At 43.9% G+C, this 133,599-nt stretch overlaps 1 protein-coding gene across 3 annotated transcripts; it reads right to left on the bottom strand.

Annotated features, from left to right (window-relative positions):
• Positions 1-1,883: 1,883 nt before the first annotated feature.
• On the bottom strand, positions 1,884-117,954 carry SFMBT2 (Scm like with four mbt domains 2). 3 transcript variants are annotated; one of them, XM_027739947.2, is made up of 21 exons: positions 117,612-117,954; positions 103,801-103,970; positions 99,539-99,633; positions 95,979-96,219; positions 69,800-69,888; positions 66,379-66,625; positions 60,714-60,811; positions 48,945-49,046; positions 48,177-48,324; positions 42,207-42,289; positions 39,557-39,683; positions 34,098-34,211; positions 32,766-32,808; positions 32,125-32,195; positions 30,855-30,994; positions 23,343-23,452; positions 15,526-15,701; positions 13,809-13,981; positions 11,801-12,049; positions 10,982-11,110; positions 1,884-8,977 (listed from the first exon to the last, which is right to left on the bottom strand). In XM_027739947.2, the coding sequence occupies exons 2-21, from the start codon at positions 103,904-103,906 to the stop codon at positions 8,837-8,839; spliced, it is 2,682 nt and encodes an 893-aa protein (XP_027595748.1). In that variant the 5' UTR covers positions 103,907-103,970; positions 117,612-117,954; the 3' UTR covers positions 1,884-8,836. The 3 variants fall into 3 exon arrangements, with proteins under 3 accessions (XP_027595748.1, XP_027595747.1, XP_039239420.1); XM_027739946.2 differs by lacking the exon at positions 117,612-117,954 and adding an exon at positions 116,834-116,932; XM_039383486.1 differs by lacking the exons at positions 95,979-96,219; positions 99,539-99,633; positions 103,801-103,970; positions 117,612-117,954 and having other exon boundaries at positions 66,379-66,434; positions 69,800-69,881.
• Positions 117,955-133,599: the final 15,645 nt, after the last annotated feature.

A 133,599-nucleotide genomic window follows, 5' to 3' on the forward strand; every position in this document is an offset into this window, starting at 1 on the left:
AAAATCCAACTTTATTTTTTGTAGGATTTTTTTACGGAGTAGTTGGCAACATGTTAGTGTTCACACTGCCACTTCCATGAATGCTTGATTGTGGCACCAAAACAAGTATCGAGAAATCCTTCACAAATTAATTGCACATGAAAAAAACCCACTAAAAATGGAGGAGTCTTCAAAATCTTGGCCTGTGATGTCAGAAGCGAGACTGGCTGGTAGATTTTTTTTTCCCCCTGAGGAAATTATGTATGGCAACTGTATTTCATGTGTCGGTCATTAATTTCAAGGAGCTCAGTTGGAATATCTTCCCACCTTTTTACTAAAAATCACTTCACGTTCTTCAAAAATTAGCTCTTTGCAGAGCTCTGAGCGTGTCTTCCCTGGGCTGGGGCAGAAATTTAAAAACCAGTGTCTGACCTTTGCATTACTTTTAAATGACTATGTAATAAACTGCAGGTAGATACATGGATTTATCTTTACCTCTGGATGCTGAAGAATATCATAAACCATTCAAGCTTTTGCTCTTTTAGTTTTATGTCACCATCAGATTGATCTCAGAATTATTTCCTTTTATAAATCCTTCCCATTTTCTACATCACTTTTCAGTGAGGTCTTCTGTGGTCTAGCAAGCCATTTGTGAACACACATCACTACCCATTGCTCTGATGCCTTGCTCTCCAGGCTGTTTGGACAGGTTACTTCACTGACCACCTGTACTTCTGCCCCTCCCAAAGCATGGGCTGTGGTACAGTATCATAACAAGTAAGACCAAAGGATTTTCATCCCAAGACTGTATTAACATTGTAAAAACAATTTTTTCAGTGGCTTGGTCCTTTTGTAAATCACTCTAAACCCACCTGCTTGCCCATTGTATTTTTGCCTGACAAAAAACAGCCAGTCTTGATGAAATAAGAAAATAGAGGAAGATGGAAGGAGCAATTCTGTTTCTCCCCTTCTGCTGTATCCGCAAGAATGGTACTGATGGAGGAAAAACAGAACAAAACAAGGGTCGTCCAAGTTCTTGTCATCTAATTCTGTGCTCGCTTTCTCCCATGCACCCACCAATGGATGCTGTCGGGGTGTGCACCACCCCACTTTCACTATGGGACAGGGTGGGGGGTGATGAGATCAATGAAAAGTGCTTGGTAACCGAGCAGGCCCAACAGAGTCCTTCACAGCAGGACTCAGGATGCCACTGAGAGGTCTGAGAAGAGAGATGACTTGCAAAGCTGGAACTTAAGCTCCTCAATGCATCCTCGATGCATCCTGTGACTGCAGAGAAAATGTTATTTGAGGCAAGTAAGAAACACAAGGTTGTGTTTCACAAAACGTGTCAACATCTCTGCAGCTCACCCTTTGGAATACACAAACTGCTCTTTTTCACCACTGCAGGATGGCTTTGCCCACCTTCAGTGGCTGCTGTGTACCTGGAGAAGTTGTATTTTGTATCTCTATTCCATGTGCTGTGGCCCTGCTGTAATACTCGTAGTGCCACCATCAGCTCCTCTGTCCCTAAATCCTACTTTGCCTGTTGCTCGTTGCATCACCTTCATTCCTGTCTTTCACCCTGATCCCTATCACTCTCCCAAAAGGTCTTTAGATAATTTTTTGTTCCTTCACCCACCATCATTCTTGTTTCATGTTCTCCCGTACTGCTTCTGGGAAGAACTTGCAGGCACATAAACCCAAACCCTGAGGCTTGGCATTTATGGAGTGCTGAGCCAGGGAGTCTGTGCTGTAACTCCCTGGAGGTCTGGGGGTTTAGTGAGGGAAGATTCTGGTCCAGGCAGCTTGGGCACATTCATCAGGCCTTTGTGTGGACTATGCAGAGCACACAGATACATCAAAATACAGCCCAGTTAAACAAAAAACTACGCTGGAGAGACAGATGGTTTATTCTTACTTTATTAACAATGTAGCTTACAACTGTTTCAAGTAAAAAGGGGATTTATTTAATTCTGAATAAAAATTAAAATATAACTCTGAATATAGATTTTCACTTATTTACATGAAAACATATATACAGAATAGAATCTTACAGCAAACTAACAACATGCCCTTTGCCCTGTGAACTTTAAAAAGTAAAAACACCAGCATTGATTGATTTATATGTATATATATATACACATACATATACACACACATATATATACATATATATACACACACATACATATTTGTAACACACCAAAGGGATTTATGTACACAAATTGTAAGTAAGACTTTCAGTACAAACTGGAATTCAAAACAATTCAAGGGTTTCCAACGTGCATCACCACGAAAGGACCATAAACTGCTGGTTGTGGAGCAAATTTCTGCCATTCCGTAAGAAACAGGAGGGTTTAAGTGCTTGCCTTGTCCTACCATGGTACATGAAAACACTCAACTCCCCTCAAAGCCTGCACTTCAGACTTTCACCTCTGTTGGACCACACAGGTGAAGGCTGCTGGAATAACTGCACGTGTTGGCACATCCTGACCAGGTTTGGCAGAATAGGGATTGGGAAATTTGATGCATACATTTATTTATAATGTATAAATTATGAACATTTATATGTCCATAATCCCCAGTGAGACTGGAGCAACCACAAGCAGGTAGGGTGCCTTGGGAATGAGCATTTTCATCCTGTTACATCCTAACACAGAGTATTTTGTAGACCCACAACCTGAACTCAGGGCACTGTCACCTCTTCCTATGGGACAGAGCTCAGATGTTAGCCCAGTATCTCCTACGGAGGTCTGAAAGGTGCAAGAGGAGGTTCTTCAGCCCCCAAAACCCAGAAGACACTCAGGAGTCAGGTACAAGGAAGCAAGGTTGATTTTCCCTACTATCCAGCTAAGGGGCCTGGAGACATCTGAACCAAATTTCTGCATCTCCACTGGGAAAACAAAATATGAACCTTTCAGCATTGTAGCTCTGTGTCTATAGCCAGCTTCTTTCCTTCCTCTCACCTGGCCCCTCTAGGGACTCAAAACATCTTTGCTGTGAAAAAGAAAAGCTTCCAGGAACAATGCTCATGGGCCCCAGCTGTGCTTCTCTGTTGTGAGAGGTCCCTCTCCACAAAGATACCTCTCTCCTTCCTAAATCCCACCCTCCCCTCTCCCACATCCTTGGCAGTCATCAAGACCTACCTTCTTCATTGCAAAAATTAACATAAAAGACTAAAAGAAAGAAAGGCCACAAGCATTTAAAACTACGAGCCATGTTGGGTTTGTGCAGTTCACGTGTCCCCTGCGAGAGAATTCCCGTGTATGGCACCAAACCTCTGCAAAACCACTCTTCTGCAGGACAGCTGACATTTAAAGGACTGCTGGGTTGTAAAACCCTCATCTTTGATGACTGGCTCATATTCTATAGGCAGCCATTAAGATCATTTATACTTCTTGCTGGGGTATTGTACCAAAGCATAAATGAGAATATTAAAAGCTCCTTTATTGGGAGTTCATGAGCACCTAAGGACACAAGCCCTCTCTTGTGAAGTCTGGCAGATTGCAGCTGAATTTCTGCCTACTAGGAGCAGGAGGCATTTCAATTTTCTGATAATTAAGTGCAGGTTTTTTTGAATTTTAGGTGAAAAAAATTGGTGAAGACTTGGTCCCACAGCCCACCCATTTCTGAGGGTCCTAATACTAACCTCAGTTATTTCTGGATCAAATCCTGAGTAACAGATTCCTTTAGTTTTGGGTCAGCTGATGTGATGAATAATATTACTGAGGGGAAAATATACATGCATCCACATTTTGAAAGAGTTTTTACATAAATATACTGTATAAAATGTCTCCAAAACTCACAGGATTGGGGGGAGGGGGTATTTGTTGAGTGTATCTGAGCTAAAAAGTGTACAGTCACAAGTTAAAAAAAAAAAATCCTAATGTTCAAGACGTTGCAGATTACAGAAAAATATTTCCTGGAGAAGGGAATCAGCTTTGTAATCCCAAGCAATGGAAAATACAGCGTGACGTATCTTAGCACCAAAATGGAGCCCTTGAGACTAAATTTATCCACGTGTAATAAAGCTGGTTTTAATAGTGTTCAGTTGCAGCATGTTCTTCTCTTTTGGCACTTGAATTTGGAAATGAGAGGAACAGTCTGAGTTCATCGTTTTCCAGACGCACTGCACCAGAAAAGCAAAAAGTATTTGAAGTGGCCTGATTGTACAGAGCTTCTAAAACACTGAGGTGGCACAGCAGCTCTGCCACATGCAATTTTGTGCCCCGCAAAGACCAAGGTAGGCTTTTCAGGTGACTAAATGTCGATCATGGTAGCCCAGCACTGCCTGGTTTGTCTTCAAAGAGCTGAGCTGGTGTTTGCTCCAAACACCAGGACTGGGGACTGCAAAAGGCTGAAGGTTAAAGCCAAGGAATGGTGACTCTCCACATTAAGGCAAATTGGCTGTTTGCCCACAGTGAAATATTAAAGGGGCTTTAGGTGTCTAACTTACTGAGAAACTTTGCAAATCCTAACAGACATCCTAATACCTCTGGCAGTGGGTCAGGCCATCTCAGCTAGGATGTGCATCTGCAAGATGCTTCACTAAGGACAGGGTGTGCAACCATCAGCCTGGATTTTGGTGTTTCCTGAGGGAACCCAGCATTTTTAGGAGGTTTCTGCACCCCACAGGACCAAACTATCAAGGGTTACGGCATGTGGTTAACACGGTGGAGCTGGAGACCCTGAAATCCTTCTCAGAGCTGAGAGGCCATCATGCCTCTGAGAGGTAGAAAAAGCCAGGGTTTAGTCTTCCTGGCATTGAGGAAAAAAACGGGAGTGTGGATGGGAGCTGTGTTTTGGGGTTGAAAAAGGAAAAAGTGCCCTGAAACCAAAGAGAGCATTTTTCCTCAAGGTAGGAGAGGAGCATCCACAAGAGCAGGAGGAAGTCAGGACAGCCAGCCAGGGAATCATGGACATTCCTTAAGTTAGTGCTTTCATCCAATTTCAGGGACGAGTGCTTTGGGCCTGAAAACTGGGAATTGGCTGATTCTGTCAAGTGCTGAAAGGATTGGGAATGGAGCAGGGACCTGCCCACGGATCTGTTCAACCTGACAGTGCAAGCTCAAAAGGAGCCAGTGCAGATGAGGATGGGTAGGTACCACACACTCTTCAACCCCCTGCTCTTCTTCCAGAAATGACCATCCTTGGCCCTGTGCCTGAAGAGAGAGCAGTAACAGATGCCTGCACACGCTTCTTGTGGGAGCAAAGTGGTCTGTGTGAATGTGCTGCAGTTCAGCATCCAACAGCCCAAGAAGAACAGCAGAGCTGCTCTCCAGCCCTGGGCAATGGCCTTGGATAATCTTCAGTTCAGCACTTCACACCTGTGGCCTTTAGCAGCTGACAACACAATAAACTTTAGGCCTGGATGCCAAATTCAGAACAGGGAGGGGAGAAGATGTGGCTTCACCACTGTCTAATATTAGTGTATCTGTGAAGTTGCACCAGCTCTGAAAATTTAACTTAGAACCAGGTCTGGACCAAAAACCCCCACACTTCCAGTGGTTTATACTTCTATATTGCAAAGTAAAGTGATATTTTACCCTAGAAAGATCAGTTTTCCCTCATTTCCTTTGAAGTACATTACTCCAAAGCCTTACTAATGTTCCAGAATTGAAATGAAGTCCAGGCAAGAGTAATTAGTTCCTTCTGATCTCTGCTCAATCCAAGTATACTTGTCCAGCTAAACTACACACCATCCACTTTCCACTTGTGTAAGAAACTGCCCAAGAAACTCAGCTCCAGCTTTTCTTGAAAGCCATGAGTGCAACAGACAGCAGTACCCCAATCCCACATTTCTTCCCAACCTGCAGACTAAAAAGAAATAATAAAGCATTTACCACCCAAGGTAACTTTAACATAAAGATTTCAGGTTATCAGCTTCTCTGAAAGGACAGAGAGTGATAAACAAGGTGACACTGAAGAACAATGAACTGAAAGACAAATTGTGAGGACAAAGAAAACTGAGGAAATAAAAGAGCGGCGCAAGATAAAATTAGAACTCTTTTTTTTTGTTGTTTAATAGGTGAGTTTTAAATATGATTTCGCTTCCCTGAACAATCAGTAAAGATTCCCACGTTCTTGGCTCAATGCTTCACCCATTCCCTACTCAGCCAACATCAGAGCTGGTTGCTCTCAGAGTCTGTGTCTGTCTGCTCCCGAGTTTTGCCTCCATGAGTAATTAGCTGCCACAGGAATATCTACAGTTACAAGGCTGATGGAGAAAAAAAATGACATTTTTGCAACGTGTCCCAGAAAGCATTAAATGTCTCTTGACAAATCCCAGAGGCAAGAAACTCCAAGAACATCGGAGCAGCAAAGGATGCTCTGAAGAAGGTGGATGTGGCAAGTAAAGGATCGGTGCTGGGATGCTGTTTAACAAACAGCCATTCTGCTTCCCTTCCTCGAAATGTCCTCACACGCCAGTTCTCCTGACAGAATTCTCTCCTGCTGACAGATGTAACACCAGGACTGGGCTGAAGGAAGGAGGAGCTGGGAGAAGCACCCTCCTTGATCTTCTCAGCTGTGCTCTCATTTTGCTGGCTCCAATCCTTTTGTCTTCAGAGATGAAACAAGGAGCAACATTTTTAGGGGACCCTGAGAGGGATCCAAAGTGCTTATCAAACCAGTTGCATTGACACATTTCTCTGCTACTGTCAGTAGGAAATCCAGTCTGAAACCCAGTTTTTTAATGTCTGCCCCGCTACAGAAACTTATTCCTGGATTTCTGAGAAACAAAAAAACACCATTTGATGCAGAGGCAACTGCTACTCCCTTGAGTTGGCTAAAACTTGAACAAGACCTTCAGTACAAAGCAACAGCTGAGAACAGATCCAGTCCTGCTGATCTCCCATGTAAAAAAAATTCTGATGAAATCTCAAGAGTTGGCAGGATCTGGCCCAGCCTGCAGCAGTTGCACCCATCACATTCCTCAGCAGCAAATCAGGAAATTCAGATACACGACCAACAGAGTCAATACTTCTTAACATATTCTCTGGGGCAGATTCCAATGTAGTCCAGAACATTTATTTCTGAAGGTTCCCCCTTCACTCCAGAGAATTTAAGAAAGAAAACTGATGAGGGAGAATGCAGCAGCTTCAGCCTGGTGTTGGTCAGCAAGTTCTTCTGAGCACAGGATGGTCAGCAGGACCCTCTGATCCAAGTCTGCTGCCTCCATACGGGATGTGCTTGAGGTGAGGGTTATCTGGCCATAGGCATTGGCTTCAGATTTAGGGCTAGAAGGGACATTTCTTTCTGAAGAGGTTTTCACTGAGTGGGCTTTGGCATTAGGGCACTGTAACAGACCTGTGTATAATTTCCAAGCTGATTTCCCTGAGGCCAGGGAACAGGGGTCTGTTTATGGCGTGAGAACAAAAGTCTGCCAGTGACAGTGGTTTCCTACGAAAACAGGCTAAAACAGCATGAACTACTTTTGGAGGATGGGTTTCATTTGCACCTTAAAGTTAGAGCAAAATTCTGACACGATCCCAGTTTGGTTTTTTGGGAGGACTTCTCATCACTGATGCCACCAACCTCTGCTGAGTTAAAGAAAATTCATGCTCAACAGGTGTGACTAATGGTGTCATATATCCCTGCAAAGTAAATGGGATAAAACCAGAAACCCAGGGTGTCCAACCCATTTCCTCACTCTCTCTGGTGTTTTACCCTGCTTGGCATGAAGCCAGCCCCCAGTTTCACTAGCCAAGGTGGCACTGGACACTCTCTGGGGGCTTTATAAAGAAATGTAGAACCATTAAGGTTTGAAAATACCTTCAAGATTATTGAGTCCAACCTCTGAGCGATCACCACCTTGTCAATTAAAACACAGCACTAAGTACCAGGTCCAGTCATTAAATATAGACCATGTTTGATTGGATCTTAAAACACTGTGGTTACACAGCCTGAAAACACTGATGCTTTTTACTCCCACCCTGCAACCAGATTCATGAAGGTGCAGATGAAACCAGCATTCCCTCAACAACCTCATCATTAAATCTGAACAGCCTTTTTTTTTTCACCCTGTGGGGCTCAAAGTCAGGTCTTTGAACTGACTTGCATTTAAAAGGATGGGCTTGACTATGAAAGCTTTCATGTTCCTGTACAAGAATGGAGCATTGTACAGATCTCATCACAGAGACATTCAGCTTATTGTGCAGAGCCAGCATGGCTCAGGACGTGCCAGCAGGTCTTGTGTCACCCCCACCAGTTTGCTGCATCTTTGTCTGATCCTGTAGAGACCATGGGTTGAGCTCTGTTTCACAAATCACTCAAGAATAACACAGCTGATGAGTGGTGTAACACTTTGTCCTTTTGTAAAACTGGAGAGGCAGGAGAAAACAAAGCCCATTGATCACCAGGATCAAATTTGCAGTAAACCCCAGGTAATGCTACAAACAATCACTTACATTTCAATATGAAAGAAGTGTGCCAAGAGTTGGCCAAAATAAATGTTCATGTTCAGAAATTGGCTTAGACAAACCATCACCATCTGGAAGTGTCTGACCCTTCTTCTTGGGGATGTGTCTGCCGCGAGTAGGTTTGTTTTAAGGACAACAAACCATCTGATCCGTGCTGGCCCTGCACCACTGGGTGACAGGTTGGTGAGGCTCCTGAGGAGGGATGCCAGCAGTCTCTCGGTGTGCTTTACAAGTACAGAAGAATTAGTTCCATTTGTTGCTAGTTCTCCTTTACGTCTGGGTTTTTTTCCCCCTTCAGATTAATTCCCAGTGCTTCCAATTTGGCGCGTTATTGGAAAAGAAAAGGGATATGGGGAAAAAAACACCCCTTGAACAGGTTGAAATGTTAAAAAAGAGAGGGAACAAGAGGAAGGACAGAAAGAAGTGGAGAAGTGCAGTCAGTTGGCATATTGTGCATAGAATGCAACTTTTACTCGCTCGATCTGGTGGCACAGTTTGATGGCTGGACCGAGCTTCAGCTCCATGCACTCCTGCACCGTGGGCAGTGTCAGCAACAGAAGGGCTTGGCCATCGATGTCCTGGGAAAGAAAAGACAGGGAAAATGTGAGGCTTTTTTTGTGGACTCTTGGGGCAGAAAGTATAACCAAGTTTGGAGAAGCAAGAAAGGAAGTTTGCCCCAAAAATTAAAGGTTGTCCTCTGCCCTTTTCTCCCACTTTAGTGCTGTCCATCTCCTTTCTCGGGGATACATCATGCTTTTCCAGAAGTTGTCTAGTGTGTCTTCATAGGCTCTTTCACCTTCCAGTTTTGGAAAAGCCTGCCAGCTGCTGAAATGAGGGATCACCTTCTAAAGAAACCCTGCGGGGTCCACGGAGACCTGATCAGTCCCATTTTATGCCTGAGGAACTGAAAGGGGGGGGAGGCTGCAGAGAGCACACCAGAAGACACAGGAGGCAGCTGAATGGAGAAAATGATGACAGTCCCTCTGCCAAGTCAGACCATTCCCCCCAACTCCTCTGGCCCATGATTTGCTCAGCACTGGTTTATTTCTGACTTGTTCCATGCCATGTTCCCAGATCCACCCAGGACCTGCCTTGTTCCACTTCAGCTGCTGAATGACCAAAACAGAGGGGTCTGGACTGCCTGGAGCCCTTGCAACTTCCAATGTCCCAAAATGGTGTAGACTGGAAGTGACCTCTGGAGGTCATGTCTTTCCCTATGCACCAAATTCCATGAGCTAGCACCCCAGATGAGCAACTTTACTGGGGACTACTCCTGGCTTTATGACCCCCTTCTTAATTAAGAAGCTCAGGTCATCTTTATTCTTTAAAGGACTGAGAAGCAGACCAGCAGGCTAGAAAACTTTTTACTCCTTAGGGAGGATCAGAGTCTATGCACAGCAACTCACATAAACTCCCCAGGACAGCCCTGATCAGTCAGAATTGCACATAAGGAGGATTTGGACAGTTTAAGTGCTGCTTTGATCAAGATTGTCCATGGCTAAGGTTCTTCCTCCACTCAAGCTTCATGGCATGGCCCATTGCACCAGAGCTTCACAAGGAAAAACTCCAGTCATGTGTGTTTGATTAAAGTCCTTATAAAACTCTCTGGCAAAGAAGAGGAATGGTTGGTTTTCAAGCCCTGGCGTTATTCCAGGATTATTAACAAATGGTTGGAGCACATTGTGACACAGTGACTAGACCATCCTGCTATGGAGAGTTTCAGCCTTGCTCTAGACTCACACTTCACCTTCTCCCAGTCGAGGCAGCTGCCTCAGGTACAGAGTTATTCTTGGTGAAGAATCAGAGACAGTTCAATGTGCAGTTGGCCATACCACTGACTGCCATCAGCCATGGCCTAATTAGCCACACTTGCTTCTTCCTAACTATGATTTGCTAGCGCTGCCCTTCATTTTTAGCAGTGGCTGCTACTCATTAGCCAAGAAACAGCTCTTTCCATATAAATTTTACCCATTCACACTGGCTTGAGATGAAGAGTATTGGCTTCTGCTCCTGCAAACCTTTCTGCTTAATGGGGAGATGACTGGCATCTCCTAAAATCAGGTCATCCAAGGGCCTGACTGGAAAATCTTCAGAGGAATGTAGATAGCAATTAGATGTCTACATACTCAAGGCATCTAGGTGTTAACGAAAAAATTCAGGCCAGTTTTGGGTTCAAGCAGCATTTTTCTGCTTCCCAGGTAAATAATTTAAAACAGGGTGGAACCCATGTGGCCAGGAGAAAGTTTGCAATGTACCAGATAACCACTACCTGTTTTACACCGAGGTGCTTACCTGTGTGATACCAGAATGGCACTGTGGACCTTGGCATGAAATGTCTAAACCTGCTCAGGACTCAGGCTACTGAGTTTCTGGTCTCTCTGAGGATCTGGCAAGGATCTGACTCCAGTTTCTAAGGGTTTTCATGCCTTGCCAAAATCTGTGCTATAACATGGCCTGAAGAGACCTAAAGTTTGGTCATAATACCTTTATCAAAGGCCTAGGCCCAGCTATCAAGGTGGTATGTGCTGTGATTTGAACAGACACCACAGACACAAAGAGACAAGTTACGTAAAGACTTCTACCTGCTCCTGAAATATTTTGGCAAGGGGTGCGCAGTCAGTGAGTTTAATGAACCTCACAACATCTGTCACAGTCCACTCCAATGGGTTACTGTCCAGGACAAGCTTCTCTTCCTCTTCTTGCTTAATTTCCTGCAAATAAAAAAAACCAAAAGCTTTTACAAAGCAAACTACCTTGTGTGGAGAACCAGGGCAGGGCTGCCCTCCTCAGATGAGGAAGGTTTGGCACTGCACTGGTGTGGCCTCACCTTGAATATTGTCGCAGTTTTGGTCACTGCAACATTAAGAAAGGTATTAAGCTCTTAGAGAGTGTCCAAAGGAGAGCAACGAGGATGGTGAAGGGCCTTGAGGGGAAGTGTGTGAGGAGTGGCTGAGGGCACATGGTGTGTTCAGCTGGAGAAGAGACTGAGGGGAGACTTCACTGAAGTTACAACTTCCTTGGGAGGGGAAGAGGAGATCTCTGCTCTGATCTCTGCTCTGTGGGGACAAGGGACAGGACCCCAGGGAATGGCCTGAAGTTGTGTCAGGGCAGGGTTAGGTTGGATATTAGGAAAAGGCTCTTCCCCCAGAGGGTGGTCAGGCACTGAACAGGCTCCCCAGGGCAGTGTTTACAGCACCAAGGCTGACAGAGTTCAAGAAGCATTTGGATGATCCTCTCAGGCACATGGTGTGACTCTTGGGATGTCCTGTGCAGGGCTAAGGGTTGGATTCGATGATCCCTGTGGATCTCTTCCAACTCAGCATATTCTGCGATTCTGCGACAGGTAATTTAGGAAGAATACTGCTATTAACTGGGGATGAAGCCTATGGACACACACTCACTTCCTTGACCTGTGAGCACTTCTCTGCCTCGCTGTAGGAGTGGGGCTGTGGTCTCCGGCTCCGCCGGGCCCTCTCCGTGGCAGGGGGTCTGTCCGACTCGGTGCTGCTCCGCAGGGTGACGGCTCGCCGGGGCCTGGCCGAGGGCACCTCGGCCGAGGACGTGTCTGTCTGGTCATCCCGGAGCTCCGAGCTGGTCTCCTCACTTCCCGTCTCATCCTCCATCGCGTCCGGCTCGTCATCTTCGCTCTCCTGCGCCAGAGAAACAGCACCCAGGCTCGGAGATTAATCCAGCAGCAAACCAAAAGGCACTGGGTCAAACTACATCCCCGTGACCACGCTGGTCCAGGGTAACATTTACTCTAACCCAATTACCTCATTTTCATTACAGTGCTAAGTAAATTAGCCCTTGACTTAGATTTGTTACGAAATGTAGACGGAAAAAAATGCTCGACGGAAAATCCTTTTTCTCCTTCCAACTAAAGGTCAACAGCAATAACTCATCTGGCATGAAATGCTCCTCTGTTGGGCTGGTACCTCAAAACCCGTGGTACTGCAGATGAGCAGGAGAAGGGGAAATGGAAAATTCTAAAGGCATAAAATGAAACTCAGTTGCTCGAGATGAAATAAGATCAGAAATAGGCTGAAATTTATACCTTCACATTGCTTCAAACAGTCGTGGGTGTTACTGGTATTGAAAGGAAGGAAATTTTGGTGCCATTTAAAAACATCTAGATGTACAAGTACTAAATCAAGTACTTGATTTCTTAGCTGACATTTCTGTAAAACCCAGAGGAGAAGAATTCACCCAGATTTCCCTGCTTTCAGCCCAACACCTAACTGCTGAAGGGGAAGCAAAAATTTCCATTTAAAGGATATTAAACCAGCTTCTCGTTATTTCTGTCACACAGAGCTTGCAAGCACACACCAACTGATGGAAACTGTGCATTTTCGACTTTATATATACATCCGCTGCCCAAATGGCTTCGACAGCTTAGCTCTGATCAAAGTGTGAGCATGCATCCAAGCCACATGCTCAGGCCTTGAGTGAAAGAGCAGTTTTAGACAAAGACAGTTGTATCAGCTGACAGGTTGAAAAACTTGGGTAATGGTTGATTTAGGCTTAAGTTTAAATTCCTTTGAAGCAGGTATAATCTGAGGAAATGAAGCAGAACTACAACTAAATGAGGACCAAGCCATGAAGATGCAAGCAATCAACTGAAAGCTGAGTAAAATAACCCCCTCCAGCCCAAGTAGAGGGAATTGAGGTAAATCAGCTTTATTTCACATTGCAATCACTGGTACTCAGCTGAGGAAGGGAAACCACACATGAACTTTGTTATTCCTATCACGGGAAAACCACCCAGAAACAATCCACATAGAACTAATTCTGCTCCAGACTGTATTTGGACACGAATCATTGCTGAAGCTGAGATCCTGTTGTATCACACAACATACTGAGGCTTCAAATACCCTGTATTTGGGACACAAACCATTTGTCTGTATTCTAAAGCTTCTAGAGCTAGTATTGTTTGATGTTATGAGCCAAAAAATATTACCAATAATTAATGAAAAAATAAAATTCCTTGAAACAACAATGGCTCGTGAGCTATTTTTATTTATTACAATATTTGGACATCCTAGACATGAATCTGGTAGATGCTGTAAAAAGCATCTAACAGGCTAATCTGCCTGCTTACAAGGAAGCAAAAGAAAACAAAGATATAATATTAGGCAGTATGTTGGTCAGTAAGCATTAGGAAGGTGGGAGCGAAAAATCTAGAGTCTGCTAACTCTAAAATGGACAAGGTAAAAATCCCCAAAGTGTCCCAATAAAACCAGTCTGATGTTAGAAGAACAGAGTAGCAAAGAAGGAAGGATTCAAAACAGAAAATAAGGAAAATGGAAGTGTTTGGGTGTGCTGAGAAACCCCACATAAGGAAGATGCAGAATGAGGGACAAAAAAAAGCACCAAGGGGCTTCTGCTGATTTATCCCTGTGCAACACATACCTCTGCAGAGCCTGCAGCATTTGAATCAACAGCCGATGATCTTCTTTTCTTCTGCACAAAGATGGATTTCCGCCTTTTCCTGCGTCTGGTTGGCTTGACATGGCCACTTTTCATGTTGTTATTTTCCCCAATTGGTGGCTTAATGATTTTTTTCCTCTTCCCATAGTAATAAGCTGGAGAAATGAAGCAGAATGCCCATAAAAAGCTTTAACCACCAAAAGAAGGAAACTTTGGTGTGCTTCTTGCTGCAGATTCAGGACTGCACTCTATAGGTGCACTTTAAAATACACTGATATGGAAAAAATGTCCAGTGTAAATATAAGACGTCATGTTGGACCAGCACAGAGTGTTACAGCTCTCGTGTAGCCAGATTTATTGATGATGAGTGAAAAATTCAGAATTTAACAATATGTGTTGAGGCAAAGCTTCCACTAAGTCAACCAGCGACTTGCAGGGAGAGAGGCCAGTGTGTTTCAGATCTGATACAATGCAGATCTTTGTGATTTAACAGCCTTAGACACACTTTTACTTGCTAATGTTTTCGGCAGAAAGGGTACAAGGCCAGCAATCCTCAATCACGCACAAAGGAACAGGTTTTTATTACCTTCAACTATTTTGTGGCCCGAGTTGAAATTAAGGATGTAGGAGTGCTCTGACCTTACACTGAGTGCTTGTGTTAATTGCATTTTGACATGCCCTGAGGGTGAAAGATACTCTGCCCCTGACCAGCCAGGGTATCCCAGGACAGCTAAAATGGCACTTGGCACCCATGTCAAAGTTTATAACTGACCAAGTTGTTCATCAAATCAACGGAGTTTTGAGGAACAATTCATGCAGCCACATACCACCATCAGCTTTGAGATGAGACCATCCCAGCTGGAGCTCCCCCAACTGCACTCTCCAGCTCTCCATTTCCTACCAGCAGGAGTCTAGCTCCGGTGTAGACTTCTACAGAAACCCATCCTAAGTGATCTGAGTATCTCCCTGAGCCTGTTTCTCCTTCTACTCTGCCACTAACCAGAAGATAATTGCTTTAAATCAATCACATTGCTTTTTGCAGCCTTCGTGGAAGAAGGATAGCACTCACTTCCAATTTCCTGACCTGCCTGAAGAGCCAATAATATCAGTAACATTGACAACAAGAAGTGCTGTACACATGCCTAACAACAGCCTTCCTGTATGGGCAGGAACATGTTTAAATATTAAACACCCTGAGCAGAGAGAGTTAATGCTCCCAAACTCCTTCCACCACCTCAGCATTGTGACAGTGGCCTGTGCTGCTGCATATGCCAAAAACTCTTCACTGAGCTGGACAGGATTCATCTCACCTAACGAAGCCATCTCAGATATAGCAGTTTAAATCTCATCTTACTACTTGCAGGTTCCTTTCATGTGCTCTTCATGTTAACTTTAGATATAAAGAAAACTCAAGACTTCCAAAAATTAATGACTTTCAAACAGATACATTCGGGTGGAGTGAGACGGATGGTTTCCTGGAGATGCCTGTTTCTCTGCACAGAATATTAAAGGAACATGTGGTGGCCTGTTCAGGATTAAATAACTGCTCTTAGATGAGATGAATCCTAATCAGTATTAACAATATTACACAGTAATACCAGTATTAACAGCATTGCACAACTCCTGTTCTTCATCACACACAGTCTCCCACTGCTCTGATTCCCAACTGGCACCAAGAAGCATTTTGGCCAGTACTCACTGTACTTGGTTTTAGTGTGAATGGAGCAGTTCTCGGGGCAGACTTCAGCCACCAGCACAGGGCTGAACAGGTTGGGGCAGCACTCCAGCTTGGCACAGACCCTCCTGCAGAAATCTGCCACCTGATCTGACGTCCGCACAATCTTAACAGTTGCCCTGTAAGTCTTCCCTCTGTACCTAGAGAAGAGTGAAAAACCCATGTTACCAGTCAAGCAACACCCTCTTATGCTCCAGACCAAACTCTCCTCTGTTAGAGGAGTGACTTTCCTTGGGAGAGTCAGGCAGAATAGGTCTGTTTGTTTCAGTGGCTCCATTTCATATGGATTTGAAGAAGGAAAGGGTGAAATAAATCAGAGGTGTGGACATGATTCAGGAAGGAATGCATGTGCAGTCTTGGTATGTCTGTAGATATGGCAAAAGATAGGAAAAAAAACTCAGTAGGCTTGGGGAGGATCCTACACAGGACAGCAAGCCCATATTATGAAGTGATGCAAAGTTTTTGGGAGAGGATGTAGTCTCTCTTCATACACTGACCAATGATGAGATGCTTACAGCCCTTGCAGAGCTTTCTGGTCAGCACCCTGTGTTTGGGCTGCACTGGAGATGGTACTTTTGGTCTTCTCCATTGCCATCTTTCTTGCTCCCATACGACACTCCAGCTCCCAACAATCCCACAGATTCACTGTGCCATCTGTGGCTACTGGGACACTGTGAGGAAGTATCTGAGTGAAATGGTTCTCTCTGCCACACAGGGTCCAGATGATTTCAGCACTCTGAGATATGGACAATACAAAACCCAAGGACCTCACCAGGAATATCTGGAGTTGTGTAATGGGGCTGCAGCAACAGGCCCTAAAAACTGACTCCTACAGGGAATGCTCAGAGCAGGAACCTGCAATGAAAGGTTTGTCTTAAATTTGTTATGCTACTAAAACATTTATTTCGGTGTTTTATACAAAGTGTTTCTGAGCGATAAATGGCTAAGAAAGATACAGTTACACCCCAGCTGTACTACACTGTAGATGTGAACTCTGAAAAACCAATTATCCCCATAATTTATTAAACAGCAGCACCAAGCTATCGTAAACAGTGAGATAAGGTTTTTAAAACATCTCTTACACGTCCTGGGGAATGCAACACAAGAGACAATGATGCGAGCGCCTGGTGCCACGGCATTATAAATGTGCCCAGGGAAGAGTGACACACACGAAAGAAAAAGAGGGAGAGACAGTAAAAGAAAGATTACTGGATGGGAGGCAAGGAAAGATAGAGATACAGTCATCGGGAAAAAACGAGACAAAGCATTTTGGAGTGTGTTCAGATCCATAAATTCCTAGCAGGGAATCAGCTGGTGATAGTCAGATATGGAAGAGGAAAAGGAGGTGGTGGTGCAACAATGTTGTGGCCTGAGCATTTAAATATGCAGCATGTGCCCACACTCCACTCCCACTCTCTGAAGGTTTCATTGGGACACACAAAGCAACTGGAACACCACCTTTTGCTGCGCTCCCTCCCAGCAGCTCTTTCTGGAAACACTGGGCTGTGGGAAAAGGGTTTGAAACTGCAGTACAGAAAGTGTTATAAAGGGAACGCAAATGAAACTTGGGTCTGAGAACAGCCCAGTCTACCCACCCTCACATCACAAAAGACTCAGTCCAAACGATCGCCTCAACAAAAAACTCTTCCATAACCTGAATGAGCATTTCCACGAGGTGCCAGGCTCTGATATCCTATTTGGTGCCTGACCAAGGACCTCAAGCCATGGAAACAATCCTGATTCATTCTCATGAACGAATGAATGACTTAATGAGCCAACTTTTCACACACTTCAGAGGCCTGGACAGATGCCGTAAAATGGAAAACTGTTCCTTCCAGGTACAGAGCACTGTTATCCCAGCCTCCCTATAAAACAGCTGCACAGGCAGGCTGGCTTAAGAGAGTTTGGCAATACTTAATATCAAAAGATCAGATTCCACAGCCATTTGAATATATCTACTTAAAAATGTTTTGTATTTCTTTCCAATGTGTTTGAAGAGACTCCTGCCCTTATTACTTCTCCAGGAGCCATTAAGTTTAACAACAGCCCAGAGCACTGGGTCAGTAAGCCTGACTCTTGTGAAAGGCTGCAGAATTTCACCGTAATACCTCAACCCAAATAACTTTGGTTGGACTAAACCATCACTTCCAGACAAGCAGTGGCCTCCCCTCAAGGGTCTCCACACTGGAAGAAACCTGGCAGAGGGAGCACCCGTACCTATAACTCATGTGCTTACAGCTCATTTTAGGTCTGGATGCGTCTGAACTAAACTTACATTTATTTGTCCTTGTTCTGACTTTCACTACCAGGATGAAAAGACTGTGTCTGGTTTTGTTTCCTTGCAAACGCGCTATAATCAAATTGCCTCTTGATCTTCTTTCTTACAAGCTAAGAAAGCTGCCTGATGGGTATTATTCAAGGATGGCTGACTTTTTCTAACTGTGTGCTTCCTATTGTGTTTGCCTGCCCAGAAAGGACCCATTGTACTACAGAGCCTGCTGAAAGGAAAAGATGAAACCAGGAAAATGAACAACTGACTGATTTCATAGTCTGCTTTGAATGCAACACACATGTTAATTAACAGAACGGATGGTAAATGGAGATCACCATGACTGCAGCGATCAGTCTCAATAACCCAAGGTGTTAGTACTGGCCACAGTAATATTTTTTACATAATTTTGGCCTTGGTAGCCCCTCTTTCAACTATAAGCCAGGTCCTACTAATATTTTCCATATTCCTCACACACTGAAGATTTTTAACACAAGCACCACCAAATGTAATCTGAGCTGTTCTAGGACAGCCACGTGGAAGGAGCTCATTTGGATATAATCAGAAAACCCTTTTCCACTAGCATCTCTCAAAAAATTACCAACTTCTGATACTCCTATGGATGTTTTTATACCAGGACTCCTATCATCCCAACCACTTGTAACTACCAAGTAATCTGCACACACAGCATGGCAGCAACGGAGACTTGGAAAACCGCTGTGTCAAGGACAGTATTTTCAATTTTCTTAGAAACCACTGTTCTTTTAAAAAATTATTTTTCAGCTAAAACCAAAGAAATCTTTCTTCTCTCTTTCTCTGCCCTCAGATCCCAAAATTGGAGAAAACCTTACGGCTGAAACTATTTCCATGAAAAATACACTTGGGATCTTTGCTGACCCACAAGTGAAACTATTAAACGAACAGCATTTTTTCTGCAACATCATTCATCTGTTGAAGTTTCCTTTTGTGCTAAAATAGATCAGAGGTTCATGAGAACACAATATCTTCCAGGAGCTCCACTTCAGGACTGTTGTGTGATGGCACAAAAAGTCTTGTGCTGAAGACACTTCAAACAGCAAGAACACTGAGATTACCCTCATTTTCAAAAGTCCCATTCTAAGGAGTTCTGACAGTTCTTGAGACTAATTTGAACAACTCAGGAGCTAAAAGTCTCAATTTCCCTTGGGGAGACCAAAACCTCCTGTCTATTCTTTTGCAAGAAATTTGCATTTTGTCTTACTACCTGAAAGTCCTCCAGACATAAGAGGAAACTTCCTTCAGAGCTACTTAATCACCCAGTGACACTCTGAACTCCTGAAGACAGGATTCAGAAAGGGAACTGGAATGCTCTGCTTTTAAGGGCACGTTTCATAAGTCTCCTCCTGAAATAAAGGGTCTAAGTCATTCCACTGGTCCTAATGACTTCTACCTCCAGTATTTGGCACAGAAGGCCACCTGGTCACATTAATTCCTCCTTGCAGTGCTTCAGAGGCAGAGCTGGTGTGGAAGAGAAACCAAATCACACAAGCTGTAGCTTTGAACTGACCTTTGAGGAGACCCATCACTAACTGGCTGCCACCTGGACTTCATGTCAATGATTGTGTCCAGTTAACTTTCCACTCATCACACACACATTCAATCTTTATCTCCCACTGTCAGAGACTGTGTGGAAAGTCTTGCTAAAATGAACATAAATTCATTTCCACTATTTTTTCCTCAACCACCAAACCAGTCATCTCATCACATCAGGCACAACTTGCCCTTTGGTTCTTGCCAGTCACCTACTGGTCCTGCATGCTCTTGGAAATGGCTTTCAAGAGTATCTGCCTAATAACCTTTCCAGGAATGTTAGGCTGACAGCCTGTACTGACTTGGATTCTCCCTCTTGCCCTTCCCAAGAAGGGATGTGACAATTGCCTTTTCCCAGATATCAAAAAACTTCCCTCATCCTTCCAAATACGACAGTGAGTGGCCTTGCAATGACATTACTCTCAGGCAGAGCTGGCTGCACCCCAAGTGGTTCCATGCACTTGTGCACATCCAGTTTCCAGTGTATTTAACTACTTTTCCATTTACTATGAGTAACATTTCATTCCCTCAAACAGGATCAGAGACCTGGGAGGCTTGAAAGCAACCCTTACTAGCTAAGGCTGAGGCAAAGAAGACTTCAAATACCTCAACATCACCTATCACAAGTGAAAGGCAGTCTTCTAAAACATCTGCAGTAAAGAGACTTTCTTTGAAATGCAGCCTTATAAATAAGCAATGATGTCTGGGACAGGGGTAAATATTCCTAGAGTTCAGCTACTGGATTTGAGCAGCAATCAAAATTTCATTTAGTGGAGGTGTCCAGGAACACTCATATATCTTATTTTGATCAACTGGGCTTCATACAAGACTCAGTACACTCGTACTGTTTATATCCAAAGTCTTTCAAAAATATGTAAGTCCAAAGAGCCCCACTTACAGCCTTTAGAAATTAAAGCCCTTAAAAAGCATAAAGTCCCTCAAGCATTTTATGTGAAATTGGGAAGGCAAATCTAGATGTAGGCACTGAACTTAAAGCACCAAAACCATGAGGGCTGAACGCCCACAGCTTCGGCTGGCCCTCCTGGGAATTCAGAGGATCAAGCCTGACATTTCTAACTCATCATCACCAATAAATCAGGTTTGACTATTTTCACAGAGAGCCAGCAGCGCTGATGGGAAATGACTGCCCTCACACATTGCAGACACATCCCTTTGGACAATCTAAATTGTTTATCTTCTTTGCAAGGTGAGCGTAATTGATTCTGCTCTGGTCACTGAAGACAGCAGAGCAAACCAAGCACAGGCTGCCCCAGGACTGACATAATGCATTCCTGGCAGGGCATCATTTGGCATTTGGGCCAGTGGGAAAAACAGCCTTCTCTTCTCCTCACCACCCTCCTCCCTCCCCTTTGCTCTACCCCACTGCACCGTCACTGCAAACAAACAACAACATTGCCGAGATCCAAGGAGGTGTCAGTTCCCATCAGAAGGAAGGAGGTGACATGACATGTCACACGACAGCAGCGCTGCTCCAGCTGTAGAACTGTCATCATTAGCAGCGAGGCACCATCAGAAGCCCGTGTAGCTGGAATTTGGGATACACAGGCTCATTACAGGTCTCTGTTTAAGCTTCTGGAGCGTAACTGACTGTCACACCTGATGTAACGTGTCATGTGCCCTCTGCATATTCCACAGTGTCTGATTTCATGACCATGTTTTATTTTCTGCTCCTGAACAATCAAATGCAATTAAAACTTCTTGACGAAGCAACTCAAGCAAACTCAGGAAGTCCTAGGGCAGCCAGACAGTCTTGGAGCATGTCAACCCACTGTCATCCACTCCTAGAAGTACCCAAACTACCCACAGGCAAGCTGGCATGGCCACCAAGCACTGCTCAGTGGGGAGAGCTACAGCCACAGAAGCCAGACAGCTGCAGGAACAAGGTGCTGTCCAGCCCCATGAGCTCTGTCTCCTCAGGAGCCACGTTGGATGGGAATACATTGCCATTCTTAGAAGTCACTTCAAAACTTGCTGTCCCAGCTCTGAGCCTGTAATGATCCATTCTGTGGCTTAATAAAGTTGAAAGATGCTGCCTCACTCGCTGAAGAGCTGAGGTTGCTGCTTCCTGGGGTAGCCAGCACACAGGAACACATACACAGCCTGGGACTGGCTGGCCAACATAAAACACCGAATCTTCTTGCTGCTTTTATCTGGCAGCTATTTAGATATAAGAAGTATCCCAGCAGCCTGGCTGTCCTGCTGAGTAGATGGGAGGAGGAAACAGACACAGGAAAGGATGGGCAAAAGCATGATGGAATAAAGTAACAGAGATGGAGGTGCTCATGACTATGATTAGCACATCAGGTTATCAGTGAAGGAGGGTAAGGGGTTAACATGATACAAACAAGTGATGACAATCTCTAGCAGCCCATGTATTCCCAGCTGAGTTGTTCCTCCTGGTCTAAGCACACTTGGACTCAGCAGGATGCTGGGGTTGCAGTGGATTGAGCTGTAGACGTAGCTGACTATCAAGGATTGACAGTAAAACACTTTCCAGGCTGTCTCCAATTAGAAATATGGATTGCAGCAGCCTTAAGAAATAGATACTTCTGCTTTTGCACAAGGTAAATCCTACTTTTGGATACTGCTAATTGGAAAACTGCCTATGAGCTCAGTTCTTTGCAGGACAGGATATTAAGATGGGGCATTACACCCTGATCTCACAGCTGTAGGTGTGTAAGTACCTGTCCTATGTACCTGTAGAGTGCATTATCTTAAGTTTGGCAGTACAAGGTGTGAAAGCCTGGAATCAGTGGAAACCAGGTCATGGACCTGTTTTTTTATGAAAATCTGCATGAGCAAGGTTGGCTTTTAGGTTTCCATCCACAACATTTTAATTGACAAACACAAAAGCATGACTTTATACACGGGTGAAAGCAGCAAATTAAAAATTAGATTTTCTAGTAGCTTTTCATTTCTATTTGCACTCCTCCTTCACAAAAGCAGTTTAAGAGTATGCAGAATAAAAGGTTCTGAATTCTCTCCCTCAAACAGAGAATACATGAACTTTCTAGAGTATCTGCATGGGCCAAGATCAAATACAATAGCAATCAATAGTGCTGTATGTGGCAGCCAATCATTTCTAATAACCAAAAGAAAATTGCTTTTCTTTGAAAAGGAGTAACAGAGTTCAGTACAAAGGGTGAGCTTCGCTGCATTTAACTTCAGTACTCAGAAAGTCAAGGTGACCATTAGTCAAGGAAGAGAGCTGTTTTCAAAGAACTGTTTGCTGACATCCATCTTAAAGTGGGAAGAATTGCTCTTCAGAGGGACTCTGGAGAGAGCTGAGGTGAGACTCCCCTCTTTTAGAGAGACAATGGTTAGTGAAATACATCCTAACTATACCCATTAAATAAAGAAGACATAAATGAGTAGATTTTAAAGTTGGAAAGAGAAATTGAGTATTTACTAGACACATATTCTAGAAAGGCATCAAATCTTGACCTGAATCTCCAATTTGCTACTATTTTGTCCCAATCAGCCTCCTGCTAAAAAATGTGCCCCTGCTAATTTGTCTGAACTTTTTTTTGTACCATTCATTCTCACCAGTTTTTTCTGCATTAGCCTGGCAGGTTCTATATTAAAAACAGCAATACTCCTACATTTAGAAAGCCAGGAATTGAGTTAATTCAGTAATAGCCAAGCTTATAAGAACAGCTTATCATAAAACTCAGGACTTCACTTCATCAAAAACTGGATGGCTGCTTGGAGAAAGACAATAGAAATGAACCGTTCAGGTGAATATTTCATTTCTGAAGTTACTATAGAAAGAATCAAATAATTCAATGAAGCAAAAAGATAATTAGAAAAGTAAAACTCTCACAATAGAAAAAAAAATCTTTTCTTCTCTCCTTTTCTTTTCTTCTTAGTCAGTTCCATTTTTGAAACCTCCCAAATAAAAGAACACACAGTGAAGACTTACTTTGCTTTAAGTGTTTCCTCTTGGAAATTCCACTGAGGGTCTTCCACTAGCTGCAGTTCTCGTAAAACGCTCCCTGGCTTGTAAGCTGCATTGATCACCATGCTGAGAACCTATTGAGAGACAAAACCAACAACACTGATGGGTCTAAAAGCAGTCCTTGACCACACTGAATACGGTCCCAGGTGCTGCACAGGCAGGAGCAGCTTACAGGTCCCTATTTGTGTCCAAAACTGCACAAGGTAAGTGCTGGATGCAATGAGTAGAGGTCTCAGAGTGGATCAATGTGTATTGTAGGTGACACCTGAGTCTGATATGGTAAGTGCATTAAATGATGCCAGCTAACCCCAAAAACCTCCTGCTCATCAGTAATTTTTGTCTCTCTTGTGGAGAGACAGACACTCTCTCCCAAAGTAGATTCCATTTGTTGCATCTATAGTGGTTCCATTTAATAAAAAAAAAATGAAAATAGTTCTGAAGGCACAACCAGGTACAGTGTCAGTGCACCACCACACACTGAACACTGAAGGGGAAATTCACATACTTGAGGTCAGCAATATGCTTAAATGCCTGAGTGCTGTGTGCCTTGACTGTATTAGCAGAATATTAATGAAGTCTACACAAAAAGAGTTTGCAGGAGGTGTGCCTGAAACCCAGTGTGTGTCCACTCTGTACAACAAAACACATGTGCCAATCCATTTAATCCAAAGTCACTCAGAATAAAAATGATTCCTTCTATTGGCTCAGGGAATCCAAGCTTTAATAGTCTACGCTTGGCCTAGGGAGATAAACACAAGAAAAACAAATCTCTGAACAGCACCAGACCGTGTGTTTGAACACTCTGAATTGTGTGCACATGAATGACTCCACAGTGAGTCTGGATTGGTTTTCATCTAATTTAGCTCTTTACCTAATGCCTGTTCTTAATTCTTTGGGGGCCTGCAAATGATTTCAGTATGATTAACATCTTAAAAGTTTCCCCAGCACCCATGAACGCAGTTCATCAGAAATGAAAAAAATAACTAGGTCATGCTGCAAAGACCGATGTGTTTATGTTTGGGTTTTGTCTTTTTTTCCTTTGGGTTGATTTTTTTTTTCTTTAAATCCAGCAACCTGAGGATTTGCTAACATTTTGAAAACCCTATAGGATTAATCGTTTCCAGGTAAGGGCTTCACTTAATGCTGCTCAGTACCCTGTAAAATGGCATTAGTTGGAATTGCTTGGATAGGTTATTTACCAGAAGCAAAATTTAATCTATTCTTGGGCCCTAGGAAACATTACTCAAACCACTCTTCAAGAAAGTACAATTAGAGACACCAAAGTCATGCCTAATAATAGCACCAACATCTTATGCAGCTCTGATCATCTGTACATTTCAGAGTACCCTATAAGGAAGAGCAGGAGCACAGTTCCTATCTCACACATGGGGAAGCTACAACACAGATTTACCTACAGCTCTCCAGCTGGTTCCTATTTCATCACACAACCCTTTACACAATGATTCCAAGAGAATGGTTGATGAGAAGCTCGTTGCAGTATGAGAAGCTTGGCATGACCTGGCAATGTGAGCTGTAAGCCCTGGAAGCCAACTGTGTCCTGGGCTGCATCCCCAAGAGCATGAGCAGCAGGTGAGGGAAGGGATTCTGCTCTCATGAGACTCCACTTGGAGTGATGCATCCAGCTCTGGGACCCCAAATGCATGAAGGGCGTGCTAGAGCAAGTCCAGAGGAGGCCACAAAGATGCTCCAAGGGCTGGAGCACCTCTGCTCTGGAGACAGGCAGAGAGCTGGGGGTGTTTAGCCTGGAGAAGGCTTCAGGCAGACCTTACAGTATCTTCCAGTACCTGAAGGGGCTACAAGAAAGTTGGAGAGGGACTTCTGACAAGGGCATGGAGTGACAGGACAAGGGTTCAAACAGAGAGGGCATGTTTAGATCAGATACCAGGAAGAAATTCTTTACTGTGAGGTGCTGAGGCACTGGAACAGGCTGTCCAGAGAAGCTGTGGAAGCCTCATCCCTGGAAGTGTTCAATGCTGGACAGGGCTTGGAGCAACCTGGTCTAGTGGAAGGTGTCCCTGCCCATGGACAGGGGAGTCAGAACTAGAGAATCTTTAAGGTCCCTTCCAATCCAAACCATTCTAGAACTCTGTGAAGAAAGCTCCAGAGTGAGCCCATCCAGTTGCTCATCCACATCTTTTCTTGCCTGTCTCCCACCAAAAGAACTGATGGGGCACCACCCTCTGACACACAGACACTGAGACCTGATGTAGAGAAGCCAAAGGTCAGTTTTCAAAACACCAAGTGCCTGTGTAGGTCCCACACTCATTTACAACTCATCAGGTGTGTTCCCCTCTTGATCAGCAAATCCATGGAGTTATTTAACAACTACACAGGAGCCTGTTAGCAAAGCTCTTCTTAAGCCCACTTCTACACCCACCCTGTTTGCTGGTGGGATAGCCAGGAGCAGAAAGCGTCTTGCTGACCAATTCCTGGAAACAGTGCTGTCCTGCCCCTTTACCAGGGTGATGGGTGTTTGCATAAGTTGTCAGAATAGTTAGGAAATGAGCAAGAAAAAAACCCCCAACTCTGCAACACCAGTGTGGCCATGTCTGGGCATTATCCCAGATCCTAATCAATTCCAGCCCTGCAAAGGGACCTGTGATGCCAGGACTTTTCTCAAAGCTGGCTTATCATCAGCAGGACTCTGTAAACTTCCAAACTCAGTTTAAAAAAAAGAGTGTTTTGCAAGAACAACTATTTCCCTTTCAGGGAAGAAAAAAATGTTTTTTAAAACCTCTGCCTTTTACTCTTCTTCAAATAAGTTACTGCATTTGGCATTTCACCCTACAATAGAGTTATCTACCATGTTACCTTCTAACAACATTATTGCTTCATATTATACAGAGATGTAAACAGATACTTGGAAAAAACTAACAGTTATTAAAAGAAAAACAGTGACAAAACCTAGATCAGTTTCCAGCTTTCCAGCTTCTGACTTTCTCTGGAGATGGAAAGTTACGTCAACCATATCAGACTGGTCAAATTCCCTTTGGCTGGAGTGGGGACCAGCCTGAGATTCTGGTAGTTTATTTTCAGCCCTCTCCATCAGGAATGCTTTGGGTGCAGCCAATTGTGCCTTGGAGCAGAGTGGGGGACAAGGCAATACCAGCCTTTGCTGCTATGCACAGATGAGGTTTTATTTTGATACTGTTGAACTTTCGATTTTCAGAGGATGGAGTCACATCACTGACTGTGATCACTCAGCACCACCACAGACCTCTACCCAACCTTAAAAGAACCTGACATCTTAGCAACAAAGTTTTCTAGTTCATGTATTTTCTCATGCACTAGGGCTCTTTTCTGAGCATATCCAGATATGCCTAATGCCACTGGGAAGTTCAGCACTTTTCTTTGGTATTCACACATTTTCTATCTTTACCCTGCTTTAAATGGTCCCAACCCTGGATGAAGTTTTCTCAGGAGTTATCACCGACAAGGTGCAGCTCAAAATACCATCACAACCTCTTTTGTCCCGTTCAAGGTCCCAATGATCAGCATCCCTAGGAGGAGAAGCTCAATTTCCCTCCTCTATCTGAGATATAAGCCCACAGTTACCTAACAAGTGGGATGCTAAGTCCCAGGCTCAAGGCAGGACAGCAAACTTTATTTTATTTTACTTGGAATACTGATGGGGCACAGAAAGAGAAAGGAAAATGAACTATTTGGGATTCTTTCATTAGGTGATCAAGGATCTAAAAGCCATCTTTTGTCACAGTCAAAGCTGTAGCACGGAAGTGTTGACATGCTTAGGGTAGTCCATGACATTCAAAGATACAGATGGTAGATCCTAACTTGGAGGAACTATTACAGACAAGCTGAAGTCCACAGAGCTGTCTTGAGGAGGATGTTAGTGAACCCTCTTGCAGAAACGCAGTTTATACCTTTCCAGACTTTAGAGGTTTCTGTCATTCCAATATCTGGTCAGTAATGATAACTCTATCAGCCTGGCTAAATCATATACCTAAGGCTCAGTGCAAGCTATTTAATTTTCTGAGCACCATGATTTAATTATGCAAATTTCTCCTAAGAAGTCATGCTGTGCTACAAAAAGTGCAAGTTGCAGAGTGCAATAGCCTTTCTTCACAAATGCTAGCTGATTTCTCCTGTTTGCATCAGTTGGACAGACACATTACCTTTAAGCCCATTTTCTTTTTAAATAGAGAAAGAGCAAAGCGTCTTAAAAACAGTAAGAGCAGTAAGCAATAAGGCTAATTAATCTTTACAGCATATTTCTCTAAAATATGGTGGGTTATAGATCATCTGGAGTCTTAAAAAGACACCTCATTCCATTTTACAATGTTGCTGTGGAGCTGTTGGCATAGACGGACAAACTGTTCTTAAGTGTTTTTTAGATATTCTGACCCAAGAAACTAAATCTAAAGCTGACAATGTGTGTTTAATTTAACTTAAAGTCAGCATTTATTACATATCACAGCTACTTTACAGTCACCACTTTTCAGCCCAGGTGCAATTGCTGGATGGCAATAGCTGATGTCTCCACTGTATTTGGCTCCAAGTTTCAACTTCTTTTCCAAGAAAATATCTCAGGAATGAGAAAAATTTTGCAGTTGATGTCAAACAACAGGCATTACCAACTCACTTGCCTCTTACAGTGAAAGAAACCACAATAAACCACTGGTCCCAGCAGAAACTTGTGCTGGCACTGGGAATAATGAACAGCTTAGGCTTTAAAAATAAATTTGGCACTAAACAGCACAAGAGCTACTTGTTGCTCACCTAAGGCTTTGCAGAGATGCAAGAGTACACACAGGGTGATGCTTCACTGCATCAGTGATGGAGGTAAGGACAAGATCTTGTGGGAAAAGAGGGCTGAGGAGCATCATGAACTACAGCTGTGTTGAATTTCTAGATACAGCCCTCAGGGTTGAGTTTGGAGGAAGGCAGAGGATGGGGAGCTACTCCCTCAGCACCCAGCCAGGAGCAAGGTCTCCCATCAACTGATGCCAGAGAGGACATCTGCTCTCTTCTTGCTTCAGGTAATCCAGGATGGGGAATGGGGCAGGAGTTGGGTGTTCAGCTGGTTTTAGTCCAGGCTTTCTATCAGTCTCAAACACAGAAGCATCTCCATCACAGAGACTGCTGCCCACAGTGAACTGGCTGGCAAACAGCACAGGTTTTTTAACCAGAGTAGCTCTAAAGGCAGTGAGTTATGGTTGGAGATCAGGGTGATTAAAGAGGTTCTCATCAGGCTGCTACTGCTTCAGTTCCCCTTTCACAGCTGTGTTTTGAATTGTCTTTCCCACCCTCCCCCGTGTGTTGCCAAAGTAAAGCCCATCTATAATTTATCTATTCCAGACAAGTTATGCTGATGCATAATTTACAACAGCTTGCAATTTTCCTATATAATGAGAAAGATAATTATAAAGCATTTGTAGTCTTGGGGACACACCATCAGTAGGTGTAAAGAAAAACCAAAGCATCAAGCTCAGCACCAAGACCGTGTCTGGAGGGATGGGGACCCATGTGAGCTCCTTGGCTGTGCAAACCCTCGTGTTTACAGCCTTGGGCTGGAGGAGGTACGTCCTGCACTGCTCTCACCACTCAGCTCCACAGTCCTTCTGGGCACTCTGGCATCTGTTACACAACATCATCTCAATGCAGGGATGTATTCTTTGCCCTTTCTTGCCTGCTCCATGTGCTGGGTACCCCCATCCTCCCCACTGCCCACGGTTCTCTGAGCTTCTGGCACCTCTCTTATCTCAGCAACAGCTGACAGGAGTCAGGTGTATCTCCCCTACAGCAACACCATGAATTTCTTCTCTTCACCCTTTCCAGAATTTGGAACTAGTTCCCATGGCCAGAATGAGCTTAAGGCCATTAGTAAACTTGAATTTATCTGCAAAATAACACTGACCAATGCTGGGCCATTGCCATTGTCCTGTTCCTTGGGAAGTTGTTCATGTCTCCAAAAACAAGAGTCCCATGTCTCTATGATGCTGCTATTTGTTCCTTCAGCAAACGATTCTGCAAGGAGGCAGAGCAAGAGAAAACAGACTGCTCTGTAGGAAGCTCAGGCTGGTTTTCACAGTGGGCAGTTAGTCCCATTCTTGAGGAATTTGGAGAATTTGGTGTTAGCAAAGGCTGAAATACCAAGGGAGGACCTGGCAGAAGCTTTGCACTGCTTATGTTTTCAAAATCCAAATTCCAGGAGGAAAGGAGGAAGAAGCATTAGCATAAGTATTGACTGTGCATGCTTCATGTTTTTCCCCCATGTTGCTTTTTCATGGCCTGTTTTTCAAGTAGCAGCAGATTGCTAATGCTCCCCATCAGCAAGCCACGATGGACTTGCTTTCAAATTTGGCAGCTGTCAACTCTTGCTCTGCAACCACTTTATCCTGCTTTCTGCTGAGGGCTGTTTTTGACTTGCTTCTCTGAGACCCAAGCGTCCCACCTGCACAGGCAGCTGGATTTCTGGGCTTTTGTGTATAAATTAGTGCAGGTGATGAGGAACTGAGTGGAGACATGGGAGTCACACTGCAGTACAGTACTGGATGTTTTCAAAAGTGGTGGTTTATCTGGGAGGAATCTCACCTTCCAGGTATTCCTGTTAAGGGCTGGATTCATCTAATTTCAGACAACTGCAAACATCCTGAGCTGGGCAGTGAGGGTCTTTCAAATACATCAGATAAACAGATGCTTGGAAGTTTCCATGTTTTTCCACCAAGGGCAGAGGGAGCTCAGATATTCCCCTGCATTCACATCAAGTGGGGTTTATTTAGGTACAGAACTGAGAGTTGGAAGATCTGGATTTCTGGAAGACCCGAGTCAAACTGAAATGGTGCCTAATGGAATTCTGTTTATCCAACGGTACCATCCTGTCCTCTGCCACCTGCACTCACCTTACATTTTATCTCTGCATGGACTACCAATATTTGTGGAAAATACTTATGAATTTGTTTCAAATCAGGCAGCTTTTCTCTGAGGTGAACAGCAAGTGCTCAGCACTCCGGATTTGTCCCAAAGCAAGCCCTGACTGGGTCAGGATGAAATCAGCAAATAGCACACACCCCTGCTTAGCTTTCCATCCTGTTCCCCAATGTTTTGGGCCCCACTGGACCATGGTCACACACACATGGTCACCCACACTGAATCTGCTGCCCAACAGCATTGTGAATGCTGAGAAACAGGCTGATGGCAACAACCACAGAGGCTCTCTCTGAGGATAGCTCCGGTCAGAACCTGAATTCTCTTGCACAGTTAGACAAACCTTACTCCCAGACCAACACAATTCCCCATGTTTCAAAAACTTCACCTCTCCCATCAAAACCCACAATGCACATACCTGCCCCGTATTCCCACCTTGCAGTTTTGCCTTATGGAAACCACTACAGAGCTCCAGGACAATTTTAGGTGCACTGTTTCCGAATTCTGGGTCTGGCAAGCCACACCCATACTTTTCCCCTGAGATCCCCCCAAAAGACAGCTGAGCCATACCTCCTTGAGGACCAGCACACACTTGCCAGGCCCCACAGATTGAGGTAGCTCTGCGATCCTGCCTTTGTTTAAATATGGACCTGAGAAGCAGCGGTGGTTGATGTAGAGCTGGGGGCAGCAGTATCTCCCATTGATGGTGCCTGCAAGGAGAAAGTAGCATTGATGTGCCTGTTGCACTGTTGTATGATAAATCAAGAGCTCCTCCTAGATGTGGGAAGGAGGGGAGAAGAGTAGAGAGGGCACAGAATTCTTCCCTGGGACAGAGGGTAGGGAAGCCCCCGCTACTCAAATCTGTCCAACAGGGGAAAAGCAAATGTTTGTAATAGTGACTGATTTGGCTGCACTCCCTGCTGAAAGGAGAATGGGGAAAGGATTTCATTCATGACAGGCCTCATTGCTCTTTCATAATTCTCGTTGCAGATGGACATGAGCAACTCAGTTGCAACCTGCCTGAAAGGGGACGTATGAGCTGACTCTCAAAGACAGGGAATCAGCTCAGGGAGAACATTCATGTGGAAAGCCCTAGAAACCCCTCTTCAGCTACTGTCCAACGCAGTGCCATTCCCCTGATCCACCATGGGTATATAGAGCAGTTTTCCTTGTCTGGGCTAATTATAATTGGCTCCTTTATAGCCCATGGAGAGAAACAGGCACTTTTAGATGTTATTCATGTGCCATCCAAGTGGTTATCCACTCCTTTGGCTATCATACCCAAAAAGACCCTTTCATCCCCGTTTGATTGTAACAGGGCCTGGGATGTTGGCTCCAATGCCAACGTGTGTCCCACAGCCTGCTGAAAAAAAAAGCGAGTTAAATCTTGCCCGTCCTGCTGAGTCTGCACCATTAGCTGGATGAATATTGCACTCTCAGAGCCTCCTGCCATTGCTAAAGGGGAGAAAACTTTGCAGCAGCCATGCCACACAGTCCTGATGCCAACACAGGGACCCATGGAGGCCTGGTGTACACAATTTCACTGATGCCAATTAACAAGTCACATCCATCTCCACCAGGGTTTCATTAGCCCGGCCCTAACATCATTCAGCTGAAATGAGCAAGCTCCAGGGGAACTGTGACAGCCCCAGCAAGACACAGTGCTCACTGTGGAGGACCAGATCCTCACCTGCTGTTCATCATGCACTGTTGGTGGGTTTACACCACTTTATACCCCCAGAGGATGTGGTTCCATCTCCCCACCCATATGACAGATCTCTCCCTTTTTGGGGTCATCCCCCTCCACACAGGCAATGGGTCCTTGAAATAAGGGCCTTACCTGTTGTGTCTGGCTGAGGAACCGGGCAGAGGTCATGAGGTATTTTCTCAACAGGCACTGTGGATGGTAACCTGTCAAAGAGCAATTTTGGTGTCATTAAAAGTGTCAGACAGGATAAAAGGGCAGAACCAGCCTTCAGGATTGACCAAAAGATACACCAGCACCTGCCTGGGGCAAGGAATGGAGATACTTCAAACACAACCCCACTTCCACATGGTTTATCACAGCCCAGGGCCAGGGTATTGCAGAAGAAGGAGCCTGATCCACCCCTCCTCCAAAAATATACTCTGATCTGTGAGCCTTAGCCCTGCAGGCTGAAAATATTCTCACTTAAACTCCTTAAATTCCAGTTTCTACAAACTGGAAGGGATAGATAGGGAAATGCCCTCCTGGTACATGTCCATCTTCCCTAAGAATCCCTTACTGGCCATCAGACACAGGCTGCAAAGACCCAACCAGTAAAACAATTTCTGTTACAGAGACTTTCTAGCAAATATATTGGATTTAAAAGAATCCTCCTGTCGACTGTGTTGCAGTGTCTAGACAGTAGTTAGCTAAGCCACACAGCTGCTGTGTATTATCCCCCCTGGAAGACCTGATGCATTCCTGTAAAAATACCACCTTAAATAACAAAAACTTACTGCTTTTCTGGTTGCACAACTGCAATTCTTCTCTTCCTTCGCACTGCAAAAATGAAGCAAGGAAGAAAAAAATCATTTTGTACCCTTCTGTCCTATAAAGTGCACCCTGAATGCATAAAAAGCTGTGTAAATGCACTGACAATAAAAAGACTTCCAACACAATGAAATGGTACTTAATTACTATCACCATCTTTCCTTGGTATTTTTTAACTAAGTCACTACATCATTAAAACCTACTTTAAAGATGTAATAATACATTTAATCTTTCCTCTGGAATGCTAATATTGTGTTTTATGGGATCAGTATAAAAGAAAAAGTTAAAATAAAAACACAAATATTTTTCCATACAGCAACACATATGGATAAGATTACATTTTACAAGCATGATTACCTCCAGCATAATTTATCCCTCACTATAAATTGTGATAAGGCTGCATAATGTTGCCATAGCAGTATTCTCTCAAATTAGGCCCTGGCTGCCTGATTTTTAACTTAAGCATATTTAACTCTTTGAAAGGGTTGACACATTTTAAAATCTGCCTTTCAGATGCTAATTAATATAACAGTGAGGCTAATTTTTCACTTGGTGGCTTGAGATTCGTTGGATAGTTTAGAACAGGAGAGCAACACTAAGACACTGAGCTCTCGTGAACTGCCTTCAAATGCAAATAGAAAGGAAAGAAATTTGTCTCAATATGCACTGGAGGCAGGACAAAACACTGTGGGCTTAATTGTGCTGGGAGAGATTTTAAATTAAACACTAAGAAAATCTCTGAGCTTGTAAGGGTGGTGAAATAAGGGGACAGATACCCTGGGAAGGGACAGAAACTCCGTCATAGAAGGGCAACAAATATTTCTCAATCTAGATGGAACAGATCCTGTTTTGGAAAGGAGTACCACCTGGATGGCCTCTTTATGTTCATTTCACCCTATATTTTATGAGGTTTTTCTCCAATTTGAGGTCTTCTTCTCTAATTCATTCAGCTGCCCAAGTGAACTTGGCTCAGCACTACAAAATCTGCTTTCTCTCTGACAACCCCATTGCAAATCCACAACCAACTGTGCAATCCGAAAGCATGTAACAGCCTTACCCAGTCCCCCCAAAAATCCCATTTTTGGAGGGATTCATCACAGAGACAAGTACAAATTGCCTAATTCCAGTCTGGTCACTAATTAGATTTATTACTATTTATTACAGTACACTTACATCCTGCTTATTAGTCTGCTACTTAGGATGATAAGTTTCAAAAGTGGGATTATAGACAGAAGACAAATTCCCTGATATATCCAGTGATGTAATATCCAGGCTGCTTGGAGTCTTCATGTACTTACAAACAGCTTTGTGTGGTGGAGTCAGGTTATAAGCATTCGCTTCACACCAGCCCACAGGGAAAATGTCCATGGACTCGACATCAACTATGTACTCTGGAGAGGGCATCTGTAAACCTATAAACACAAATTTAAAATGTGATTTAGATGCAGGAATACCAAGCTCGGAGCCACCCGAGCGTTCATCACAAACCAAGGGGAGCAAATGATGGAACGTGTGAAAATAAATCTGCTTCCCTGCATCAAAATCAGGCACCATTTCATCTCCAATTTTGCACAGACAGCAAGGATAGGGCTGTTGCATTTACAGTGCAGTGTGATTCAGAGGAAAACACCATTAAGGGCACTGTAAGGGCGTGCAGTGAAGCAGCCAAAAGCCAGTAAGGTTAAAGATGCACAACTTTCTCCAACAAAACAGCCTGATTTGACCCTTGGATTTTTTGTGGCGTTGCACAAGTGAGTCAGCAGGACTTGTTGGATGCTTGCTCCTAATGCTAAGAGAGCGTATAGGGGCTTTAACAGGATGGCAGCTAAAGTGATAGACAGGCTTTTATGCCTCAATGCCCCCCTGAAGCTTTTTTTGTAGTTCTGCCCTTGAGTCGCTGTTTTTAAGGGTGGGAGGTGGCCATTCTTTGTCTAGAAGTGGCAAGAATTGTCCTAGGGCTCCTCACTGCACGTGAAACAAGAGCTGATCATCCAACAGGGGAGAGGCAGATAAAAACCCCAAGTGGGACACATGCACCAAGGTCTCTGGCACAATACTGACTCCAAAACTTCACTGAAAGTCTGTGTTTAAAGAAATCTCTTCCAGTTTGGTTATGTCTCCTTTAGAAGACATCTTGCAGTCTTAGTTTATGTGAGTCACACTCACGGAAACATAGCATCATTTAGGTTGGAAAAGACCTCTAAGATCATTGAGTCCAACCATTAACCAGTACTGCCAAGCCCACTACTAAACCATGTCTCCAAACACCATATCCCCATGGTTTTTGAACACTTCCAGGGATGATTATTCCACCACTTCCCTGGGCAGCCTATTCGAAAGCTAGGGCACCCTTTCAGGGAAAGAAATTTTTCCTACTTCTTTTCCTAATTTTCCTGTTTTCCACCCAAATGCCATTGCAGCAAATGAAAATATTCCTGTTGGCTTTGAGTTCTTCTGAAAACAACTCCATGTCCTGAGTCAAGGCACCATTTAATTACCCCAAATCAAGTTCATCTGTGTCAGGCCAGCATCTCCACCCCCCTCTGCCAATTCCACCCTAGGACCTACAGCTCCAGCACCAGCATGAGGTAATGATCTAATAAAAGAGACCAAAGGATCAGCACCATCCTTGCCTTGGCATCTGTTACAACATCTCTGCCTCCTGCTTGAGGCAGCAGTGTTTGACTGTGCACAGCCAGATGACTACAGGGAACTTCCACTAATGAATGTTCACCAAGGGCTTGTGGTGTAATTGAAACAGTAATTGAACTTTGTGATGGGAACAGCATCCTGAGGCTGAGATGCAGCATTTGGATTGATCTTGTCTCTAGGAATAAACCTGACGCACTCTGAGAGGGTGTGGATGCATGAAAACCCAAAGAAAATAGGTGCTAGTGCCCACACTGCTGGAGGAAATAATTAAAAAATGAAATCATGATGTCTGCATAGACTCATGGGTGCCTCCATGGTGTTTCTCTGAGATAAGTATCGTATTCATACATCAAAAATAAACGTTTACTTCACTGGGATAAGGGGCAGAGTAGAGGATGGGATGAAAGCATGTGGTACAGCACACAATCTGCTGAATGCAAGATCTCAGCAGCTGACATTCCCTGCAAAACTATTTCCCTCTACAAGAAAATATCCCAAGGTCACTGCTCAGTCTGAACCTCATGAAAGCTGCACTCTCTAGTGGGGAAAACATTTTTATCCAACACCACGAATCCTGCCAAGGAACCAGTGTGAGAACAGCTGAAGTCAGTGGCAAGACATGCACAAAGTGAGCCAGCCATGGATCAAACCCTAAACCGAGCAAGAAATCAGCACAGTCCCCGCTGACATGTCACCAGGCCTGGGAAAAACCACTATTTTCATTATTGTAACGACGTTACTCTGACCAAACGGACTTGATGCTGTTAGAAGTGTTTTCCAACCTTAATGATTCTGTGATTCTAAATTATTCTAAAAATAAATCGATCAAATGTACTTTCCTGCTGGAAGGCAGCAACAGGTGTGACATGAAGGGTCTTTTCTGACCAAAATGGTTCTATGAGCCTACGAACATTCTGGTTTTGAAGTTTACAGCTGCAGCCACCCTGACAAGCAAGGGAGCACCATAATGTCTGTTCTCCTGCAACACCTCTATTCCTCTTTAAGACATATTCACAGCTACTCTGTCCTCCCTGGCACTGCCTCTGCCCTCTGGCAATTGATAACCCTGCCTTCCACTTCCAACATCCTGCTGCTGCCTTTGGCCTCACTCATGGAAGTGGAAAACAGCTTGTTTGAGATTCATTAGTTTCATTTGCTGCATTTTATGCTGCCATCTTCTCAGACTAAGAAATGCCCATGAGACTTGGGAGGTTAAATGGAAAAGAACAGGGAGATTGGAAACAGGGTGAGTAAAACTTCTGTGACCTGCTATGAATCTTACAGGATGGGAAGAATAGAGCAGCAGCTCTAGAAAACTGTCGAAGGGGAATTTATGGGAAACTCCCTGGAGAAGTGATTAACAAAAGGGTTTTCCTCAAAATTCCTAGGCTGTGCAGAGAGGGTGCGTTATTACTTGTATAAATTCGCACCGGAAAGCTCCAGCTTTCAAATCTAAAATGAACCAGTAAAAATTAACAATGCAGATGATGAGCAATAAAGTAGCGGAAAGCGCCGGGATGCGCCGAAGCATCCCATCAGTCCTGGGCTTCTCCTCCACCACGGGGGAACTACACTGCTGCTCATTAAATGCCTGCCCTGAAGTTTACAGAGTTTTGCTACTGTACAAAGTGTGATTTATTAGGCAATGTTGCCTCATGTCTGACTCGACGCTGCTTAACTACCACGTCCTGGTTTATGGCTGCAGTTTGGGCTGTCAGACAGCGAAACTGGGGAGGGCAACAATGAAAGCCTCAGACGTGCCCATGACAAATGGTGGGACCCGAGGTCTTCAGCAAGAGGCTCCCATGGTACCTGGGGAGTCTTGCTGCTTCCAGAATATAAATAATCAGTTAGAAACAACAGTATATCAACGGAGTGAAAAAAACACGCCACAGCTCAAGCCACATTTATTTTACAACTCTGCAAGCAGGGTTTTGTGTTGGTTTTTTTTTTAACGCCTCTTTTAGCATAACTGTGCTTACTGTAGTGATGTATTTCTACAGCAGCAAAGATTTCTTTTTATTTTTGCAGTCTTTTGCATCTTTTCCTTTTACTACAGATCATTCTATTCCTGGTATCTAGATATAAACCAAGTGTAAAGCATCTATATATCAGAACTCAAAAGACAAGGAGACGCACACAGGTAAGTTGTAAAAAACATCCTTTAAGAAATTAAGAGAGTAAAAGGAAGGGGGAAAGAGATGAGGGAGGGAAGCAAGGTGGGAGTGTGTTGTCCTCTCCCTGCCTCTATCCACGTTTTATGCATATAAAGGTGAAGGCACCTGGTCATCTAAAAAGGGAAGTTGCCAAAATGTGTCAGATTCCTTGACCAGACAAGTGTCAAGCCTTCAACAGCCTTAGTGAGAATGGAATTTCAAACAAGTGTTGATTTCAGTTCTTTAACAAGCCTGCCCCGTGTGTGGACCAGGCTACAGATGAGGTGTTGATACCTTGAATTAGAAGCAACCAGTTACCTCAGAGGAAAAAAACATAACCTGTTATTGCACAGAGCTCTATCAAAAGCAAAAACGCAGAGGGATTCTCTCTTTAGGCAGCAATTGACTAAAAAAATCTCCAAGAATGGGATTTATCATAGAGGAGTTAGGAAAGACTTGTCTACCACAGAATGTTATTTTTGTAGAGCAAAACCACTGAGTATCTGCCTGTCCTGTATTTTAGAGCAAGCTGCTGGCACAAATGATACTTTGGGTCACCTGCCAATGTTTTTATTAACTGGAGGTGATATGCCAGGTGATGACAAAGAAATATATTTAGTATCAATCTTGCTTTCACTGTCTTCCAGATGCAAAATATGGAGAGTTGAGCATCTTGCTGTAGAGGTAAAGTGCCCTTTTTTGCAGATCAGGCTTGAGTTTTCATCTCACATGCGATTTCTGTAAGAACCTCTTGTCTCAACCCCAATCCCTCTGTTCTTTTCTGAAATCATATGCTCAACAATGTCTTGCACTCACACTAAACCTTCTGTAACTGTTTTACCCTGGAAGGGCCAAAATCTTACTGTGGGCCACTGGAAATGCCTTTGCCATGTTCATGGTTCTCCAGAAAAAAGCAAATAGGTATACTATATTTGTAGTTGATGCTGAGCCAATTAATATTGATTTTAGAGGAAAACTGAAGCTTTTACATCCCTTACAGACAAAGCCAGTAGCTTCAAACATGGCTAAAAATTAAACTGTGTTGTGACAATGACAGATGCTTGTTATGGTTTATCACAGTGCCCATCAAAACACTTAAATGAACATGGCTTTCTGCTCTCTGAATTTTACAAATTCCAGTTTTTAAAGCAATAGTAAAAAAAAAAAAAAATTCCCTGTGTTGCTTTAAATTACACACACTTAATCAGTCCTTGCCCAGACAAATTGAAAAAACAGTCCTAAGTGCAAAAACAAACAGAAAAAAGGAGCTGATTTATGCTTCATTTCAAGAAAGGTGGAGATGGAATTTTGATATGTTATTATGCTTTGCTAGAATTCAGCACTGTCCTAACACTGCTTGTACAGTGCAGGTGTTCCCCACAGGGTGAGTACTTTCTGAAGTCTACAGAATAGAGTTAGTGACTTTAAGATTCCTCTCAGATCAACAAAGAAAATTACATGGTCACAGGGAGGAGGGAAATGAGCATGAGATGGCCATGGTGAGGAACAGCATATATTGCAAAAGTCTTATGGACATAGGTGAAAAAAGGAGAGGGAGGGAGAGAGCGAAGGAGAGAGGGAGAAAGGGTTAGGGAATTTGGTTGCTGGGGGTCAGGAAAGACCATGACAGCATGTTGGGAATCACAGTGGAAGTCTCAGCTGCACAAGCGAGGCAAACTTCCATTCCCAGGATGGAGGTCTACCATGAGGGCAGGAAAGAGGTTTCTGTTGTCAATGGAGGTCATGCTGATAAGAGTCCACATGGATGGGAGGGTGGAAGGGCTTGCAGCAACCTCAGAGAAAGATCAGGGAAAGATAATTCTTTAGAACACACTATTGGTCAACATGTATAAAACAGAAAAGCTGAAGAAAGCAATTTTGTGCAGAGGATGAAGGACAAAATTGAGTGAGTGAGCCAGGCAAACAGAAGAAACTGTTACAGCACTTACCTTCCAGGTGAAGCCACATTAACCGTCCTTTCACTGAGGTGACAGAAGCAACACATATCTCTGCAGGGTTCCTGGGGTTCACTGCCTCCAGCTTCATGTTCTTAGTAAAGCCACGGCTGAAGGATGTCTGAAAGAGTCAAGAGCCAACACTGAAATATGGCACTGCAGCACCGTGTGACTTCAATCAGGCTGTCCAGTGGGAAGCACAAATTTAGCATGGTTTGCTTTTCACTGGAAGTGCAGGATACACTGAAGAACAAAAAATGGAGCTGCCCTGGATACCTGTACTGGGTTTGAAAGGTTTTGGTGGCAGAGGGGCTACAGCAGTGGCTTCTGTGAGAAGATGCCATAAGCTTGCCCCATGTCCAATAAAGCCAATGCCAGTCTGCTCCAAGACAGACCCACCACTGGCCAAGGCCAAGCTCATCAGCAACAATGGTAGCACCTCTGCATCTCTCTCTTTTTGCCCACAGGAGCATGAAAAGGTTCCCCTTCTTGGCTGAGATTGTGGCTAATAATAATTGGGATGGGTAATAATAGTCACTGACTCAAATAACACCAATCTCCCATCCAGCCACTCCATGTGAGAAACTGGAAGCCAGGCTCAAATTCAATACTTCTGCCATTTTTATAGCAACAAAGACTGCGGGAATTTCAACTTGAGCCATCACTGGGAGCTCTCTGTGAGACCAAAAACTTCTGGATTTGGTCTTTTTTGCATCCAAGAGTGTGCCGCTAGTCTCAAATATCACTTGGACTGTCTCAAGCCTTGCTCAGCACCCAGATCAGCTTCACCCTCTTAAAGCTGCTGATGGCCAGGACTGCAGAAAAGCAGGGTGAGTTTGTTGAAATGCCTTTTAGTTGCCTAACAAGGAAACATCATTTATCATCGCACCGTCTCCTTTCATTGCCACTCGGTGCTGGAGGCTCATTTGTACAGAATCAATGGCAAAACAGTTAGCTGGGAGTTTATTTTACTAAGCATTTGGTCATGTCAATCCATTTCATAACTGCCTCTCCTTGTTGAAAATTCCCCCTGGGAAAACAGTTACAGCACATCCACTGCCAGCACCACGTCTGGCTGCACGAGGTGGAAGATGTGCTTGCAAAAAGCTTCTATCAAAGAGCCCCTCAGAGCCTCAATCAAGTGGACAAACCTGCCAGGGAGGTTGAACAAATGACAACAGAGAGATTGCATCTCTCTGCAAAGAACTGTGTTATCAAGAGTGAAAGAATAACAGACACATGTTCATTTGGTGAATGTTTCCTTAGGAGAAAAAAAAAAAGGACAAAAAAGTGCTCAGACCTGATTTAATCTTGGAGGATATTATACAGAGACTGTTCTCAAGGCTGCCAGTGCTAAGAGAACAGATCCATTACTTGGCAAAATGAAAAGAGATACAAGGAAAAGGGAGGGGTGACTGCAGAAGAGAAGAAACACGACAATTTTCCCTCTCTATTGGTGTGAAGCAGCACTGTCCAGCTTCCCTCACCACTTTCAGTAATCTTCACTTAAAGTCCCTTTAGGTAAAGGGTTCTGCATAGGGGGTATAAATGGGGTAAAGAAATCCTTACTCTAATTTGATTCTCAAGTCAGGGTCTGTTGAGGTACAGGTCTTCTGAATTCATCAACAAAAAATTCATCAGTTCACTATCAAAGCTTCCAAGACAAGCTGCCCTTGGGCCACCACACATGACCAAGGCCATGCAAAACCTGTGCCTGGTGAGACTGTCTCCATTCTGCTTTCCATAAACACCTCGTCCCCCAGTCCTGTGACTTCTGAGTAGAGTGAAAATGTAATTCCTAGAGGAACCTGCTTGTCCGTCATCCACTACACCAGTTTATTTCACAAACCCTTCTGTGCTCATTTTAGTTGCACCAGTAACATTTAGGTACCATCATCAGTAACATTTTCGGTTATTGATGGGATCTCAGCTTCAATCAGTTGATGGGCACATGAAGAAGAGCATCAAGTTACTGGAAGAGGCAGAAAGCTGGATCTGCCTTTCCCCAGGTGATGAATACCTGTCAGATCAAGTCACACAGGATTGTCATCGCCATAAAACATCCTGTAAAACATTACTTCCAAAGCTCTGAATCTTATGGACTCCAGCATAATGATGGCCTGCTCACTCTCGCATCACTGCTGTTGCATCAAGGAAGCACATGAACTGTCCCAAACCCCATCCATGAGGGTTAATCACTCCTCTCATACTAGGAACTCAATATTTTCAACCTTAGCTTTGAAAGACATGTGGTTTGGTTATATGTATCCCCCTGGGAACCAGAGAAAACATCCAAAATGTGAAAAGGGACAGATGAAACCATGAAACTTCTTTACCTAGTTGTTTGTTTTTTTTTAATAGGACTTGAATTACTTGTTATGGTCAGTTGAGATCCTTCTTGTGCTAAGTGCTGTACAGAAGCAGAGAGGAGATGAAGAGCAGAAAACTAATCAGATAAAGACAAGAGGAAAAGTTTCTTCTCTTTTAGGGATGGAGACCTGGAACACTTCTCCAGTTCCCTTCCTAAGGCAGACTCATGGTGTTCTGGGGAACCTCCCAAAGCCTTGCTGCAGCTTTTCTGTGCAAGCTGTTTTGTTTCCCATGGACAGACAGGAGCAATGCCAAGGCCAAAGGAAGGACTTACATTTCTAAAGCACAGGTGAGGCGCTGCCTCCGCTCCACACTGCTTCTGGTAGTCTGCCCAGTCAAAGTCCTGGCCAGAGTAACCTGCAGGAGGACAAAACAAGAAAGTGCCATCAGCCACCACTTCACACCAGAGAGAGAGAGCACAAAATGGTCCCCAAGCAGATGAACATCCGTGTTTCAGCTTCCCATCCCACCTCAGTGAACTGTGCAGCATCACCAGGCAATTTCTCTGGATGCCCCTTTATACTCCATGAGAGCCAATGTCAACACTTCTCCAGCCCTCACTCACCCACCTTCTGCATTTCACTTTGAAAACTCAAACTCTTCATTAAGAAGTAATAAAACATAAATATTTTCCTTATTTTCCCTTTTCTGTTAGCATCTACCAACTTTTAATAAACCCATAACTACCGGGAAGTGCTGCTGTCCCCAATTTCCAGGTGGGGCTGCTCATGGACTTCTTTCTTCTTCCTTTAGCTATATAAAAGATGGGGTTGTGGAGCTGGACATGGGTTATGAGCTGGTCCCTCAGCAGTGGACAGGGAGAGGATCAGCACAATCAGAAGCTGATTCATCCTCTCTTTCAAAGCATGAGATAAGCCCCCTCTTCATTGACATGGATGTACCCTCCATGACTGACGTCCCAGCTGAATCCCATCACAGTAAGAATGTTAGAGAAACCTGGAGCAGAGCTGGGAAATGACCACAAAATTCCCAATCTCAGCAACTACGTGATCCCTTCAGCCTCTGCTTCTAGGTAAAAGTGAGCATCTCTCAAAGAGTTCCATCACAGAAAAACAAATCAGGCCTCTGCTCATCCATTACTCTTACTTGGCTATTTAGGCAATAAACTCTTGGGACAGAAAGGGGTTTTTTTTAAGTTGCTTTTTGGGGCTTTTTTTGCCTGCCTCTTAATCTGTATTTTTACAGTGCTTGAAACCAGTGAGTGCTAATCCTGTCCAGGGCCCTGTGGATACTCTAATAACATTATGGCAGAACTACTCTCACTGGAAAGTTTCAGGAGTCACCCAAAGGCCAAGTTCTCCCCTCAATCTCCCTTCCTGGCATCTAGCCTGGCCTCATTTCACAGAACATTCCTAAATGCCTTTTGCATTGATAGTCAAAAAGGGACACTCAAGATCAGATGTGAATTAATCACTTATAACAATGAAAACTGCGACATTTTTTATGGGCAAGGATTGGAATACTGAGTGTAGTCCCTTATCAGTCAGCCAGATCCCAAAAATGAAGGTAAAAATTTTGAAAATGAAGTCCCAAGCATCCTGCTAAGATGCAAAGTATATGGGATAAGATGAACTTCTAATCCTAATGATTGCATACACGACAAATTATAACGATAAAGCCTTGAGCTAAGATGCCTGTCTCTGTGGGGCATGAAAGTGCATAATAATAAGAAAACTAGAAATAAACATGCACAGGGAAGGAAAAAAAAAAGGGCAATTACTTATAAAGAATGTTCATGTTTCATATAAAAAATACCCCTGCACTGTTTTTTTGGTAAACAACTTCTGCAACAGTATTTTCTTCCCTCTTCTTCTCCATCTCCTTTTTTCTCTCCAGTTACTTGTTTGCCAGAGACTTTTCAGCTTCATAAAACAAAATGGAAAAGAGGAGATGTGCACATCACTTGATGTCAGAGGGGGATCTGTCTGATCACGTACAGATGTTTGCAGTGGGGACATCTACAGTTGTGCCAGTCACCCTGGGTTCCCCAAGGAGTCAACAAGAGAAACAGGCAGATCTAGAGGTGGTCTGTTTGTTCTCCTGCAGACAGAGCAGAATTGCCCTGTGAAAGTCCCTCTCACTCTCCATCAACACCAGAAGTTGGGGATGGGCTCGTGGGGACAGCCATGACATAGTTGTATAAATGACATCACCTGGGGTTCACTTCAGCTGCCAGAGAATCAAAAACCTGACCATACCCTGCACTTCTTCTCATCTCTGATTTAAACCCCTCATGGACAGGTTTTGCATCTCATTTGCAAGCTACGCAAAACCTTGTCAGAGTGGATGGAAAAGGTACATTAAAGAGGTTTCAGTGAGGTGTAAAAACTTGATTGTGCTGTCACTGCACAACCACTGGTTGGCTTGGCCCTGCGCCACTGAAATCACTGGAAGATCTTTCGCTTTAGACTTCAGAAGGAATGAAAAAAGGGAGGGCTGTTAGAGAGTTTGCTGTAATTCACTTCAGCAGCAGAATGAGGATGATTCCAAGAGGAGCACACTCAGGAACTGGCTTCAAACAAGCCCTGACCTGTACATGGCCTTTTTATGGAACATCACAGTGACGCTGTACCTCAATTACTGTGTCCAGTTCTGGGCTCCTCACTTCAAGAAAGACATTTTCATGCTGGATTGCACCCAGAAAAGGGCAACTGAGCTGGGGTTATTTAGCCCAGAGAAAAAGAGGCTCAGGGGGACATTATCACTCTACAACTGCCTGAAAGGAGGTTGTAGCCAGGTGGGGACTGGGCTCTTCTCCCAGGCAACAAGCAACAGGACAAGAGGAAATGGCCTCAAATTGTGATAGGGGAAGTTCAGGTTGGACATTAGGAAGAATTTCTTCACTGAAGGAGTTGTCAGGCATTGGAATGGACGGCCCAGGGAAGTGGTGGAGTCACCATCCCTGAAAGTGTTCAAGAAACAAATAGACGTGGCACTTGGTGCTGTGGTCTGGCTCACCAAGTGGTGATCAGTCAAAGATTGGACTCCATGATCTTGGAGGCCTTTTCCAACCTTAGTGATTCTGTGGTTCTATGATCATGCCACAAGCTGCCTCCCTTAGTACATGGGGAGGCACCACATACCCAGTATGTCCCACTGGCACATGGTATTCCACACGCTGTTATCCTGGAAGGCTCAGCCCAAGTAACAACACTGAAAGCTGTGTTTGCACAATTCATCTGCTGCTCCTACAAACATTTAAAACCTCGCTGTGTTTGCTGTCTCAGCTCTCACCACGGAAGAGCCCAGCAGTCTAACAAGAAGCAAATATAACAATACAAATATACTGGAGGCTTCGGAAGTGGCATTTCCTTAGTAAGGCTTACAACTAGGAGCACTATCAAAATGTTTTCCCCCCCTCTTAATAGCTCATAAAACAATGGTTGCTACTCTAAAGGGAAGTGGTCTATAAATCCAGCTCTAATAAATATAAACAGTGCTTGTTCAATGTTTATACACCAGCAGTAAATGGGTATTCATTTTTGGCACTGTACAGGAAAATACTGCTCTCTATTTGTAGTAGCAAATGTTTGCACCTCCTGTTCATGACTCATTTACTTTATGTTTGGCTTCAATAAACCCCTGATAGGCAAAAAGGCATGAGAATGGTTATCAGACAAATAAAGGACCCTGAACTCAAATACCCCAACATGGCACATTGTTCTGATGAAATTAATTCAGTTAATTTTAAGAACAGAAAACCCCCTCGTCAATCATAAATTAAGAAAAAAACCCAAGCCCAGAACACAGCAAAGAAATTCTTTTCACACAAAGAAAAAGGTACTTCTTCCATTGCCATCTTTTGCTTCATGGGAACTTCTTGCCTTTCAACAGGGAGAGCCGTTTGGGCAACACTAAACAGAACCACAGATTTATAAAGGTTGGAAAAGACCTCTCAGACTGAGTCCAACCTTTGATCCATCACCACCTTCTCAACTAGACCACATCAAGTTATTTCTTTAACACTTCCAGGGATGGTGACTCCACCACTGCCCTGGACAGCCTGTTCCAGTGCTTGAGCACCTTTCTGGTAAAGTAATACTGCCAACCTATTCTTTACTAGGGGTGATGTTGGTTGGGAATGTGTGACCACTGGGGTAGCAGAAGGCTGGTCCAATCTGGTGCAAGAAGGGGCAATTCTGGACACTCCAGGGCAGGCAGAGCTGTGATTTGGGTGGAAATGGTGGAATTTCCTCCTAGTACAGACCAGCTCATTAGCAGCCAGCTCACACCAGAGCCTTCCCCACTTTGCAGCATTGCAGCCCCCTCATATCAGTCCTGGCCATTTTTTTCACCCAAAGCTGGTATTATTCTGCTCAGAGAAGTCTGGCCCCCTCAGTAGAGGTCTGGATGCTTTTCACTTTCCCTCTGCTTTCTTTTTTTGTGGTTTGTGGGGTTTTGCTGTGTTTAGTTTGGGAGTTTTTATTCTTAAATGAATCATTCTAGTATCTGATTACATTTCAGCAACTCAGAGAGCCTGTCTACCAACCAAAAAGGTTTTTGATACCAAAGGTGCTAAAATGCAGTTTGGGCATGCAGCCCTCATACACAGTGTAAAAAATACAGCAACATCTAGAATGCATCTATCTGCCACTGGTTTTATGCCTTTTAAGTAGCTTTCCTTTAGGATTTCTGATCTCACAGAAGAAAGCAAATTTTATTTTCATCAGAGGAATAAGGGGAGACTTGCTACATTTTCTCAGGCATCCAGGCAGACTCCAATCACCAGGCATCACACTGGATCATAGAATCACAGAATGGTTTGAGCTGGAAGAGGCCTTGAAGATCACCTAATTCCAATCCCTGCCAAGGGCAGGAACACCTTCCACCAGACCAGGTTGCTGGTCTGATGCACCAGTCCAGGTAAAAACTTTCCCCTTGGACTTTACTGGCTAAGTTGAAAAAATATTCATAAAACGGATGCTTCAGACACATCTAAAAATGTTGGCATCTAAAAAAGCGTTTGCACATACTTGACCCATAAAACACCATCTCAGACAGGCTTTGTACCAGCACAGACTGGAAATTATTAGGCCACGACCCTGTAAAGAGAAATGTCTGGCCCATGGTCTGCTTCAGTTAATTATCCAGCCTGGGGGAAGCTGCATGTGAATTTGGGTGGAAAAAAATGAAAATACTTCATCTGCTTTCATTTTTAGCTACTTTTCTGGCCAGTATCAGTGAGCATTTACACAGGTATTATCATTTCACCTGGATTTAAGCAGGAGGGAGCTAAAGCCCCAGACAGCACATTTACTGAATACGTTTATTTCAGTATAAGCAGCAGAGTAATAATGGATGCACCGTATGCAGCTGCACACACAGGGCTCCAGGACTTTGGTGGGAATTTCAAATTGCATCTGCTGAAAAAGCAGAGGACTCTCAATCCAGTACAGAATAACCCTTCACTTCCCTGGGTTTGGCAGCACCACACTTTTTCCAAAACTAAGACAAATCTTCGTACACAAAACTCAGTGGGGTTTGTTTTTGTTTTTTTTTTTGAGGCGTTTCTTTTTCTCCCGAGCAATGCCAATTTTTGGCAATGGACCAACGAGCCAGCCAGTTTCAAAAATCTAAAATTCCAGAGAACCAGCACGTTTTTCAAGCAAAGAAATATTGCTGGGACACCGCAGGGGGTTGTCTGAAATGGAGAGTAATTAACTGCACCACTAGAAAGTTGGGGAATAGCACTGTTGGAGGCTGCTTCTCCTGGCTCTGAGCTGAACACTGCTCACAATGAGCCCTCGCCTGGGATTTTCTGAGACAGCCAAGGAAATGCCTACACACTCCTGGGCAGGCAGCTGTTGAGTTCAGTTTGGACATTCAGATTTAGGAGCTTTGTTTGGCCTCAGTGTTGTATCCAGGTGGATGCTACAGGGAGATGCCTGGTTTGCCCGTTGTATGATGGGGCTTTTAACGCTCCTTTTGTTCTCTACATACACAAAGAATTGCTAGGATTCATTGAAGAGGAATTCACAAGGACAAATTCAGCCTGATTCAGACTTCAGAGCATATGGGCATTAATCCACCATCAAGACACATTTGCTAAGAAGTTCATGGGCTGGTGTGAGCCAGAACAGCCCCAGTCACTCCAGAGAGCTACTATGGCTTGAGATACTTCAGGTGATGCTCTGCAGCAACCACCACTACAGTTTTAAAGTAAATAATAACATGCAAATTTGCTTCAGGGGAAACCTGAAAATCATTGAGAAGGAATACGAACCCTTGGGAGGTGTGAGATTGACTCCGTTTTTAAGGCACCACTGTATTGGCAAGATCCCTAAGGAATCTGCATGGCAAAGCATTGAGATTTTGCTGGGTTCAGATCTCAAGTCATCAATGGTCACTTGTAAATAATGATTGTTAAAAACCTAAGGGATGAAAAAGAAGAGAACAAAGTCAGAACATTAGGTAATGTGGAAAGCTGTGGGATCAAACTACTGAAAATAACCTGCTCTCACCTAACTCTTTCCATCAAAAGTATTTCCACCAAAGACATCAAAGCCTGAGTTTTAGAGATGGGTAAACTGAGAAAAGGGAAAACACTGGGGTTCAGGGTCACTCAGTGGGCTCACAGCTGAGCAGGGACTGAAGGTGATCCTGGAGACTTCACCGCCCTCCTCCCTCCTGCCTTTGACAGTGTGGATTAAACTTCCAGCTACTGCCTCCATTCAGCTGTTTTATTTCCAAAGGTTTGCCAGATGGGCAGGGAAAATACATATGGATGTAGGGGAGACAGAGACAAAAGAGTTTTGCATGGAAGTGGTGGATGAATGTGCTCATCCCCATTGGTTCTAAGTGCATACAGTCAGCTGGGATGCTTGTGGGAAAGACTCAATTCATTAATTACAAACATCCATGGATTTTAAAAATATTTCTTCATGTGTTCTCCAGCCAATTAAGTACCACTCTCCAATTTTATTAAATGTGGTGGAAATGAGTAAGAGGTTCCTCACCAGGCTGTTTTCATCCCTCCTTTCCGAGCGCTCACCTTGGTCACTGACGCAGGACAGATATGAAAGGGCTCCCTCAAATTCACTGCCTCCAGCTTCATCCCCACAGTGAAGAAGTGGTTTCTCAAATCAGCATGGTCCTGCGGGAAGACATGGGAAGAGGAACACATGGTGACATCCGACAAGGAGCCAATACATTTGAAAATCTATTTGAAAGGTGTCCACGTGGATTTTGTCACTTAGCTGAGTGCTTCTGATCCTATGTTCTTTTCGTGCCAACCCAACCACAGAAAGAGAGGGGACAACTTCACTCCTAGAGGACACATCTACAGGACCAAGCTCATCATATCTAAAGTACAGTGTATGTCCATCTCATCAGCAGCATCTAAGCAGAACTCAGTCAACAAGGAGATTGTGCTCACCAAAATGAGGACCTGCCTGAGAAATGGCTGCTTGAAAATCATCCCCTGGCAGAGCCTCTTCACCTCTGACCAGAGAGCAACTAGGGGTCCAAGAGCATCAGGTCTCATCCTGACATTTCTCGGGGTAATGCACAACATGGATAGAAACAGCTCAGGATGGCCCTGATTTGCCCTGATGGATGTCCAGCACCTGCAGGGCACCAAAATAAGCACCTGCACTAGTTTCCAAGATGGCAAGTTGGAAAGGTATTTTTTCCAGCAAGGAGACTGAAGGTGGACTAAGGCCTGGACACTGAACTCAGACCCAAAATGTGCGCAACAAGGGAACATGTTGATGGGAAAACAGGCAGCTGTGCTCAAGTACATGCCCAACAAAACACCTTCACCTGGGATCAAACCCCAGAGGGTTCCCTAAAGCAGCCTTGGGGACGGCAGCAGGATCCTGAAACTCATAAGCAACCCAGATTCAACTTCCCAACTTGCCACCAGTTTAGTGTTTAACATCTAATTACCCCATCCCTTGTGACCCCTATCTAATAGTCATACAAGCTGGCATCCTAATTCCAGAGCAATGATTGCATTTTGTGTTCATTCAATAAAAATGTCCTACAGTAGTTCCAAACCATCGGTGCATCAGCCAATACAAGCATAAAAAGAGATGATGTTATATTTAACACACATTCACAGGCTGCTCCAAAATACATGCAGAAAGCTTGCTATCTAATAAGTGGTTAGCAATGACAAACCCATCTACATTCATTGCTACATGCTGTATTCTTGTTCTAAAATGATTTTCTATTGATCCAAAGTTGTATGTCATCGTGCTTTCTTTTCCCAAGAACTGTCTCCGCTTGTTAGACTTAACAACTTCTATTTTGGGATCTTACATTCCCGGTGCTGCCAGAGATAAGGATTTTTACAAGCTCCAACCATGGCTAAGTGAATTGTTGTTTTCATCTTACAACCCTGCAATGTTACGGAGCCTTTTCTGTGAGAAACAAAAAGCAGTTTAAAAAATAAAAAATCATAAACGGGTTTAGTCTCAGAGCAGAAGTATACACTGATGGGGAAACTGAGGAAGATTTAACAATAATGGCCTGGGACTCAAGGAACTAATGGCTGAAGAACTAGCAGACATCCAGGAGTCTGAGAGCCCTCCAGTATAGCAGGCACTCTTTACAGGGGCATGCAGTGATAGGACAAGAGGGAATGGCTTTAAGCTGAAGGAAGGTAGATTTAGATTAGATATTAGGAAGAAATCTCCATGAGGCTGGTGAGACACTGGAACAAGAGAAGTTGTGGATGCCCTGTCTCTGGAAGTGTTCAAGGATAGGCTGGATGGGGCTCTGGGTAACCTGGTCTAGTGGAAGGTGTCCCTGCCCGTGACTCAGGGTTTGAACTGGATGATCTTTAAGGTCCCTTCCAACCCAAACCATTCTGTGATTCTATGATTCTATAACCATCAGTGATACTTGCATTTGCTGGTCACCATTTCCATATCACTAGGGCATCAGAAAGACAGGACACCCACTTCTAGCAGCTTTGCACAGATAATGTTTCACTGAATTAAAGCCTAAAGCAGGGAAGAGAATGTGGCTCCATGTTCACAGAGGTTTCACAGTACCAGGGACAGAAACATTATCAAAAACTGCCAACTTTAATACTGAAAAGGCTTCAGCAGGAGAAGACGGTGGCTGCAAAAATCCAACCTCACCAGCACTGAACTTCAAATCCCTAAAGGCAAAAAGCATCTGGACTGGAGGGCTGCCTCCTCCTGCACTAGGATCCACACCCAGCGTCTCTTAATTGTCAGGGTGAGGTTATAAAGAAAAGGTAACTTTGCAAAACATGCATCTGGAAACAAGCTTACACTGCAGCATCTTCCCATCAAACCTTCCATGATTCAATTCACGCTCAGATCCAGCTCGATACATAATAAGCCAAGATCTACCAAAGTACTTAATCATGTTTAGCTTTAAACATGCAAGTAGTTTCATCAACTTTTAAAGTGATTTGTTGATTGAGACCAAAATACATCGACACCAAATCACACTGCTTCTCATTTTTATCTGAATCATTTTCTTTGGTCTCTTTCCTTCTATTTGCTTTGGCTTTTTTCAAAGGGGAAAAATAACCAGATAGGAAAAAAAAAAAAAAGCTAATAATATTTAAAGCTATTTTACTTCAAAAGCACATCCCCTTTTCTCCATGTGCTATGTACCTTGGGATCAAATCCTCCTTCTCATTCAGCACAGCAAGTAAATATTTTCCCCATTAAATTAGCAGCAAGAGTGAACTCACAAGAGAAGTTCACGGGATCTCCAGTACATCTCCCTTGTGAGGGTCAAAATCCTCTTTGAAGCAGGAGCATGCATTTATTTGGAGAAATGCTGTGGAAGTAAAAAGCCTGTCTGTGTTAAATGTCATTTTTGAGATGGAAAAGCTTTCGTGGAGAAAAAGCCTTTGTACTGTACCTCTCTGGAAATGGTCAGGGTCTGGATATTTGATCTGTCTTGTATATTTGCTAAAGAGAAGCATCAAAATTTACCGAAGCAGCTTTAGATTTTTGCAGCCACAAAAGAAAAAAAAAAAGATCCTGATGCCATTCTCTGGTTCCAGCGCTGGAGCTGCCTCAGCCAGCAGGGAATTACTTAGGATTTGGCATATGCTCCTCTTCAAAACTCCAATTAATTTACATAATTTCTAAGAATAGGTTCCACAGAAGTGATGGCAAAGCTTTTAATTAGTATTAGACTCAAAGTGATACACTGGATAATGAACTGCTCTCTCTTCCCTTTATTCACTTTGACAGGAATGACGCCTGTTTAATAAAAGCAGCTACAAGAAGAGGACTGGAGGGGTGAGACTTTCCCCTGGTCCCTGCCAGGCTCTGCAGCTGAACAAAAGAAATGCCTGAAATGATTGTGGGCGGCAGAATTCGACCCTTTGCTGCCATTTCATGGCATCCAATGCCACCAACGAGGATGTCACCAGCCATGATTTTCTAGCAACTTCTCCAAGTGAGCTTCAATTTTCTTTGAAATGGAGACGAATAGGAAGAATACTCTGGACCAGTTGGAGCATTTTATAGCCTTGCAGATGGTGAATCTTTACTCCTATTGGAAGTCAGTGTTTCGCAGGAGCAGCCTCACTGACCACACAGAAGTTTAGGCTGGATATGAGGAAAAATTTCTTCACTGAATGGGATGTCAAGTGTTGCAACAGGCTGCCCAGAGAAGTGGTAGAGTCACCATCACTGGAGGAATTTAAAAAACATGCAGATATGGCAGGTGGGGACATGATTTAGTGCCGGGGCTTGGCAGTGCTGGGTTACTGGTTGGACTCAATGATCTTAAGAGGTGTTTTCCAACCTAAATGATTCAATATTCTGTGACTCTGCAACCAGCAGATTGCCTGTCCTGGGGTTCACAAGCCCTGAGCAAGTGATGGAAATACCCTCTGAACTGCTGGAAAGCAGCCAAGTAAACTGGATCAACAATCAACAAGGATGCAGGAGAGTTCCGTACAGCAAAGACAAAAATCATGCTACAAAAAGTACAACAAATCAACGTGGTGCAGGTTTCAGAAATGTCAGGTGAATTGGGAGCCTAAAGATCATTCTGAAAGAGATCCACAGATTTAGAACAGCATTCCAGCTCTTAAGGATGCAGATAAGCTTTAGGGAAGTACCTGTGTGGGTGACATGCTGAAGTCCTAATAATAAGCATTGGCTTTAGGTCTTGAACTCAAAAAGTGGTATTTCAAAATCATCATAGTCATTTGTCTGTCCTGCTACTTAAGTATCTTGCTAGATGTGGCTTCTGAGTATTTCTGCTCAACAAAGGTAATTTAAGTGTAAATAAACTCAATTTTGTCCATGTCACGAGAGTGGAGCACAGATAATTTTACAATGCACTGGGTAGAGCTGATAGAGCAGGGGGGCCTGGCTAAGCTGCTTTTGTCTGTGACACTCAGGGAAGCTGCACTGTGAGCTTGCTGCTCGAGCTGTGTCTCCAAATACAAGGAAGGGTATCAACTTCAGATTGTGAAATCCTCATTTTTAACCCATTCTGCTCAAGATCACTGGAATCATCTCATTTTAAACCCAGCAGCTTATACAGTGCATAGATAAGAGCAAAAGGCTCTCCTTTGAGCCCAATTTTGAAATTTGAGGCTGATTTTCAAATGCTCTAAAAGTCAGGGCTCTTTTGGTCCAGGACAGTCAGATCCACACAAATTATAAAAGTACAACTTCATGCAAAATTCAGAACTAAGTCTTAATGCTGAAAAGTTGCAAGGTTGAGAGGCTGATTAGAAACACTGAGCCTTTAATAAATTATTGACCTGAGCCTCCTTTAATCCCCACCAACTCTAAGAGTGTGAAATGCTCTTGCCTTCAGCCCCATCTCTCCTGGTTTGCCCTGTTAAAAGACACAGAAGAAGCAGGGCCCATCTAGTATGACTGGGAACATATTAGTTGATTCAGTTTTTGTTTTCAAAGAAATCGCTTCCGCTCAGTGTTTTCTCTAATTCTCCAAGAAACTGGCTGTTTCTAATAGCCTAATTTTAATCACAAAGCTCATGTGTGGTAACCAGTCACAAACACAATAATAGCAGTGGTTAAACTGCCTCTACAGGAATCTGGCATTTGTTTTTTAATTGAGAAAAAAAAAAAGAAAAAAAGAAAGAAACCCTACCAAATGCAATCCTTTGCATTATTTGCAGATGAATCAGTCTCGTTTGAGATTCATCAACTTCCTTGGCTAAACAAGGAGCAATTTGCCCTGAAGGTACAATCTCTGCAGGGAGACAGAAATCCCCTGGTACAACACAACCCGATCAAACTGTCCCTTGTTTTGATAAGAGCCATCAGAGGGAGACCAAAGTGTAGAGATGTGGGGTGGGATGAAGAGAAAAGGGTGGTGGGAGGGAGGCTTCAAAGACACCGTGACCCTGAAGTAATGAGCAGGAGAGCCAGCTACAAACTGCACCTACTGAAGAGCCCCTCAAAAACTGCAGATGCTTCTGCCGAGGATCGAATTCAGCCCTACGGATTTTAAGCTCCGCTTGTTGAATAAAAAATAGTTACCATAGAAACAGCAACATTGCAGAGTAGCCAGCTGAAATCCAAATACACCTTCTCCGTATGGCTCGGCCCGATGCAGATGGCATTAGGGCAAAGATCCCCTCCCACGCAGCGCCTGCTCCGCTTCAGCACGGGCAGCAGAGGTAAGAGAGACGGATATGCATCCACTTGGGGGTTTTTTGGTGTGTTTGGTTTGGGTTTTAAGACATCCACAAGCATTTGCCATCGAAACCTGGTTGTGTCACACGCACAGGTCCCATTTCGCAGGTGGGAAAGTCAAACCGAAAGGGAAACACAGGTGGGGAAACACCAATTTGAGTGCTCAAAGTGAAACCAGCAGTGTCTCTTCTCACACACATCAAGGCATCACCTCGACTGTGAAGAGGGACTGAGTCTGCCCTCAGTAACATCATGGCAGGAATCATTAAGAAATCAATAGGAATTTGTTAGAGAAGGATCAGGAACCAATTCAATGCACACTGTGGGCTGCAACCACTCTGAAAAACGGCTACGGAGCAAAGCTGGCTTTTGCTCTCTTTGAGGAAATTCATTCACCTGTAAATCATAGAATAAGAGACTCATAGAATGGTTTGAGTTGGAAGGGTCCTTAGGACCACCTCATTCCAACTCTCCTGCCATGGGCAGGTACATCCCCCACTGGACCAGGCTGCTCAAAGCCCCATCCAAGCTGGCCTTGAACACGTCTAAGGAAGGGGAATCTAGAGCTTCTCTGGGCAACCTGTTCCAGTGCCTCACCACCCTCACAGTAAAGAATTTCTTCCTGACATCTAATCTAAACACACCCTCTTTCAGTCTTAAGCTGCTACCCCTTGTCCTATCACTACATGCCCTTGAAAAATGCCCTAAATGGATGACTTTTAGCTATCATCCACCCCCTAAATGGGAGCAGATGCTGGTTGTAGGTGCGCATTAGCCCTTCTCATGGGAAACACTGACCAAGGACACGGAAGGTAAGAACTTGTCATGCACAAATTCCCCACACAGAGCCTGGGTGCAGTAAGTAAACTAAACTAGGCTCTTTTGTTGACCTCTCTCCCATCCTGAGAGACCCCAGCGTGTAATGGAGAAAGAAAACCCCACATGCCAGAGGGATGAGGAGGGCTGAGGGACCTGTTCCTCACTCAGCCCATCTGCTTGGCTTGAACTGTGTCTGGCAGTTCTCTTCCAAGCCTGACTTTCATATGGTGCTGCCAAACAGACCCTGGGGGCATCTCAGGCAGGGCTTGGCTTTGCTCACCTCCTTGGATTGCTCTCCCCATCCGCATCCTTGCAAAGCCCATGGTCAGGAGGGAGCTGCTCAGAGGTAAAAACTGTTCCCTGGCCCACAGAGGTACCACCAGACTAATTCTCTCATCCTTGGTACTACAGACATCCTCAATCCAAGAGCTGTGAAGGCAGCTATGTTTGTAAGGACCTCTGTGGTATTCTCCCAATGATGGTGATTGGGTCTTACAAGGAGAAACAGCTTTAAGGAGCTGAGACAGGAGTGGGTCAAAAGGCAGCAGAACAACAGAGGGATTGGGACACCACACACGTCTCCCAGCCTGGCGAATCGCAGCCATGGAAAAGGGCTGGCAAATCCACGGATGGGGAAGAACAGATGGAGTATAAATAATCTGGCAGCCTGCAAACAACATGGCGACTCACAGGCTATTAAAGCACAGCGTGTGGAGCGAGGGCCAGCCAAGCCACCGGAGCATGAAGGAGCCCGGGATTGCTTATGTTGGGATTTGGCTTCCAAGCGAAACCAAAAGCACGTTCGTTTGAAGCTGCTGCATCGGCACGTGCCCGTCTATTAGGGGGTGGATGGAGGCAGAAAAAACCCTCTTGGACTTCAAGCCTGTTCATACAGCCAGGTCAGGATTTGTCTCTGAGCAGAAAGTATCCCTTGGGTTTCTCTAACTTAGGTTCAAACTCTTCCAGAATGACAAGTACCGGAAGAAAAAGCCCTAAAACATGCAAAATGTTTATTTAAAATCTGAGAGATGCTGTCCTCCTTTTTTTTTTGGGGGGGGGAGGGAATCAGTCTTCAAGAAATAGTCAATCTCATTCTTATTACTAAAATGCACAATTCATCCAATGGAAAAATTATGTTTTAGAGGGAGGGAAGGGATCTTTTTTAATATTTGTCTTCATACTTTTGAGTGTAGAACTAGAACCACCACTCCACCACGAATTTCAGGGGGACACCTCTTGTCTGGGTGATGGGTGGTCCCTCCATCAGTCTCCTTGGGAGAGATTTGTCCCAACTGATTTCTTCCATATCATTAGTCTTGCCATTAATTAGTACTGATAACAGGAAACATCCAAAAGCTCCTGTTAGAAATAGGAGCACAGGGGCTGGGCATAGTGTAGAGGTATTTTTGGAAGAGAGAGAAAAATTTCAGGCTGGAAAAAACACACAAAAACTTTAGGAAAGGAGGAGCAGAGGGTGGAGACCAGAGGAATGAGACAAAAGGCTATACATCAGGAATTGCCACCTGTCTTAGATAACACCCTTCCCTCCTAAGTATCAATTATTTAACAGAGTTCAGGTTAGAGATGTGGGGAGTGACAGCTCCATCCAGGCCAGACACTGAAAACAACTGGGGGCAATTTGGAATAGGATGCCCATATGCAACACCTATGGAAAGATGATGAGCACCCCAAATCTTGGATAGGGTTTAGTTGCCCAAACAGAGGTGTCTGAGATGAGCTGAAAGACACATGAGGATCCATGACATCTGCACAGGACCCACGGATACAGCACAGGAGATCAGAGAAAGCATAATGGGATGTCTGAGAAGATCCCCAGCACGCTGTGGGCCTCTCTAGGAAACTAGAGAGATCTCTGTCCAGCATTCATCTTACACAAACTACTTGGCTATAACTCTAAAATACGACTTATTCGTAATATTAGGGCTAGAAGGTGAGTTGGGAGCATGGCTCCCTTTTAGAGAGCACCAGCAATGTCAGCACTGAAGCAAATCACTGAAATTGTCACATTTAACTTGAAATCAGGCCCTGGTTTGACCACACTTCATATCCAAAGCCCTGGCCATTTTCTCAGGTGACCTCTGAAGCCTAAGCCATCATTTATAACTGGTACTTAACCAACCATGGGGCATCCCTACAGCACCCTTAAATGAAAGCAGACAACAGCAAAGGACACATCTCCTTGGGCTGTGTCCTTTTGGAAGGATTTGTGCTCCTAAACCATTCAGACACCCTTGAAAATCCTGCCTGCATTTATTTTTCTGTTAAGGATCAACATGTTTTCTGAAAAGAGCAGAACAACAAAGTAGCAGGTGTGCTGCAAAAAAGCTTTTGTGAAGAGAAAAAATTATTCCAGGATGTGCAGTTTGCAAAACACTATGTTTAGTAGCTGCATAATAGCAGCATTTTCTGGCAGTTGAACATCACGTTCCTTCTCAAAGCATCCTAAAGCATTTTACAAACACCTTCAACATATGGCCAAGTGTAAAATAGCACCAGGGGAAAAAAAAAGGAAAAAAAAAAGAAAATCCTGTATGCAGCTTTCTCCCTGATTTTTACAACCGGCTCGTGTGGCCTGGTGGTTGGTGTCCTCTCCTTGGATGCCAAGGGGCATCAGGGTTGTGCTTTTGTAAGGGATTTTTGGATCTGCTGCTGAAGACCACCACATGCCAAGTTCAGCCTTGCCACACTTCTGAGCATTGGTAATTCAGGCTCAAATTCGTGGTTTATGAGTTCTCAAGGCAGAACCCAACACCAAAACCAAAGAGCATCATCACTGACAGCAGCAATGGGCTGACAGACCCTGAAGAGGAGACACTTCTCACATAACAAACACAAATCTGCTTTCCCAGTAGCACCTCCTGGAACCAGTTTGATGTCACTGCCCACAGTCATGCACAGCTCTAAGGACAACAGAAGCTAAAGCTGTAACCCAGCCAAATATGTACATGCTCACCCTCAGGACTGCTCATGTAGACCAAGCACACAACTATGCTCTCCTCAGGGATGGAATTCTGCAGGGAAATGTGGGAAAGGCAGAAGGTAACCCCTCGGTGTGCAGTTTACCATGTCTGCCAAAGTAAACATTCCCATCTTTCCAGAAGGTCTTTAAGTTGCCAGCTGTCAAACTCTGTGTTTTATATCTCATCTAACACACGACAGCTACAGTAGCACAGAGCCCAAGGCACCACGAAGAAACATTACTTCTGTGCTGGCTTTGCAAAAGTAAAATTAAAAAATTAGAAAGAAATTATTAAGACACCTTTGAATTCAACACTTTCTGCCAGGATCTGGGATTCTCCTTGAAGGTCCCACACATAAATATTGGGTTATTTTGCAAGATCAATCAAGTTTACTTTCATATAGTCTCCCCTAAAGCCCTTCCTTAACTCATTACTAGAGGAAGCCATGCTCACAGGCATAGACAAGATCTCATATTTTCCTCTTTAATTAAAATGCACAAGATGAGGTTGATTCACCCTACATGGGCAGAATAAAGTGATGCCCACACACAAACCACTTATTCAGCCTCCTGCCTTCCCAGTACCAGGGGCTCAGACTGCACCAAAGACTAAATTCAGCCCATCTTGTGCTCAGCTTCCACATTATAAATAAAGAAACCCTATTGACCTAATCCTGCCTTCTTGCCACATTTAGCCAAAAAGTGACTCTTCTCTTGGGCCATTCAAGCATTCCAATGTTTTGCATTGTCTTCTAAGAGGTTCATCTTTTGAAGCTCAAACCACATGGCACAGCAACTGGGATTTGCTGAATTCTAATTTATGACACTCATGCAATAATTAAAATAAGTGGGTATAAGTCTGGCGTGCTGAGAAGAGGCAGCAAAACAGCTGTTAGTTATAAACTTCTTTAAAAAAGGATGTTTTATGAGCCTCATCACAAATATTCTTCACTCTTTCATAGAGACAGGAATAAAATACACGCATCAGCCATTCCCTACCGGGATTTTAATTCCTGCCCCACACAATGTGTTTTTGATCTTCAAACTGCCAATGCAAACTTTAATAGGAGTTGGCAAATCGAGGCGTTGGATGAAATAAATGGCAGAGACTCAAAACTCTCCAAACACCATTTCCATCACAACACGGGGCTCCTCAACCCCAAATTCAAGACCAAGGCTGACACAGTCGGCAGAGCTTTTACACTGGAAGCAAGTGAGCCACTGCCTGGGCCATTAGCAAAGCATTCCCAAATTAAGGTTGCTAATTTAAGTGCATCTCGGCTGGGTGAGGAGCCTAGATTCCTCATGGGAAGCTGCTGGCATGTCCCTTCAGAAAGGGTGAAGGTGGCATGCAAGCCAGGATGGGGCACGATGAGTGCCTTCTTCCAGTATAAAATTAGAGAATCATTTAGGTTGGAAAACCCCTCTAAGATCGAGGCCAACCATTAACCCAGCACTGCCAAGGCCACCACTAAATCAAGTGCCACATCCACACACATACTGCAACAATTCCCAGGATGTTTTTGAGTACATCAGTGCAATCTTGCTTAAAGGGCAGGGAAGGAACCCAGAAGGTCTTCAGACTGATGGTGGGGAGGGCACTGTGATACACCAGGTCCCCAGGTAAGAGGTGACAGTGGAGACAGTGGGGCACAGCTGCGATTCCACACACCTCCCTGAGCATCCTCTTGCACCCACAGCCGTGCTGCCCATCACGCTGAGGGTGTAAGTATTAGGAATCAGACAGGCACAGCTAGAAATCAGGATTATCTGGAGCTATCATGATTAACAGCACTGCAGATTTGGATGGGAAATTAAAGCTGGTGCCTCAGGGCTGAAGCACGTCTCTAACTATTAAAAACCAGAGTGAGGGGAAAAAGAAAAAAATATGTGGAAATAAAATTATCTCCCTTTTCCACTACAGGTCCCTGAAGGAGGTTTCTCTGCCTTGTAGCTTGTGATCAGATGAAAATTTTGGTGCAAGGCTCATAGAAATCTGTCCTGTTTGTGTCAACTTTTATATTCGCAGCCTTACAGCTTCACGGTTGTATAAGATGTTTTTGCACAGGTCTAACAGAATAAAACACATGAAAAATAATGCTGGAGCAATCACTGCTGATCACCCCCAGCCCCTAGAAAACACTGACCATGAAGTCACTTATCAGAATGGAAAGTCCATGCATAAAAATGTGTTTTATACAAGCACCCTACTTGTGACCTCTCATGGTTATGTATTAGAGCAAAGGCCTTTCCTGCAGAAGTTTAGCATAAGCTGCTAAATATTGCATGATATTTATTCATTATGGGCTCCATAAGTGAAGGAAAAATGTATGTCTTTTACCTTGAACACTTCCATTGGAAGAGGAAAATTTGCTGCATCATTAAGGGATTTTTCCAGAGCGCATTTCCACTCAGATATAGTCTTCAGAGAATAGATATCTAAAGCAAAAAAAAAAACAAAAACAACAAAAAAAAATCAAGAGGTGACTGTTTAGAGATCAGACATTTTTGAAATACTTAAGTTCTTATGTCATACAAATGGACAGTACAAGTGAAATGAACAGTCTGTATATTCCAAGTTGTACAGCATGGATAAATTCAACACAAAAGCAACTAGCAGGGACACACTGGAGGGATGATTTTGTTTTATATCCTGGAGTGAAACCCAGAAAAATGCACATCCTTCAATTACTGCAGAAGAAACGAGAATCGTATTATCTCATTACTTGAAAATAGCAAAAAACTCTCCTTTGATTTCTCAAAACACTTGATGGTTTCTAGTTTGAGGAGCCTCAGGTCTTCAGCCAATATTGGTTATATTTGAACAAAACAAACGTTATCTTTACTAAGGCTCCTGTTCATTGGAAGTGTTGGTTTGGTTTTAATTGCAGGATTGCAGGTGGGGGGAAGGTATGTGTGGGAAGAAACATTTCAGCTAAATCTCTACCCAGACACATTTTTTTTGGTACCTCGCTCAATCCAGAGCATCACACCAGTTCAAAGACTCACACTCATGAATTTCCATCATTATACTTTTAGGCAACATCTTTGTGCAGCTTCACATTGCTTTCAGTGGGTTTCTTTACACAGGTTTAATATTATTAAATCATTATATTAACAAGCCCTTTATGGTTCAGTGCAGTGAAATGACTATGAATCATCAAAGGAAACAATGTAGGAAATAATACTGTGATGAACATTACACTGGATTTACTTCTGCCCTAGAAAACATATTGTTATCTTGCACATAACAAGTTATTGCAGAACATTCATATCAAGGCCTTAAAGAGACAAGATAGGTAGATAGATTTCAACAATTATTAAAATGGAAATGAACATTTACTCAGTAATAAACCTGATATGGAGTGAACAGTGTGGAGCTTTTCTTTTGCCAGTTTGGCTTCACACAATTACATCACAGTTCAATTTGGTCCAATTTGCATTTAAATTCTGTACATCTAACAAGCATACATATTTACTAGCTAGCAAAGATTTACTGCTGTATCTTACAATTCTGAAGGAGGAAATAAAAAATACGTACAAAAAAAAAAAGGAATTGGCAAGCACTGTTTCCACCTTGCTCTGATGGTACAAGGGAATTTTATGCTCAGGACTTTACAGATTTAAGACCTTATCAAAACAGGATTTGCGGAATCACTCACTGGAAGTGGATGTATTTATACTTCCACTATATCAAATCTCCCTACTTCAGAACAGACATCAAGGATATGCATATGAATTTAAACACCCTTAAAGGGAAATGTTAACCTTTCGGGGCAGCATTTTTAATTCCTCAGCTGTCTGGTTATTAATGGCAATATAGATTTCAAGCCTTTGTTTGCAGCATGTGCAGCGGTCACAAGTGTTAAGAAGTGCCCTCTTTATCTAATTGTTGGTTATTTTACAGCCCTGTTTCTCCACTTCTCCCTTACTTGCAGGAGCTCTGATCAACTTGAAGCGCAGGCAGGGGAACGACTCACCCTGTTTCTTTTTGGTTTAAATGATGCCAAACAGGGAAAGACTCAACACAATATGATTTTGCCCCATGCTGCAGCCTGCCTGTTGTTTCAACCAACAAAAGGTCTGAGTTAAAGAAAACCCTGCCTGATGCCTCCCTGCTGGAAACAGACCCTCATTATCTATTGTGATGGCAGTGAAGCACAGGAAAGAAACAAGTGGCATTTTGGGCAACTGTGCTCAAAATCAGTGAAAAAAAGCAGCAACTTCTTTAAGCAGTGTCAACAAACATCAATACAGAGGCAACTCCAGTGCTTTCAATAACCAGCAAGGAATATCATATGCGCATTTAATTAGTTGCAGATCACTTATGCTGGCGAGTATATGGACACTAAATTGCACGGTTAAAAGAGCATAAAGCATTTTATTTAAGTGCTAGGGTTGCAGGTAATTGAACCAAGTGTACTGTGTCAATTTGTATTAAGGTTAACAAGTAGTGAGCAATTAAAACAACTGGCAATTTGTCTTTAAACAGAAAGTAACATAAAATGAGACGATCTCGTCCTGCATGAACAGCTGAGCTAAGACCATCAGCAGCTCTGTGTCAAGCAGCCTCTGCCAATTTTCACTAGCAAGAAGGTTTATTTGGGATTCAGATATACAACTGAAGGAGAAGACAAGCTATGACCCCTTTGCTTTGGTTAAACGGGCTCATGAGACATACAAAGTCCCTGGAAGCTGCCATTTGAAGAAGACAGACAGAATCACAGCATGGTTTGCGTTGGAAGGGACCTTAAAGATTATCTTGTTCCAACCCCCTAAGGACCTCTTGCACATTCTTGTACATTAAGTGGGTGTTAGGAAGTGAAAGGCTTCAGGAAGGAGACCTCTCTACCCAAAATACTGTATATGTTTGGATCCATGGGATCTCCTCTATCTGAGATGCTCTGCATCTCAAAAGACTGCCCTCAAACTGCTCTGTAAGATGAAACCCACCTGACATATCCCCAAAGGTGGATCAACAGGGAAAAATCACAGCTCAGACATAAAGGGAAATAAAGCTGAGGGTGGATATGCAGCATCCAAGTTAAGGGCAGGCAAAGCACTGTCTGAGGCTCAGAACTGATGTATAACTGAACATCCTTGTTTGACAGCAAGGGAACACACAGCCTGATTTGGGAGGAGCTGCATGTCCTCAACATCTTGTCAGAGGAGATTCACAACAGCTTTGATATATAGTCTAAGGCTGTTCCTGTTATCAACCAAAGAGTCAGAAGTTAAAAATTTAGACAACCAGGTCTGTGTTCATTGGTTTCAAACCCCCCGAGTAAGAAAAGTAGGCTTATGAAGATGTCATTTCATCTTACCTATGTAGACACATCTCAAGCATCCCCTTTTCTCCACCCATCATAAAGAGAAAGCAATTGCTCATGCTGAACTGTATTTTGTGTCTACACTACAGCAGGTGAAACTAATCCCTGGTGTGTAAAAACCAACATACTGCCCATAGACTCTCTCCTTCCTAAGAAGGTCCACACCAGGTCTTTTAAACAAAGGTCTTTCTAGTCCAAATCCTCTTTAACATAGAAGTAACTAGCAAGCATGTAAGCAGGCAAGGATGTATCCCTGGCCACTGGTCTTTAGGAAACTGCATTCTTTGCCAGTTTGTGTAGTAGCTTCATCCTTGAGTTTCTTTAGTGCTTTCTGCTGCCAGCATCTCATCCTCATAACTCTCTACTGCTTCCCTGCCTGCTTGCTCCAAGATTCTTTTTGCAGACACTTTAATTTGAAACAGATCCCCCAAGACCAGCCACTTGGCTCTTTTTTTCTCTCTTCTTCCTCTGATTTAATGTCTCATACACTTTACTCATCCATTGCTTCATAAGTATGTAGATGTTATGCGGATATCAAATGGCTGATATACTCCACTATATCAGAAGTGGAAAAACTGGCATTCCTGCCTCTGGAAACTCATCAGGTTCCCATTTCTGACTGGCTACTCCCTCAGTGCAGAGTCTGACAACTGCATAGACCAGAAGGAGGTAATCTAAGAAAGATCCTTAAGGGCAGTGTTCAGGAGAGGATTTGTTTGAAAACGGGTTCAGACCAGAAAGGTCTTTTCTCAGCAAACTCCTATGAGACCCAACTTTAGGACATGGGAAGTAATGACCACCTATTTAAGTCAATGGAAGTCAGGAAGAAGATCTGGGCATTGAATTCATTAATAACAACACTCACTAAAAATTGAATGAGCAGAAAAATGCCAAGGAGAGGAAACATGTATCAGATGAAGACAGATGAGAACAAGAGAGAGAAATTTCAAAAGCAGTTAATCCAGGAGAGGGGATTCCCTGGTTTCACAGAAATGTAACTTCAGCAAATAAAGAGTCCAGTAACAAGTGTAAAGACAAGCGAAAAAAAAAAAAATGAAAAGAAAAAGGAAGGGGGTGTATGGAATCCATAGGGAAGGAAGCACAACAATAAAATGAGGAAAAAAGGACAAAAGGAGGAAAGAGCAGAAAGTGAATGAAATAAACAAAGAGGAAGCACAAATCTCCTTCGGGTCATTTCTCTATTGATTCATCGAACCTATACAGGCCAAGAGGGCTCAAAGGCAGGCAAGGGGAAAGTGTTCCTCTTTAACACAAATACAAAGTTACAGAGTAAGCAACATTCATGATCTCCTGCATTCCCATCTAATTTAGAAGTGATGGGGAACATTGATTCCTATCTATCAGTGAAGAAAAACACAGGTTTCCAAAAAAGCATTCAAGAGCCAAGTCCTAGACAAACTTGTGGGCACGATGATTGCATGGATGGGGGTGAACTCTCTGAACCAGGTGTGATGGGCAGAAGCCACATCAGAAATATCCTCCCAAAGGAGGGCTACCTTTCTGTTGCCATTACTCATGGTAAAACATCACCAACAGCACAATGGATATGAGGCACAGACCTGCACGAGCTGTTCACCTACACAGGAAAAGGTGGCTCAATTTCTGATCCCAGACTGGCTCAGCTGCAGTCCCAATCCCTCCCCATTAAAGCTGGTTTGAACACTAAACTCAACCCTAAAGAGTTTTTCTCCAAGCTGTGATCTCCCAATGTTGCATACCGTCTGACAGATATGCAAAAACCTCACTTCCTTGCAGAAAATGCAGGGAAAAAAAAATCTGTGGTATTTTAAATCTGAAGGATCCCATCTACCTTTACTCAAAGGAGTAAGGTTATATGGCCAGCTCAAATGCCAGGCTGGATGGGGCTTGGAATAACCTGGTCCAGTGGAAAGCGTCCCTGCCCACGGTAAGAGGGTTGGAACTAGATGATCTTTAAGGTCCCTCCCAACCCAAACCATTCCAGGATTCCATGATTTTCTCAGCTTATAGCAGAGGACCCCTCGATGAGCAGTTTCACACGGACAGGCAGACAAACCCAGCACTCTCACTGCACTTTCTGACTGCATTGAGACCACGAGGGTCTCAAAACACTTTCTCCAGCCCTGGGAAATTTCATGGAGGTCTACTGATACCCAAGAGAAATGTGTGTGGCCATGGAAAGACACATGGGAAAGAGGTCTTTGGTTGAGGGGAAAGCAAATGGTGAGTATATGGTGAGAGGTATCGCCTAGGACTTCATTAGGACAGCAGAGGACTGGTTCCCAGTGAGGCCTCCCTCAGGATGCTTAAATTATGGCCAGAAAGACCTGGCCCCCAAAACACCACTGAAAAGGGCTGGACAAACAGGCACATATCCTTGGACTATCCCTACCAGCTCTGCTTCTTGGTGAAAAACTGCACAAACTGCTTTGAATGGACACTGCATCCTTCCAGGAGTGAGCTAGAAGTAAACCGAATTTATTAAATAAATTTAATAGAGTTTACCTGACCCACTTTGAATCCAAATCAGATGGCTCTCACGTTGCCACATGTGTCACAGATACAAACTACTGACAAAGCAACGTGAACACTGGAGAAGCAGAAACGGTTGCACAAGTATCTCAAAACATCAGCGAATGTCAAAAAGGAAGGTAATATTTTTAGGAGGCTCTTTACCTGCAGGTGGGTCCATTCTGTATTTATTCTCTTGACACCAACCGACTGGTCGAAGTCTGCAATCCAAGTAAAACAACCACTGGTCATAGGATTCAGTCTCCTCCAATCCCACATAGCGAAGGCGTAATCTTCCTCCAACATTTTCAACCACACTAACTATCCAGTACTGAAAGGGATTCTGGGAATCCTGCAGCTCTATTAAGGAATCAACTGTAATGAGGTCTACAGGGTTTTTTCCTCGCAGAGGCTGTTTGAATAGAAGCAAAACTCCTTATTTTAAACTTTATTTGAAGACTTCTCAAGGAAACAGATGACAGCAGAAGATTATTTTTGTTTTTCACACCATCATCCAAGCGATCAGCAAACAGTCTGTTCTTCTTCTATTTTACCCAATGTCTTCCAAGTGCAAATTCAGAAGTAAAACAGAAAACAACAGTTGTGCTAATTTCTCAATCGACATCATCAACAACAACAAAAAAAGGAATAATAAAAGGTGGAACAGCTCATAAGGCACACCCACTTGGGATGCTCCTGAACAACTCAAAGGATTTCAAACCAAGTTCTCATTGACTGCAGTTGATAAGAACCAATCACAGGACTGGACCCTGCCATTTACCTAAAAGATGACCACTTTGGGCATTACCCTGAAATTTCACTCTGTGTGCTCATCTTTTCCACCAAAGGGTTTATCTCATTCCTACCGGCACGGGGAGTAAATGATTCCCCACAGCCACGGATCCAAGAGTCTGTGGTGGTTATTCCAAAGCTCAAAGCCAAGAGCAGGTGGTCTTAGGATCAGCTTAAGTGGTCTTAGGATCAAAGGCCAAGGCCCACAGGATTTGCTGGGTCAAGCCACCATGCCCAAGAAATCCCAGTGGCTGAGGTTATTTGCTTCCATTTAGTATTTTCTGTGATCCCGGGTTTGCAACCATTTACACATGGGTGTAACTTTACACCTGCAAAGCTGCCAACCACAGGCATTAAAAAACCATGAGATGCTTTACAGAATGACACCTTTGGGGCTCTGTTTTTGTTTTGTGACTCTGACATCTGGTTAGATTTCTTATTTTTTATTAAAAGCAAGTTTGAATTCTTATGCAATGTCTCGATTCCAGGGCTTTAAGAGCAGCATTAAAAAGACCCCAAGATTTGGAAGCATTGCTCCCCATAGGAGACGCTAAGCAAAGACAAAATATATTGAAAACAAGGACTTTTTTCTTTTCCTGTGTGTTCGTCCTACTTTTACTTAATTAAACAATATAAACCTCTCACATTACTTTTAAAAATATTAATACTGTAAATCAGAGTCAGTCCAGGATGGTTCTTTCTAGTAGTGGCTACAAAACAAAATAGGGAGATAGCCTTATTTTTAAAAAAGTTCCTTTTTCTGTTGAATTTCAAAAATATTCAGAATTTTGAGAAGCGACTGATTTTCATACATCTCTCTTTATCCAAAAATGTAGGCAACAGAATGAAAATGTGATAAAAAATGTAATTAAAATTTTCTAAAACCTTATTACACGTACAATCTTAACCAGCTTCATGACTAATAGATATTTCTCAGAACAACATATTTGCTATTATAAGCTACTTTACAGTGTAAGCTACAAGCATCTGTATAATCTCTTCAAATATTATTTTATGGTAAAATGCAGCGTCAAAATTTAATAATATAATAGAAATCCACTTTAATGTGGGGTTTTTTTTTTCCTCTCACACAACTGCTTCATTGCAACAAAACATTCTTTAATAGGAAACGATGGTGTAACGATTTAACTTATTATAATAAATCCCTGGCAGTATCAAAGTGAATATTGCCTCTCTGATTTGTGTGCTAAATTTTAAGCCAAGGGGTTGTCACTTACCCCACGAGAACTGAATGGCTAAGATTAATAATCAGCTTGCATGAAATATTAACATTTACCATAATGCAAGAACTCTTGATATGCATAGCCAGCATGTAGAAAAAAATGTTTAAAAGTAGCACTACATATTGATTTAACAGAGTAACAACAATCTGCAGCACTCAACAACAGCAAATCTGTCAACAGGGGCCAACATGCATCGCACGACACAGACAGTACTGAGCACATAAAACACCAGAAGAGGGTCAGAAACTGTTTCAAGTCAACACAACGTTTTCTCTCTCTGCATTTCTGCCTGGGGCTACCTCTTTTCTCTGCCTGAGGAGAGGCTTGGAATACACCAGAGATGGGGGTTGGACACCATCAGCTTCTTGCATATGCCAGCTGGGAGTGGTCCAGGAATGGGGATGCAGCAGGACATGGATTATTTGGGGTGTGCAAGGGCTGTTCATCTCTCAGACTGGCAGGGGGTGGGCAGGGGAATCCCTAATGGTAAACTATTAATTCTCCCTGCCAGGCACCTCATACTGCACAGGCACATGGAAAAGGGATGCAGCCGTAGCTGGTGGAAGTGATCAGGGACAAAATGATCAAAAATGGTGCTTGGATGCAGACTTGCTTCCCAAAAGGCAAAATGAGTGCTTACACTAAGGTAAACCACCTGTATGCCTTCACTCTCAGCCTAGAGAGGGGCAGAGAGAATGATCTCCTGCAGGACCATCTGTCACCTCTCCAAATGCTCCCACTGCATTCACATGAGAGCAGGGGAGGCCTCGATGGAAAAGGCACTCTCGTACCACAGTTTCAAGGTGAATCTGTAGGATTTTGGTCCAGGATCTGAAGGAACACTGAGGCTGCCCCAACTGCAAGTCACCCCTTGAATATGCTGCACAAAGTGGACTCTTGGCTTTATGGGTGCATCTAAAAACAGACTCTTCTGCTCTTCAGACCACTGATGCCTGAGGCCACCTCTCCCAGCTTCCTTGCTAAATGTCCTTAGGGGAGCTCCTTCCACATACACATAAACCTGACAGTGCTCCCCATCAACCTACTAAAACCCCCTCTCCTCCAACCTGTGTCACAAGATCACAGAATGGTTTGGGTTGGATGACCTTAAAGGTCATCTCATTCCATGGGCAGGGACACCTTCCCTTAGACCAGGTTGCTTAAGGCACCATCCAACCTGGCCTTGAACACTTCCATGGATGGGGCAGGGATGATTTGAAAGCTCAGGTCACTGCTTTGGTGGATCTAATGGGGCACTGAAGGGCTGCATCCTCCTTCCTATGGGTCCCCTACATGCTCTCCTTCCCACCCAGTCTCTTTTGAGTACCCAGCTTTCTAAGTACCACCCTCCACTCAAAGGCCAAAACAAACTACCCATCATCACTGGGTCAGAAGCAGAACCAGCAGAGTCAAGGCAACGTTGCCACTGACTTTTGGCCAGTTCTGGCTCAGATCCCAGTGAGATGGCACACAGACAAACCAGGAGCAAACACTGCTGCAGCACTCACACCACGACACCGTATGGAGAGGAACTGCAATCTAATACATACACCTTCCAGCAAATTGGCGGGAGCCGTCCGGGCGCCGGTCAAATCGTGGATGAGAAACTCCGTCCAGTCCATGTATTTCTCTTTGATTGCTGGGGAAAGAGGAGGAAAGAAAAGAAATGCTTAGCACAGCAGACTGCAACGATTTGCCATGTGTATGTCACGCAAAGGACTTGACATGTTTCTTAAGAAGCAATTCTTCACTGCGAGAGGGGGGAGACACTGGCACAGGTTGCCCAGAGAAGCTGTGGATTCCCCATCCCTTCAAGTGTTCAAGACCAGGTTGGATGGGGCTCTGAGCAACCTGGTCTAGTGGAAGGTGTCCCTGCCCATGGCAGGGGGTTGGAACCAGATGGTCATTAAGGTCCTTCCAACCCAAACCATTCAGTGATTCAGTGATTTTAGAAACATCTCCTTGGGGTTTAAAAGCTCTAAACCTCTGGATACAATTGCAATTCAGACCAGGAGAAAAGCTGGTTTGTTGTCCAGACCCTTGGGCAACCTGTGCACACAGCTAAATCCCAAAGTAAGGGAAAGTGTTGCTCCACTGTAGTCACTGACAGTGATTTACAACACGGTGGCTTATCATTTCCATCTCTCCCATTCAAAATTGGCCACTGTTTGTGTAACTGCTCGTTTCCTGCTTATCACATAGACTAAGGTGTGATTTATAAAGTCTCTTTGTATGTTCAGTAATGACCTCTGAGGGGAAAAAAAAAACCTGTGCAAACTTTCAATTCCTTGACAGGAAATCAGAAACTCCAGGTGCTTTCCCCACAAAGCAGAAAAATCACCCCTGAGAACATCATATATCAGCTGTTGAGTCAATACACTTTCAAGAAGAAAGACTTAAGGAATTTATCAGGAACTTCTGTTACATTTAGAAAAAACTAAGTAATTTCTGAGCTAAATATTGTAAGTTTGGGTTACTTTAGGACATGTATCCACAAATTTTTAAAAGATTTGAACTGAAATATATAAAAGTTGCCTCCAGGATTCCAATTCTGGGTCAGTTTCAGTTGAAACAGGTAAAAGTTGTGTACCAAAAGGCAGTAATTCAGCAAATGTCAGCTTCAGAGATACAGATGCCTCTTCAAATGCATTGTGCATTTGCAATCAGAAATCAAGAAATCAGACTTTAATTCCACCTGACTGTAAATGGGAATTAAATTACATCGGACACATTACTCTCTCCCCCAAAAAATCTTACTTATGTGTGAGAGAACAAACAGGGATATAGTTATGTTGTTAACTTAACAACACCTACAGAAAGGAAAAATCATAAGCATTTGAACATGTCAACATTTCCTCTCAATAAAAAACTGGATATATGGTTTAAAGACCATTCCCCCATGTATGCAATCCATACAGCTGGGCACGGATAAAGACTGCAGCCATGCCCAGCAGACCTTACCTCAACCTCATTTCTCACTTCTGCTCCTTCCCCAAAAGCCAGTTCTACCAACTTGAACTATACATCCAGTTCATAGTTCTAAATTACTTTAGAAGTGCATTTAAAAGTATTTAAAATTACCAAACCATGAAGTGCTGGACTTGAGCCTCCATAAAATAACACTTGAACTTGCCTGGAACCATTCTAAGTCTTTTACAGCACTGATTGTGCATGATTTCCAGGAGATTTATGTCCCTTGCATTATTTAAGAGGGAAGAATAGCCTGAGAAGAAATGGTTTGGACATGACACTTTGTCTCTCAACACTCCTGTTGAGTACACATCATCAGTTCTTGTCCACCTACATCAGGATAAAGAAAATAAGCTTAATTTTGGCATCAGTGAGAAGATAGTAGTAATTGTTGTACTGAATGAGACCAGAGTCCCTCTAGCTCAGGCTTCTGCCTCTTTCTGTGAACAGTACTGGGTGCAGCATAGAAAGGTGTAAGTTGAACTTGATTTTGGCTCATACCCACAAAGTTGTCAGCCAAATTTTGAATGCCAGAGCTTCACTCCTAAGGAATGACAAATGTGATGAAAAGAACACAGTTCAAACTTTCAAAGCTGGCAGGAGTCGGGGGGGGGGAATGGGATTTTTGAAGTTGACAACAGATTTCAGGGTTTTTCCATTTCCAGATGCCCAGTTTGAGATGTCTTAGCAGTGCCCGACTCACAGATCTTCCTCTCTGTCAGCACACAGTTTGAAATCTAAATAAGATGGTGCCCCTCTCCCCACTCAGATCTGGATTGGAGGCTTCAAAGTCCAAAAGTGCCAATGTGACCTTTGTTTTCAGATTCAGACTTTGTTTTCAGCTTTTTAGACTCAGATGAAAAAAAAAACCAACAGGCTATTCTCAGTTTCTGGTTGGTTTCAGAGCTATTCTCCCCACACAAATCTAATTTCTAAGGTTTTGCTTTATTTTATTCTGCTCTTGCAGTGTAGATAATGTGACTCTGAAAAGCTCTGAGAGACAATAAACTGCACTGGAAGTTTAAGAAACAGGGATTTGTACCATCTTCTGTGCCTGTAGAGCACAATCAGCCTTCTCAGTTCTACAGTTCAAGTCACTACAATGCAAACATTAATTTTTAGTAGTAATGAAGTGAATCTGAACCATCACGATACCTATAAAAGCTTTGGAGGACCAAGCAAAATGTTAAACAAGAATATTCAAACTAAGGAAAATCAGCTGCATAAATAAGAATAGCTGTCAGTTTAATGCTTGGGTGCCCAACCTGAGCATCCATCTCCAGGAATGCCAGTGTTTCTCTGGCATATCACACTCAGCACCTGTGAACTGAAGCACTGAACTTTCAACCACTAAATCACATTTTCGTTTGTGGAGAAGACTCAACTGAACCTCTCCTACTGCAGACAGGCTGGGAGAACTCTGCTTTTAGAGCTCATCTGCAGCTGGCTGCCCAACCATGGGATGGGAAGGTGTCCAGGACAAAGGATCCTGTTCCATGGTGACTTAAACTCCACTAGTATTGCTATTTTCAAAACACTTTTTTCCTGTCCTAAATAATTTCAGAGAGTCAGGAGTGGTCCATGAGGTTAAGATATCCATGTTTTCTCTACATTTCAATACATCCATCTTCCCAAGAGAACTCTGTGAGCTCCTACCCAGAAACTGCAAAGATGTGTAGTGATAGGACAAGAGGGAATGGTCTTAAGCTGGAGAAGGGCAGGTTTAGATTAGATATTAGGAAGTTCTTTATGCAGAGAGTGGTGAGGCTCTGGAACAGGTTGTCCAGACAGGTTGTGGACTCCCCATCCCTGGAAATGTTCAAGGCCAGGTTGGATGGGGCTCTGAGCAACTTGGGATAGTGGAAGGTGCCCCTGCCCAAGAGAGGGGTTCAGCACGAGATGAGCTTCAAGATCCCTTCCAACCTAAACTATTCTATGATTCTATAATCTGAATACATCTCTGGGATCTCAGCTAATGCCTGTGGTGCTGCGGGAGGAAGGGGAAACACTCAAGAAATAAAGCAGAAGAAACCTCCTCGTCAAATCCTTGCAAAGAGAACCATTTCATACAGGAAGGTGGGTCCTTCTACAAAAGCCAAAAGCTACGGAGGAAAAAAACGTGTCCTTCAAACCTTCAAATAGAAACACGCCGAAGGAGCCCCCTCCAAACAAAAAGTGTCATGTGCAGAAGCAGCATTTTACAAGAGCATGATTAACGTCACCATAATTCATGCTCTTACTGAGCTCTTACTGCAAATGGTGTTAAGAAATCTGCATAGTAAGAAAGTCCCTGGTATTTATGCCTGGCTGACATAGGAGGAAACATCTCTAATTCTCTGCAATCCAGGGAGCTGACGAAACCGGGAAGAAGAGTTTCACCAATGCATAAAATCCCCTCCAAGTACCAAAATCTACTGTCCCTTTGCACACTCACCCTTCCCTCACCAGACACAGCTCATTTGTGAAGATGGAACCTCAGAAAGGGACTGTTACCACAATGGGGCACCAAATAGCCCCAATGACAAGAAAGGATTTGAGATATTCCAGTTATATTGAGGTTACTTTGGCAATTATATCTTAAGCAGTGATGGGTTGCCTGATGAAGACAGCAACATAATCACACTGGCTGGTCCTCTAGAGCAGGAGGAAAAAGGAGATCTAAGACAAAGCTTGACCAAAAGAGTTCTAATAGCATTTTGAGCACCAAACCCATCTTAGTGCCAGTCTCATAGTCCTGCACAGGGTCTGCTGTGCACAGAAAGGACCAAGACAAGCCTGGTTTGAGATCCTGGGGGCCAACTGCCATCACATTTATCATGGTGAGAGGCCATGATTCAAGAGAAACAGAGACACGGCAGCAGAAAATAAGACTCAGTTTAATAATCTCACTGATGCAATGGCCACTGTGTGAGGTGAATGGAATTATTAAACATTAGATAAACCAGACAGGAGACAGGTACTAGCAACACTCTCACCGTGGAAAAAGCATCAGTCAGAGCTTGCACCAGATTAGCCACAGTACAGCCCAAACAAAAGGCATGCCCTGCACAAAATGATGCTTCCAAAATGCCAATGCTCTCACAACTGCTTCTCTTTCCTGGTCTAGCAGCAACACCACAGCTCTGTCTGAGCTGCAGCTTGTGCACGCAGATGTGCCTGTTTCCTTTGGATTGGGTTCAGTTCCTCTTGGAGCCACTGCAGGTGGTTGTTTTAACACCTCTGCAGCTCCAAGGCCAAAGGCTTTAAAGCATCTCCCTGACATAAAAATGCCACAGAACCACCTGCCTTAGAGCCAAGCAGCCCAGAGCAGAGGCCAGATCTGCATGTTGTGGAGCCAAAGTGAATCCATCACAGAGCCAGTAGCTCTGCTCCAGATCACACTCACGCAGGACTAACTGCACAGAGAGGAAAATCCATCTGGATCTAGACCACTACACAAAGACCTGAAAGAGATCCCACATTTCCCTCTCCAACTCCCCGGGAGCAGTTGTAGTGATGCACCAGTTCCCAGACTCAGCACTGGGTTGGTAAAGGCTGAGCCCAGGCTTTGCCTCCTCCTAAGAGACCTCGGTGAAATTGTCCACACCTGGAAAAGTAAAAAACAAGTCTCTGCAGCTCCCTGCCTTCGTGTCTTGCACAGGAAAATGCAAAGCCCCCCTGCCTCCTTCCATGAAAAATACTCATTTCAGAGAGCACCTTCTATTTTGGCAAATATTGCGGTGGAACCTTAAATTACAAAGAAAAAGGACCCTTCCACATTAAGACTGTATTTACTACTGCAGAAGTCACAGTACAGGTGATAAAAGTGAGCTCCCCTTCCACAGGGCTGAACTCCATCACAAAACAGATTGCACCCAATATCCCTCAAATAACAGTAACTCTTCCCACTTCTTTCTCCACTCAATTCAGCCTGCCTCGACCTCCCTGCCTCCCATTCCTCTCTCCCCTTTTGATCCTCTGCCATTTCCTCACCTTTACTCATTCATCTCATTTTCCCAAGCCGTGTCTTGAGACTCCAGGTTGTACCTGGGCCTGACTGCTCCAAATCTGGGCACAGTGGCAGCACCTGAGGACCAGGGGCTGACACGCAAAGTACCATCAGCACTGCTCACCAGACACGAGATTTTGCCCCAAACCATCCTTTTCCCCTTGCACTGTGCATGCTGACCATGAAAGCCATGCCAAGAGCAGCTGGAAAAGGCCGGAGCAATGCACACCCTGCATCATATACCCTCCAATCCCACTAAACACGTGCCTGAGAGCCAGGACAGCAGCTTCATTCCCTGCAACCCTGTAAATCTCTGTGCCCTGCCTCAGCCACAGTGCATAATGGGTTCAGATTTATCTGCCTCTCTAGAGAAATAAGAGATTAAAAGAACATTTACAGTCCTGTGAAAGCACTGAGTCACAGGCGCTCCATTCAATGAATATGAGATACTATTATCACATTAGCAGCTCTTGGGATTTCATCTAGTTTCCTACATGTTGCTGTTTTTCTTAAAGCCACTCCTCTCAGGTCATGAGTTTCAACGAAAATTCTCATTTTCTTTATTTTTTTTTCTTTTTTTTCAAGAACAGGATGCTGCAAAGTGCAAGAAAAACCTTGAAATCTGAAAGACCGGTAAGACAATGGAAAGAACACACATTTTGTTTTCTCCTTCCATGATTGTTCCCCCCCCCTCCCAAAACCACCCATTTGATTGATAAGAACAAGACTCAGGGATTTGAACTGCTGCATTTCTTAAAATAAAGGGATAGTAGCACCTTACTGACATACAGAACCTAAACAGGCTCCTCCTCGGAAACCCCTCAACATACCTCATGGGTACTCCTGTCCAACAACTGTTGGCATAAAAGGATCATGCTTTCAGCCACCAGGGACAATTCAGTGTGCCATTGCTTCAAAATAATGCATGATAATATAAAATAATATATAATGAATGACTGAAAACCCATGTCCTTCTGTCTACCCCCTGTTTGAGCACACTGAGTACAAGCTCACAGGCATGAGGACAGTGTAACACCAGCCCATCTGACAGGACCTTAGCTGATGCCACCAGTAACAGGGCCAAAGACAAAGCAATAATATCAAATTATGCTTTAAAAAAAAAAAAAAAAAAAAAGCTTTTCATGTTTGTTTTTTTTTTTTCCTTTTTTTTTATTTAATAACCCAGGATCACTAGCAACCTGTCGACACCTCTCCTGGAGAATCCCCACTGGAACCCATCAACCTCTCAACAACAGAGTTTTAATTTTCTCATACGGTGAAGAACAGCATCTTAAACAGCTTTATAAAATGGTTTAGGTTCTTTTGGACAAATCTGCTAAGTGACAACAATTTCGGTCTGGAAAATATTTTTAGTATTAAAAATTTAACTCCTTCCTAGGACTGGAATGAGCAGAAATAGTTAACAAGAAGAATTATAGCTGGGCAGGACCTGGGAAATTCTTCTCACTCCATTATGAAATCAACTAAAATATCAGGATGTCATAAAAAATTTGATTTAAAAGGATGTTCTAATATATATAGTTATAAATTTAAGATATACTAAAGTTACTGGGGAAGGGGAACATCAATCCATTCCACTCCGACCAGTCTGATGGCAGTGCAAGCAGGAAATGCCCAGAGCCTGAAGAAGGATCACAGACCAGCAGGAAAGCACCTGAGGAGCAGCACAAAGGAATTCCAGCCACTCCAGGGACAGGTGACATTATAGTGGGGGTCTGCTTCAGGTACCCAGCATGGAAAACCAAGGTTGGATGGGGCTTGGAGCAACCTGGACTAGCTGAAGGTGCCCCTGCCCATGGCAGGGGGGTGGAATTAGATGATCTTAAAGGTCCCTTCCAACCCAAACCATTCTGTGACTCTATGATAAGATATGCAATTTTTAGAAGCTAAACAGCATATTGTAAAAATATATAAAGCTTACAATATTGATATTTTCTTTTGATTTAAAAGTTGTCACATATTCGATGCAATATTTATATGTTATAAAAATCTTAAAATATAAATGTTATAACTATGTTACAAAGGTCTAAATGACACAGTCAGAATGAGATGTCTTTATATCAAAATAACATAGAATGCTAAAACAATTTGTTTAGACTTCACCCATCAAAACAATTTGTCAAAACTGACATGTTCTCACAAAATATTTCCATTTTGATAAAACAGCATTTTGACAGAAAACGGCTGAATCCCCACATTTTCATTCAGTTTGCTGAACTGTATACATCCTTGAGAACCAGACTGGATGTGAAAACAGGATGGGAATGTGAGTGATGTCCCTGCTCCTGTGCCCCTAAGCAGAGGGCTCAGGCTGTTTCTGAACCCTCCCCGAGACCTTCAGGGAACACACTCTGCTGCACACCCTACAAAGCCAGATCCCCCATTAAGTATTTCCAAAACAAAATAAGTTAAAACTACATTTAAAAAAAAAAATTGGCATTTTCTATAAAAATGACTGTTTGCTTTGAATTCTTTTGTAGACTCCCTGAATAAAAGCCAAACGGGGCTGGAGACATCTTCAAACAAATTTCTTACTTAAAACTTCAAACAGTCTTCTGTTCTCACAGCAGCAGAGTTCTGTGGTTTGAATTGGACCACAAAATAATGCAAATGAAGTCCAAAAGAAAAAAAAAAAAAAGTGCATCAAAAGCTGTTGATCTGTTTTCCTAATGGTGCAGCCACAACTTCAGAGCTCAGGCATCAGCTTTTGTACACCTGTCTTAAATATGGAAAGTGTTCAAGGAAAATACTATAAAGAGAGGATTTTTGTGAAAACCAGAAGTTATAAGCAACTGTCCATCAAAGAACACACACTCAAAAGACACTCCTGGAGTCAGCAGTACTCTGGTCCCATTCATGTGAATTTACAACTGACTTATAAACAGATGTTAGAAGGAAGGGTGATATCTGAAGGAAAATGCATAGCTCTTTTATCCTGCTAGAAGATGCTCCGTCAAACTATTGATTGATCTACTAGCTCTTACAGCTCTCAGTTATCTATTTTTTTTTTAAATAAAACTGAACAAGTGCTAACTTCAAATTAATGTTTAGCCCGCAGGAGCTATTTAATATAAGAATATTCTGCAGGCTTTTTCAATTGTCTTCAAAATACCTGGAGCCCTCTGGTTTTTCAGCCTGCCCAAAGCACCCTGATCCCATTTCTCAGAGAAGATTATGCTGTACTTTTTATGGTCTTGACCCAGGAAAGGGGCAACACACAGGCTTTAATCCCTGCATACACAACTCCACATGCAAGAACACTCCCTGACTAGAAAAAGTAGAGGAAAAAAAGCAAAGAAAGGCAGGAACATATGCTTTAGGTTCTCACTGGAACAATTCCCTTATAGCTTTTTCTGTTCAGTTACACTGAATTTCAGTACAATGCATCCATTATCCTTCCTGCTGCCACTCAAGGTTTCCAGAAATTATCTACTTACATTCTCTCGGTCAAAACAAGCAAGTCCATGTGGAAAAAGCTGTCTCCCCGTCCACAGAAGACTTTGCTTCCTAACATCCTTTGAGCCATTCACAGATGTGCACACTATCCCCCTCGGGTTTCTCTAGTCCTTAATTAACTGTTATCTCTTTAACAATAAAAAAAAAAAAAGCAGCAGGTGGTTTGGGAATTGCTTTTCATTTCTTGAAGCTTGCACTGGCCTGTGCTACGACTCCAACCCAGCTGTGGGAGCTGCAGGTGGAAGGAGGAGAGGAGTTGGATGCTGTGGGAGAAAACAATCAGTGTGTGCAAGCAGGGTGAGTGGCTGCTATTATACCGAAGTTATTTTTTTGAGTGATGCAAGATCTTGCAGAAATCCTCTCCATTAACTCACTGCAACTCAGGAATCTGAAAAAAACACTTTGTCCAGCAAGAAATAAGCAGCAGGAGGGTCATCAGCAAATGCTGAGGCACTTCAATGCAGTAGGTTAGCCTGTCTTCACCCCAAATACAACATTATGGAAACAGTCTTCCTGAGATCCCATACCTGTGGCTTTCTGCTCACAAGCCAAACTGTCCAAGATCAGAAATTTGCCTCATAGATCCCAACAGTCTAAGAGATCCCAACGGGAGAGTGACCTGTGTGCCAGGAACCCCTATCAGCCTGCCCTGACTGACTGAGCACAGCGGCCTCAGGTGCCCATCCAGCAGTAAACGATCTACTCATAAGTACTGTGATTAATTACTTCCCTTTGGTTAAAGTCAATACTTGGCTTGCACTGCATTATTTAAAATTTAAAAAAAAAAAAAGGATAAAAAGAAGAGGTGCATGGATAATGGTCTATCTTGGTGGTGTTACCTATCAACTACAGTCAGATTATGGAGATAAAGAACAGAAGTAAATTTATCAACTCCATTTGCACTTGTCATGTCACTGAAAGACTTCACACAAGTGTAATCAGCACCACACAGCCAGGGATCACTGAGACACAGCTCTGCTCTCCCTTGGGATATGGGAATGGGGAAGGGAGATGCAGATGGAAGATGGTAACAGGTAAGGGGAATTAATCTCTTCCCACCGTTGCCCTTGCAGGGATGCAACCAATTCATTCACCTGTTCCCTCAGCATAACAAAAAGTCACCTGCAGCCATCCAGCCTCAACAGGGGGGAATTCAAGGATGAAGCATCCAAATTTTTGGAGCATTTACCATGCATGACTCTATTTATAACCTAGGTTAATGGTTGGGACTCAATGATCTTAGAGGTCATTTCCAGCCCAAATGATTTTATGATTATTTATTTTTAGGTGGTTTTACACTAATTTCACCTGGAACACAACACCTTGTTATCCAGACCTGGTACTGAAAAACAGAAACACCCTCATTAACACTACCATGAATTGGGAAGGAAATGCAAAATATCCTCTGGACACAAACATTTTTAAGTGGGTCAGTTGTCTGTTCTCTTGTATCTGCAGGCATGAATGAAGGTTGATTATTCTGATTTTGCTATAGCATCCAACATGTTAAAAATTTACATCTGTAAGAAATTAGGAGAAAACCTGATGCATAACTACAAAGGCCACAGTGTTTCACTCTGAGCAACTGGTTTCTGCTTCTCCAAAATTCCTTACCAAAACAGAAATTGTGCACTCTTTAAACACAGCAATAACATGGCTCTCTGCCCAATTCAATTCCAGGTACAAGGTAACTAAATTTCATTGTTATCAACAACAGTCTTAGAAATGAATCAGGAACAGCTGACTTAAATGATCTTGGGTATGTACACACACAGACAGAATTCCTGAAAGGTATTTCTGGAAGGCAGGCAATGCCCAGATTTTGAAAGCTCTGCACAAACCACATAACCATAGGGGTTCCTCCATCATTAGTATCAATGTCCATTAGGGTGATGGCTCACTGTGAAAATGAGCATCCAAAACTCCTCAGCTCTCACCACTTAACCCCAAGCCTCCACGTACATTCCTTGATTATTTTTTCCTCCGTGTGCATTAAGCCCCGTGTTCCATGCACAGAAGAGATGGATCATGTGCAACGAGAGCTCCAACTCCCAATCTTCAGACCCAGGAGTCTTAAGGAAAGCCTTGTCAAATCAGCAGTTCAGGGAAAGGGGGAGGGGGGGGGGCCAACCTGGAATTGTGATTGTAATTTCTAAACCCATTTTTATCCCACGGAGATAAAAAATAATAATGATAAAATTTTAAGATCTCTGTTATTCAGGAAAAATCCGCATCTTAACCGAAAGTGCTCAGAAGCAAACCAGATCACAGAGCTCAGAGTGTGACTGCAGGACAGGGGCTTTGAGTGCACCTATCTGAGACACAGGTACCTCCACAATATTCCCTGCACAAAATTTCACTTAGCAGGCAGTTGCACAGTTTTTTCCTTCCAAATTGTAGCCCCTCTGGGTGAAAACCAAGGAAGTATTTAGTCATCTTTGCAGGCACAGAGATTTGCTGTTGTAAGTAGACAGAAACGCACAGATATCCTGTAAAAACATAAAAACTTTACCCTGGTAAAGCCTACATGTAGCACCTCATAGCTTCTTGTATACTAGTTACAGATGAGAAATGTAGAAAGAGGGGAAAAAAACATGCGTACAAAGCAAATTTCAGTAATTCCTGGATAAATCTCCATCAAAGTTAGCAATCATAACCACAGCCAGAACTACTGTAGCCACCAGCTTGGTTCTGACCCTGAATCAGTAAGTCTGGCCAACATGGGGCCAAGAGTGGCTATGAATTAGCAGGGAGATCTTTCACATCAAATTGCCTTGCACCAGGTGTCCCTGATGCCAGAAAATGCAGGCAGTGGAAGAAAGGAGGTCTGGAGGTTACCTGACCCTGATTCAAATGCCAGACACTCTCCCCTTGTTTTGGCAATGGACACAAGAGGCACCTCTGTGCTGTGTCTCTGGGATCTCACAGACCAGCCCCAAATGGGTTCTGTGGCTTAACATCTAAAAGTTATGGGTCACTCTGTACAGGGATGTCACTGCAGTATAAATATCATGCCCAAGGCTCTGACCTCACACCTCCAAACTCCATCTGATTATCTCACATACTAAGTGCCTTTTCTCACTTCCAAACCCTGCAGTCGCTTTCTGAAGGATATTCTTTGGAGACAGCTCTGTAAAATGCAACAAATTTACAGCAGCAAAATGTTCTTACATAAAGCATAAACCAGTTCACTGCACAATTACCTTTTTTTCCTCTGACAATGCCAACAGTCTACAGCAAATATCCACTATGAATAAAAGCATCAAAACATAGAAGACAAATAGAGGAATGCGATGTCCAAGAAATCCATTCTGTGTTTGGGTTGTTTTTTTGGTATTTTTTTTCATTTTCTGTAGTGTACAGAAACAAGAGAATGAGTGAGGATGATGCTTGAAGTTTATTATATGCATTATATTGTTCAATGCACTACAGAAGAAACACCAATTAAAACAAATAAAAGGATGGAAGTTCTGGTTAATGCTTAAACGTGGGGGTTTTTTAGAATCATAGAATGGTTTGGAGATTGGAAAGAACCTTAATTATCCTCTAATTCCAACCCCGCTGCCATGGGCAGGGACACCTTCCACTAGATCAGGTTGCTCAAGTCCCCATCCACCCTGGCCATGAAAATTTCCAGGGATGGGGCATCCACAACTTCTCTGGGTCATGTGTTCCAATTTTTTTCCTGTTTGTTTTTTTTTTTCCCTTCACAAACAGAGATTTGAAAGGAAAAAACAAGCCATTAAAAGTTTCAGTCTCAAACCCCAACACAAAGATGCATCTCAAAGGTGAAAGGCAGAGGGATATCTTGTGGGAAAACCCCAGCAGGATTCAGGGTCACCACTCACTCTGGTGCCACAGAGCTCGAGTTGGTGAGGTACAAACAGCAGAGCAGGATTCAGTAGGTCTAATTTAAGGATTTGCCCGTGGTTTTCCCCAAATCTCACTGCTCACACACAGAACTCAGGACAACAGTGGAAATCTAACCACCCCCGTGACCCAAAAGTGATCCAGCACACTCCAAAATTATCATGGAAACAGCAAAGAAGCCTTGCTCACCAGGACTTCAACTTCTGACACCCCATGAAGCAGAAACATATGTTTTCAAAAAAATCATCAAACTCATTTTGCAATTTACAGTGTGTTCTGTAATTAATCACATTTGTATTGCCAGCTCCTAATGACTGAATCCCGTTTAATCACTCCGGAGCCTCTCGGCTGCGTGATGTAAGCACCACAAATCAGAACCTAGAGGGCCTTATGAACATTCATCACGCATCCTTCCCGAAATTAATGGTACAGTCTAAGCACAGCCAGGCCCCATGAGGTGCTTAACATCCTATGCACAAGATGTAAATTCATAATCATCATCGCAACACCATCAAAGAAATACTCCATGAAGGCTCATTTTGTGCTTGCTAAACATGTGTTTTCTTCACTTGAAACCAGAAAAAGGGCTTGAACTATAAATCCCAGGATCAAAAGCATCCCCCAAACTTTGAAGAGTTTAAATCTGAATCAGAGATCAGCGTGGAACATTATGCAAGGCATCGTCTGAAATGAGAACTGCACTGTGTTACAGGACCTGAAATGTGAGCAGCTTTTCCACAGTGCCCCAAATTTCCTTTGAATTCTAAAACTTTAGCTTCTACATCAATCTGGGATTTTTTGACTGGAGATGATGGTGCTCCCATGAACCCAAATGCTTTCACTGCTAAATCAAGCATTAGTGCAGAGCCATGGTTTGTGAGCCTTTCATCTCATCTTCATCATGAAATGTCTCCTCTAAGTTTTTTTGGCTTCTTTCTTTCTAAATAAACTTTTGTAGATGTTCTACAGGAAGAGGCCTTACAAATAGATCCACCCGCCGATGTCCAGGCTGACAAGTTCAAGAACAGAAGAAAGACTCAAAGCAAGGCAAGACTCTATGGAAAAAGGTGCAGATGCCTCACATTGCCAGGGATTCCTCAGCAACATTCCCAGGGTTGCCAGACTTGTGGGATTTCCCCCTCTTTAGTGTCTGTAATCATCACGGCAGAGCCTTTTCAGCAAAACTGGTACAATACATAGCAGGATGGTTTCCTGAGGCTGGCAAAGTTTTCCCTGGATATATTTTCTAGATCAACTCGAGCAGTTTAGGAAGTAGCTACATTTTTACACCATGGCCTGAAAATGCTGACTTTCCCCTTGTTTCTTCATCCATTCCCAATGGACAGTGGGGGAAAAAGCTTTTTTTAGCTACTAATGCAGGAGGTGGATGCTCTGCCTCATAACACAAACTAAACCATCAATCAGAATGGGTTTCATCACATCCTTAAGTCTATTTATAGTGGTTTTTTTTCTTTTGTGACCAAAGTAAAAAAAAAAAATGAGAGCACACACAAAGACCCAGAAACAAATTATTTGGGAATTCAGAGCAAAAGCTTCCCAATGTCACACAAAAGGGCCAGAACTGACCCAGAAATTGGAATCTGGGTTAGACGAACTGATTTTTGATTGTCATCAGGAAAATGCTTTATAGGAGCATCACTTAAATCTGTGCACTGTGTAACAGCCACCTCCACGGGCTCCAGGAGCATATGGGCTGCTTCAGGAAACAAACCCCTTCCACGGTGACTGGGAGCCCACATTATCATGCATAACGAAGGAAAAATCAAGTGCAAGTCACAGCTGGCTCGGGATCATGCTGGTGCTTGCATCTGCCACTAGCAGCCTCCCAAATTCACTATACCCATGCTCCTCATGAGCAAAATCTGAGGTGCCCCCAGGTGCATCTGTAGGAAGGCTCTGCTGAAGACGTGACACAGAACACACTGGTTTGTCCTTGGCCTAAAAGAGCTCAGAAAATCCTCCCTCAGCTCAAGTCTAAGAGACATTATTTAATCCCCAAACTGATCAAAAGAGGTCCACTGTAGAAACATGTACATCAACTGTGGCATGCTCTGGATCAAATCCCTTGTGCTATTTATCCTTCACACTTCCTGTCCAATGCACCACAAATCATCTCCTTCTCTGATATAAGGACTGAAAACTGTGCCTAACTTAGAATATTAAGGGTAGGGTAGTTTTTTTTTTAAGTCTCCACAGATGTCTCCAATGGTGATTAATTAAATTTGACCATGTTTTACCTATTATATATATATATCATTAACTATCTAGGCCTAGTCTTACAGTTAAGGTGGCATTTACATTCCAGAACTCCTCTGGGGAAAATTACAGGAGACTGGGGGAGGGAAATTAAATGCAATTACCAAGAATGACTATTTAAAATCTCTCAAGCTAATAATTTTTAAAGAATATTTTATTAAAAATGCAGTCAGTTAGACATCAGTTAAGCTGACAATGACCAAAAAGAGTGGTTTGTACCCACTGTTACACTTTCAGGGTCAATCCTCCCATTTTTTTCTGTGGCTTCTGGGTTTTCTAGCTCCACAGCTTCAGAGTACGTACCCCAGGAGGCGATGTGAGTGTGGAAAAACAACTCTGGATATTCACTGTTGGATATTAAAGGTGTGGAGATCTCCAGAGTCATGAGTGAGATGCACAGATCAGTGGTATTTGCTCAGATAATGACACTGTATTCTCCTCAATGACAACACATCAAGCCTACAAATGGAGCTGTAATTCTTCTGTTCAACAGTGAACTGATGCTCAAATGTTCTGAATTTTGTTCTGTGTTCACATGGTCTGAACCAAAGGGTTGGATGATATCAAATAGTGGCTCAACACGGAGCAACAGGGCCAGTACTTCTAAAACTTACTGTCTCCTCAACCCCCTCCTTTTATTTAGGAGCCTTGTTGAGACTGACAAGAAAATAATTTACATCTTGGCACTTAAAGGTCTTGGGAGGAAGATTTTGCTGGTTCGTGCAAAGGATGGAAGGGGGTTTTGCATCAGCAAAGGGAGATTTTACTTGAAATGGTCTCAAAGGTACTAGTCAAAAATCTACCCTGTTCCACCTGCTGCTGAAGAACAAGGAAATCCCAGGAAATCTCTATTTACAGAAAAGCCTGATGTCTGTTCATAGCCTTTCCTGCAGTATTTCCTTGGAAATACAGATTCTCATTCACAGTCTCTGCCTCACACTCCAATTACTCTTTTCCTCCCGTATCTTTGTTCCTCCAGCACAACTTGTACTAAATGTCAGGTCCAAAACCAATGGTTTAGTCACAGTGGCTGCAGTGTTATCCTGTGCACTGTGATCAGAATCATGAGCAGCAGAAGGCGAAGCTGTGGGGTCTCAGCTGCTCATCTTAAGTGCTCCAAGCCTCCTGAGCAGAGCCTGAGTCCCACTGAAACGTGTTCTCCTTGCAGGAGCTCCTCCAGGTCAGGAGCTGCAGCAGAAATTGGTCCCGCCAACATTTTGGGCTGGGGAAGTTACCTTCTGCAGCTCAGCACCACTGCAAGGACTTCTGCTCCATCAACCTTTGCCAAAGTTGAGCTCCTTTGCTGTGCAACAGGCTTGAGCTTTGACCTCTACAGACATCACCTAACACATGGCCTAATAACACTAAAGAATAAATGAGACTGAGATCTGTAGAGGTTTGGACAAGCAAAGCTTCCTCAGTTTTTAATACAACCCCTCTTCTAATACAAAGCCCTGGTCATAATGTTGTACAAACCTCATGGAGCTGTACTCCATCCAGCCAAGAGGGATAAAATTCAGTTCCCAAAGCTGCCCACTACAAAAACATGTGGTTCCATAGGGAAAAAAAAAAAAAGCCAGGAGGGGGGAAGGAGCTCAGTTTCTTTGGCAAAAGCAGCTTAGAAATGCCTTATTCTATGCACCTGTGTCCAATGCCACCACTGCACACAAAGTGCATCAGTGTCCAAGTTTGAGCAGATCCTCAGCTCATGCTGATGCCTTCCCAAAGTTAGCTCTACCCCTTTGATCCCCTTTGCTTTTACCTCCTTACTGTGTCTCACTTGCTTTTCACTTGCATGGTCCAGCTGCGAAAGCATCAACTGGCTGCAGTCCTGTTGTTCCCAAGGAAAACTTGGGTCCCTGCAGATTTTTTAAAAGTTATTGCAAAAGATATGGAGCACAGAGCTAATACACATCCTGATCTCCTCCCGGCCATTTGTCATGACAGCCAACCATAAAGAAACATCACTAGCACACCCGAGCCCCAGCCTTGCCAAGAGCCTGAGCTTGAGGAGAATTTCAATCTCCCTGCATAAATCTCCGAAATCCAGCGCAGAGGTGTCCAAGCCTCGCCGGCCCCATGGGGTCAGATTCCAGAGCACTTTGGGCTAGTTCCAGTCCTTCAAGCAGCAAACTGGGTGCTGAAGGCTTCCAAAACCTAAAAAACCTACTTGATTACATTCGAGAATGACCAACATGCCCAAGTGATCTCCCTGCTGGATAATGACCTCAGCTGGGGTCCTGTGACACCTACAGCTGTGATGGCAGAGTGGCTGGCTGCTCAGCCTTTAGGGAAAGGAAAAATTCAGACTGTGTTGTTCTCTGCCTTGAAAACCCAGATGCACACCACAGGGGCAGGATGGAATGAATCATTCTTTGATATTCAAGCATCTTCCAAACAGCGGAACAGGTATCAGGAGAAAACAAACAGAACCGAGTACAGTGCTGTGTACAGAAATGAACTAATATCAAGCTTGACTGAAAAAGTTGATTAAATTAGTTTAATTTAAAAGCCCAAACAAACCCTGAAGGAGGTTCTTTGTTTATTGCTTTTTACCGACAGCACACGTTACAGAAGAAGCACCATGTGGGCATGAAATATTTATTCATTAAATCTTTCATAAAGCTCCACACTATTGGTTTCACTCAAGATATATTTATAACTTGTCAAAGTCCCCGAAAAATCACTGCTTTTTTTTCCCCCACCTCTATTCCCCCCTCACACACTGTTTATAAAAGGATTAGTCAGATTTCAGTTTTCATTTCAATATTCCTGATCCTCAGCTCTGCTGTTGCTTGCACACAAGGTGCTGCTTCTTTAATCATAAAAGGATTCATAGTTCAGCCTTCCCTGTACCGCCCAAAAGGGACCCTTATGGTGCTGCAAACCATACGGCTGCTTTACAACATTCCTGCCCTGGGAATGGCAACACCATTCATTATGGAGGAAGGCTGCAGTACGTGGGAATAAAAGCCAGGGCAGACAGCCCACCTAGGCAAGGGAGAAAGCGCACTCATTTCAGTATGGGCATGTCTGAGTCACTGGCTATCAAACCTCACCTCACTGGTGAACCACTTCTTGAACCCTTCCTTGGCTGCCAGCCAACCTCCAGACTAAACCCATGCTCCGAGCTGGGTTAATAACACACTTGTGTAAACAGTGCTGTATTATCCTCAGTGTTTGCTGTAAAACTATGTAATATTGTTTTACAAGGTTTGCTGACTATATAGCTCTGTCCAGCACAGGAATGAGGACAGGTTATAGCTACAGATGAAAGCATTTTCCTCCCACAAGGGTGCAAAAATCCAGGATTTGCATTAGAGGGCAACTGCATCAGTGAAACTGTCAGCTCTCCAAGGAACTGCACTGATATCTAACCTAGCTGTAGGCCAAACCAAATTAGCCTTAGCAATACTCTACTCTGCTCCTGGGAGACCCTTGCCTGGAGTATTGCATCCAGCTCTGGGGCCCCCAGCACAGGAAGGACATGGACCTGTTGGAGTGAGGCCAGAGGAGGCACCAAGATGATCAGAGGGATGAAGCACCTCTCCTATGAGGAAAGGCTGAGAGAATTTGGATTGTTCAGCCTGGAGAAGAGAAGGCTCCAGGATGACCAAATTGTGGCCTTCTAGTATCTGAAGGAAGCCTACAAGAAAGATGGAGAGAGACTTTGGACAAGAGCATGGAGTTAAAGGACAAAGGGGAAAGGCTTTTAACTGAAAGAGAGTAGATTTAGATTAGATATCAGGAAGACATTTTTCCCTGTGAGTGTAGTGAGGCACTATCAACCCCAGAGAAGCTGTGGATGCCCCATCCCTGGAAGTGTTCAAAGGATGGTTTGGAGCAACCTGGTCTAGTGAAAGTGTCCCTGCCCATGGCATGGGGTTGGAAATGCATGGTCTTTAAGGTCCCTTCCAACCCAAACCCTTCTATGATTCTATGATAAAAAAGCACCCAAAACCAGCTGCTGAACAGGCACTTTAGGTGCACTGCAGGGTCCCACAGAGTTTTGGTGACCACAGTCACTGCACCCCTGCCTCATTGGACCATGGTCTAATCAGGCCTGCTCCTGTTTCCCTTTCTCCATTTGTGAGAATAAATAAATATAAATACAGCATAAGCAGATGTTCTTGTTGCTGGAAACTAGGTTTGTTGGGTACATTTCTGCTGAAACGGCTTCTTACTGGAAAATTAGGTTTTGATTAAAGTGTGTTCTTTTCTTGCTTTTAGTAAACAGAGCCTGCTTCACGTGCAAGCTTTGGGCTTTTTTTTTTTTACTGGAAAACCAAACCATCTTGCACAGCTTCGGTCTTTCCAATGCCTGATCCTCAGCAAAGGCTGGGTTCCTGAGGCACAAGGGCATCCTGAGGGGCATCAAGGAGACATCTCGGGATGACTCCCATAAGGAGAGGCCAGATCCTCATGAAAGTCTAACCCAGACAAAAGGAAAAGGAAGGACCATCACCCAAGTCTGTGGTGCTTAGTCTGATGTGACTCAAGACAACATTCTGGGTGTTTTTAATCCCAAAGACAACCATCCTGACATTTTTGAAGGGAAAAAACAATGATTTTTTTTTTTTCCCCGAAGGAAAATATTGACGACAACAAAGCAGAGGTTTTGCCTTTATGGTTTTGTGAAGGGAAAGAACACCTTCTCTAAGCCAGTTAGACCAAAAACTCAATAGAGAAGCACAAAGAGAGACCCCAGCTGATGAGGCTTTGCCCCAGAGAAAACCTTCCCCTTAGCAGAGAGCCTGACAGTACCCCATGGCCGTGTACCTAAACCACAGGGTCACTGCAGAGCGACAGCTGGGAGTCTTGTGGGAGGTATGTTCCCTAAGGACCACCTCTACTGCACTCCCCAAAAACCTGAAAAAAAAGGACCCGTGTTTAACCAAACACTGATTTTTCCCCTAGATTGCCTCCCCCACTCACAGCAGTCCCAGTTAAAGCCAAGCAGAGCACACCTCACACTTCCCACTCAGGCAGTGCTTCTTTGTCCGAGTTTCACAATTGAAACATCGGGATAAATAATTTACTCCCGAGTCCACCTTATAAACCTGCCAGCAACTCATTCCTGCAAGGTTCTCTGCAGCTATGCCTCTAGACCTGAAAAATTATATTAAAAGGAAAATCAAAACAGAAAAGGTTGACCTCAAGCCCAGCAGACCAGGAGATGATCAAAAATCTCTGCATTTGATAGAGTCTACAACTCAAACTCCTTGCAAAGCCTGACCCACCAGCCAGGCTGTGCCACATTTACACAGTAGTTCCACAATTAATTACATTCCCAAAAGACACGTGGGGGCCTGTTACACTCAGTTTACCCCAGAAAGGCCTCACTTGGCAATATTAAGTCTTTTGAAAGCAACTTAAGCCAGCAGCACATGCAAAAGATTTGCAGTTTCACACAATAGTGAAAAGACCATTTTCCCTATCAGGACAACATTATCCTGATGCCACACGAGCAATGGGCTGACTCTTGAATTTTCACATCCCTGATGGAGGGATCTGAGTCATGTCAAGGAAGGGAAAGAAAAACTACTGTGGGTGCTGTAATGACAATACGTTTTTCTCGGGAGCAAGTCTGCAAGGGGCTTTGTGGGGCCGGGGGGAAAGGCCAAGCCATGACATGTTCCAGTGATTTCCAGCTGCTGTAAATGCCCAAGAGACACCAGAGTCAACTGACATGACTCCCACTAGGGCAAATTTCAGTCCCAAAACCCCTGGATCTTCAGTCAAAGCCAGCATTATTTTTACCTCCTCTCCGCCCCTTTGCCTTTACTAGGAGAAAAAAAATGCTATTTTTTATATGCTCATTAAGTATAATCTGCTAAATGTTCTATGCCAATGCATAAAGCTGCCTACTATGCTAATAGAATACTTAATTGACATTTATTTGCTGACTAGTTATTTATGCTAACGTCACCCCTGCATAATTAATAGTCTGCTAAAGTCGGCTTGAAAAGCACACATAAAACACTGTACTAGGAGTCATTTACAGCATTTAAAATAAAGAAATCCTGCCATCTATTTACATTAGCTCAGTCTAAACTTGGTTTTGATGGAATAAGGGGATAAAGATTGGGCAGAGAAGATTTTAAAAAACAGCCCTATATACTACTTTAGAAACATCCACAGTCTTTGACAGTGCAACCTGCCAAAGAAGATTTCCGAGTTTCATTTTACTTGGCTCGAGGGCCCAGTTCTTAGCTGATGTAAAACACCATAAGCTCATTGAATGCCTACTCATGTTCTCCAGCCTCAAGCTCTTAGGAAGTAATATTTCAGGTGAGCCTTCAGTGTTAAGAGCCAAACCAGGGCCAGATCTGCTCTCAATTACACCAGCAGAAAAGCAAACTCATCTCAGGTAAGTTAACGGAGATGAGCCAACTCCTCAGAAAGATAAAAGGGGAAGTCCCCCCTGCCCATCTGATCCCTCTACCTGCACCCTAATCATAGACCTGTAGGCATAGTTTAATTTTTATTTCCTCTGGCATGAGATTACCAGGGGAAAGTTGGCTTCAGTTTGAAAAAACAAATAATATCTGTGATTGTATTTTCTGAGTGGGAAGCTCTGGAGGCCCTCATCTATTGTCAGAAATATTATCTGTGTGTCTCTCTCTGAAGAACCCATAGGCAAGACTTTGTGGACACAAGTGACCTCCAAGAATGATGCTGAAAGGCCACATCTCCACCACGCTGAGCTGTGACTGCCAGAAAAGCCTTCTGTGCACCCAGGGAGTCTTGAATGACACCAAATCCACACCTGCAACACACCAGACCATCTTCTGACTACGCAGAATCCACTGAGTCCTCATGCCATAAGTTTTGACGTGCCCAACCAGATCCATTTCTCCCCTCTCCTTTACACCAGTGATCTCAAGGAGTAGGATTCTGCTCTGTGATAGATTCAGATATATAGATATATAAAAACAAACAAAAAAGCAACAAGCTGTCATTTGGAGGCAACTCAGTTTGCCATGGCACAAGTTTTATCTCCTTCTTCATCCATGCCCTTCCCAGAATCCGACCCAGCACTTGGAATTTGAGTGAAATTTCCCTCCTTTGGCCTGAATCTAGGGTAGAAGTTGAAACAGATACATGACAACCTATTCAGATAGGGATTAAGTAACATTTACCTTCACAGAAATACTAGGTAGGCAAAATACTTTATGTTCAACACTCTTAACAGCATATTTGATAATTAAACTTAAGGAAGTTTAGCACCATGCAAGAGGGACTAATTTGAACCCAGAATGAGGCTTTTGAGCTTTAATTCCCCTTATATTGGTGAAACAGAGAAGTAAAAGCTGCTCTTCTACACAGAATCACAGTGTGATTGATCACTGTGATCACCAAATCCAGGTACAGCTGGTGTTCAGAGGTTTTTTCCATCTGTCCCAGTTCATTGTATAATCAAAACATAGACCCGGTTCTCTCCCTGCTGTATTTCTTTCCACCTCAAGCCTCCTCTCTCTCCTAGTTTACATCTCAGGCAGACTCTAGCCCACCACGTGGATCTGCACACAGCAATGCCCTATTTGAATTTCCATCTGTCAATAACATTAAAGCAGAACCACCACGGCAATTACAAGTGTACACAATAATCTTGTCGTCCAGCGTCTTCAGCGCGTCCCAGAATGCATTAAGACGGTGCCAGGAGAGACTGGGCTCTGTTGGCTCAGCTGTAAATCTGCAATCTGTACAAAAACACCCACGTGTCAATCACGAGACGTTCCTGTTCTCCTCGTGGTTCACGGTGCATAATTTAACTACTACGCTTGTCAGGTTCTCCACGCTGCTCGTGCACCCGATGGTAAATGTGTTCATGAACTCAACTGTCATCAACAAAGGGAAACAGCACGTGGAAATAACAGGCTAAAGGAGGCAAGAGGCCTCTTTTCCTTTCACAGTTAAAGGAATTGCCAGCCAGGGAAAGTTTAGTCAGGCTTAAATTTTTAATGCTCAATGGGTAAAACGTCCCAAGGGTTGAAGGATGTTGACAAACAACCGCATCAGCTCTGTGCTGAGGAGGAAGACAGTGTTTGGGTAAGACATAGGAGGGGATTAATGCCGTCCCTGTTCCTATGTAGGATGATATAAGGGGAAATTTTAACTAACTGATCTGTATTATATCCCACAACCCTGTAGTGCAGAAAACAAATCCTACCATATCACCACAGCCTTGCCACTGTCAGTGAACTATGAAGCAGGTTGTCCTTCCTAATACAAATTACAACTGCTGAAGGGCCTTGTCAGAAAGGATGAAAATTTCACACTCAGCTACATCAGGCAGTAGTTACCCACTGCTTACACCACAGTTAAAATGCAATAAAAAAGAAATCTCTGTCCCAGGACGTGACATTAGAGCTGATCAGTGCCAAAGCTACAGACCATAAGGACAGCTTCACACTTGCCTCAGCTAGTTCATGAATAAACATCCAATTCATTCAAATGAGTTCTATATTAACTAATTTAAATAATTTTCATTTTGCTTTGAATGGTAAACAGATCTATTCTGCCAGGATAGTTGAGTTTGCAATTCAAATTACACACCGATTTGTAATGAGAAAAATATAATTAATGGCAAAGCTTGAAGTAACTACAATTTTACTCCTTTGATTTCCTGTGGAGGAGAAGGAGGGGGCGGAGGGTGAAGCTCTCAGGCACACATGTGCTCACACACCATCCTTCCATAAGCCAATACATTTTGTTGCCAATTCCAGTATTTTGCTTGAGCAGTCCTGATCTAGTGCACTGCACCACCATGGGAGGACACAACGTGACTTGACATTCTCCTCACAGGCCACAGACACTGTGATGCAACACTGACATCACCCAATAAATAATCATGTAGCAGTCTGCAGATTAAACGACTTCCTTCTATTGGGATCATAAACAATAATTATTTGGCAGCTGCCCCTTAGAAGCTCTGTGTGTGCTGGACATTAAATCAAGTTCTATTGATTTGCTAAACTGAGCCAGCCCATTTTCCTCGTGTCTCTCTCCCACCTAATGAGATTCTTTGTCCCATCACTCCACCATTCTTGTCTGGCATCACATTTGTAAGTCAAGCACTGATCAGTCCGATCTGATCCATAAGGAGAAACAGAGCATTGTCCCAGCGCTGTCGTTCTGGCCGTTAAACAAGTCCTTCTTGGTAGATCCGTTTTTTAACCAAAGCCTTTAGCTCCTGATTAAAATCAAACCCTAATGACAGATAACCAGCCCTGGCCACACTGTTTGCATGGTCCTGCCAACAGATACCTTCATGGTAATCAAGATGTGCAGAATCAGTCCCTTTGGAAACGGGCCCACACAATTTGAAGCTGGTTTTTGTTTCTCCCAAAAGTCTGACAACAAAATAGTGTGCAATGGTAAAAAGGTAAAAAAATCTCCACAGAGTGCATAGAGAACATCAGTTTCTCTTTTACTAATGCACAGATTCTATGATTCTCTCAGTCCTGAAGGCTTAAATCAATCTTGGGCATTTTAGTTGCCTCATTCCAAAATACGAACCCAGTTCTTAAATGATTAGATCTCTTTTGAAATAACAACCTGTGCATTTAATTTATCCTTTCTGAAAACTATACTAAGATATATTCAACAGAGTTTATTCACTGAGAATGGGAGCGGGTGAAAAAAAAAACAAAACAAAACAAAAACCAACTGGGCAGTTGCCCAAATTTAAGACCCTGGTGTACAGTTACATCACCCACCCAGAGGAGAAGGGACGTATTACACACTTGCAGTCATTCAAGCAAGACAATTCACACAAAGTAGCCACGACCCAAAGGGCAAATTCCAACATATCCAGGAAAAGCAGTTGCCTCCGGTTATAAGGTAATTGTTATTTTCTATTATGACACTCGATAAGATCTCTTAGCCCCTTGACCCTCACATTTCCAGATTTAGTTTGTAGCACTGTGCACCTTTCAGGTAACATTGATTATAATCCACATAATAAAATGTAGTTTAAGAGACCCATAAAATAAAATACCTCACCCCTCGCACATCAGCTTGATTTACTGGTGCTAAGCCAAGAGATTTCTCAGCCATATTTATCTTCAGGACTTCTGGTTGTTTTGTTGTTTTTTTTTTAAACAATCAATCTTGTGTTTATTCAAAACACACAGATCAGAAAAAAAAAGTACGTTTAGCTCAGATTTGGGCATACACAAGGCAGGAAAGTCAGCTCTGATTCAAAGATCGTGTCTACAGCTCACTTCAGTGGGAAGTCGGGCAACACTTACACTAGAAGAAATCCCACATGGCATACAACTGGCACATGCACTGTTTTCAATGCTCACATGTAACAGGAAGAAAAAGAGTAACTTCAGCAGCAGAATCCTTAAATGAGACTTTTCGTTTATGTATGCACAAGCTGGAGGCTAAATATTCATCTCTTCTTCCCTTGATCCAGAATAAATGGGATATATGGCAGGAATACTTACCAGAAACACTGACAATATGCCTCTGCTTGGAGCTATGTAGTAGTAAGGATACATAGCTGCTATGGTGATGTACATAGTACATATATACATATATAAAACATATATATATTCTTACACACTGGGGATAAATTGTATTATTAACAAACCACTCCACAAGGGGCATTTAATAACCTACAGCTCTTGCCTTCAGTTTTTCTGCACCTAAGACCTGACAATCAGGACATGCCCTAACTTATAATGACCAAATTTTGCTACCTTTAATGATATGTATCCACCACTGGAATTAAAAGCTGCCAGAATCTGGCAATGGAAGGTTTTAAACTGAGTGCACGGTAAACTTCTGATTTTGGTCACACCCAAACTGATCTTGCTTATTTTAGTTTGTTCTCACTCTGAGTTTCATCCCTCCTTTCTACGAGAACGGGACAGTTTTCTCCACTAAGTGAAAATCACAGCTTTACAGTTTAGCAGTTAGTTTCCTTGTTAAGACAACACTTCCTACAGAAGCGCCTTCTGTTGTCACCAACTAGGGCAAAAACGCCTTTGGTAGGGGCTGACTGGCAAACTGAATCACCCACTGACCCGCGGGGACACGACCCTGACTGCCCCACCCAACACCAGCTGAGGGTCTGGAATACCCACCCCAGACCAACTGGAGATCCAGAGATTACCAAAACAGCCAGAACTCACCATCTGGAGGCATCAGGACCTTGTTGTTCTGTGTACACCAGCCCACGGGGTGCAGATCTGCTGTCATCACGTCACACCAGAAGTCTGCCCTGCGGTCGTCCCCGTAGCCGCAGTAACGAAGCAGCAAGAGCTGTCCACATGTTGTGATGATCGTAGCCACCCAGTACGTGTCTGGATTGCTCTTGTTGGCCACTTCTAATTTCATCCCTGGTTGGAAACTGCTTTGAAGGCTGATTTCAACCTTGCAAAATGAGAAAGGCGTGGTGTTACCTTTGCTTCTTTGCAGGGAGACCCCCCCTCCCCTGATAATGCTGCCCTTAAAGTGCAGCTCCAGGATAGGACACGAGTTGATTTTGCTTCTTAATCGAACCACCTCCTTCACATCTGTCTAAGAAGTTCCATTCCTACTTCACTGGCACATACCCCGTCATGAGAGGTCCCACATGCTCCAAAGAGTCATTCCATGTGCACTACATCTAAGAGAGGAGTGGCACCCATCTTCACTTCCTAAATCTCACAAATTCCTGGGAGAAAGGTGATACAACTCAAATGAGGGATCGTTTCCCACTGCACAGCTCCATCAGGCAAATCATTGGACACATGCAAGGTAGAAAGGTAGGTATGAAGCACCTCTAGGAGTTAAGCCCAACTACAATAACTAGTCATACAGCAACACTGAAGCATCTCTTGAGGCTTGACAAGCATCAAGGGCTGAATGCTCTACCAGGCAGACCAAGTGTTTTCACTGAACCCATCTGCAGCAGCTCAAGCCTCAACTAATTCACCCTCCCAGCACCCTGGTAAATGAGCTAAGACCCATCACCTCAAAAAAGTAAATTGTTTAGGTCACTGTCCTGCCACCTGACAAAGATGTCACTTCCATTTACCTAAGCAGTGACAGGTCACATGTAACTTGCCTTAGGACACTGGAGATGACAGTGCACCTCTTTTGGGATACTGCAGGGCCTGCTGTAGGAACAGCATAACTTGTGTTCCAAAGGCCAGTGGGATGTCTCTACCTGTTGTTGATAAAGAAGAGGTGGATGCCAATTCACTGGTTCAGGTGCCAGCCTTGTTTTCAGAAAACCATCCAAAATGTAGCCTGTCACTCCCCACAAGATGTTTAAGGACAGCTTCTTTACAGGTTTATTAGAATCTTATCTGATACTGAAACAAGAGAAACTGTAAATCTGGATAAGCCTGTCTCTGGTTAACTTCTCATTTAAATGACAGGTTTAAATGCCTCTTTTACTCATCATAAGTGTAACATGGTCTACTTGGTGAACTGAGGATTTCACAGACTTGGGGATGCCAAGCTGCTGAAAAAACACTCCTCTGGCACGTGAGCAGTGCTCCCTCATTCATCCCACTCCAGCTTCTTACCCAAGGGCTGCCCAGCCAAACCCATTTATTATTTCCAGGTAGCAGCACTCCACGTGCCTTTACTTGTGTGGGCACTTCCAGCAGCATCAATACCTGGAGTCACAGAACAGGTGAAAGGGACCTTTGGAGATGGCCCAAGACTGAAGAAGGTCTTTTTAACTGCTTCACTTAGTGATAAGATTGGATCTTGGCTCTTGTGGTGCTCAGGGTCCTCATAAATAACCCAGGGTACAGACTGTCCCGTGCCCCAGTACAAATTGGATCTCCTGGCCTCCTCCCAGTACAGACTGGCAGCTGTAGCTCAAAGCACTCAAGCCTGATAACTGCAGAGAGTGATTCATTTGTAGTTTTTCTCCTGTGCTCACCATAACATCAGTAAGGTATTCTGGAGGCAAGGAACTCATGACTGGAAATCACATGAAGAGCGGAATCAAACAGACAGATAACAGAATCTCTCACAGCTTTCAGATTCCTGGTCAGCTCAGGTCTTTTGGAGGATCGTTTTTCAGACTGTGAAGCATAGTCACCAAGGACTGTTCTCACAACTAAGTTATGTCATTTCAACAGTCCTGGGACTGAGGTGCTGCTGCAGTCAGCAGGATCAGCAGGATGACTTGGGCATCTCCACGCACCTGAAGACATCTTTAAGGCCTTCATGAAGTACAAAACTTTCTGGTTTGGGCCTGGAGCAGAAAACTGGGACAAGATGCTCACTCCAGACAGCTGCTGGATCAAGAATAAACTCTACAAGAAGCATTGCCTGTAATTCTCCAGCATAGAGAATCATGGTCCTTCATCCTGCAGTACTCCACTGCTGTTACAATGAACTCACAATAGGGAACAGAGGACTATATAATTTTTTCAGATCTAGATGAAGGAAAGGTTTTTCATCCCTGCAGCTCCTTAGCCCTACAAAATAAGGCAGAAAATCACTTGGAGACAAGGGTGGTTGGACTAGATGATCTGCAGATGTCCCTTCCAACCCCAGCCATTCCATAACTCTGTGATTAACAGCATGACAGCAGACACCCAAACGAAGACTTCTCTTAAAGCAGCAACAGGTCCTTCAGGAAGGTTCCCTCTCACTGCAGCCCAACTACACTGTCCCCAAAGGACATCTCTGCCAGACAGGACACACAGTGTAAGGCTGCTTCCCACATCTGACGGGTCAGATAGGAGGATGAACAGCACCATCTTCATGGGATTTGCAGCTGAGACAGAGAACCACCAGGACTTGTCATGGCTTCATTCAATTGAAGGCATCACAGCACCTTCCCAGCAGGCTAGTTGAATGACAAAGATGTCCTGGAAAATCTACCAGTTTGGCCACATGAGCACACACTTGACTGTAATGAAGAAGTCAAGAATCAGCTTAATTTCTGCCCCATGTCTTCACGTGACATCACACATGTTGAAAAGAAGACATTAAACAACTAGTGGTGGATGGAGAAGTCGGTCCCAAACAACAAGATCCTTGATGGGCTCTGCCTGGAGACAGAATCCTTTCTTCAAAGCATGCTCTGATACTCTCCATCAGTAAATATTTCAGGGAATTCAAATGCTGTTTCTACTAAAACAGACCAGAGCCACAGACCACGCTGTAACTACCACAGCTGTCTGTATGATCCGTGTTCACCCAGGAAAAGCACCACCTGCCCAAGAACCTGGTTCTCACACCTCTGAGACAGCATCTCCAGGCAAGAGGCTGAAAGATGGCTTCCTGCAGGCCATGCTGTAATCTAGGGCTGAGTGACCCTGCTAGTCAGTAAATCATGCATTAAAAGGAGCTTTGGAGAAATAAGAAAACTCTTGTGAGATGTACTTCTACTGGTTGGGATGGACAGCAATAAATGCAGAAGGGGAAATAAATGAAGAGAAAAAAATTAAATGAGTGTATTATAAGCAAAACAAGAGCAATACAAGCCCTCAAAAACGAAAAATTTCATCAAAAGGCAGACTATAAGGAAGTGGCACAGACAGAGCTCCAAGCCGTGGCTGCAAACACACCAAGGTCACCTAACACCAGTTGGGGGGTTATTCCCATGCAGGTTGCCACATATGTGGAGGGATGATTTCTCCCCAGAATGGTCTGACCCCACTTCAGCTCTCCAGGGATCCCCTGAAAACCAGAAGAGGGAACACACGGAACACCCGCGAGGCTCAGGCAAAGCACGTACGTGTTTGAAGGAGGTGTGGGGAGCAGCACTGGCTCCTGTTTCCTCCAGGAATTCGTCCCAGTTGAAGTCTGCATCCTCAATGCTGGAGCCCTCATCTGTGCAAAGGCAAAAAAAAAAAAAAAAAAAAAAAAAAAAAAAAAAAAAAAAAAAAAAAAAAAAGAAGAAGAAGAATGAAAGAAAGAAAAGCAGCCTAAAACACAGCCAAAGAAGGCAAAAGTTATGTCAAAGAGTTCAGGGTGAGAATAGCAACCAGTATAAACATCAACAGAAGGGAAAACAGAAAGCTTGCCTTAAAGATCTGTGTTTTGACCAGCTCTTACTATGCTTTCAGCCGACTTTGGGACTTTAGCAGCCAACACTGAGATCAGAAATGACTGCTTTCATAGCAGTGGGGGAACAAAACTGTCATACACTGCAACAGGGACTTCTGCTCTTTTATTTAGTATTTGATGACTCTCTTGCTGCAAGGGAGGTGGCTGCCTGCCTATTATCACAAGAGTGCAGTGGCCTTGCTTGTGTCCCAAAAGTGGGTCATCCAGTACTGTTAACTCCAGCAGTGCCCTGGTGATAATATGAAAAGTTGCTTCTGTTGGCCGAGCAACAAGTGGAACAAACACCCCAATCCTTGGGGCTGGGGAGCCCAATTTTCAGTTCTGCCACCCTTTCTCTCCTTCCTCAGCATCTCACCACTCATAAATCTCAGACAAGGTCTCCATGCCTCCCTCCTCCCCTAGATGCTTTTCCCCAAATCCTCCAGCACCCCTCACTAGACCACTACTGCCTTCTTGCTCCCTGCACTTGTTCTTGCCCCATTCCAGATTTGGGGCTCTGCATCATGTCTCCCCATCCCACTGCTGCCCCACATGATCTTTCCCCACAGGGAAGGACTTGACATGACTACTCTTTCTTTTATTTCTTTCTTTATAACTGCACTGAGCAGAGCCAAGGCCCCAAACCATTGCTGAAACACACGGAGAGCAATAATTAAAAATAAATCTTCTTTCACTTACAGAAAATCAGCCAAATCTGATTGTTTTCATTTTGTTCCCAAGCAATCTAGCAAGCCCAGTTTCATCCCCAGAGCAAAAATATTTACAGTCTGGCAATGAGCTCTCTGCAATAAGCATTTATCAGGCAAACTCTGCAAGACCCTTTACCTGCCCAAACATTCATCAGTGTGGTCATGATGTAATTAAAGTGACTCATGACAAACTGAATTAAGAACCCTCCCCAGACAGTTTTATGAAGAAAACGGCAGGGTTAATTTATTGCAATTATTGCTATAGGTCTCTAGTTTTCAGGACCAGAAAATTATGCCGTGCAAAGGGAATCTCTCATTATTAAAAGGGGAAGACATAGGTTTTTATTTGCTGCCTATGGCGCCAGGCATACATAGATGAGGGGGGAAAGGGGATAAGAAGAGAGTTTTTTGAGACAGAGCTGGTGGAGGGTAAAGAGTCTGGGAGTCCAAAGCAGAGAGCTGAGCTGTCAATGCTGTTAAACACTTCCACGCTGCTGCATCAAACTCAAATAACCTGCTTAAATATGAAGATGTAAATCAACACTTAACTCCAGTGATAAAGTGGCTACCAGATGACTCTTCAACTCAGCAAGACAAGAAATAACCCAACCCCATGATTACAACACAAAAATAGACAAATTCAACACAGAATAAAGACTGGGTTTTGTTTTGATTTTCTGCAATCATTGCAAAAACCTTCAGGCACAGAAGCTGGCTCTACTTGAGATATTTGATCCAAAATCAGGGGTTTGTTCAGCCTTGACTGAACAATAAGCCACAACTCAACCATAAGGTAGGAGCTTGGTGCAAAAATTCTGTATCATGCAGGCAAGCAATTTAGATGAACAGGGATATTTTGCAGCCTCAAGGCCTCCTACCCTATGGAATTAATGTTACAGAGAAGAGCCAGGTGCAGAGATTTCAAAGGCTGAGCCTCTAAAATAAAGTATGTTAGTCCCGGGGTAGATGTGCAGATATGCTTATCCATCCCAGGCTTAAAATTGCTTAAGCAACTTTTTACCTTGAGCACAACCAATCTCCATCCCACTAAAAGTCAAAAGCATTTGACATGAAAAGCTTAAAGTGCATCATCCCCTCTGCCTGGTTGCTCCCTACTCCTGTGTATCCCCTCTGCCTGGCTGCACCACATCTGTGTCTGTGGTGTTGGGATGGGCTGCTCAACAACCCCAAGGACATCTTCACCTCAAGATATCTGACATCAACAGGACATTTGGAACAGGCTGCCCAGGGCAGTGGTGGAGACATTTAAAAAACATGCAGATGTGGCATGTGGGGACATGGTTTAGTGGTGGCCTTGGCAGTTCTGGGTTAATGGTTGGACTCGATGATCTTAGAGGGTTTTTCCAATCTGAATAATTCTGTGATTCTATGACTTTCAGGGCAGCCCTGGGCTCTCATTCCTTCTGTTCAGGTACTTCTGTTTCAGAGTAAGAGCCATTTCCCTCAGCCCATGATGCTCTTTGTATAGTCTCAATTTTTATTCTTGTTTTTGCTCTAACCTGCTGTGTGAGTCAAGGCAAGTGTCTCCTTTTCTCCAGCCTTCCTCAGCAGTCTTATGGGAGGAAGCCATTCCACAGAGCAGTGGGGGCAGAGATTTTTACTCAGTTCAGGATATAATCTCCGGCCCTTACAAGGAGTGATGTCTCCAGGGAGTCCAAGTCTTCTCCAGAATTCAGCAATAGCTTTTTAGTAACGTTACCACAAAGATGCTATTTATGGATGCATCAAGTCCTCCTGTACTTCATGACCTCATTAACCCTGACCTACTCTGCCACACACCAACACAGAGAGACTCACTGGCCCCACTGTTCCCACAGTTCCACCGGCAGGTTCATCCCCAGGCAGTCCAGCAAAACTCACAACAGCACCTGTTCAAAAAAATATCACCCAGATCTCTCCTTTCTAAACCCAAACAGAGAGACTTCAGGACCCAGACAGGAGGCAGAGTGAGAGCTGCAGCCTTCCCTCCCTGTCAGCTCATTTCTCTCTGACACATCACCCGTCTGGCTTCTCCACTGTGTTTTATCTGCAGACTTTATCAGGAAATTACTTTTACAAGGTCTGTAAAAATAATGTCAGAGCACTCATTCATCACAGCATCAGTGGTTTATTTTGCTTCATTTCATCACAAAGAATTTTGAAGGGACTGTATGTTTCCAAAATGTTTTTCTTTTAATGGACTTTGTTCCCTGCTAGAAATCTGTAAGGGACGGGGGGGATCCAGAGCAGAGACAGCCTGGCCCAGGGATGAGACCAGCCCAAAGGACCCAGCACCACCCACACATGTAATAGGACTGCACACAAATCTCCTCATCCATCAGAAAAGCCCAACTGCTGAGGAGCAGAGGACACCCTGAAAGGTGATAAATTTGGCCTTAGACCTATTTTACGTATCAGCTCCTTTTCCAATTATTGGTACTTAGGTCCAGAGCTTTTTCTTAATGAAAGAGTCAAGGCTGGCTGGCTCACAATACAGGATGTATAAACAAGCCCAGGATGGCAAATAAAATCAACAAGTCATTATCTGTGAGCCTCTCAATGGCTTTAAAGTGCTCATCCATTGACAATATAAAAATGTAACTGTTCCAGCTGTTACCAGCTTCCCAAGTTGTTTGGCTATGGGAAATAAAGGGGAAAAAAGACTTAAAACCTGTGGCTCCAGAAACATGGATTTTTCACAGACTTCAATGAAGGAGAACACATTTGTAGCAAATTGCTTAGATATCTTATTTATAGCACAAAGATACATTCATGACTCTGAGTGAACAGAGAACTAAAATGCTTTAGTAGTTAACACACCAAATGTGCAGAGAGGGGGAACAGACAAGCACCTGATCAACCACAAACCTCCAGCATGGCCATGGAAGAGTCACCAAGACCCATATTCTCAAAGAAATTCAGGTACCACCAGCCAGTTCTTCTCATCCCAAACCAGTGTCTACAGCTGGACAACTGAATCTCATCCTAGAGGCTCCTACCACCCTCCTATGGATATAAATGGATCCAGTGGTGACCAAATCAGGCTGCAGTACACGAATCCCACCTCAAGAGAGGAGTCTGCATCACATGAGCTACCAGGATTGAGATGTTCTCCTCTGCCCCATCTCCTCTTCATCGTCAGTGGGGGCACACAGGAAGCTCCAAATGGCAACTCAACCCAAAGTCACAGTTGGAGGGCTGCAACAGTGACAACAACCCAAGGGGGTGAAGGGGAGCTCACCTGAATCAAACTGCTCCCTGTTGCCATTTGCTGGGCTCTGACCCTTCTCCAGGGAGAGATGCTGGGTCTCTCTCATGGTGGCAATGAAAGATGCCCTCGTCTCCATGGTTCAGAGGAAAAGGCTTTGCCTTCCTAATTCATCCTGCAGCAGGGAGCGCCTGGAGGACAAGCTAGAAGAAAAAAAGAAAAAAAAACAATGAGTGGTTTGTTCTACCTACACCAACCTCTTTCCTCAGCCTTTCCTAGTGGTTTTCATGTTATCCCATCTTGATACAGTTGGACTTCATGATCTTAGAGGTCTTTTCCAACCTAAACAATTCTGTGATTCTCTGACTGTAAGCCTTTGATCCCACTCTCATCTCCAAGCTGACCCTAGAGGTGGATGAAAACCACAACAAAGGATCTTAGTGGCAATAATATTGTAACAGCAATAAAAATAATAATAATAATAACAACAGAGAAGATTATAAGGTAATAAACAGCATCCACAGGCTTCACATCCCAAAGTTCACTCCTGCTCCCAGTACCACCAATAGAGAGAGAAGGACCAGCCCACAGGGTGGAACAACCCTTGCCAAAAAAAAAAAAAGGCAGGAAATGTCAACTCAACTACCCTCCAGCAAGTCCAGCCCTTGGCTTACAACTTTTTGGTGGCTAACACTGTGTGAGATGTATCTCCTGCTCCACAAATATTCAAACTTCCAAAGGGGGAGATTTCTGATAATGAAACCGAAGAAACACAGAAGAGAAAATACTTGGGAGCAACTGGAATAACTCTAGAAAATGAAATTCAGCAGGTAAAATGCAAATATCCTAGTGAAACAGTGTTGGCTGCAACTGTTTATTGAATGAAGATGGACCTAAAGTAACTATACCAGTTAACCGAGTAACATGCAGGGTGGCAAATATTAACTCATTTTAAATTGGGTTATGTTGGCAGAGGAGATTCTTCCAGAAGTAATGACCCTAGTAAACACAAAGTGGAATAAAAACACACAAAAATGAAAAATTATATGAGAAAAGGCATACAAGCGTACCAGATCTTACATCAGACACCAGACTAAATGAGAACTGTATTTCTAGCTACAGTAAGCCACCAGACAAGCAATACCCTGGGATACACCTTTAGGAGTAGATTAAAAAGAACTCCAAAGTGAGCTTTTCAGTAAAAACTCTCCGAGATGGTGATAACTTATGAGGTGTCAGAGCAGGACTGAAAAAGAGAAACCAAGAGCTGGGATTATGGGCACAGAGGGAGTCAGCTATTCACACAAGATATGCTAAAGCAAAGACAGAGAGCAGGGAAGGTGTGTGCCCAGAATATCCAATGTGGAAAACTGGTCCTGCTTATTAGTGGATGCCTCCAAGACCTGCATGGCAGAGAGGACTGTGATGGCAGCACCAGTGTCAAATGCTCGACAAGAAGTGTGACTAAAAGTAGGAAAAAAGTTTACTGCCCAGGCAAAGCAGGAGCAATAAGACTGTAAAAATATTATGGGATTTTTTCAACTTTTACTACTCTGGAGGTATATTCCAGAAGACTGGATATGGTGGTTATAAAACAGAAAGAAGGAGAGTGTTCTGTCCTAGATTTTTCATTCCCAGTTTTTAAGGCCGTTCCAATGACAATTTTAAAGAAGAAATGCACGTGTGTGAGCAGCTGTAGGAGGAACTGAAAAAGATGAGAAGCATGTCAAGTCTAAGTGTGTCCATTAACTGGACCATGGTGGGACTGTCTGCTGGAGCAATCACAACTGCAATTAAATCACGGGTGTGCACAAAGCATCCCTGGTGGAAGCAAATTACCAAGGCAGGTGATACAATCCCTCCATCAGCAATTTGTGTTCCCCACCCCAAAGGAACCTGCTAAGGAAAGTTAAAAAAAAATTTAAAAATTGAGATCATAAATCAGCTCACAGCAATATGGTTGTTGGTCTCTTCATAAAGTGCTCAGCATACTTTGAGCACTCCACAAATAATAATCATCCCTTCCCCACTGCAATGACCACCACAGCATTTCATCTTTATTCTTTGTTGACATGAGACTTGCTAATGAATTAAGTGTATTATATACTACGAGTATTTTGAGTGCAGCTAACCTCAGAACATACACATCACTCATCCCCAGTGTATATTAAGTTTCAATTAACTATGAAACTCAAAGCAATCAGTTTACCGAAAGTCAAAAAAAACGTTTCTCCTGTGGTAGAGAATACTTCCGTAAACATCATTAATAATAAATTAGTTAAGTATCAGGATTTTACATCAAGCTTGTTAAATGGGAGAGGAGGGGAAGTGTCAGCTTAAGCTAAACCTTGGGTGGACTCAGTTGTTTTCATTTTTGCCTAGGAACAGACAATGATGGAAGGTATCCTGGCTCTACTAAAAAAATTCAAAGAACAGAAACAGAGAGATCAATTTAAACACAACAAATCCATCATTTTAAAGAGAACTCAAGGGTAACAATATAAATACCAGGAAGAAACATAAGCCTCTTGGTACTGTAGTTGAATCTTGTGATGCTCCTGTGATCCTGATAAAACAAAGTTATGAGGTGATAAAACGCTGAAGGTGTCCAATCAGACAACAACAGTATTTGCTTCTTCTTATGCAGTCAAGCCCCAGATCTGCCACCAGACCTGGGCAGATGAGAGGGGCTCATTCCCCTGGATCAGGGAATTTCCCCTGATCAGAAATGGAAAACGGATGAGAAAATCAGCAGGAACCTGCCCGAGGTGTCTGCAGAACAACTGGGATCCACTCTCGGTGGCCACATCTGGGCCTGGGTTTGAACCCACTTCAATTAAAAGGGGGAAATGAAGAATCTCTTAGCCAGATTCAGCAACATCATCAACATTTTTGCTTTTTAACTCTATTTTAATCTATTTTTTGCTTAAGTTATGGACAACTTACTGGTTTTAAAATGTCATATTGAGAGCACCCACATCCCAAGAAAACTGGATCTTTCAGAGGTTGTAGTTTGGCTTCTTATTTTGGGAATAACTAGTTTACTAGTTATGGTAGGAGAGCACTTTAGGATTTTCCCAACACTATGTGACAACAAAACCAAACTCTTATGCAAACACAAGCTTCAAAATAGCTCTGAGCTTTGGTGTTGATATAACTAACTCGCAAAGAAAGCTGACATAGGGTATTAATTTTTCACTTCTTATTAATTGCTGCTAATTAACACTTCAAACAGAGTCCCCAGCCATACTTTTAACAGTAGCACACTGGCTGGCCTGCAATCAACATTACACAACTGTACAGCACACACCACTGTACTCCAATTCCTCTGTCAGTCTGAAGTCCACCGGAAAACCAGTGAGTCCACTGGAAACCAAATGAAGGACCACAAGCCACACTGCCAGCCTGTAAACCAGGGGATGGGAAACAACATCAGAAGAGGCTCAAGGTGACATTACACTAGGCAGGAGCACAAAGCAAAATACTATGAAATGCATTTGAAAGAGCAGGGAGGGGGGGAAATCCCTGGTTTCAGATCCCTTGTTCATTGTTTCTGCACAGTGGTGGTTCAAACCGATCCGATTCTTCCCCCACGCAGCTCCCATTCCCTTGGCATTTAATTCAGATGCAGGCTCTTAATTCACAGGCAGAAAAAGGCAGCCAATATAATAAAGAATCTCTTTTATTTCCTTCTTCCCACGGCTGTCAGTCTCAGCCCTGCCTTTATCTCCAACGCGCTGCCTCGTCATTGTATCAATATTGTCTCTTTGTACAAGCGCCAGTCTTGGCTTCCTCACACCATTTCACATTTCTCATCTCCTCTCGACTCCATCCTGGTTTTCTTTCCTTTGGAAGGTCCCCTACCCACACACAAATCCTTCCTTAAAAGTTATTCCTGAAAAACTTACTATCTCCCTCCAACGTATGCTTGGTTAATTGGGATCGACATACAAAAGGCAGGCTGCTGGAACAGAGGATGCAAAAAAGATCCTGCAGCTTTGAAACCTCCTGCCCAGATAGTGCATCCGGTATGCCAATGTAATGCTGAGTCCTGAATGGTGGAGAAGCGGAAATCCCACTGCCTCCTCCAAAATTTAGTAACATTCCTTGACTTGAGATGGTCCCACCTCTCAGTATGGAGCCACCTGATGAGTGCAGAAGGGCTGCAGTATCATAGGGCTGCAGAATCACAGAATGCTTTGGGTTAGAAGGGACTCAGAAGGATCACCAAGTCCAACTGCTGGCCCTGTACAAGACAACCCCAAAAATCACACCAAGTGCCCGGAGTGTTGTCCAAATGCTTCTTTAACTCTGTCAGGCTTTGGGCCATGACCACCTCCCTGGGGAGCCTGTTCCAGTGTCCAACCACTCTCTGGGTAAGGAACTTTCTCCTAATATCCAACCTAAACATGCCCTGACATAGATTTACACCGTTCCCCTGGAAGTCAGGGAACAGTAAGGGCTGCCAGCACAACCTTGTGTCCTTGGTGAAGAGCCCCTGCCAGGGATGTGGCTGGTGGGAGGGGGGGGTCCATGAGCAGCTCGCGGCTTACTGCATTTCTGGAGGTTGACCCTGGTTACATAACTGGGTTTTTTCCAGCCCAGTTGGAGGGAAGCTGAACACGGGGTGGCCCCAGCAGACTTTCTTGTTGAATGCATCTGCTGATTCCACCCAAAGGCAGGCCCTACCATGAGCACTTTCGTGTAGCCTTTACCATCTTCAAGATTTTGCAGGACCGTGAGTGAAAACATCACTGCAAAGCAGTCAAGGAATCCAGCTGTCCCCTCTTCCATCCTACTTCCAAAACACATCTTTTTTTTATGCCACCCACCTGTCCAAGTGGTAAAATGGGGACCCCTAGGCCTAGAGCAGATGAAGCAATTGCCAAGGTAGGACACAGGTGATGCTGGACCAGGTCCTGACTCCATTGTCGACTTCACCTTGGGCATTTTCCAGAAAACCCCAATGAAACAGCACTACAAGCAACGTGGAGCAGGGTGAAGGGGGACTCAACCCTGTGGGACACAATCTAGGATGCACTGCTAGTGGCAGCCTGCCACAACATTCACACCCCTGAGCATCTGCACAATGCAATGGAGGCTCATTCAAAAGGGCTATTGAACACATCAACTAAGTTTTACCTCCTAGAAAAAGGGCCTGTCTCTCCTCTCAGACAAAGCACCAGTTGGAAACCTTTTAAGGACTATTTCTTCCAAATTCCTGGGGTTTTTTTTAATTATTTATTTGAGAGCATCCCTTGCCAAATGTTTTCAATTATATCAAGTGACAATTTCTCTTTCATATTGAAGACCCCACAGGATTTTATTAAGGGAAATTTACTGCTTTGAACAGCTCTGTGTTGTACTCTGGGGTGGAAGAAACAAATCCCATATAATCTGGAGAACTAGGAATGTTCACAGTATTCAATTATATAAAAACCAGCTGAATGAGGAAAGAGTATAATCTGTTTTCCACCTTCTCTGTGGATCGAAGAGGGCAGCTTGGGTTTAAACTGCAGGGGGGGTGGGACATTTGATCTGGGCATAAGAAGAAATCAGTGATCGTGAATCTGGTGAAGAAGTGGGATAGATTGTTGGAAGGCCACAGAGTCTTGCTTTTTGGAGGGGTTAGGATGCTGATCTGTCCAGAAACAGATCTTGGTACAGTTAATTGTGCCCTGGGGTAAGAGATGGTCTGTACAAGTCATGGAGGTCCCTTCCGGTCCTCCTACTCCAGCCACTCAGCAGGGCTGATCTTTCTGCTCTTCAAGTCAGCATTTGTGCAGCAGCACAGAAAATAAATGGCTAAGCCTGGAGGGAAAACATGAAGAAACAGGAAACTAGGGAACCACCAGAGCAGGGATGGTCTGGATTGTCCACCTCAAAGCCAAAAGGGACAGAAACCAAACTTTTCTGAAGATGAGTGGTGGAGAAGGGATATATGCAAGGTGGTGACAGCCCTCGTAACTCAGCTGGTCCTTGTTCTCCTCTCATCCTGCTCTGGTGCCAAATGCCTCATACTTTTTATGCCAACAGAGACAAACCAGCTTCACAAAGCAATTTTCTCATCCTCCCTACCTGGCACACTCCAGAGCTCAGGATACACACAGAGATAAATGGCAGTAAGATAACAGAAAGTAAAATAAACCTAATTAGAGACTCTTAACTTGTTTACAGCAAAAAGCCCCGCAGTATTAAGAAAAGAAATAAGACAGATGACAGGCAGACACACAGACTTGGGTACACATCCCACTCTTGGCTGTCTTATGCATAAGTATAGACCAGGACCTAGAGATGGACTTAACGTAAAAACCTGCCACACTGAAGGCTACATCAAATCTCTGAAATGAAGGGCAATTTTTCATTAAATTTTCCTTTTTGTGAGTGAGCTGGATGTTTTAACCATGGAGAAGGCGGCATTACTGCTCCATCTGTATCCTGCCTTCTCCCCTGTGAACCCCAGACATCCCCACCTTCAGCATTCCACAAAGCACACGTATCAAGGAGAGGGAGGCCATCACATACTAATCCTTCCTGTTTCCAGCTGTTCTGTCACCTACTAGGTGGCTGTCACCTTCTCCACGACTCAACAGGCAGTTTCCGTGAGGTTGACCCTATTTTGATAGAGCATTTCTACTCATTTTAAGTACCCAACACACACAAACTACTTGGGAATAAGGCATATTTAACATTAGGCATCTTCTGTAGCTCTCAGGGACACAAAGAAGGTTGGGTCAATGACCCCAGTGCCCTTCACAGTAGGAAAAAGAACTGCAAGAAAGCAGCACAGCAACCACCTGCAACATCCTAGTTTTCTCCCACCTCTGTGTTTGAAACCAAGCCGAACTCAGGAAGCCTTTTAGATGGGTAGCTTGAAGACAAACAGCTGCTTATCATCCTGAGACATCTCATCTTGTTAGGTAAAGCCACAGAATCATAGAATGGTTTGAGTTGGAAGGGGCCTTAAAAATCGTCTTGTTCCAACCCCCATCATCTGATCACCTCAAAACACCAGCCACATGGATCAAATCAATCAGTCAGACCCCCTGAGTGGGACCAATCAGCCAAATGATAGAACTCACCCAGCAGGAAACACAAAACACTGTTTTCATGGACTTAATTTAGAGCCCAATTCAAAAGTCCCTCATCAGTCAAAATTCCTGTTGTCCAGGGCAATCAGTTCCGCCTTCTATGTCTCTGCAGCAGTCAGAGCCATTTTCAAAAAAACCCCCAAAACCACAAGATGCAAACCAGAATCCAGCAAACATCTGTCATCTGATTCCAACACTTTTTATGAAAAATGACATTTCAGGTCTTGGCAGTGTTTGGTTCACTTAAACAGCACAGCTGATCAGCACTTGGGCTTAGTCCTACACATGCTCACATCCCTGTCAGTGCTTTACATCCAGAGGCAGTTTCACTGATGGACAGGATTTGCCAAAAAACAAAAGAGAACCAGCCCTCACAGACATCCCCAGCCACCCCTTGGTACAACAGCAGAAAGCGGAGGACTGTTCTTTCTGCCAAGCACATAAGGGCAGCCAGCAGACCCCTGACAAGGTCTATCCAGAACCAAATTCCACAAGACAAGACCTTTTTAACTCAAGAGTCCTACAAGTCATATTTACATGGCTAATTCTGCCCAATTTCTCTGAGAAAAAACAAACGTGAACTGCTCCAGGACATCCAGGTTTAATTCCCCATCATCACTCATCCAACAGAGCATCCTGGAGTCTGGTCTTACACCTGCACTGAGCTCCCACCCTGGACCTTGCTCAAAACATCTTCCAAGAAACAGTTAATTATTACTTTTTCCTGTCCTTTCTTTAAAGTGGTATTTTTAATGCACTCAGGAAAGCTATTGCTTTCCACTCAAAAGTCTCCACAAGGAACTTATGGCCCCTTAGACTCTAAGGATCTTCAACCTATGGTTACCTTGTCAGATCTCCCACACTGCAGGGGCAAGGATAATGTAACCTCCTGGACTTTAGTGGAGGGAATTCACCTTCCTTGCCAAGCCAATAAATGCAGCACTTTCTAATAACTTATATTCAAATCGGGTCTCAGGACTTTACCCAGGAAAATAGGACTCTCTTGCACAAGTCACCCAGTGATGCTAAGAGCATTAATCATGAAAGCAAGAATCATGAGTGAGAGTAAAAATAGCAAAGATTCTGCACATATCTTTTTTTAAGCCTCACACCTACTCAGAATTGATCTCTTGGTCAGCTCTCAAGAACTGCTTGGGGTGGTTTTTTTCTTTCTTTTTATTACTATTTAATTTTAGAACAACGCTTCTGATTCATAAAAATGGGAGTAACCGTGAACACATTTTCCAAATCAGCTTTCCCAAGAATGCTTTGTTTAGGTCTTGTAAAAGGCCAATCTCAAAATAAACTTTTTCAGGAGTTTTTTAAATGCCAGTGATGGAGTCTTTGCTCTTATTTCTGTATTTTCCTATTTTGCAGCTCAAACCTTTTTAATCACTGTAGTAGTCATACCCTAGACACAGAAAATGCAGGAAAGAGGAATCTTTTGGCAAAAAAAAAAACCCCACAGGATGGATCTGACTGGTTTCATCAGGATCTGTCATGCAAAGATCAACAGTTTCACATGATGAGTTTCTAATACTGAAAAGGTAGCATTGGCTACTCTAATCCTAAAAACAAAAAACACCCTGCTATCAGGGACCACATATTACAATGACAGAACAAACTCATATTTTCAAGTGGCATCACTATTATCAATAGCAAAATCATTTAATCTTCAGCATTTTGGACCCTGTTGCACCAGCTGATACGCCCTGTGCCAATATTCACAGTAATAAAATACTTCTGACACCTTCAGGTCATCTAAAACATGGGCCCTGTGGTCACCACATTAGTTTTTCTCTGTGAACCCTCAGAAACTCACCTCTGTCTGCTCTGCTTCAAGTTTTGGCTACTTGTCTCACGTTCTGAAGCTTTCCACAACTCCTTTGTCACTTGGACACAGCCAGGGACCAGCCACCTCCTTCAACCACCACCACCCTTGTAAATCTCCTCAGACTCCCTCCATGCCCTCACCCCACACTAACATGAGTTTAGCCAGCAAAAGGTCCTTGAGGAAGCACAGAATGGTTTGGGTTGGAAGGGACCTTAAGGATCATCTCATGCCACCCCCTGCCATGGGACACCTTCCACTAGACCAGGTTGCTCCAAGCCCTGTCCAACCCAGCCTTGAACACTTCCAGGGATCCAGGGGCAGCCACAGCTTCTCTGGGTAACCTGTGCCAGGGCCTCCCCACACTCACATTCTAGAAATTCTTTCTAATATCTGCTGAAGAAACAAGGCAGCACCTTGTCTACCATGTCCTGTCCAAGGTAAGGTCACGTCCCCTCGCTGACGTTCTCATATCAGGCCAGTATCCCATGGCTCTGAAAGGCCAGAAACAGTGACTCAAAATACATGTACGTCTTTCATGGGCCACAGCTCAGCACAGCACAAGCCAAGGGTGGGGGAAAAGCATCCTCAGCCTGAAGAGTTGATGCTTGTGGTGTTTATTTTATTTCTAGTAACACCACCATAAAGTTTTAATAAATACTTCATTAAAACATCAACTGCCTGTCCAGCCAGTCAATTATCACTCATAATCACAGCTATATAACTATACACTGTCTTCTACAGATGTTCCTACATCTGTGCAAAACACACTCTCCACCTCTGCCACATGTAACATCTGTTGAATATTTGTAAATGTTTTCTCAATATATAAATGAAATTATACCATCTTGCTTATAATGTATTTTCTGTCCCACTACACTGTGCACTCCTTAAATCATCCAAAAGGTATTTCCTTGCTGTTTATAGTGTACTGGTCTCTCGATAGCTCTTGGCTGTATCTATTTAAATGGCTTTTAGATTTTCACTTAGTTACAGATTACACCGAGCCTCCATCTTATCACAGGAGTTATTAGGACCTAATCCTTTATGAGCACTGAATTTATTAGACTTGTGAGAATATTTTCTTCCCTCTCATAAATAATCTGTTGGAGAGAGGGGGGGAAAAAGAGGAGGAAAAAAGCCATTGGCATCCCTGCTCACCCAGGCAACAGTCCCAACCCCAGAGAGAAAACCTGCCTCACCTCCTTTTCCTTTGCCACTAGCAAAGCAAACCAAATTTGTTTTTACCTAAAGGCTTCTAGGGAGGGAAAACAAACTGCACTAAATCCTGGCCAGCACCCATCTGCTACTGCAGGAAGAAACTCCTCGGAGGAGGTTTGCCTGGTACAACCAGAGCTAACCCTATTGCACCTCACTGGTGCTGAAAGAGGGGTCTGCTTGGGGTCCATGCAGCAACAGAACACCCCTCTCCTTGAGGGAAATAGCACAGTGGTCTCATAAATACAGTCCCTTTGGCTTGTGTGGTTGTCCCATGGCAAAGAGACAAGAGCGGGGGGACAGGGGGTCACCCCACCCGGGGTTGGGTGTCAGCTGCAGAGCCTCAGACAGGCAACGCTGACACAGAGCAAGGTGCTCCCATCAGAGAGGGCAGTTTGCAAGGGAAGAGCCATTTCGAGCTGCTTTTTCCACATTTAAGTAGGTCCCTCCAAGGCAAAGGGGAAAAAGGTGAACTGGGGGAAGAGGGATGAGACCCCAGGTACAGAGGGATCTCCAGAGACCTTTGCAAACTCCCTCCAACCCAACATTCCCATCACGCAACCAGGTGAAGCTGCTTCTCTGCTCAGACACCAGGTCACTGCTACACGACTTTCTTCCCCAGAACACCAGGGGCACAGACTGATTTTAAAAACAAAGCTGTCCTGTCCAAGGGGTAGCAGATTTGGGGATGGAGAGATGCATGATATGGGGGCAGAGCGGGGAGGTACGTTCCCATTTTGGCTCCATCCCTTCCCACCCCACAGAAAACCCCACGGGCTGACACCACTCCACTGCAGCTCTTGGATTTTGCCACCCAAGTCCCACCAGTCTGACAGCTGCCTTCAAAGCCCCTCTGCTTGTAATAAATGCTGTTTTCTGCTATTTTGATAAGAAATCACAATTTTCCCTAGGTCTGCTCCTCTGCCCCCTCCGCACCACATCCTGCAACGGGAGTTCCCTGAGCCGCTAACTTGGTTCTGGGAGGGGCTGGAGAAGGGAGGGGGAAAATGGGTGGGAAGATGGATCAGAGCCCTTTTGGAATGGGAAACCTCACCCTGAGGTGTGCAAAGAGTTTATTTACCAAGCGCTCCTGGTAAATGAAATCATGGTGGGGAGCATCTTCAAGAGGCACAGGGAACTGGGCTGGCAGATCAGCTCTTCCCCCGCTCCAGGATCCTCCCCGGCTCCTCCATCCCTACCCGGGCACTGACAGCCTGCGATGCTGGGAGCATCCCATCGCCTCCCGTGCCACAAAACATCGATGCTCCAAAGTTAACACCTCACGACCACGGTGAAACAACTCCGGAACACCAGCAACGAAGTGCTGCTCCCTGCACGGGAACAGGGGAGTTTCTCCTGCCCCTGAGGCAGCCTCGCTCCTCCACTCCCTCGGAAAACACATTTGGAAAAGGCAGCCGGGGAAGGGCACGAACTCCCCGAAAACTCCTCGCACGCTCATTCTCTTGTTTTGCTAAAGCTGCGATTCGCCTCACTCGCTGCGGGCTTTCAAGCGCCTCTCTGCAAAAGCGACGCTGGTTGCACTGTTAAAGTCACTTGTTTGCAGCCCAAATTTCCGTGCAGAGCAATTCCACAGTGCTTCTGCTGAACGACAGCAAAAAACCCACCCCAGACATCCCCAGCTGACTGCGCCCAGGAAGGCTTGACAGCTCCAACAGGACATCTCATCCCACGACACTGTCTACTGTTAATGCAAAATAAATCAGCGCTCTGCCTCCCGGCATTTTTTTTTTCTTTCTTTCTCATGGAACGTCTGCAATTTTGGCATTCAAAGGCAAATCGGCCGCGCTCCCAACTCCGCAGGTCCCTTCCCAGCACACACAAATGCCCGGTACTTTTCCCACCACCGAGTCCTGAGGGGGCGGGGGAGGACCGCGAGGATGGATCCCATCCTCATCCCTCCGCATTAATCCACCAGCGCACCTCTCCGAGCAACAAAAGAGAGTTGAACCCAACGTGTGGCACCTCGCCTTTCCTCTTTTCCTCCTCTCAAAATGTTTATTTTCAGTTTTTAAAGACACCTTAACCCGCCATGTTGAGAACAAGCTTTATAAATATTCATTTACCGCAGTTCGGAAGCGCTACGGGAAAACACGTCTAGATCAGAGCTGCATATTTTGGCAGAGCTGATCGCTTTCTTCTCTTTTCTCTCTTATTTTTTTTTCCTTCCCTCTCGCCTTTTGCAGCGGCTTTTTTTTTTTTGGTCCCCTTTCCCCCGCAGATTCAGAAGAAACCCACCCGCACACCCCAAATAACTCCGCGATGTGCGTGAGCCTTGTAAATTTGAAAGGAGGTCGCGCAAGCGTTTGTCAGGAGAGCAGAAAAACGATGGGTATTACTTAAAAGAAATTTTTAAATAATTAAAATTTAAAAAAAAATAAGAAAAGGTGGGGAAAAGGAAGAGGACAGGATAAAAAGGGGAAAAAAAGACAAGAAGAATAAAGAAAAAGGGGAGAAAGGGGGAAAAAAAAAAAAAGAAAAAAAAAAGAAATGAGAGCATCTAAAACGCGATCCGACGAGGTAAAAAGAAAACCCCCTGCACGCTCGTGGTGAATCTCACAGGCACCGCAGCCCCGCCCGTGATCCCCCCGTCGTGCCCAGCTCGGGGAGCGGCTCCGAGCGCCGGTCCCGGCCGGGGGCTCAGCCCCAGCCGCCCGCCAACACTTCCCAACAACTCCACCGCGCTTTTTCCCTTTGGAAAAGATGGGGAAAAAAAAAAAAAAACCCACGCCCATCTCCCACGTTTGGAAAAAAAAAATAATAATACTTTTAATACATTTTGAGAGAGGGAAAGAGACTCCCTCCACCCAAAGCGCTGCAAAACCCGACAAATAAAATAAAGGGAAACGCCAGCCGGGAGGGTTTTGGGAAGGGGTGGCGGGGGGGAATGCAGATCGCGGTGCCTTACCTGTGCGAGTTTGGGTTATTTTGGGGTGTTTTTCCCCGCGGCCAGCCCCCCGCGGAGCGATGCGCGGAGCAGCGCGGAGCGGAGCACGCCCGTCCCTATCCCTGTCCCCGTCCCTGCGCCCGCACCCGCGGCACACTCATTCCAATATGGCATCCGCGCAGTGCGCATGCCTGCCGCTCTTTTTAGGGCTTTTTTTTTTTTTTTTTTTTTTTTAATATATATTTAGCAGCCAACTCCTCCGGTGACCTTTTTCAGCAGTTTCAAGAAAAGGAATTAAGAAAACCCACGAAAGGCATCACGCGCGCATCCCAACACCATCCCCCTCCCCCCCCCCCCCCCCCAGCGGCTGCGCCCCCGCGGTGCCTCCGCGCCCCCCCCGAGCCGCGCCTCCGGCAGGGACATGGATCAATTAGCCGGGGGAGGGATGGAATCCACGCGTGGAGGGATGAAATCCACGCGCGGGGTTGATGGGTTGATGCCGCGGTTCGGCCGCGCTCCGCGGCGCGGGGCAGCGCGCAGCGGGGACACGGGCTGGCCGCCCGCGCCTTAAATGCCATAAAATGCCATAAAATACCATACAGCCTTTAATACCGGAGCTCTGCCTCCGAGCTTCCCCTCCACGCCGCCTTTTATTTCGCTTTTCCTCCTTATTTCGCGTCGCGAAGAAACTTCCAGGGAGGGAGATGGGGAAAGAAAGATGGGGAAAGAGGGAAAGAGAAAAATGCGCCGCATCCCTCAACCCGCCCGTTCCCTCCGTTCCGCCGGGATCCGGCATTACCTGTTTTGTTCCCCGTTGCAGAAAATAAATAAAATATGTAAAGAAACGCAGGTGAAGGCACAAGGCAGGATGTAAAATCAACTGGTGGGCACCCTCAGCCCTCCCGGCGCGCAGGGACACGCACAACTTTCCCTCCTTTGCTCCTCAGGTTATTTCTTTCGGGTTATTTGGTGGTTTTTTTCTTTCTTCAGCGGTTGCAGGGGATTCGCGGCAGAATCGCGCTGCACGTCGGTGTGTGCGGCTGTGCTGGCGTGGGGGAGTTTGCACGTACAGACACACTGCAGGGATTTTTCTGGTTATTTATATTTTTTCCCCCTTTCGAGAAAATCATCCCCGCTGCAGAGCTGGAAAGTCATGCCAGACACCATTGCCCATGCCCCCCGCCCCGGCTGTTCCTGCTCCTGGGAATGCCAGAAAATCCCCAGGGGTGGGTGGGGTGGGGATGAACCCCCTCTCTGCAGCCAGGATTACTCGGGATGCTCCGACCGGCGGCACCCGGCAGATCTCGGACCTTCCCCTACCCCGCTTTGCTCAGCAGCGGGGCTGGGGGTGTATTTTGCAGGGTTTTTGCTCTCTGTCTTGCAGCCTTGCTCAGGGGGTGCGTGATGCGAATTGAAGGCGGTTTTTGGAGCTCCAACTCCCGTCTCCCCTCAGCAGGCGGGGGCCGCGCCCCTGGTAGGATTGAGGATGCGAGTGGATGCTTTTGGAGCATCCTCTGGGATGCTGGTGCAGGGCTGGTGCAGGGCACACACATTCAACAGGTTTGGAGGAGATCGGAAGGAAGGGACATTAACTAGTCCTGAGCTTTGTCCTTTCCACCGTGAAATTAACCCCAAACGCTGCTGTGTCCACCCCCACACCCAGGCGGCCAAATTTACATCTCACTGCCCGAGCTCAGATGCAAGTGGCTGACTCCACTTGCGTTTCCCCTGTCGCTTCTGAGCTGAGGTTTGAAGTTTCCAGGTTGATTTTGTGAGCATCCCTTCTTGCAGGAGCAGGGGAGTGCTGCAGGGAGGGTGTTCTCACACCTTGGGACACAGCAGAGAGGTGGCACTGATTTCTCATAGGTGACCCCACCTACTCTGCGCCACTGCAAACACCAGCACCCTTTTCACTGGTTCTGGCTGGGGATTCATCACTCAATCTCCCAAAACCCTTTCTCTTCCCCTCTCTCCAACCCCCTTCTCTTCCACCAGCCTTTCACAGACACCGACCCCAGCACACCACAGCAATTTTGTTGTACAAGTGAGGAGTGGAATAAAGATGAAGAAAGATGTGATTTGTTTCTGGGATACATTTGAGGAGAAGATACTGAAAAACGGAGAAAAGAGCAAATATTGCAGACAGTGTTTCTTCACCACAATCCATGTTCTTGCCATTCACACTCCATCTCTGAGAGCCCAAGAACATGGGTTCAGCCTCTCCTGTTCCAGCAGATTTCCTGGAAAACATACAAATCAAGCATTTTTCAGGCTTTGGGCTGGATGGGATTTCAAAACAGCAAAGGAACACTGTCAGAACTTCAAAATAAGACAAAAAACCCAACAGATGCCAGGAGAACATTGGAGTCCCATTTCTCCAGATGATTGTGGAAGTGGGTGACATTTTCAGCATGGTGATATTTCAGAGCTTCAACATACTTTTGAAAGGAAGATGCTCTGCAATCACCATGTCTGTGTTCTCACTCCTTTTGAGCTGCTCTGAATTGGGTTGCACTGAGTCTCCTCTCACAGCAGCCTATTTTCATCCAAAGGTGGTGGTGGGTGACACCACCGTCATCCAGCTCAGGCTCTCACAGCATTCCAGGGGTTTCTCCATCTCCTTTCCATTAACATCACACGCCTCTGTGCTGCATTTCCATCCAAGCTTAAGCGCACTTTTCCGGAGTTTTGGTTCCACTGTCTTCTCTGGAGCTTCTTTGTTTTTGGCCTTGGTTTTCTCTGTCCTGCCCTCTTTTAGTTTTACTTAGAGACTATTTCTGAGACACTGACAGTGCAATTGGCTCTGTATGTAGAGATATAGAAGAAAGCATTCTCCTTGCCCATGTGTCTCCATGTCTCCTTGTGATCTAAATTAACTCTGTAGATGGTGTCCAAAGAGGTGGAATGAAAAAAAAATTAATAGTAATTAAAGCTAAGGAACAAAATTCCTTTGGAAGTTTTCTAAGTGGCTGCTATAATAAAACTTTCAGATATGAATGAAAAGTGCAGATTTATATCAAATTTGATCTGAAGATGACTCTAACAGCTCCTGTTGGCAGCAAAGACTTTGCATCTTGCTCATAGATGAGAATACAAATTGGTTTAGTGGACAGGAACTACAGTAATAGCTGAGAGATTTCATTTTAATACTGTCTAAATCACTGGGAAAAAAGAAAGCACCTCGAGAAATACTGAATTGTCCCTGTGTAGTATCCCAAGATGTAAAATGGATTTAAGCCTTGGCAGAAAAACTACACTGAGGTTGGCTCCAGTTCCAGCCTCAGTGACACTCAGGGATGTATATTCAACTGATCTAAAGCAAATACATTAATTTCACTGCTGTACATGCTCCTTAATGCCACATCTGTTGGCAACCACGTGAAACCTGAACTTATATTTCAAGTTGGGGACAGAAGTTTCACATCTAAATTTTGGTGGGGTTTTTTGTTTGGTTGGTTGGTTTTTGTTTGGGTTTTTTTTGTTATTTTAATTAAAGCACTTTTATGCAAATTGCACTGATAGAAGAAGGAGATTTACCTGAGCACCAAGTAACCAAGTTGTGATGATCATCCATCTGCTCTTGCCTCTGATAATCACCCCTGAAGGATCTGTTCACATCCCAAGTTTTCCATAGCTGGACACAAGAAACATGTTCAGCCCAGAGAAATTCAGGCAGCCCCATTACTTTAGATCAGATATCAACAGTTCCTGTTCTCCAGGATGAAATTACCAAGACACAAAATATCTCCCACTTTCTAGGCTATTGCCTTCAGTAGGTTCAAGTTTTTGGAGAGCAGATGGGGAGGTAAAAAGATCCCTCACACAGAGAGGCACAAATACACTAGAGATTATGGCATTAACACTCTTAATTCCTCTCTTTTCCCATGGCTTGGGAAGATAAATACCCTGGGAGTCATCATGGGATATGTAGATGGTTGTGCATTTGGGTATCCATTTCTGGCCCAAATTTAACTAGGTGCCTGAAGGAATCAGACCATCCCACAGGCTTAACAGGGCAAAAGTTATTTGGTGGCAGCCAGGTTTATACCCAAAGGATATGGTTATCTCCACTTTGGGAAATATTTGCCTGCTTTTGGGATGCTCCCATTGAGTTGCACTGCAATGAAAAAGGGGCAAGGCTGTGCAGCTGACACTGTTGAATTATTTGGGGATGGTTAGAGGTGTTCAACCTGAGTAAGCTGAAGGATGAAGAGTGTCTAACAGGAGCTTGATGTCAGAGAGGAGACCAACAGGACAAGTACAGCTTCTATTAGTTCCTCTGTCACAGAAATCTCTTCTGTCTGGGGCTGCTCCTGAGTTCATAGTGCAGCTACTGTGCATTTCCCCCCTCCACTCAACAAACCATGGCCTTCAGCTTCTGAGTTTTACACTTTTCAAACCACCTTATCACAATCTTTACAGGAGGTAAAAACACCATCAAGCCCTTAATTCATGACAGTCTGTGGGCCACGGCTATCACTTACTTACACCTTTGTCTTCATTTTATCCATCAGCCCTAATTCAGAGAGAAGTTGGTTTCTGGAAGCTGGCATTAGGACGCTGAAAGACTAGTTTCACAGTGCCATCTCCTGGAGATCAGATTTAGGCTGCATTTCGAAGACACCCTTTTTTGTCTGACGCACCGGCGCTTTGAAGGCAGGTGTTTAAGGCATGATCTGAAGGAGAGATTAGCATAAGTGAAGTTAATCCAAAATTTAAACTCCCTCTTTATGCTTCAGAGTAAGAGTCCTTCTTCTTAAACGCTGTGAACAGCAAAGGGATTGCTGGCTTGGGATTCAATAACACTCACTGGCTTATAGGCTCACAAGCTTTGCACCTCTTGGCACCACCAGCCTTGTGTACAGTGATTGCAGAGGTAAAAAGCTGATCCCTGGCTGTACCCCTTCTCCCGAAGCAACTCAAGGAATACCAGGGCAAAGGGATCATCAACTCTCAAAGCCAGGAATCCCCACAGCCTCCAGCAGCAGCTGCCCTGCAGAGCCCTGCCCAGGACACGTACACCACCTGTAGACCCACCCATCAATTCCACAGCCCAAAGCAGTTTAATTACCAAATTTTATTTATTTTTGCTGCCTGTTGATCAGATATCGCTGCATAAGAGTTGTGACTATTCAGCAGAAGGGCAATAACTGGCTTTAACATTAAACAATAACTGGAAAAGCTGAGCCAATGCCTCATGCCTGCAGCTCAGGAATACCCAGAAAGCGTGGTCTCTGTGCTAAACAATACCTCTTCCACCTTAGCAGTAAATGAAAAGGAAGCACATGTTATATCCAATAAATCACAGCGCTGAGGTTCAATACTGAGGCTCGTAGCTATGAGCCTTATTGATCGTGCCAGCACTACGGAAAAGATCCACTCTCATATCAAGAACTTGCTCATTTCTACCACTTACTAACAGCTTCCTTATTTATTTCAAGTATTTACAGGTTTTTCATTGACAGGAAAATGTCTCCTGGTTTGTTTAGCCTCTGTGAGCTGCTGTTGGGAAGGGAAGCTGGGGAAACTGTGGCAGGAGGAGCTGACATCTCACACACAGAAATGCAGTCCCAGAGAAAGGCTGTGGCAATAGAAATGGATGTAGAGCTCAGACACAGCACAGTGGTTCAGGCTTTCTCTTAACAGTGGTGTTTCTGCCCAGCTCCATGATGTCAAACAAGTAAATTCTGGATTTCCCTTCCTTTTAATACAGGAGTCTCTGTAATGACAGAAAAAGAACCTCAGACTGACAGGGTATGACCAGGAGATCACACCTTATAAAAAAGTGTAAATTAGGCATCACATCTGCATTTCACATCATTGCTGCAGCATCCTGATGGGGGATGAGAGCATTTGCTGCACGTTGAGTGAATTCTGTACCAGAGTATGCAAAATATTGGGTTGTTCTGTCTCTCCATGTGCCCTCCTTGCACGGTGGGCTTTAAAGCCAGTCCAGGCACTTCCACAGTTTCAGTACTGAACTGGATGTATGAGCTGGTCAGTTGTGGCAGAAATGCTTCAGCACGTTCCCACAACAGCCCAAAAGCCCTTCCATGACACTCTTTGTGCTCAAGTTTCTCTGGCAAACATCTCTCCTTGCAAAAAACCCTAATCTTGCAATTACCCATTTGACCTCCTCCCTCCTTCCAGCCCCCATCCACCACTATCCCCAAAATAACAGTGAAGACTTAAAAGGTCACATGAGTAATTTGGGGTTTTTTTACAATACCAAGATGAAAATGATGCATTTGGAAGCATCTCTCTGAAGCTGACTATGAAACAGGCCTGTGGATGGCTTTTGCTCTTTTAATGGCTCCTTCAGTATTAAGGAGGAAGATTAAGAATGAAATGTCCCTAATTGCATATAAAGGCCCCAGCTTCCACAACAGACTAAATGTACATTGTATTCAGCTTAATCTCCATCTGCCCCTAAGAGCATAATTGATTTTTTATTTTAATTTGAAGAGGCTGACACTCTACTTCTTCCTTGCCAGGTTGCTAAGCACATTTAATAAGGATGCGTATGAGTGGAGAAGTCTACAATATGCCATTAAAGGTAATAGGTAACATATTTAAGGTCATAATGAGCTCAGGACTAAGTACCTCAGTCCAGGGACTGGGAGGGAAGGTGTATAAATACTTTCCTTACTAGAACTCTGCTGAGCAAGACATGGCGGTGGGCTAATAAAGAAGGAAACAGAGGTTTTTTTCCATGAAATGAATTTTCTGATCTTATTTCAGACCATGCCCCTTTGGTAGTTCATTGCTGCCTGCAGGTGACCCTGGTTTTAAACTGGCTGACCTCTGACAAATGATAATCTCTGTGCCTGTTTCCCCATCTCTAAAATGCAGAGAGGAATAAGACCCTGCCTTTATAAACTGCTTGAAGAATTCACTGCTGAAAAAGCCATATCCTGTACCTTATAACTGAGTATTCTGTACCTTATAACTGTACAACACAGTGAGTCTTTTATTCCAAAGCAAATCCTGTCACCCCTCTCCCATTACACTCCTCATCCCCACACTCCAGAGATGCAGCTGTGCAGGATCCACTCCCTTCTGAGATAATGCAAAATCTCTGAAATATTCCTAAATACACTCCTTTTTTTTGAAGCACCATGTGCTCACAGGTCTTACCTGCACCACTGATACCACACAAGCCTAAGATACAATTTCTTGAAATGAAAGATTTTAAAAACTAATATTCCATGCACAGATCACCCTCTGCAGCACAGTGATTTCTGCTCTCCTGGTTTCCCTCTTCCTCAGTCTTGGCAAAGACTTGCTGCTGGGCAGTTCTTTGAGGTGTGCAAGGTGGGGAGGTCAATGAGGATGAGGAAGGTTAGGATGCCCCACATTAGCTTTCAGCCCCTATAGATGGATTTTATTTTTTTTTAATAGAAAATACTGAGTTAATGGTTGGAATTGATGATCTTAGAGGTCTTTTCCAACCGTAATGATTCCATGATTCTACATCCCTCTTAAATGAGGTGTTTTCTTACTCTCCTCTGAAGCTCGAGGACACAGCAGAACAGGTGACATCCACTGTGGGTCTCTGCACCCAGTCAGCAGTTTGGGACTTCCCTTTCATTGTGCCCTGGAGCTCTTGATGAACTGTTTGGGAATCAAACCACATAAATTTAGACAAATACAGAAAAAGATACCTGCAGCAAAAGCCTGATTCTGCTCTGCTGCTGTTTGGTTCCACTGGACACAGATGAATGAATAACCTTTGCTTCCCCCAAAATCTTGCCTTTAGGAAAGAAGCACCGTGCAGATGAGAAACTGAAACCTGGGTGAATTAAAAGACAGGTCCACAAACACATGTAAGAATTTAAATCCTTCTTTAATTTTCTATTGAAAACAACAGGGTTTAGGAATGTAGGAACACTTTTAAGTGACTTAAGAACACTTAACAAGCCCAAAAGGCTGCAACCAGCTGTGGATGTGACCCCGGGATCTCACCTTCCAGGAAAGCATCTTTGCTCAAGGCAGGTCCTCAAAGTCCTTAGCTTTATTATGACATTGATAGCCTCCTCTCCACTTTTGGACTCTCAATAAGCCTGCCCAGGACAAGTCTGGTTACATCCAGGCACCCCCAGGCCTGTATGGAGCCTTAGTAAGATTTGGTCCCATGTCAGCATCTGGTCTATTTGAAATTCACACCCACTCTGAATCCTGCATAGAGACTCAGCTCCTACATCTGTCACAGAGTTGAAGCCAAACCCCCCAAAAAATTCAAGCTTGAAACAAGTTGCAGCTGCTGCCACATGTAGAGAAAGCAAAAATCCACAACACCCATCCTGGCTGCCCACAGATTCCTGTAAAGGGAATGAGATACAAATTCAGCCCCAAAACCCAGGATTCTTTCCTGAGTATTCCCTCAGTGAAGAGTGACTTGGGTTTTGCTGAATCCCAGTGGGCACAATAAAGGCTGTACTCTTACATAATCCACATATAGACCCTGGAAGGATCATGGAGGGGGAAAAAAGCTGGATTTTGACTGTATGCAGACATCCTCACACAGAGCCCACAGTGCCATCTGAGTCAACCACTCCGATTTAGATGATGGCACTGATCTGATATCCTAAAACGCAGCATGGGATGTGGTCAGTGAGAGCTGAGGACATTTAATAAGACAGAGGTTTTGTGCAGTTCAACCTAATTGCTACTTCCATTTTGATTTTGTCATCCACTGTAAATGTGAGGTATAAATGTAAAGCTTCTTGGCATGGTGTTTTGAGCAAAGAATAGCTTTTAGTGCTCTGAAAAAAAGTTTTTGTCTAAAGGAACACAACTCTTTACACAGGACAAACCACATTTTTGTTTGCTCAATGCAAATTTTTGCTTTTTTGTTCACATCCACAATTTCATAATGTGAAATGAGAGAAGGTTTTACCCTGACAAATCTTGTTAGTCCTCATCTCAATGTCCTTTAATTTGCCTCCTTACAAACAAAAGGATGTTGCACAGTCCTGTCAAGAGGAATTGATTGCTGACAAGCATTGGATTTAAAGTACTGTTTAGGTAAACAAATCATGATTAGAGTCAATTAATTGATTGTGTTACTGTCTGTGAAAAATCCTATTTATCCAGGATCCACAAAAGGCAGCTCATTATCCATTAGCATAAACAAAGAGTGAAAAGTAGGAGCTGTGGCAAAGGTGGACTTTGGAAGAGATGCCAACAAGAAAGGGCCAGGGCAAATATTGTCTGCTGAAAAGCAACGTCAGGGGTGAAAGCTCATGCGACAATGACTTCTTAAACTGGCAAGTGCAGTGCCACTGTCATTTAATTGGGATTTGTCAATGGATGTCGGCATCTCCATGTAGGTCAGGAGATGGATTCAAATGTCTCAGCGGAGATGAGTGCCGTTTGATTTGTCTTAGGGTGTCCCACCTGGCCTCCAGCTACTGCTCTGAAAGGGTTGGACATCTGACATGTCTTCTACCATATCTCCTGGAAAGTCTTCTAGTTCAAGCCACCAAATCCCACCCCAAGTGTCCAAGTTCAAAGTCAATGGAGATCCAGCAGCCAGTTGGTCAGTGGGATCTGGAGAACAACAGAGCTGAGCAAATGCAGATACCAAACTTAGGGGTGAGCTGAACTGCTCTCAGGACTCGACTGGCTGCACCGACCAGGTATAAGGGGATAAACTGACACATCAAATTGATTCTTCAGATTAATCTCACTCCTTAGACAACTCAATAAAACCTTCAACAGCTTCTAGGGTACCCAAGACTGCATCCCAGAAGCAGGAACTGGGATTCTTTTCTGGGGAAATGTCAGCATTTTGGGGAAATTTCCATAATTTCCATGCTCCGTTCCTGGAAGTGTTCAAGGCCAGATTCAATGGAGCCCTGAGCAACCTGGTCTAGTTGAAGGTGTCCCTGCTCATGGCACAGGTGTTGGAACTAGATGATCTTTAAGGTCCTTCAATTCCTATACAATGGTTTGTGCCCTGTGACAGGATGGGAACAGTGATCCATGACCACGGACACAGATCCCAATCTGACCAATGTGACAGCACAGGACAGAGGACTCGTGTTCCTCCTCTGCTGAGTAACAACCGGTGTCAAGGTAGGAAAGGAATTTAATTTTCCGCATGACAAGCTTCAAAATGCACTTTATTTTCAGCTCAAATTTTCAAAAAATCAAGCCACTAAAAGTAGCTTTCCCAACATGGATGGGACTGTGCTTCCTGGCAGAACAGGCTCCAAAGGCTTTTCTCCAGCTTTGCTGTAGAAAAAAGGCAGAAAACTCAGCATGCAAAGTCACTCAAAGGCATTTGCACAGCAAAAGCAGCATTTTCAAAGGAGGCAGAGAAAACTCAGACCCAGTGGGAAAGGGTCAACATTTCCTTTGGACTGCTTGGAAAATCCTCCCTGTGTGAGCTCAGAGAGGTGGCTCCTGTCAGGGCAAACCATGTGATTATGGAACAATTTCCCAAAAGTGATTAGTGCCAGCGCTTGCAGGTTGGAGGCACAGAAAGGTGACTTTCCCACGTGACCGGTCACAGTCCAAGGATCCATCACCAGGCCATTCTGCCTCCTCAGTTTTCATCTCACCAGGTAGTTTTAATGCTAATCTGCTTAAATGCCTTTTTATAGCTGGTAGCTCGAGGCAAGTTGAGTTAAGAAACCTTTACAGCTGTACAGTCGTTTACAGGGCTGCTTTAAGACATGGCATATATTATGTATGAAGCTTTATAACAACCATCCATATCAGAGCTGATGGAGAACATGAAAGCAATACAGCCCAGCTCCTTCCTACAGCACTTTGTTACAGGTGACGAGATAGGAGGTGCAAAGACTGAGTAAAACCGGGAAGAGGAAATTATTTTCCTGAGAGACTTCTAAAGAATTTAATGATAAATAAGACTTTCAAAGCTACAGTGAAACAAAGGGCTCCTTTAATTAAAAAGAAATCTGATCGCATAAAATGTTTGAGGTTCATCTGGCTGAGCCAGGATATATTGAGATAACTGCACCTGAAGTATTAATCCCCTTTGTAATTGGGGGAGAAAATTACTGCAGGGACCCGGATAAGAAACTCATCTCCCTCCAGGGTAAACATCAAATATTGTATCTATGCTTGAGGCTTCCTAACTTCCATGTGTGAGTGTTCACTCCAGTCATGCCCTGTCAGAGAGCAAAGTAAAATGTCTCCCAGGACTAAAGCAGCCCGTGAAGAAGCCTGTGAAGCCCCTTGTTCTGGCCTTTCAGGTGAGAAGAGTCCCAAATCCAAACCACAGCCAAGAAGAAACCCTGGTCCCACAGATTCCAGTAGGGAGCAGAGATTCCCCACAGCATCACAACCCATATGGCAAAATAAAGCAGGTACTTATCAGCTTTGCTGCACTGGAGCCACACTGTCTGGAACATCTTTGAATTAAGCCCCAGATGAGGGTGGTAACTGGGAATAGTTCTCCCCCCAGAAGGCAAATCAGAGTCTGCAAAACTACCTTAAATTCTCTGTTGCTGTCATCCTTCCCAAAGCATATAGAAGTTCAAATCATCCTGCCTCCTATCCCAAAGCAAAGCTCTCATCTCCCACCTCCATTTTTCAAGGCTGATTATAAAGAGAAAGTCTTACTCCTCCTGGAGTTCAATCCATTTAGCTTTCATGACAAAGACAAGCACAAAAGTTGAGTTTCACTCTTAGTGATTTCAGCCTTTTTATTTACAGCTCCTGTAAATAAAACCACTTTCTAGCACTAAACACTTCTCATTTACACCCACAGAGCACCCGGGCCAGCTTTTCCAAGAAATCCATTTGTGTTTTCACTTCTTACCATGGCATAGTATGCACAAACTTGTATAAAGACGTTATAAGAAGTTCATGAGAAGGACACATGGTGTAATGAGACTAAATGAAAATATATGTAACGAAAGCTTGGAGAGAAAGCATTTGCACACTGGTTATGAAGAGCTAATGTCCACTTGAAGTGGTATCAAGAGCTGGAGCAATTGAAAGATAACAAGGAGAAAATGAGTAATGAATCAATTTTATTGTGTGCTGTTGAGCAGTCCTCACTGGAAGAGAGTGTATTGATAAAAGGGATGGATGGGAAGTGACAGCAGCAGGGACAAGCACTCCCACACTTTCTGAAGAACCAAATGATTTCTGGAATTATTTTTGCCTTAGCCAATAGGATTCTGCTGCAAAAAAATTGGGATGTTTTCTTGTGGAAATCAGTATAGACACGGCAAGTGTGCACTCTATTTATGGAGAGTGAAAATACCAGTTTTACTGGAGAGACAAACTCATTTTGCATCTTTCTTGAAAGTGGCCATGCTGGCTTCCCCAGGAAAGGTGACCTACCTGTGGGACTCATCTCTGCTGGCACAGCTCCCTCTTTCATGCATTCTGTCCCTAAGCCGCCACTCCCCATTTCACCTCTTTGGTTTGGTATGGGTTCCAAATTCACACTTGCCTCCATGGACTCACAGAACGGTTTGGGTTGGAAGGGACCTTAAAAATCATCCAGTTCCAACCCCCTGCCATGGACAAGGACACCTTCCACTAGACCAGGTCGCTCAGAGCCCCATCCAGCCTGGGCTTGAACCCTGCTGCAGACACACCTATCCAGAAACCATAAAGGTGCTGTTGAAAACCATACATTCCCTGTTGAAAACAGAGGAAAATGAGCCCACATGGACATTTCTTCCTGCTGCAGCAAGACTGATTCCTGTACCCAAGCTGGCTGGGGTGTCTTCACTCTAGGCTGAATGGTGGAGACCCATTTGGCAACTGTTTTCTTACTGTTCCCCATGAGTCAATTTTTTTTGTCTCTGTTTAATTCTTCATCAAAGCAGCATTTATGTCTAATTTCAGAAATTTGAATCAGTTCTGAATCTCACTGACTAATGTTATTTCACCCCCGTGTTAACTTGCAAACACCTGTGATGGCAAGCAGATGTCTTCTGGCCTTTGGAAATCCCTGGGCATTCAGAGGTTTGTGTTTCAGTTGTAGCATCCAGAAGTGAAGAGACGGGGAGGACAAGAACATATGGCCTACATCAGCATTAACCCAACAGGTCACCTGCTACAGCAGCAGCTTTTTCTTAGGGCAAGGCTGAAAGTAGAAGAAAAAGCAGTAGAAGAAAGTAGAAACACTGTTTAGGGTGAGTCTGAAATAAGCATTGAGTTCAAAATAATTTCTTATTGAATGGTACAAACCTATTCCTCCCAGGCAAAGAGTAAAAGTCTCAAGCTTGGGTCCCTGGCCTTGAGCTATACCAAAAGCAAAGATCTCAGCAGAACTTGTGGGGAAAGATGGCAAAAGTCACTAGACATAGATCCCCTTGCAAAAACTTAACTTTCCTGCCTGTAGAATTACTATTCCGGTGCAATGAGTAAAATTTAGGCCAGTTAAAACCTTGTTTTCAACTGCATGTAACAGAGGAAGGTGTCTGTAAAACTTCCTCCCTTCACTGGTGCAACGCTGTCAGAAAAACTTTCTGAGATTAGACCTTGTCTCAGGCACATACAGTGACTGGGGTCTGTAAATCACTCTGTAAGTGAATTTTATAACACTTTTTGTTATAAAAACAACTCTTTCTATATTATGTTCATAACATCATGGAACAATTTAGGTTGGAAAAGACCTCTAAGATCACTGAGTCCAACCATTAACCCAGCACCACCATGTTCAGTGCTAAACCATATCCCCAAGTGCCACATCCACACACTCCCAGGGATGGGGGCTCTACCACTTCCCTGGGCAGCCTGTCCCAATGCCTGAGCACCATTTCAGTGAAGGAATCAGGTCGGATGGGGCTCGGAGCAACCTGGTCTAGTGGAAGGCAGGGGGCTGGCAACTAGATGGTCTTTAAGGTCTCTTCCGAACCACACCATTCTATGATTCTGTGAGGCATCTTGTCTAAGCCATTCACCCAGGCTCTCCCTAAGGTCAGGAGGGTGATGAATTGCTCCCGGAAGAGGCTTCCCATTGAGTGGAGGAAGCCCAAGAGAGTAGCTTAGATAGAGGAGGATTGGTTTGGATCCCCTGTGAGTGTCTTGCCCACTGCAGTTATGGAAAGCAAGAGCAGGGCTGTGGGGTGGGATGGATTTGTGTGATCATCTATAGCAGCTGCTGTCCTGCTCCTTCAAGTATTTTTCTCTTCTCCTGCTAAGGAGGGAAATGCAGTAAAAAGCCTTGACTCCCCTGGGATGCACCTTCTCTGGGATACAGCTGCCAGGCATTTTGTACAGCTTTCTATGGACACTTTGGAATCAGAGACAGAAATACAGCCTGGTCTGAGAGCTGTGCTCATCTGGGCACTGGGGCTCCCCTGTAAATAGCTTTAAGGATCCTTCCAGATGCTAAATTTAGGAATGGGGTGAGGAAACACAATTTAAGGAAGCCTAGAAAGCCAGCTTTGACTGCAGGGCTGCATTTCAGAGACCTTAAACTGCTCAAAAGCAACTTATCCAATGCCCTGCAGTAACAGCCTCCCCTCCACAACTGAAGGAAATGGTGATCTCATTATGTGTACAGGTTTATGCTGTAATATTTCTGCTTAAATAGAAGTTGTATGTTGGCTATTTGTGGCATGGATCCAATGTTTAGGAACTAAAACATGAAAACACATCGCCAGTACATGGACTCTTTCAACTGACATTGTTTCGTGTCAAAACTAAAAAAGTGGGATTTACAGATCTCATCTAATGCCAGCTGGATCCAGGGGGAAGATTCCCCTTGAATTCAAAACCACGGGACTAACCTAAGTAACCTCATCACTGTGTTCATTGCTTTGGAAAACCACTGGATAGCATGATGAACAAAAAAATATTAACAGTAAAGTTATTGTTTTAAATAAAATGCATATTTTAGAGCAAAGTGTTTTACTAAGCACCACCAGATTTGAGGTTACCCACCACAAGAGAAATGAGCAATTCCCCCCTTGGTGTTTTCTTTGTGACTTTTGTTTCTTGCTTAAATACCTGAAGTCACTAGGAAGGGAGGATTAAACCTAAAATTGAGACCCCAGCAGATCTTCAAGAAGAACTGGCTTAGCTGATCAGTTCTTGTGCCTCCTACAGTACACACCCAGTGTTTGCTTGTTGGATGATGAACTGGGCTGGGACTCACACTGTGTGGTTTCCTGGGTAGGATCCTAATGATGCCAAGGAAAGTAACTCAAGCCTCACTGCTTTAATTCCTCCTCCAGTAGGATCATTATGGGCTTCTTGTACAGCTACCAATGACTTGGCAGCTTCCCCACTTGACTTTTATCCTGAAGAAAGTGTGTGCATGTTTCTCATCAGACACCAACTAAGGGAGTAAAAAACAACAGTTTTAAGACAGTTGGTGGTTTATTTTAGCAATCCCTGGGAGGAAACATTGTAGGTAGCACAGAGGCAGATTTTACTGAGGTTTCTAGGCTGAAGTCGGGCTTCTTCCTGAACCTTAAGAAGGCTTGTTTGCTGCAGTACTTGTTGCATCATTTCTAATCTGAACACTATTAACACCCCTTTTCCTGCACACCTGGGTGTTTTTCCAGAAGGAAACACCCCCATTAATCCAAGTGAAACTTAGCCAAAGGGTCAAGTCCTCTTCTGAAAGCTTTTTGGTATCTGTAAGGTAACATCATGCTCCTGTAGTTCTGCACCTCGGATTGCACAGTAAATGCAAAACAGAGCCCTGGAGCAGGTTATTGGCTTAAGGTTGGGGAGCATGTGCTGATTCGGAAACATCCCAGGAGAGGTAACTCAGGTCTCCTTCAGGATGACTGTTTGCAGCCTGAATCGAAATAATATCTCTGCTGCAGCTGTAAAAAATGCATTAAAGAAAGTAGAAATGATGTCTTAGCTATAACATTTATAAAACATCAAGGATGGCTTGTGAAGGAACCTGTGGTTTTCAAGTGCTAATGGAGAAAGGCTTGGGAGCAGTGAACATTCGCCAGGTCTTGGCAAATTAGCATTTTATTTCAAGGCTTTCTATGAGCGATAGAACTCAGGGGAAAACAATCAAGGTCCTCTCTGGTTCGTGCTACATGAATTTTGTGAATATTTAACATTTCTCCAATTGGGTAGGTCTCCGTTTCCTAACTGATCTTTTCGCATAGATAGGTACCCAGGCTGTCAGACTCTGACATCCAGCTAAAGATCTGAAAGGATTCATCCAAACCCAGGGCCCCACAGGGAAAAAGGCTTCCTTTTCCCTGAGGCAACCTCAGGTCTGCCAGAGAGACACAAGAGCTGTAAAGAACAAAATAGTATTTGATTGGATTTTTTCTCTTCAGCCTTTTTTTTTTTCCTGAGGAGGAGTCTGATTCCCCTGAAGTGGAAGGGTGTTCTGAGAAGTAAAATCTCCAAAAACGTAGGGTTAGGACACTACTTGTCTGTCCAATAAACAATGATGCATCACAGGGACAGGCTGCAGGTACTGGCTGGCAAAACAAAGCATGGCAGCCCAGAAAATGCAGTTCATGGAGAATTTAGGAGATCAACTCATCCATCCTCCCACCTCAGGCAGGGATTATCCAACTGTCCCGGAGAGAAGACTATTGGTTGGTCTCAATTAACAGTTGGACTTGATGGTCTTAGAGGTCTTTTCCAACATAAACAATTCTATAATTCTAAAAAGATGGATGATCTTAAAATCCTCCAGTGGCAGAATTTCTCCCTCTACCCCCAACAACTTATTGCATCTGTTAACTAGCCTTAGTCCTGGAAAAGGTGTCCTGATGCCAACATAAATACTCCCTGTTCAGTTCAGATCTAGGGCACTCTGCCCAGGTCTCAGTGGCCATAAATTCAACCATCATCTTAAGCTT

This window comes from Pipra filicauda, unplaced genomic scaffold, assembly GCF_003945595.2.
Source record: "Pipra filicauda isolate LSUMZ 115617 unplaced genomic scaffold, ASM394559v2 scaffold311_size1313980_pilon, whole genome shotgun sequence".
NCBI classification, from domain to species: Eukaryota; Metazoa; Chordata; class Aves; order Passeriformes; family Pipridae; genus Pipra; species Pipra filicauda.

Bases quoted from the DNA above. Each gene is read 5' to 3' on its own strand.
- SFMBT2 (XM_027739947.2), bottom strand. From the start codon at position 103,906: ATGGAGACGAGGGCATCTTTCATTGCCACCATGAGAGAGACCCAGCAT. The intron at 69,889-95,978 runs GTGAGTTCTGGC...CTCTTTCCCCAG, and splicing joins GGTCCTGATGCCTCCAGATG to CAATCAAAGAGAAATACATG. The intron at 8,978-10,981 runs GTAGAAGTCTTT...TTTCTTTCCCAG, and splicing joins CCAAAATATTTCAGGAGCAG to GACATCGATGGCCAAGCCCT.